The sequence below is a fragment of the Diadema antillarum genome, unplaced genomic scaffold (genome assembly GCF_040938485.1).
Source record: "Diadema antillarum isolate AM-2024a unplaced genomic scaffold, OU_Dant_1.0 scf00000081, whole genome shotgun sequence".
Classification (NCBI taxonomy): Eukaryota; Metazoa; Echinodermata; class Echinoidea; order Diadematoida; family Diadematidae; genus Diadema; species Diadema antillarum.
Window position 1 is genome coordinate 1,217,621 of NW_027270970.1, and position 144,179 is coordinate 1,361,799.

At 41.0% G+C, this 144,179-nt stretch overlaps 5 protein-coding genes and 1 long non-coding RNA gene across 7 annotated transcripts; 1 reads left to right on the forward strand and 5 right to left on the reverse strand.

Moving 5' to 3' along the window:
• Window positions 1–1,034: 1,034 nt before the first annotated feature.
• On the reverse strand, window positions 1,035–4,471 carry LOC139717700 (uncharacterized). The gene is made up of 3 exons (XR_011709995.1): window positions 4,127–4,471; window positions 2,458–2,595; window positions 1,035–1,871 (listed from the first exon to the last, which is right to left on the reverse strand). It is a non-coding gene; the product is annotated as an uncharacterized lncRNA (long non-coding RNA).
• Window positions 4,472–18,355: 13,884 nt separating this feature from the next.
• On the reverse strand, window positions 18,356–42,094 carry LOC139717723 (microtubule-actin cross-linking factor 1-like). Its single transcript, XM_071629224.1, has 13 exons — window positions 41,864–42,094; window positions 41,148–41,294; window positions 40,485–40,709; window positions 39,771–39,917; window positions 39,113–39,337; window positions 38,379–38,501; window positions 37,720–37,944; window positions 36,986–37,132; window positions 36,338–36,562; window positions 21,129–21,359; window positions 20,442–20,522; window positions 18,986–19,555; window positions 18,356–18,376 (listed from the first exon to the last, which is right to left on the reverse strand). The coding sequence occupies exons 1-13, from the start codon at window positions 42,092–42,094 to the stop codon at window positions 18,356–18,358; spliced, it is 2,598 nt and encodes an 865-aa protein (XP_071485325.1).
• On the reverse strand, window positions 42,028–71,312 carry LOC139717748 (uncharacterized). Of its 2 annotated transcripts, none has more exons than XM_071629253.1 (7): window positions 71,172–71,312; window positions 70,133–70,292; window positions 69,512–69,737; window positions 68,715–68,947; window positions 44,307–44,531; window positions 43,592–43,784; window positions 42,028–42,088 (listed from the first exon to the last, which is right to left on the reverse strand). In XM_071629253.1, exons 2-6 carry the CDS (start codon window positions 70,208–70,210, stop codon window positions 43,623–43,625), a joined length of 924 nt encoding a protein of 307 aa, XP_071485354.1. In that variant the 5' UTR covers window positions 70,211–70,292; window positions 71,172–71,312; the 3' UTR covers window positions 42,028–42,088; window positions 43,592–43,622. The 2 variants fall into 2 exon arrangements, with proteins under 2 accessions (XP_071485354.1, XP_071485355.1); XM_071629254.1 differs by having other exon boundaries at window positions 42,030–42,088; window positions 43,592–43,739.
• Window positions 71,313–73,067: 1,755 nt separating this feature from the next.
• Window positions 73,068–82,172, reverse strand: LOC139717725 (microtubule-actin cross-linking factor 1, isoforms 6/7-like). The gene is made up of 11 exons (XM_071629225.1): window positions 82,134–82,172; window positions 81,279–81,445; window positions 80,317–80,476; window positions 79,408–79,624; window positions 77,623–77,852; window positions 76,802–77,035; window positions 76,161–76,307; window positions 75,183–75,608; window positions 74,257–74,581; window positions 73,499–73,613; window positions 73,068–73,101 (listed from the first exon to the last, which is right to left on the reverse strand). Exons 1-9 carry the CDS (start codon window positions 82,170–82,172, stop codon window positions 74,378–74,380), a joined length of 1,824 nt encoding a protein of 607 aa, XP_071485326.1. The 3' UTR covers window positions 73,068–73,101; window positions 73,499–73,613; window positions 74,257–74,377.
• Window positions 81,305–97,226, reverse strand: LOC139717746 (microtubule-actin cross-linking factor 1-like). The gene is made up of 15 exons (XM_071629251.1): window positions 97,112–97,226; window positions 96,366–96,583; window positions 95,439–95,756; window positions 94,574–94,740; window positions 93,877–94,036; window positions 93,027–93,213; window positions 92,133–92,365; window positions 90,101–90,334; window positions 89,425–89,571; window positions 88,382–88,807; window positions 85,141–85,461; window positions 83,777–83,891; window positions 82,985–83,202; window positions 82,134–82,450; window positions 81,305–81,445 (listed from the first exon to the last, which is right to left on the reverse strand). Exons 2-14 carry the CDS (start codon window positions 96,474–96,476, stop codon window positions 82,208–82,210), a joined length of 2,880 nt encoding a protein of 959 aa, XP_071485352.1. The 5' UTR covers window positions 96,477–96,583; window positions 97,112–97,226; the 3' UTR covers window positions 81,305–81,445; window positions 82,134–82,207.
• A 30,832-nt stretch (window positions 97,227–128,058) lies between these two features.
• Window positions 128,059–132,652, forward strand: LOC139717745 (uncharacterized). The gene is made up of 2 exons (XM_071629249.1): window positions 128,059–129,579; window positions 131,493–132,652. Exon 1 carries the CDS (start codon window positions 128,156–128,158, stop codon window positions 129,566–129,568), a length of 1,413 nt encoding a protein of 470 aa, XP_071485350.1. The 5' UTR covers window positions 128,059–128,155; the 3' UTR covers window positions 129,569–129,579; window positions 131,493–132,652.
• Window positions 132,653–144,179: the final 11,527 nt, after the last annotated feature.

Sequence of the window (144,179 nt, forward strand, 5' to 3'; positions counted from 1 at the left end):
TATACAATGTAGAGATAAATCTGTGCTGGCTACTTGCATGTAGGCCTATATCTTTTAAATATAAAATGTCATAATAGAAATACAGATGTAGTTGTAAAGCAAAGATTGCCAATTGACACAGGTAAGGTAATCATTTGCAGAAAAAAAAAGAAAAAAGAAACTGCTCAGCATTCTGTCAGTAGTCAATTTGGGCATCTACACATTATACTCCTATCATATTGAACAATTATGATAATAATACTATAACATGTAAATTAAAGAACCTTACAAATGCAACCACTTTCAAATAACTTGCACATTTGCAGGGAAAAAATATTGAAGTGAAAGTCCAAGAATCAATGTCACAGGGTTAATGACTTCAAGTACAAAGAACACTATACTATTTCAGTGTGGAGACCTTCTACATATTGCATTGTCAAAACACAATTGGTTTAGGGTTTGAGCATATACAATTATATCAGTAGAACATCATGTAGGGACCTACCAAAATGTATATTACAATGTATTTTTATATCTATGTGAATGAAAACTGAACATCTTGTTTGAAGCACTTCCAACACATTTGTTTATCAAAATTCATACTTTTTTTTTTTTTGGCCACAAAATATAGATGCAATGAATATTACAAGGGCACAAACTCCATTTACCACAAAAATATTGTCCTCATAATAATGTGATTTGATAGAGTTATCACAAAATTTTGTGCTGAAAAAGTGTCTTCCAAAATGCTGATGGACAATGCTACTGTGTAGGACCTGCTGTGCCACTTGAATGTAACACATGGCATGATATCAGTGATCACATAAATGATGAGGATAATAATCATTATGAAGATGATGATAGTAATAAAAAATTAGCAACAACAACAATAGTAGTAGTAGTAATAATAATAATAATTAGAGCAATAATGAAATGTGTGAAAGGCCCTTCAAAGATGTACACTGTTGTGCATGACAGCCCTACTTAAGTTCACTTTAAAACACTGATGCAATATTTTATCGTAACGGAGTAATTGTAGTTTTTCACCTCTGAAACACCTGGGAAACACAGGGGGGAAAAAGACCAAATGAAAAAAAAAAAGGACAAAACACTTTGTGCCTGGATATTGCAGCCCTTTCAGTTTCCAGTAACAGTTTAACGCACATGCAGTTTAGGAGTTTATAGGATTTATTTTCCCTACTTGCTACATGGGGCAAGAACAAATTTTCCAGGCAATCAATTCACTGTTTCATTCTGATTCACACATTTGAGTACTAACATGTTTGTTGTTACCTCACAGGAAAGACAGAAATAGAGAGTTCAGAGATATAAATGTAGTGTCATATCAGTTATCACTGCCATCACATGAATGTAGTCTATGATTGGAATTGATGTTATTCATGTTCAATGTGCATTTATCAGAATCCCCACCAATCCTGGTACAAAGGTGCAGCTTTTTCATTACTAACATGTCTTTTGCTATAATACACAATGAAGGCATAAATTGACAGTAGGCCTACAGGAAGAACTGGTGTCAGAGCTATTATCATTGCCATCACTTGAATGCACTCAACATAATTATGATATTGAAGTCATCCAAGTTCAGTTTTCAAACATTTGCCAGCCACAAAGAAGAACATGAGAGGGGATGTCACTGGCTTCATGGAGCTAAGTAGTTGGGAGGGCTGGTTCTGATTGATGAGAGGGGATGTCACTGGATTCACTGAGCTTGGTGGCAGAGAGGGCTGGTTTCCACTGGCGAGATGGACGTCACAGGTCTCACCGAGCTGCGTAGCCTAGAAGAGGCAGTCTTATTTGGCGAGAGGGGGTGTCACTGGCTTCAACAACCTGGATATCTGTGATGGCACTTGGATGTGATGCTAGCTGTTCCACTGCAATAGAGGCCAACAAGCACATTCTATTGATCTCTCATCTAATGACTGAATGTTGGTAATAAAGTAACTACTACACATTTACAATGAAAAATTATTTTACTACTCATATAGACTCAATTAACTATTCAGTAATACACATAGTAAATATTCTCTTTAAAGACTATCATTCAAGCAATGACAAGTTTAGTACTGATGAAAGCAATTATGTTATATGCTGAAAGTCCAATGAAAATAGCTCATTTTATTTATGACATTTACATAAAAATTCCCTAATATGCATGCCAAAGGGACGTCTTCATCATCTACTGTTAAAGTGGAAATTTCTTGCGGTGTTGGTTGAAATTTTCACGCATTTCGCGTAAGCCGAAACTAGCGCGAAAATAAAAGCATGCGAATATTTTTGCTTGCCATTTGTTCAAGTAGTTGATGTCTTGATTCCGCGGAACTATAAACATGCGAAACTCGTCTTACCCCGCCGACCGCAAAAAATTAGTTGCGCTAAAATATCCACTTTTACAGTAACCTGTTATCTCCTTACATCTGCCCAGGCTCTGATAAAATCAATATCTGTCAGCACTCTCACCAGGTTTTGATCCACTTCAATTTGACCCAAGTCCTTTCCTCAGAGTAGCATTTTCCTCCACAACTAATTGGAGAAGGCAACAGCATTCATGAACTTGTCCTTTTTCCATTTCACAGGGGCATCTGGACTGGAGTTCATCTGTATATCAGACACAATGAAAGGCATTAACACTGACTTACAATTAGGATAGTCCCGTTAGTTCTTCACCAATCTGTAAATTTAGTCACAGAACTTGCTATCCCATGTATTTCAGTGTAGAGTCTACCAGGTAGCTTTATCTTGTAGTGCTCACATACATGCAACAGAGAAAACTCCATGAAATATGTTAGAAATAGACTGTCTACTGTAGAACTTAAATAGCAAAAAGGGAAATAAGACCTACAGAGACCCTAGCCAAATTTTTGATGAGTTGACACTGCACATGACGTCGGGATGACCTCAGCCTCTCATTGTGCATCTGGGTAATTCTGTGAAGTTGGGGCACGAAGTGTGACATTTTAGCATAACTCAATACTAATTATGCTATACATGTATTGTTTATAGGCTTTGCAGTTGTATTGAGACCATACATTTTCCTGGAAATTTTGTGCCATTCCGACTCAATTTTGATGAAATTATTAAAACGATATGTAATGGTGTCCTGTAGCATCGTGACGTGTCCATGTAGCATCGTGATAGTAAACATTTGGTCCTAAAAGACAAATTAAGGCAATTAGCTTGACCAAAATTTGATATAATATGCATAATTACTAGATTAGTCAGATAGCTAAATATCTTAATTCTCCTTTCCACAGTTTTACACAAAAAAGGACATCGCATAGCATCGTGATACATCTTGTATTTAAATTTTCTTTTAAAATTGAAACTGTGTACAGGAAATTTGAGATATTGAGCTATCTTATTCATACCTTGTAAATATGCATATTGCATCAAATTTTGGTCAAGCTCATTGCCATAATTTGTCTCTTTGGACCAAATTTTAAAATATCACGATGCTACGTGGACACGTCACGATGCTCCAGGACACAGTGTTACATAGTATTGTTTAATAACTTCATTAAAATTGAGTCTGAATGGCACAAAATTTCCAGGAAAATGTGTGGCCTCAATGCAAATGTAAAGCCTACAAACAATAAATGTAAAGCATAATTGATATTGAGTTATGCTGACATGTATTTTGTCAATATCACGATGCTACATACATGGACACTGCCCCAACTTCATGGAATTACCCATCTACAAAGTAGGCCCTATTTATTTATATGTTGTGTATACAACCTCATATCGGGCCTATGATGTCTTTCAATCCAGCCACATGCAAGGGATTTGGGGGTCTGTATAATTCCACATACAATCATATAGTAGGCCTATATGTGGCTGCAATGTACAAACTATGTAACTTGTAACCCTAAAAGTAATGATCAAGACAACCATAATCTTATTAACCATTACCACAGCTTTGGGTTTAAAAAAAAAAAATGTTATAAGTTAAATTACAGCAAGAATAAGAACAGCATCGTTTGAGAACACAGAGTTATCTAACAATTTATTGATGTTTTGTGTACCGGTACTAAATATCAACATTAACTTTCATTTGCAGGTTCAAAACAGTTGTTGGATCTAGGTGTATTAAAATAGTACCATGTAATTGAAGTTAGTTTGTACAAACCTTTTGTACCGACGGAAGGGCTGGTCTCAATGGGCAAGAGGGGATGTCACTGGCTTCATCAAGCTGGGAGGGCTGGTCTCGACTGATGAGAGGGGACATCACTGGCTTCACCAAGCCGGGTATAGGCTACATTGTAGCTGGTCGAAACTGACGAGAGGGAATGTCACTGGCTTCATCAAGCTGGTTAGCTAGGAGGGCTGGTCTCAATTGATGAGAGGGGATGTCACTGGCTTCACCGAGCTGGGTAGCTGGTCAAAACTGACGAGAGGGAATTTCACTGGCTTCATCAAGCTTGGTAGCTGGGAGGGCTGGTCTCAACTGACCAGAGGGGCTGTCACTGGCTTCACTGAGCTGCCTAGTCAGGATGGTCCTTTAATGCGATGCTGGCTGTTGCCCTACAAAAGATACCCACAATAATATCTGACAGACCTTTCTCAACAATTAGCACCTACTGTGCTACAAGGCATACACCATTAACCACTACACTATAGAGACTGAGTGAACTGCGCTACAATGCATATACGCCATTAGCCACTTATGTATGTACGCACAGTAGATACACTTCAATCAACATTTTTGCAATGCCATGTGTACCGGAGACAATAACAAGGTACCTTACCAAACATGTGAATTCACGTTTTTGGTCCGATCATAGCTGTGATGACAACATATACACAGTTGAGTCTCCACAAAGTATTTTGTAAAAACCGAGTTACCAGATTCGCTGACACTTTCATTCATTCAGTGTCGTTTCGTAAAATTGGATTTCTCGCCTATCGCCAATTTGTAACAAACGTCAGTTCTGATGAGTGTGGTAACTTTCTTATTTCGGCATTTTGAGACCCATAATTTGACATGAAAGTAGAATAGGGCAACATAATCCAGAATACGGTAAAATAGGAATTCGCATATTTTCATGCAAAACACAAATAGCGTGCCATTTCTTACTGTGAACAGCGATTTATGTGTAATAGAGAAGCACATTTCAAAAAGGAGAAATGTTGAGCCAAATTTGGGATGTCATTCATATAGGCAAAAAAATTTCCAGTTATGGTAACTATACACAGCCCAGTTGCTGTACGTAGGTACATGTACATAGCGACAGGATTCGCACAGCGTACTTACAGCGTCTACCACTCCTAGTCCGAGGCCCTTTTTCTCTGCCATTTTATAGCTGTAGCCCGACCACACGCTGTAAGTACACTGTGCGAATCCTGTCGCTACGTACGTACAGCGACTGGGCTGTGTATTCTCATGGTCGGACATCCGGGTATTTTGCGTGTCACGTGGTCATGGATAGCGGTGGAGTGAAAACAAACCATAGTCTGTAGTCGCGCGAGCCTGGAGTGGTATTGGGGAAACGCTGTACGTGTTTTCTCCCGGAGCGCCCCGCGAGCATAGCGCTAGCGCAAGCTGTACTAGTAGCTGTGCGGGCGGCAGGATTAGGCCCTATAGGCCTACCCTAAATTAGGCCCTACCCTAAGTACAACAGTACTAACGTTAGGCCTACAGACCTACCTGAAGTTTCTATGAGGTACTAAGTATAAGCGTAGATATCGGGGTAGGGCCTACTCAAAGAGGTTCTACTGCACATCTGGCCATTTTTTCGGGTCGTTGATCCAGAGTCCTGCCGCGATTTCAAACGGGCACAGGTCCAGTCCGGCTGCCTTGAACTTGGCAAAATACCGGGACCGATCGATCGACAGGATCCAGATTTTTAGAATATTGCTGGCAAGACATGATGCATATATCTCATGAATGATGGCACAAATGACAAAATGAATAATGAAAAAAAAGTCCCCATGTCTGCATAGAGTTGCACATAAATTATACGCGTCGCACATGCACAGCATGCAGTAAGCGCATTATGCAGGCTTAGTGCTTGCAAGCTGTTTGTTTTCACTCCAGTCAACCGGAAATGACGTGTAGCCGACCGCAAGAATAGTTACCATAACTGGAAATTTTTTTGCCTATGAATGACATCCCAAATTTGGCTCAACATTTCTCCTTTTTGAAATGTGCTTCTCTATTAATTACACATAAATCGCTGTTCACATTAAGAAATGGCACGCTAATAAAGTGCAGAGACTCCAACTCTCCCGTTTTCGACGGGAGATCTCCCGCCGAAAGCCCATTTTTGCAAAATCTCCCGTTCTCGGATCCCGTTTGAGACTTGATTTCTCCCGCCCTGGCTCTGTGTCTCCCGGTGGAAAGGATTTCTTACTTATTGCTATCGCATGTTGAAAAAATAAGCCTTAGATAGCACCAGAGAACATCTAGAACCCTAGGAACTTCGCGCTTCGCACACATCAACTTGGAGTCTCCCGTTTGCTAGGGGTTTCGGGCGGGAGAATCTCCAGATCAGAAGGTGCTTGGGGTTGGAGTCTCTGAAAGTGTTTTGCATGTAGATACGCGAATTCCTATTTTACCGTATTCTCGATTACGTTGCCCTATTCTACTTTCATGTCATTAAATTATGGGTCTCAAAATACATAGGTCTAGGATACCTACCATACCTCAATCGCATTCTGAATACACCTTTTTGTGAATCTGCACGTAGCCTTTCTCCACATATGTGAGTAAAATATTTCAGGCAAACTCTGATAGGCCTATAAGTATATCTTTTAGTTTAATAGAAAATTGTTAGGGTGTGGCATAGGGGATAGGACACCTAACAAAATTACTAATCTAGGCCTACTATCAGTATTACTAAATAGTAGGCCAATAGTGTGTGTAGATCCTCTAAGTGGCATCTCTATCAATTAATGTTACACTAACAACACTAACAGTAACACTGTAACAGTTGTTATAGGTCCTACTCACTGAACTCTATGAGGTCTTCCGAGTTTCACAAATTTATTACCGATCCAGCCGAAGTGAAATGACATCTCTGTCGTTCAGCCCCTTATCTTCTAGTGTCTTGAGGGGAATTGGGACTCTACATTTTATTTTTCTGTCACCATCTCCATACTCTGTCACTGGTTTTCATGGTCTTCCTCTTCTTGGAGACAGATCTCTCGCTCTCCTCCTGCGGCTCCATTGTTAGTGTGGATGGTATTTATACGCAGCCAGCAGATCAGAGTTCAAGCGGACCCGTGCTAGCTAGCTGCCGGGCGGATCCCGGGAAATGCACCGATAACGCTCGCTAGCCAGTGAACAGGCACCCGGGTTTCGCCTCGGAATCGCGGCGATATCTTGGGCTTGCTTTTCGCCGAGGAGAAGGCAATACATTAACGCTGTGCCAAAATCGGACAAATGAGGGAGGCAAAAACAACACTTGAACGGAGAGCCTCTAAGCCGACCCCCCGTGATTTTGACAAGCGTTACATGTAACGCTCTTCAAAAAATCATAGATATCTTCATAATGCCGTATTTTTCATCGATTGTTTTTCATTGCTTAGTCCTTTCATAGGCATTGGTCCTTGTTTTTGCCTGTTTCACTTCATGAAATAGCACTTTTGCATTTTGGGTTCCAACACTCCTCCCCAGTCCCTTTAATCTTTAACCACGCCGAGCTAGCTGAGATGAAAGGGACAGAACACAGGATGTCAACCACCGGAGCAAAAACAATGACGGGATTATTAGATTAGGCTGAAATCGAGCATGTTCTATCAATACATTATATCCGTGATTAATGCCAACTTTCAAAGCAGTAGCATTATCCTTTCAAAAGTTATTAGACTTGAAAGTGAAGAGTGCACAAAGGATTTCAGGAAATGAAAAGGGGCCTCTAATACATACCTGATCATACTCTCCCCCAAAATGGGGTTGTAGAAAAACTGCTGAAAACACACTTTCCCATTCGTGTTATGATCCCAAACTTGAAAATAATGTAGAAAAAAGATAGCTCTTTTAGAAAATATGGAAAATCAAGGGGTGCGACTTTTTGTTTGTTTTGTGGTGCACGGTCACATATTCTTTTTTCTTTTTTTATTTTGGGTTACTAATATGAGCAAGATCACTTTCTGGCAATGCTGAGTAAATGAAATTGGCGAAAATGTCATTAAGTGTGATTATATTCGCCAATCCTTGAAATCAGCAAATATTCCATTGATGATCAGTTTTAATGTTATTACCAAGGGTTTCACGACATTACAAGTTATTACAAGATTACTCAGACTCTGTCAGATGACCATCTGGCAATGCCCCAACAATCCTCCATGTAGAAGGGGAGTTGCAAAAGAGTTCGTGAGCTACTTTTTCCATCTGTGGAAACATTTCCTTTACACTTATCCTTTCTTATAACAAGCTGTCTTGTACCCATGAACTTTAATTCAAACACCTTTATAAAAAAAATAAAAGAAAATGTCTGTTGGTTTAACATTACTGCAGTGTGAAGAGAGTTGAGCCATCTGTTCAGGGGAGTTATGCCAGCTTTGGAAGACATTAATTGCCACTTGGTGTAGTATTGAACCATAATATTAACAGATACAGATGAATTAAAAAATGAGATTACAAGTAACCAGAAATGAATTTTAGCTATTAAAGAAAACTGGTTTTATCTTATATTCAAATAAATGGACATCTGGAAATTTAAGAGGTTCAAACATTCATCACGATGTGCCCTTTATCAACACCCTTGTTAGGAATCACTCTTATGACAATGAAGTTTTGCTTGTACAATGGGACTTCGTCACGTTTATTCATCAGCTTCCTATGTCTCAGGTAGGATGATCCCCTGCATAATAACGCAATGTAAAAACAAGCTACTCATTGGAACTGCAACCTGAATTTTAGAAAGTAACAAGGCACCATTATTTAAGAAACGTATTAAAGAAATGTTACAAACCTATGTTTTCCTTTTCAGAGTGCTTGCCACTTGTATCCAACTCTGTCTAATCAAAGTGCATGACACGTGAAGTAAACTACAGGCAAGTAATATATGATAATTTAAAAAAAAATGGAATTTTGTGAGAGTCATTTCATTTTTTTTCATTTTCATTTTATTTCAACACGGTAATAAAAAGGAAACTTGCTCAGCCATCGGCTGTTATTCTGCAAGTCCGGGCATGTATATATTATAACAGAACGAAACATAGATTCAGTAACAGCGTAAAATATAGCGATGATTGAAATAAGAACAAAAAAGAGAAAAAAATCACGAAGAAAAGGAAAAGTATATCTACATATAACAGCAGTAACAGAGTAAAATCTACTGTTTCCTGCTAGTAAACGACAACAATTTTCTGGTGCCAAGAATGTGTGTGCACTGTTCACATCCATACTTGAAAAGCAAAGACCATTAAAGGTAATTACCCAACGATTCATGCCATCAAGGATTCACTGATAACGATTTCCTTTGGAGACCTCGTTATTTACGATCTCTGAAAGGACATTATTTCCACAGTCGAAACGAATGTTAAAGTGGATGGCTAGTAACTGATCAGTGGGAATCAGTGGGAATGCTGGGGGATGATTGTTCCAATTCTTGTGGGATTCATTTAAGATTACATTATATATCTATTGTTGTGTGAAAATTATTTGCTTCAGAACGGTCTCATATTCAAGTAATGTGCCGTTTGGTCGCAAGCACTTCCTTGTTTCCATTTCTATAATCGACGCAACCTGTACACAAATCACAGAATTTGAAGAGTTTGGTGTGTATGGCGCGCACTCTACTGACGCTGTTTATGTAGGCTCAGCTATCGAAATAGCTCAAAACAAACACTAGCGCCAGTATTGTTTGATTAGTGTTAATTGTTGATGGTACATTATGTGGTGACTCATAGCGCCATCTGTGGCGAGTGTGTAGTTAGCATAGTTACCAATCAGTGTACGGCCTCCCCGGGTACTGTCCTTGCACCATTCCCCTCTTGGTCGGATCGGGCCTCGGCGAAATAAATGCATAATATGGTTGTTCTACCTAAATGGACCCCAACTAGTGTCTTCCTTCTTGTCGTGGTGGCAGCGTCGGAAACAGCCCTATCTATTGGAAATCTTTTCACCTGCCCAGGGAGACAATCTGAGCTAAGTATCGCTAGTTGACCAACTCTATCGTGTTGGTATAGGTTCATTTCGTTGTTTCGGTGTAGTCCCACCCATTCATTTTCACGATGGCCTCGGCCCCGAGAGCGCCCTAGCAATGGTGCCTAACTAAGCATGAAACGAGAATTGGAGACAGAACCCTCGATTCTAATTTTGCTCCTTTTCTCGCTGATGGTTGTTCTTGGGCTAAGAAAACAAAATCTGAGCCCCTTCGGGGCTTTACAGATGACCCATCTTCAGTCCCATCAGACTCGAGAAAAACAGCCCATCAGAAAGCTAGCATGCTAGAACTTATGCTGGGGCAGATTGCCAATTTCTGTCCAGTCACTTCTCGCAGTTCTATTGTGAAAAACTCCACTTCACTAAATGACATTTGGGGCAAAATACGGCTACACTATGGGTTCCAAAGCACAGGCGCCCACTTTCTAGACTTCAGCGATATCAAGCTTGCGGCTGATGAGCGCCCGGAAGACCTCTACCAGAGGTTGGTTGCATTTGTTGAAGACAACTTGCTCACTGTCTCTAGTGGTATCTCGCACCATGGAGACCGTGTAAAGGAGGATGAAGAGCTAACCCCCACGCTAGAGAATTTTATCGTCCTCCACTGGCTCCAATTAATACACTCTGATCTCCCCCGTCTCGTGAAGCGGCGATATGGGACGAAGCTGCGCTCTAGGACTTTAGCCTCATTAAAGCCTGAAATCTCACAGGCCCTACATAGCCTGCTGGATGAAATTCACTCTTCAGAGAGTTCCCGTGCAATGCGCACCCTGACATCGCCCCCACAACTCGCTCAGCGTCCTCAGCAGCGTTCTCCACGCCCTTCTGCGATAGGCAATCGGCGTAATCCACAATCCCGCACCCGTGTTCCGCAGCGCACCAGCAGGTACTGACCGCTTTGTCGATAAGCTCACCGTCCAGACAACCACTACCTCAGCGAATGCGCATACCTTCCTGAGCACGATAGGCGCTTTATTGCTAAGGCACGCCAAGTTGCAAACATTTTTGATTGTGAAGATGATGTTGATGATGCTGATGGTGTTGATGATCTGTGTCAGGTAGAACAGGTGCACGTGTCAGAGACTGACCCGGTCACAGACAATCACAGTAGCTCATCACTTGCTCTGCGAGTCCAGGTTCGCCAATCTCCGTACTTTGATGTATTTTGTGGTCATCAAGTCATTCGTGTCACAGTTGATAGTGGGGCCACGGGCAACATGATCAAGTCCTCTGTGGTTCAGTCCCTCCATGGGGCCATCACTCCTACTTCACAGTCTGCCCACCAAGCTGATGGGTACTCCCCACGTGATGTTGTTGGTGAAGCTAAGCTTACCTTTACCCGTGAGGGTAAGGAGTTTGTTTTCGAGGGCCTCGTTATTGACAATCTCGATGTCGATGTCCTTGCCGGCACTCCATTCATGGAACGAAATGACGTTTCGGTCCGCCCCGCTAAACGTCAGGTCCGCATCGGTGATGACATTGTCATTCCTTATGGGTCCCGCAAGCCACTTGATACTCCATCTCATGCCGTGCGTCGTGCTCATGTTCTACGAGCCCCTGCAAGATCCACAGTCTTGTTCCCTGGTGATTTCGTTGAGGTCTCCCTCCCCGGTGAATTGTCGCCATATGAGACACTTGCCCTTGAGCCGCGCCATGTAGAGCAGAAGGGCGCTACCTCCTCTGATCCAACATGGCCTAGTCCCTGTATGGTCTTGAGCGTCGCGGGCAAGGTACGCATTCCCAATCTCACCCCGGAGCCAAAGATCGTTCATCGTAATGAACACTTCTGCCAGGTACGCCCCGTGTTTGTTCCATCCAAACTGCCATCCGACTCGGCCCCGCCCATCCCTAGTGGTACCCCTCCAAAGAACACCTCTCTTGATGGGCATGGTGCCTTTTCTGATGCTGTATCTGTGGATCCTAGTGGTACACTCCCTGACCACACTCGTCATGAGTTCCAGTCCCTTCATGCTGAATTCGATGATGTGTTTGATCCTGCCTTCGGTGGATACAATGGTGCTGCTGGCCCATTCGAAGCTGTTGTCAACATGGGGCCTGTTCAACCGCCCCAGCGCAAAGGTCGGCTACCTCTGTACTCGCACAGCTCCTTGGTTGATCTTCAAGAGAAATTTGATACACTTGAAAAACAGGGTGTGTTTGCTCGCCCCGAAGATGTGGGCATTTCTGTCGAGTACCTCAACCCATCCTTTCTGGTCAAGAAGGCCAAACGGGGCTTCCGCCTCGTTACCGCCTTTGCTGACGTTGGGCGGTATGCCAAGCCGCAGGCCTCTCTCATGCCAGATGTAGATTCCACCCTTCGAAAAATCGGCCAGTGGAAACACATCATTGCCACAGACATCACAAATGCATTTTACCAGATCCCCCTGTCAAGGAACTCAATGAAGTATTGCGGCGTAGCAACGCCCTACCGTGGGGTACGTGTGTACACTCGCTGTGCTATGGGCATGCCTGGTTCAGAGACTGCCCTTGAAGAGCTCATGTGTCGTGTTCTTGGTGACTTGCTGCTTGAGGGCGTGGTCGTCAAACTCGCAGATGATTTATTCTGTGGTGGTGAGACCCCCGAGGACCTTCTGCAAAATTGGTCCCGTGTCCTACATGCCCTCCGACAGTCTGGCTTGCATCTCTCTGCTGCTAAGACAGTCGTTTGTCCCCAATCCACGACGATCTTAGGCTGGATCTGGTCACAAGGGACACTGCGCGCTAGTCCTCATCGCATTGCTGCTCTCGCTTCATGTTCCCCTCCGACTACAGTCAAAGACATGCGCTCCTTTATCGGGGCATACAAAATGCTTGCACGTGTTCTTCCGCAGTGCGCATCACTCCTCACTCCACTTGATGCTGTGGTGGCAGGCGGTCAGTCCAGTGATCGTATCACATGGACGGATGACCTCCATGCTGCGTTCAAAGCAGCGCAAGATGCATTGGCATCTCATCGTACCATTACGCTCCCCCGCCCTTCTGACCAGCTTTGGATCGTTACAGATGGTGCAGTCAAAAAACACGGTATCGGTGCTACGTTGTATGTCACCAGGCAGGGTAAACCTAAAGTCGCCGGTTTTTTCAGCTGCAAGCTCCGTGGTAGACAGGGTACATGGTTACCATGTGAAATCGAAGCCCTGAAACGTACCAAACAGCTGATCCTCGTGCTCAGGGAGTGTGTCACTTCTTACACGGCCACAATGCTTCCTTGACGATGAACATCGGGATACCCTGCGTGATGCCCTCATTCGTCTATGCGTCAGTCTTCGTCCGCTGGATGGTCCACCAGCTGTCATACGCACTGATTCAGCCCCAGGGTTCGCAGCACTACACGATGATGCTCATCTCAGTCAGCTTCGGCTTTCTATTGAACTTGGCCATACCAAGAACCCAAACAAGAATCCGGTTGCAGAGAAGGCCATACGCGAACTGGAGGATGAGATTGTCCGCCATGAACCCTCAGGGGGTACGATCACGCCCTTGACCTTATCTCTCGTGACTGCTCGCCTGAACAGCCGCCTACGTTCTCGTGGTCTCTCTGCACGTGAGATGTGGACCCAGCGGGATCAATTTACGCACAGTCAGATCCCCCTGTCAGATGCCGATCTCATCTCTACCCAACATGAGCAGCGTCTTGCCAACCACCCCCACAGTGAACGTTCTAAAGCCCCCTCGGGTGTCCTCCCTGACGACGCCGACCTGCATGTTGGTGATCTCGTATACCTCAGGTCTGATCGTACCAAGCACACTGCTCGTCCTCGCTATCTCGTTTCATCTATTGATGGTAGCTGGTGCAATACCCGCAAATTCATCGGTGCACAGCTCAGGAAGTCTTCCTACCGCATCAAGATGTCTCAGTGCCTCAAGGCACCCATCCCCCCTACCCCGCTGTCTCGGACTCCGCAGATTCTTGACGATGAGGAGCCTGACGTATCTCCTGCTGCGCAGCCTGATGTACCCCATGAACTGTCGTCTCCTCCGGACTCAGAACCCCCCAACATCCCACTGCATGAGCCTCCTACTCCCCCATCTCAGTCTGTGGTTCCTAGTTCACCCCCACCCCCTCCCAGGGGGCCCCTTCCCCTCCTGGGCGGCCACAACGCTCCAGGCACCCCCCAGCCAGGTTCAAAGATTTTCTGATGTATTGAACATTTTATACATATGTGTTTTATGACAATGTTCTGCCAGATTTATAGACTCCAGCTATGATGTAAACATTTTACTACCTCATGTGCTTGAACACACATGTGGTTTATTTGTTACTTCGACAGAGCATTGTAGTATAGTTGGTCTCCCTCCCGATCTGGTGGGCCATGTTTGATATTCGTTATTAGATAACTGTTCTACTCTCTTTCTCATTTTACATCACTATGTTTCATTATATCTGATACAGGCCCAGTGGTCACCTGGCATGCCTCTATATCACCAAGTGTTTTCTCCTTTTTGTACAATAAATTTATATAGATTGTACATGTTTGCATAAATACCTGTCTATTATATTTTTATTATGTTTGTCTAATCATTGGTAATCATAAAGGATGTTCTTATCTTGCTTTATATGCCTTTATTGTAATCTGAATTTTGTTCTGATATTTTATTGATGCAATACATGTTTTCCATGATTTCCTGGCCTGTGTCTATAGCCTCATTAATAGCCATACTTGTATTTTGCCATTATATTGCCCCAGACTCCAGATCAATAGAGTTTATTTCTTAGTCATTGGTACACTGTTCATACCATGTCAGTGTTCCTGTAGTTACTTACTGCTAAAACCTTTTTATAGTTATTTGTCAATCCTATGGTTACAGGGTGTACTCGCTTTATTTATTGTTTTATCTATGTTATGTCGCTTGAAAGTATATCATGTTTGAATGGATTTTTTTTTAAGCTTATGTAGTTGTATCTGTGATGGGAAATTTTTGATGCTCAACTTGACCTGACTTCAGCATTTTCGTTTTATACAGTCCTTGTCTTTTTATTTCCTTGATGGGAAAAGGGCAAATAGGGACAAGCCAAACATGTTCATTTATGTTAGTGTTTTGAATCCATACACAAAGTTAAAATGATTTGTTTATGTACTCTGTTAATATTTAACTATGCACATATCTTAGGTATGGGAGAGTCCGTTCCTTTACTTTTTAGTTGGATTGGTAACACTCCAAAATATGTTTGACTGAGATATTATATTGTTTTGTTAGGATATGATGTTATTTTTAGATGAGAGTCTGGTGTAATAGTTTCAGGTAATATTGAGGACTTATAGTATTCATAAAGTGGAAGATAGAGAGAAAAAAGAAAAGTGATCACGCCAGTATTGTTTGATTAGTGTTAATTGGTACATTATGTGGTGACTCATAGCGCCATCTGTGGCGAGTGTGTAGTTAGCATAGTTACCAATCAGTGTATCACGGCCTCCCCGGGTACTGTACTTGCACCATTCCCCTCTTGGTCGGATCGAGCCTCGGCGAAATAAATGCATATGGTTGTTCTACCTAAATGGACCCCAACTATAGTGTCTTCCTTCTTGTCGCAGGGCTAAATCTTTTTGTGCTGATATGAATAGAAAATTAAATATTGAACTAATGTGTAATCGCAACAGAAAACAAAATCGAGCTAGGATTCTCATCGGGCTGATCTTAAAACACCAAATAATAACAATGTACACACAATTATCAAAGACGTTGTTTTGTCTTTTCAAGAGTTGTAATCAATTACAGTTGCGGATAAATGACGCACATGCACACACACAACAGCCATGTACATAAACACTTTATGTACAGAGGGGTGTGCATATCATCAGACCGAATTAAGTGACAGAAATGAACGCTACCCTTAATGATAGAAATCGACATGTTTTACATGCGCAAAATATATCCGGACGTATTGAGATGGAGTGATGACATATTGGTATATCAAGTACACTGCAATTACATGATGTACTGTTATGTGTGAAGGTATTGATTATCGAGAACGATGATCGTAATTAGACGTTAATTTCGACTCACAGAATTAACCAGAGTTGTTTTGTATATTTCATGGACCATGTTGCGCTTAAGTACGTGTTTTGTTTCAGTCGCAACATGGGAGAGAAATGATGGGGGTGTAGATAATACATTCTCTTTCCTCCCTTTCCCCGAGTTGAAGAAATATGGGATGTAGTATTTATGTGAATACAAGTGGAATAGTTCGATTCAATTCATTTTGTTGATAATCATAAAAGTAGAAATGTGTACAGTTTAAAATTTGCCGGGGAGTTCACAAAGAAAGCCAAAGGCTTGAGACAAAGTGATCCCCTTCGTAGAGTTGATAACATAAGAATGTGCAAATGCAAACTCAGAGTTACATTCATTAATGACAATTACAGATTACATAGACAAATGAAATTATATGAAATACATATGCTACTACATTAAACAAATAAAACAAAGAGACAGAACAAAACTAACAAAGATGGACTGAAATTTGATACAATTCAATGGGCATTTTTAAAGATATTGTGTTTGTTTTATACTCAGACGACAAAATGGCAACACAACATTATCCTTATTTCGAGTTTCAATGTTGTGCAGCGTACGATTCACTGTAAGACAACCATAGAGAATATCGGGTAAAATTGCATTCGAATATTTATACATAAAAAGACCAAGTTTGACTGAGACACTGTCAGACAGTGTGAGAGTGATCATTTTTTTGTTTTTCAATGAAGCGGTGTGGTCAAAATGGTTGTAGTTTTTTTTTTTTTTTTAACAAACTCGAATTGCCCTTTTTTGTAAAACAAATAAACGACGCAAATTGGTTAAGCTGGTTCCAGACCATACAAGACAACAATAATCAAAATGAGGCAAGATAAAGGCAGTATACAAGATAAAAAGAAAATGTAACGGCAGTATTGAACGGAGCTTATGCCTTATACCAATAGAGATACTAATCTTTCCCTGAAAACTATTCACATATTTAGTCCAAGTCAATTTATCATCTATGATCACTCCTAAATAATTGATATTGTTGACTTCATCAATGATTCGATTATCAGTCATAATTTCTGAATACGAAATTAATAAAATATCTTGTCAAGAACTTCTGTTAGTGCGGAATATCATATATTTTGTCTTATCACTGTTCACCTGCGGCTTATTGGCTCGGAGCCAGTCATAAACGCACATCATTGCAGTGTTAACAGTACTATACATAGTATCTAAATCTTTATGTGAAAACAATATAGTTGTATCATCTGCATTCAGAATGAATCTTTGAAATTTTGATGTACTTACACTGTATTATATCATAAACGTATATCAAGAAAAAAGAGGGTCCAAAATACTGCCTTGAGGAACCCCACAAGAGACACCTTGAAAAATCAAGAAGGTAACCTTTTTTACAAGGAAAAGGACACCGAATTTTTACTGTATTCTTTAAACTCTAAACTTTCTCCGTATAGCAGCCACCTACTTCTCAGCGAGAAGCATTAAGCAAGGTACAGCACGAGATCGTTTCCGGCGTCGTTTTGCTCTGATCCCGATTTTCAGAGCTAAAATGAAGCAGTACAACAGAATACGCCTGCGTTATGACAGAATAGTTCATTGTAACGTGTACTGTGTGCGGAGTGCTGTCCGTTATTCAGAAGGTTTGTTAATCCGAAACACACAAATCCCTATGCCTAAAGATTCGTTAATCCGAAAATGAAAATGGGTTCGTTAATCCAAACATTTGTGGCGTTATTCCAAAGGTTCGTTAATCCGAAAATGAAATAGGGTTCGCTAATCCGAAGGTTCATTTATCCGAAAATGAAATAGGGTTCGTTATTCCACAGGTTCATTTATCCGAAAATGAAATAGGGTTCGCTATTCCGAAGGCTCGTTTATCCGAAAATGAAATAGGGTTCGTTATTCCGAAGGTTCGTTGATCCGAAAATGAAATATAGGGTCCGTAACGAAGATTCGGAATAACAAGCTTTATTATTTTTGGATTAACCAACCTTCGAAATAAAGATCCTTCTGAATTACAATTCTTCGGAATAACGAACTGTAACCCTGTGTGCGCACAAGCGCGCCGAATCTTGTCCACTGGCGATGTTGTGTTGCCGATATGACGCCCTGTGAATAATTGGAGCTTTGTAAATGTTGCAGAATAACTTCATTCTACAGTAATTTTAAATTGAATAGAAACGAGGTAATACAGCGAATTTTAAGTTTAGGCTTCAATAAAATTGCCACCGAATATCTTTTGCTTTCTCGAATTTATAGTCAAGCCGGGTATCTCCCACACTAAATGATGAAACAGAAATCAGAGAGACAAGCCTGACAGAAAATGCACCAGAAGAACAAGAACATCTAAAGTGTTTTGGATCTGATGATACTAATGTACGACATACCAAATGACTCTTGTTTATGTATTTTATTTGCTCTTTAATATTGTTTATAACCTACTGCCAACAATTCTGTTAAAAATCACAACTATCCAAATAACGTTGTAGTCCTGTCACATCACAATATGCACATCTGATAGTACTTGTCGAATGGTTTTACTACAACTACATCGTATATCGCTAATGAAAGCAGTGATAATTATGACATCACTAAGAACACCAAACACCCCATCAAAGTGTAAAAAGGCATAGGTCGAGCACGCAACGCACAGCCAGAATCAGGCGTTTCGAGTGGGTAATCCTGGATGGGTGTGGTGGTTGAAACGGACAACGTTCTATACAAAGTAACAACACTCTTGCCCGTCGTAAGTGCTTGAGGAGGCCCAACAAAGTCGTGACATGTGCTTTCGTTAATTTCCACACCTTCCTCGAAAGAACAGCAGTAGATAGGGCTACTGTTTAATTTCATCCAAAATGTGCCATAAACGTAACGGCCGTTATTATGTACTTGTCCCTTGTAGGGGACTTTCTCTCCATGTTGATAACAAGCCAACATTGGACTTCCTGTTCCGGCGACGGCTCGGCAGGAAACTTCAGCGTAACGACCGGAATAACCATCGGTGGACTCGTGTACGTCGCATTGGGCAGACCCACGTGGTTGATGCACCTTAACTTCTTTCTCTAAAAGAACAGCCCTGCTATACTCATTACTGATCGACGACAGTGTAAGTATATAAACGTCAGCGTCTTCTTCGGATATGTCTGATATCTCGACTGTGACACGCACAGTGCTGTCTGTTAGAGTGTAGCTTATTTTGAAACGATCATACTGGCTTAGGGATTTAAATCCTTCTCGATGTCGGTTGGTTAAAGTGCAGAAAGGATGCCTCTCTGACTCGAATCTCAAGTTGAAATAAATAACCAAGCCGTCGTTGGGGGTCCACGGAGCATCAAACGTGACAGTGCCCCGAGCTCCTGCCTCAAAGTGATGCTGGGTCCTCCTTGCAGCCAAACAGAGCGCACTTATCAGAACAGCAGTGGTCACTGCCATTCGGATAATCATCAGCTTGTGTCTCCTCTGCAATTACAGGATATGTTAACCAGAAATTAAGCATCAGTAAACCAAGGCAGCAGATTCAGGTTTATTTCTTTCTTTGTGCTCGCTTTACCAGCGTTCTGAAATTTCATACACCATTCTCAAAGATTTTTATTTTTTTTTTTCAATCTGGATACATGCCAAAATAATACTGATTATATTTTTTCAGGATGGATACCGTAGGCACATTTTCTTCCTTGATGAGACCCGATATTTTACGGGTAATGTGATGTCGCACCACATATATATTTTCCCGTACCATTCCACAACAACACTGTAGAACAAGAAATGAAGGTTTGGGAGTGCCTCAGGTTTCAAACTTTCAATTTGTGTCAATATTTTCCTTGCAATGAAATAAGTAGTCATACTCGATTTCAAAGTTCATCATGTCATTGCATGTGACGATTCCATGTCAGCCAAAAACCAAATAATTACTGTTCCCGATATTACAATGGATGTCGAATGACGTGTGACATATCACCTGATAATGACCCAGAGCTCGATCAACCTGTGTGTTTTGTTTTTAGGCGCGAATCTAGGTGCAATTCATGGGTAACTTTGGGGGGGGGGGGGGTTCATTCCTTTTTCACGTGGACTTGAAATTCAGTATTACTCATTTAGTATAATACTGTGAATATTTTGAACTATTATGAATGTTTATTCAGATAGGGCCTACAATATTTGTAAAATGACTTGGGAGCATTTGGAAAGCAGCCTTGATGGCTGGATTCAATGCAGAAGTCTGATTCCCTGAAATACCTCGAAATACTTGACAATAGTAAAAATGTTGCGCCAAGGGAAATGCTCTGAACTTTGATTCCTTTCCTGTGTACACCCGTACCCAGAAGGTACATGTAGTCCTACTTACAACATGTTCGCTGTAAAGTTGCAACCTGGCTGGAATACTCATTACGAATAGCAGCAGGTGTGCTATGCCAATTCCGGCGACCTGGATGATGAATAATAGAGTTATTTTGAATGATGGCATGGATTATTGTAGTGGTTATCACAGTAGTAACAAAGGCAATAAAGTCAGATAGAGTGGTAAAAGCAGTACTTGCACTGCGCAGTGCTCTGCTTATTTATCAATACTGAATGACGACATAAAAATAATGTACGCAAAAGCAAAGAAAAGTGACAAAATGATCAATGGTGATATCAGGTTCACGTACATGTAGTTCAATCTGTCCAGCATAGTATGCGCCTATTAAAAAGCTAAAATATTTCTAGCACACGCACATTCGTTGCCCCTACCCTCTCCCCCTCAGTACCCAAATATGGAAAGAGCAGAGCGAAATTTGCGTGATTTATAGCATATCACAATGTCATGGAAACTTTGAAAAGCTGAGACTGGAAATTATAAATGGGTGGCTGCCCAAATGGACTGACATAGAAGAAAGACTAGTACTCCCCTCAAAGTAATACTGTACATAGGTATGTATTCCGTGATTTGGATTACCACTATTCTGTTATTCTTCGGTTTGTCGGTTTGTGTGGCTAGATACGATCATTAACATAGGGCCTACTACTCTAAGGTAAAAAAATGGTAACTGACCTGTTTATTCATTTTTTGTCTCAAGCGGTTGAGCTCGTCCTGGGCGTTTTTCAGCCAGTATTGCACAGTGACTTGAAGTTTGTTGTAGTCTTCTTTGAGCCCAGCTACTTGTTGGTTCAGTTCATCCTGCTTGTCGTTGTGCAAGTTCTCTTTGTTGTCGGCAACAAACTGCTCATTACGCAAACTGACATCCACTGTCTTTTTGTGGTTGCCGAGATGTGTGACAAGATCCTGCAAAAACAAAAGCAAGGAAACAAATATCAGCAAAACAACCCAACAGACAAGTAAAACAAAAACAAAACAAAACAAAAAACGGGAACTGAAGTAGTATTTGAAAGACTTGGAATGCATGGCTTGAAGTGCTTTCAATTAAAGATGGCTGCTGTAGGGAATTTTTCTAGAGAATTCATAGATTCGTAGAATTGTTTTTTAACAGATTTCTTTTTCGAGATCTCTGTCAAATAAATTTCTATGAAGATATTTTCTTAATCATGAAAGACAATGAACAGCTCATCCTACTTACGCCATGTACACTAAAGATTTTAGTTTTTAGCATACTACGCCTGAGAATGTTGACGTATGAAATATTTTTAAGACAATTTGATGCTTTAAAATACCGATTTTGATATCTTGGCAGTATACCTGACAGCTCCCCACCGCGGCCGCGCCGGGCAGCCGCGCTGGGCGGCCTCGCTCGGCTCGCGTGCTGACTGTACGCGTTACAATCTGTACATACTACGCAAAGTTCAGCGGTCCGAGCCGCATATACATGGTCATTGTATAGCACAACACTGATTGACGGAATCGCGAAGCTTGGAAGTGGAACAGAGCTGTTTCCATTTTCAATCCATAGATCTGTTTTGTGACATGAAGTTCACTATCCGGTCATCAACATGGTAAAGTCGATGCTAAGGTACCAAGGGCCTAGAGGCCCTATCTGTCGGGGTCTAAGGCTCACTAGTCTACTGGACTAGGTGTTAAAAACAACAACAACAACAACAATAACAAAACAAGCATATGACACACATATTTATCTTTAGGTCTAGCAGCTAAAACAATCGGAATATCTCTGTTAAAAATTAATATAAATCAGATCTAAACTTGTCATTACTAGTAATACAAAATATTGGGATTTTTTTATTTTTGGTTACAAAATACAAGGTCACGAAAGTGTTATCAAACAAGAATATTCATCACTTTCACCATTCATATATTATTTGTTTAATTACCAAATCTGGTGTAACAAAAGGAGAATAAAAGAATTATTTTTTTTTTCGGGGGGGGGGGGGGGGGGGGGAGGTACATCACAACACGCACTTTACCAACCACTGCCACAACCAACACATGCAATCTACAATCAACGTCACTTGTATTAAGATTTGTTTTTCCTTTGGAGGACCGTCAGACTAATGCCATTTCCTTACATTTATTATTCTTCCTCCATTATCACTTTCTTTACATGGTTTACAGCAAGTGGGTAAAACAAACAAACAAGCGTGCATGTCAATGATACGGAGTTTTCCACGCTTGCATCCACATAATATCATTATGACTGTGTAAGGGAAATAATAACAAACACGCACATGGACCTTTCTTTCTGAATATTTTCCACCATATCACTGTTTGTTTGTGTGTGTGTGTGTGTGTTGTTTTTTTTTTTTTAAGAAAACGGGGTTTCGAGTGAACCGCATGAGATTCATGCATCGTAGCAGGGTACAATTGTATATCCCTGCATTGGTTCCTGACCAGATTTGGGGGTCTTACGATGATTTCTGTCGCAAGGAGGCTCTGCTAGTACTAAAACGAGCACATGAACCCCTCATTTTTACAATTGTTCTACATTAAGTAACCCTTCTTCTACAATTTTATAAAGTTTCGTAAAAATGACATGGGTTTTGAATGTACAGCATGACATTCACATTTATAACCAGATTTTGGGGTGGGTGAGATGATGTTTATCATCTGGGGATGCTGCCAGCACAAAAATTAGGACATGAACCCCCACTTTTTATTGCTTTTCTGGAATTAGTAAGCCTTCGTCTATAATTTGGCAAAGTTTGGTGAAATTGACAAGGGTTTTGAATGAACAGCATAAGCCTAATGAACCCATCCTGTCAGGGCATCGCTGCATAGGTTCCTGACCAGATTTTGGGGACTTACGATGATATATGTCGCATGAGGGCGCTGCTAGCACAAAAACAGAGCAGATGAACCCCCACTTTTAATTATTTTTCTGGAATAAGTAACCTTCTTTTTGTAATTTGGCCAAGTTTCGTGAAAATGACATGGGTTTTGAATGTACAGCATGAGATTTATGAACCCACCCTGTTAAGGTGACTCTGGAAAGGTTCCTAACCAGATTTTGGGGTCGTAGGCCTACTATAGTATATGTCGCATTGGGGGCTGCTAGCACAAAAACGAGCAAATGAACCTCCACTTTTCATAGTTTTTCTAGAATAAGTAAATCTTCTTCTACAATTTGGTGAAGTTTCGTGAAATTGACATGGGTTTTGAATGTACAGCATGAGATTTATGAACCCACCCTGTCAGGGCGACCCTTAGGTTCCTGACCAGATTTGGGGGATTTACGTTGGTATATGTCGCATTAGGGGGCTGCTAGCACAAAAGCGAGCACATGAACCCCCACTTTTCATAGTTTTTGTGGAATAAGTAAGCCTTCTTCTACAATTTTGTGCAGTTTCGTGGAAATGACATGGGTTTTGAATGTACAGCATGAGATTTATTAACCCACCCTATTAGGGCGACCCTGAATACGGTCCTAACTAGATTTTGGGGTCTTACTATAGTATATGTCGCAAGGGGGCGCTGCTATAGCACAAAAAACGAGCACACGAACCCCCACTTTTCATAGTTTTTTCTGGAATAAGTAAGCCTTTTTCTACAATTTGGTGCAGTTTCGTGAAAATGACATGGGTTCTGAATGTACAGCATGAGATTTACGAACCCACCCTGCCAGGGCGTCCATGCGTAGGTTCCTGACCAGATTTTGGGGTCGTACTATAGTATATGTTGCATGGGGGCGCTGCTAGCACAAAAATGAGTACATGAACCCCCACTTTTCATGTTTTTCTTGAATAAGTAAGCCTTCTTCTACAATTTGGTAAAGTTTCGTGAAAATGACACGGGTTTTGAATGTACAGCATGAGATTTATGAACCCACCCTGTTAGGGTGACCCTGGATAGGTTCCTAACCAGATTTTGGGGTTTCAGTTTCAGTTTAGTTTATTTCCACAAATTCAGGTAAAAACATATAAATATACAATCAATCAGTTCTAACACATACATATACAAACCCAAAATTATTTTGGATAAGTGCATAATCACAGTTAAAAGTTAAAAGGTGTGTTCAAGATTGACATAACAATCAAAATAAATGGTGGAGGAAATCAGCAGTAGGCCATTGGCCTTTCGAGGCTGATCCCATAAGCAAATATATAATATTAAAACTGTATGTCGTTATACACTGTTACATAAATCATGAGTCGCATAAAAAAGAACTGGATTTGCAATAAATAGGGACAAGAAGAAGAAAAAAAAAACACATCCAAAAGGAAGGAACCATGACATACCAAAAACAACCATAAAAGGGTGTGACAAAAAGATGGGCAAGAATTACCATTGAATGCAATTTAAGAAATATATATATATATATGATTTGAGCATATAATATTCTATAAAAATCGACAAAGACAAAAAAAAAATACATATCATCATAATACCGAGTATCATTGAATATAGTGTGCAGCTGTACAATCGTGAATCTTAACGTGATTCTTCAGTGTCTACATAATTATGTCAAACAATATCGTGAGCCGCGCCCCGCCACTGAGGGCGCACCACTTCCAGCAGGATCAGAGCCCTCCATTGCGATACATGTACTGAGTACAGTGTAAAAGAATAATTGTAATACATGTACAATGAATGTAGAAGGCTCCGATCATGAGGCACGCGCGCGATTTCCAACCTGTACCACTCTGCACCCCCCACCCGAGGCGGCCGCACCCCGTCGCGCACCCCGCCAGGTGAAGGTCACCGAGCAGGCGCCCGAATGGAGAACACAGAACAACAAATGCCGAGAATTAGCCAGTGCACTGTCTGTACAGACACAGTACAGTTACTATGAACAATACCGGTACGCATTAATCAACTGCAATTTAAACTGTTTTTTGAATGATGAAATGGTGGAGCATAATTTCAAATTGGGGGTAACTGAGTTCCATATTTTTGGGCCTGTATACCTTATTGACTTTCTTGACAGGCTAAGACGGTAAAATGGTACATATAAATTATCAGAGTTTCTAGTTCTATACAAATTGACGTTGTTATTACAGATAAAATAATCTTTAAAAACATCAGGCAGTAAGTCCTTAGAAAATTTGTACATGAAGCATGCTGCCTGCAATGTATACAAATCTCAGACCTTTAAATCCTTCAATTTCTCAAACAAAAGGTTTGTCGGAGCTAAAAAGTGAGAGTTTGAGACACTTTTACGGACTGCACGTTTCTGTAAAACAATCAATCTGTTCAAAAGATATTTAGAGCAGTTTCCCCATACAACAGTACAATATGAAAGATGTGGCAAAACCAAGGTATTATAAATATTTAACATAATCCGAAGAGGAAGCAAACTCTTCAATCTGTTTAAAATACCCACTGCTTTTGCTATTCTACCTGAAATATTTTGAACTTGATCTTTCCATGTGAGATGTTCGTCAATAATGACACCAAGAAACTTTATTTTTTAACATTACTCATTTTTTGATCATGAATGAATAAATCAAACAAGGTTGTATCTAGCTGTAATTGCTGAGGTCTAAATATCATATAATTTGTTCTTTCAAAATTAATAGTGAGTTTGATGGATAAAAACCAGGAATACACCTTTTCAAGTTCTGCATTGAATACAACATTCATATCGTGGATATTCTTGCCTGACCGAAAGATGTTTGTGTCATCAGCAAATATAATGGGCTTTAAAACATCATTTACAAAAGCCAGGTCATTAACATAAAGCAAAAATAGTAATGGACCTCACACTGATCCTTGTGGGACACCAACATTGATATATTGAAGTTGTGAAGTATGATTGTCAATAGACGCATATTGTTTTCTGTTTAACAAATAAATTTCAAACCAGTTTAAAACATTGCCTCTAATTCCATAATGATACATTTTACTTATCAGAATTTTGTGATCGATAGTATCAAAGGCTTTTGATAAATCTAAGAATAATCCAATAACAATATTTTTTCTTCAAAAGCCAAAGTATCATTATTGACAAATTCTAAAAGGGCCATAAATGTGCTTTATCCTTGTCTGAAACCAAATTGCCCTTGATACAGGACTGCATTTTTTCCAAGAATGAGATCAATTATTGTTTGTGTACCAACTTTTCGAAAACCTTTGAAAAAATGGACAAAATAGAAATTGGTTTATAGTAAGAACAAAGACGATTATCCCCAGATTCAAAAATTGGGATAACTTTTGCGATCTTCATATCACTTGGGAAAACACCTTTTTCAATTGAAGTATTGAAAATATGGCATAATGGGGATGCAATTAAATGAATGCATTTTTTTGACAATAAATGTTTCTATGCCGTCATACCCTGAACTCTTATTATCCTTTATACTTAATACAGCTGTTATCAAATCAGATTCGGAAACGGGGTTGAAAAACATAGTATGTAATACTCTCGGTCTTAAATACTCTGAAAAATCATTATTCATAGAACACGGGGGCATATTTCTAGCCAACTCAGAACCAATATTACTAAAATAATCATTGAATAAGTTCACAATGTTTTCTTTATCCTCAATCAGAACACCTTCTTTCATAATACTTGCACATGTAGTTTTAGACTTTGATGTATTCAAGACTTCCATGTACCTTTTTGGTCATTTTGTACTCTATCAAAAATTCCCTGATAATATTCCCGCTTAACACGTAGAATTTCATTATTCACAAAATTTCTATATTTGACATTTCTCTTTTCTGTACATTGTAGGATTCTTGATGTATTTACGGTACAAAATGTATTTCTTTTACACAACTTCTTCAGATGGTTGTTAAACCAAGTTCGTTTTTTCTCATATTTCTTTTTATCAAGTTTCTTTATAGGAAAGCACTCATCGTACAGGGCCATAAAATGAGATATAAAAACAGAGTATTTCTCACTGATGTCGGGAATATTTTCCAAGTGGCTCCACTCATAAGATTGGAGCAATGAAAAAATGTTTGTTATACCCTCTTCATGTATCATTCTTTTGTAGATATAAGTGGATGATTCCTTTTCGGTGCTCACCTGCTGACGGCTAAGGTGATAGATGACAAAGGGTGATAAAGGATCACTCACATCTGAAATCAATATACCAGACTTAACTTCCTTTTCAGGACGATTAATGAATACATTATCAAGTAAGGTTGCAGAGTGGTTTTGTTACACGTGTTGGTTTGAAAATAGTAGGAATGTATGAAGAGGTAAGAATGAAGTCCAAGAATTGGTGAGTGGAACTGTCAGAACTCAATAAATCAACATTAAAATCACCAAGTAGGATACAATGTTTACCTTCTCGAGATATATTCTGTAATGTTGGCTGTAGACCAGTAATAAATGATAGAAGAGATTGATTGGGGGGTCTGTATACCACGCCAATAACAATTTTATCCTTCAAATTGATAATTTCAGCAAATTTTAACTCAATACATTGATCAAAAACTTCTAAATCACCTCTCTGTTTAACATTATATTTTCTATTAATAAACATACCAACACCTCCACCTCTCTTATCTCTTCTTCCCCTTCTAAGAAATTTATATTGGGGCAATGTAAACTGAGGGGATTCATTTCCCTGTGCCCATGTTTAAGATACAGCAATAATAGATATTTCAGAATTCAAGGAATTAATGCACGATATAAAATTATCACTGTTACCCTTTAAACTTCGACAGTTGAAATGTAGACACCTAAACATTCCTGAAAACGTACCATTCATCATAAATGCAAATTCACTTGGAATGAAATATTCTGTTTCAGTACTAAGTACAGATACACCATCTTCATCTTCTTCTAATGCCCTTAGGCGACTGGAACTAGAGGTTGCACAAAAATAACAGAGATTATCTTGAGCCCGTTGTCTCTTACAAAAACTACAAAAACTTACAGGATACATACATGGAGGTGGGGGACTTTGAGAAGTTGAAGTCATAATCTGGCCAGATCACTTTCACTTCTGATTACTTTGTTGATCGTTTTCCCATGTGAGGCAGGTATTTCGACTATGATACGACCGTCTGATGACCAGGCATTCTTCACTTTCTGGTGGTGTGTTGCTTTGCGTAGGAGATCGACATTGTGCTTCGTGAGATCTTCATGAATGGAGATACCGCTTCCTTTCAGTTTTCTTCTTGCTGTGAGGATTTGATGCTTCTTTTTGTACGAGGTCATTTCGACGATGATTGGTCTGGGAGAATGAGAGGCCGATTCAGGTTTCTTCCTTCCTGTGCGGTGGCTCTGGTCTATGTCTGTTGCTGGGTTTATGGTGATTCCTAGCTTGCTCTGAGCAATGTCACACAGTATGTTGTCGGTGCATTTCCCCTGCTGCTTCTCTGACACCGAAGATCCGGATGCAGTTACGTCTGGAGTACTGCTCGAGGTCGAGTTGACCCTGGACAAGATTTTGGATTCGGTCTGACTGCTGACTTATCTCCTTCTTGAGAACTGTGATCTGGTGTGACTTGTTGTCGCATTCATTTTGGAGATCATGGACTTGACCTTCAAGCACTTCAACACGGCTGTGGAGTTTAGTGAAGGCCTTGTCGACTGCATTGCTGACTACACTGTTGAGCATATTGATGTAGTCTTCATTGTTCAATAGCTCCTTGATTACTTGACAAGCAAGCGCAGTTGATTTCCTCGTTGAGGGAGGGGATTGTGACAGAACAGGCTGGGGCATGGTGGGGTAGACTGCTCGTCTCCAACGTGAAGTTCTGGTTCCACAGCACAGTGCCAAGCTGAGACACGGTGCACTGACTGTATGTCACTATTCCAGGGCACAGCGCACAAAAACAAAAACGAATGTGACCCTGCACCTCAAAACAAACAAAAAGTCGCCAGACGTGAATTTTTAGTTAAGACCACATTTAAAATGATGTATAACTCAAATCAAATGGACTCTCCTAACCTATCTAAATACTGGAAAGAAAGCACAAACTCAGGAAAAGTCTGAACTGAGAAAAGAGGCTCTGAAGTACAGTGTCTATTCAAGCGCTTAATCTTTACCAAACCGTGCTGGCTGTGCGATGAATGGGACAAAAAACAGGAAGTAAACCACCAGAGTAACAACAATGAAGGGATAATCAGATTAAAGGACAAGTTCACCTTCATAAACATAAGGATTGAGAAAATGCAACAATATTAGTAGAACACATCAGTGAAAGTTTGAGGAAAATTGGACAATCGATGCAAAAGTTATGAATTTTTAAAATTCTTGTGTTGGAACCGCTGGATGAGGAGACTACTACAGCTTGTGAGTCATATGCGTACAACAGTATAAAGAAAATGTAAAAGAAAATTCAACATATTTTCACTTTTTTCGCATAATAAAAGAGCACTTGACTGGCCTCTTTCTAAAGGCAGGGGGAATAATATTACCCATAACATCTGTCGGTAACGAGTCAGGGGAATGTGTACTTTTTTCAAAAGATGGAATTTTGTGAAATTCTCTTTATATTTTCCTTATATTGTTGTACGCATGTGACATCTAAGTTATTCATACACTGCGGTAGTCTTCTCATCCAGCGGTTACTGCACAAAAACTTCAAAAATTCATAACTTTTGAACGGATTGTCTGATCTTCCTCAAACTTTCAATGATGTGTTCTACTAATATTGCCACATTCTCTCAATCCTTATGTTTATGAAGGTGAACTTGTCCTTTAAACTGCCTCATTAACACATTCTGTCCATAATTAATGCCAACTTTCAAAGCAGTAGCACTATCTTTTCAAAAGTTATTAGAGTTGAAAGTGAAGAGTGTGGACAAGGTTTTTTAGAAATGAAAAAGGGATTCTAAAGACACACCTAATCACACTATTCTACCACGAATGTTCGAGATAAACTGCTAAAAAAACACACTTTCCTGCCCGTTTTATGATACCAAATTTTAGCATAATGTAAAAGAAGACCCGCTCTTTCAGAAAATATGAAAAAGTCAAGTTCGGCTAGGTTGACCCATTTCACTTATTTTCAGTGCTCGCGCAAAATCAGTGTGTGCGACTTTATGTTCGTTTTGAGGTGCACGGTCACAAATGGACGGGACTACACACGAAGAGCGGGGTCATGCTGCTGAGGCTGAATGTGAAATTCAAACGTGTCCATTATTCTAAATTCAAAATCCGCAGCCAAAATCACTGAATATTCTAGCGTATCGTTGCAATTCCGCAAGATGCACGAGAATTTCGAAGAAATGTGTCCCCTGTAGCTGGTAAATTAGCTGGTAAAATAGCTCCTCGGCGCGTGCATTGCGAATCTATGCGACTCTATGTCACGGGGTCTTACTATATGTCGCGTGGGGTCGCTGTTAGCACAGAAATGAGAACATGAAACCCCATTTTGATTGTTTTTCTGGTATTAGTAAGTCTTTTTCTACAATTTAGTCAATTTTCATGAATTTGACATGGTTTTAAATGTACAGCATAAGTTTTATGAACCCACCCTGTCAGGGCATCCCTGCATAGGTTCCCGACCAGATTTTGGGGATTTACGATGATTACATGTCGCATAGGGACGCTACTAGCACAAAAACGAGCACATGAACCCCCACGTTTGATTGTTTTTCTGGAATAAGTAAGCCTCTGTCTTCAATTTGGTAAAGTTTCGTGGAATTGACATGGGTTTTGAATGAACAGCATAAGTTTTATGAACCTTGTCCTTTTGCTCACCCCTAACAGAAAACGTCGATGAGAAGGATTTGAGAGATTTCGGTATTTTCTGCCGGGTGAGGGCTGCTTGCTCAAGAATGAGAGTGTAAACCCTAACTTTAAAACCTTTCCCTCATTTTGGGTACCCTTTTCTGCAATTCTTGCAAATTTGGAGAAAACAACGTGGATTTTGAAAGAATTATGGGGATTTAAATTTGTCATTGCAGATTTTGTTGCCAATCATGGTCTTGATCCTGTAACGCTATCATTTTGGTACAGGACGGCAGATTAGTCATATTCTTCAAAGTCCCGTAGAAGAAAAACAAGCACATGAACCTATTGTTTTATTTACATATTTGGGCTTCGGATGGGTCAAAGTTACGGTATGGAAAGTTTCAAGAAAATGACAATGATTTCACTTTAACTGAGGAACGTCCTTAAAGCTTGGCTGGAAATATTAAACATCCATTATGGATTACATACAATGTACCAAAAACGGCATTAAAACACAACTACCTCCATTTTGAAGGAAAAAAAAATCACTGAAGAGGCTATACTACTAAGACCTCATCACCGATCAATCACTTCTATTCATTTTTGGGGCAGGGAAACGACTCCATGAGCCTATTATGATAAAGACTTATCAAATCTTCAAAACGATTTGTTGTCGATCAGAGATTTAAGGTAGTTGTCTATATGATTACGAAGTTCTATCCTCAGCCACGTATAAGAATTTTACTTATTCAGAAATGTTATTACAATCATGCACAGTTACACACTCTAAAGTTAAGACATGTTTTCAAACGTTTGATATGTGATGCTGCATGCATTTTCTACCTCAAGCTTCTCCAATTCAGTGATTTTTACCTCACAAAATGGAGGAAGTGGTGTTTTTATGCCGTTTTTTAAACATTGTATGTAATCCATAATGGATGTTTAATATTTCCAGCCTAGCTTGAAAAGCGAGACAAAGCAATATTGAGGATTTTCGGTTGACGACTGCATCCGTACAGTGTCATAGCGCCCTCGCAGCTCGGACAGCCCGTCCTGCAGCTGCTTGCTTTTACCGGGCCCGATCCTGTCTCCCCAAGTCTGGAGGAGCTGTTCGATGTCTTCTACACACTGCAGGATTGGCTGCTGGTGACATTTTTTTTTTATCTTGAGAGGCAAATTAAATACTAAATAATTTATATAAACTTTAAGGTTTTGAGGGTTAGGAAAACTCCGGTTCCCTAGCGAAATTCACCGATCTTGACCATCTAATTTGCATAAACAAAATGGCTGCCCAGCCACAGAAATTGTCAGTTTCGGACACGCATTTTCTAGAAATTCTTTGCAAACGAGCTGGAAAAAAAAAGTGATTTGATATTTTGTACATAGAACAGAAGTAGCAATTTGAGGGATAAACTTTTCTCAATGGGTAAATAGTATATTCTATTCATAATTATGCAAATTCGTATTGAAATATGCAGATAAATATATGTTTACACTGGAAGAGTAATAATTAAAATTTTTTCTCGAGAGTCAAGTTAAACACTAAATATGTAGACTTTAAGGTTTCGAGGGTTACGAAAACTTCGGTTCCCAAGCGAAATTCACTGATTTTGACCATCTAATTTGCATAAACAAAATGGCTGCCCAGTCACAGAAATTGTGAGTTTCAGACACGCATTTTCTAGATTTTTTTTTTTTTTTTTTTTTTTTTTGGAAACGAGCTGGAAAAAAGTGATTTGAAATCTAAGTACATAGAATGGAATAAGCAACTTGACGGATAAACGTTTCCCAGGTGACAAATAGTATATTTCTTTCATGATTATGCAACACTGAACCGAAATATGTAGATAAATATATATTAACACTGGAAGATTTTTTTTTTCTTCAGAGGGAAGTGAAAAACACTAGATATAACAGACTTTAAGGTTCTAAGGGTTACATAAAACCAGAATCCCTTCTCAGTGGTATCAAAATATATGCAAATATCGTAATTGGTATGCAAATTATATGTAGGCTTCATGAGTTTTATGTGCATGCATTCATTCAATAACCTATATACCCTAGTGAAATGTTCTATTTTCAAATCCTCTAAAAAGGTCCTTTTGGATTTTTAAAAAAAGAATTCAAGTTAGGTTCCGATTCTTAACCAAAATTGATTGCGCTAGGGCAAAAAAAAAAACAAACAAAAACAAAAGCAAACAACAAAATAAAAAAATGGAATGCAATATTGCCATAAAATTGTTAAATCTATGAAAAAAAAATATTTGTAGTACATCGATAATCGCAAAACGAATTGATGAAAACTCTCTCTACGCGGATCATGACTCAACTTTTTAAGGGGGGTGGGATGCCATCGATCAATGCCATTTTGTTCATATGCAACATCCATTATTGTATTGTTCCAATATGCAAATCTGTAGCATTAGTACGGAAATTCTATTTCCCAGTTAACCAGAGCATATATATAGCAAACATTCGTCTATAGGTTGAAATGGGATAGGTGGTTTTATTCTATTTTCTCTTGAAGCATTTTACTTTTCTTGAAAGTCGACGAACAATACCTTTAATGTCACAACAAACGTTACCGATGCCCCAATGAATACATAAAACAACTAGATATATCGCTACGGCTACTGATATGCCTCCGCCATAATGCATGGTTCTCCTAATAGGTCTATAGTACAATGTCTTGACAATGTGTGATGACAGTTTCACACAATTGGCAAAATATTAAAATGACAGGTTTGCCACAAATGTGCTGAATGTTCACTTTCCTAGAACTAGGTTCAATTGGATGAATGATTAAAATGTCAGAGTGCAGGTATTTGGGGGAACTTATGATTTTTACTTGACTTTTGACCCTTTTGTAAGTTTATGTATTGAGTAATTTTCAAGGTATTGAGAAAAAGTATAATTTCAGTATCAAATGGGAAAATAGCATTATCTAAACCTGGCCTTTGACCTTTGACCTCACAGTTCCAAAGAGAATCACTGTTAGGTTGAACATGCATAAATATGTAAGTTTCATGATGATACCTTGAGTTACTTTCGAGATATGGAGGAAAAAGTGCTATTTAGCACTTTCACTTGACCTTTTACCTTTTGACCTTTGACCTTTTGGCAAGAAACTTCCCCCAAAATATATATTGGGTAATACATGCCATACACCAAGTTTAAAAAAAAAAACCTTCAGACATATTGCATTTTAAGGAAAGTAGTGATATTTTTAGGAGTTGACCTTGACCTTTGACCCCTCTGACCTTTGACCCATGACCCCCAACTTCCCTAGATAATCACTGCCCATCGGTACAAGCATATATACTAAGTTCAATGAAGATACCTTGAACCATTTGCGAGATATGGAGAAAAACATGAAATTTCACATTTTTTTTTCACAAAATAACCTGTGACCTTTGACCTTTGACCCTGTGACCCTAAAATCCACACACAGTATTATCCCCCAAGGATATACCCTCATACCAAGTTTGATGTAGAACCACCACACGGTTCTTGAGATATCGACAAAAACAAAACGGGACGGACGGACGTACGGACGGACGTACGGACGTACGGACGTACGGACGTACGGACGGACGGACGACCCGAAAACATAATGCCTCCGGCCACTTCGTTGCGGAGGCATAAAAATTATGTTGTAAGTTCGTTAGATGAAAATGATCTATCTATCAATCTATCTTTATATATATATATACATATATATATATATATATATATATACATATATATATAATATTGAAGACTTGAGAAGGATCCACTGGAAAGTTAAGCTTGTAGAATAGCACTGGCAAAGGATCAAGAAGTTTAAGATCGCGATCTCCAAGATCTCAAAAGGCGCGGCTAAATTGGCAAATTATCGAAAAGTTTAAGATCGCAATCTTTAAGATCTTGAAGTTTTTCAAGTGCGTGTGACTACAAACTTTCCGCGAAACTTCCCACTACAGCTAGGGATATTTCATTTTATATTGCTGTACTCGCCAAACTTCTCGATCTCTTGCCACTCTGACAGCGCCTTATCATGATAAACTTAAGTAACGATGTTAGAATAGCAGTAAGGGAGAAGAAATGAAAAAAAGACGTGTGGCACACATCTACCTATATTTGATCCTTCTACATCTGTTATAAGAATGCAACTTAGTCAACTTCCAAGACAGTTTGAACTCTGAAATTGCCTCGGCCAATGCAATCTGCGAAATAAGGGGTTCACCCCTTCATGTTCCTTTTTATTTTTGTTTTGAATATACGTGGATAACATGCCGCCAGTGATAACCACCAAGTATGATGCATTTCAATTTATTCATAACTGGACGACGCCACGCTCCCGTGTCTGTCTGACTTATGATATATCTCACCAGGTGTGATTCAAATCATAGAAATGACACTCTAAGCAAACATGCCTCTAGCTTTAAGGGACAGTGGATTATAAGAACTAAAGAATAATGAATACTCATTAGAAACCATGCTAATGCATACAGAAGATTCCACTTCATATCAGACGTAAATGGTCGCCATTTTGCCTCTCATTATATGCTTTATCAAGTATAGTTTTTGAATATCCACGTTTCATTTGAATTTCAGCCCAAGAATTAGGATATGGATCTTTTCATGGAGGACCTGGGTTTTCAACAACCTTGAAAAACATGAAGTTACTTTTGTTCCCTTGAGAGATAACATCCATCCAATAGCTACCTTAAAGAGGCCTTCTTCCATAATATATAGATACTGTAGTTGTGCTTTTTCTGCCAGACTGATACTGACAGTAGCACTGCTTGTACGAGAAGAAAACTAAAGGGTTCCAAGAACATGGTTGTTATCAGTCGTCTTTATAAGAATAAACTTATATTCGATTCAAAAGATGCATCACACAAGCTCGTTTAGCACAATGTATGTTCCGTCATTTTACCGACAAACGTATACTGAACGCCCGCGGTAGCAGTTCAACGACAATACTCCTGTATTAAAAAAAAGATTATAAAAAGAAGAAAATCCTGCTCACTGTGCCAGACCTGATCTTTCTTCACCAGTAGACAATGGGTGGGAACGTTTTGATCTGGTCTACAGTCTGTACAATTGATATATCTAGCTCCAACCCTGCAAAGAGGGATTTAAGGTAGTTGTCTTCACTATTACGTTGTGCTGTCCTCAGTCACGTGTAAGAATTTGATTTATTCAGAAATGTTATTACAATCATGCATAGTTACACAGTGTAAAGTTACGACGTGTTATCAAACGATAGATGTGTGATGGATTTTCTACCTCAAGCTTCTCCAATTCCTCGATGGCTCGTGTGAGTGTCTTCTGACGGTTTGATGACTGCATCACTACAGTGTCATAGCGCCCTCGCAGCTCGGACAGCCCGTCCTGCAGCTGCTTGCTTTTACCGGGCCCGATCCTGTCTCCCCAAGTCTTGATGAGTTGTTCGATGTCTTCTACACACTGCAGGATCTGCTGCTGGTGAGCTCCAATGTCCTCATGCAGCATCTGCATCAAACAAAACATGCAGACAAATAAAACCTTTTGTTTCGAGCATTGCTTACCTAATACCGCCTTCAACCTTAGCCTGTAAATTTGTGCTTTCCGCTTGAGATGATAATAACACTTGTTGATAAATAGTAACTTGCAGTAGTTTGCTGTTTTATTTTGATTCATTGATAGGCCCCTATATACTTGCTTATGAACCATCTATCTGCATGTGCTTCGTGCACTTGTTTTCTTTCCCACTGTAACGTATGCAATTAACCTGAAGCTGACATTAAAGAAGGGAAAAGTAACCAAGTGTATATGTGTTTAGCTACTAAAAAGACATTCTGCTTAAACGATTATTCCTGCTTTGCAAAATATACTGACGAAAATGTGAATATTAATATTTTTAGTGTTGAAATCGATGAACATAATTTTCCATACATGGTGTTTGTTGAGCTGTTGCTTGACCAAATCACTTGTCTTTTCGGGAGGTTGTTCGGATGTAAGAACCTGTTCCGTCTCGGCCAACCAGTCTTGCAGGTTTTGGAGCTTAGTGCTTATCTCCTGCAGTTCCATTTCCAGATCCATCTGCAACAGATTAGCACGATTGGAATGAAAATTATAGTGACAGTGCTTCGAACCAACAAGTATGGCAAGTATAGAAAATATTACACCAAAACGGCTCGAAATAAACAATAAAAGGGAAACTTTTAATTTACTATCACACCTTCAAAAACAAAAATCCTCAATATTGTTTTGTCTTGCGTTTCAACCTAATATGGAAGTATTAAACATCCATTATGGATTACATACAATGCACAAAAAACGACATAAAAACACCCCTTCCTCCATTTTAAAGGGAAAAAAATCACTGAATGGGCTATACTACTAACATCTCATCACCGATTAATCACTTCTATACATTTTTGGGGCTGGGAAACGACCCCATGAGCCTATTATGATAAAGACTTATCGATTCTTCATAACTACAAATTTGTATGTGTTGTCGAAAAAAGATTTTAGGGAGTTGTCTTCACTATTACGTCATTCCGTCCTCAGCCACCTGTAAGAATTTTACTTATTCAGATAATATTATGTTATTACAATCATGCACAGTTACACAGTGTAAAGTTACGACGTGTTATCAAACGTTAGAAGTGTGATGCATTTTCTACCTCAAGCTTCTCCAATTTCTCGATAGCTCGTGTGAGTGTCTTCTGGCGGTTTGATGACTGCATCACTACAGTTTCATAGCGCCCTCGCAGCTCGGGCAGCCCGTCCTGTAGCTGCTTGTTTTTACCGGGCCCGATCCTGTCTCCCCATGTCTTGAGGAGCTGTTCGATGTCTTCTACACACTGCAGGATCGGCTGCTGATGAGCTTCAATGTCCTCGTGCATCAGCTGCATCAAACAGAACATGCCGACAAATTAACCTTTTGTTTTGCGCATTGCTCACCTAATACCGCCTTCATCCTTAGCCTGTAACTTTGTGCTTTCCGCTTGAGATGATAATGATATTTTTTGATAAATAGTAACTTGAAGGAGTTCGCTGTTTTATTGTGATTCATTGATGGGCCCCTACTTGCTTATGAACCATCTATCTGCATGTGCTTCGTGCGCTTGTTTTTTTTTTTCCACTGTAACGTATGCAATTAACCAGAAGCTGACATGAAAAAAGGGAAAAGTAACCAAGTGTATATGTGTTTTGCTACTTAAAAGACGTTCTGCTTAAACGATTATCCCTGCTTTGCAGAATGTATCATCTACTGACGAAAATGTGATTATGAATATGGAATATTTTTAGTGCCGACATCGATGAATAAAATGTTCCATACCTGATGTTTGTTGAGCTGTTGCTTGACCAAATCACTTGTCTTTTCGGGAGGTTGTTCGGATGTAAGAACCTGTTCCGTCTCGGCCAACCAGTCTTGCAGGTTTTGGAGCTTAGTGCTTATCTCCTACAGTTCCATTTCAAGATCCATCTGCAACAGATTAGCACGATTGGAATGAAAATTATAGTGACAGTGCTTCGAACCAACAAGTATGGCAAGTATAGAAAATATTACACCAAAACGGCTCGAAATAAACAATAAAAGGGAAACTTTTAATTTACTATCACACCTTCAAAAACAAAAATCCTCAATATTGTTTTGTCTTGCGTTTCAACCTAAGATGGAAGTATTAAACATCCATTATGGATTACATACAATGTACAAAAAACGACATAAAAACACCCCTTCCTCCATTTTAAAGGGAAAAAAATCACTGAATGGGCTATACTACTAACATCTCATCACCGATTAATCACTTCTATACATTTTTGGGGCTGGGAAACGACCCCATGAGCCTATTATGATAAAGACTTATCGATTCTTCATAACTACAAATTTGTATGTGTTGTCGAAAAAAGATTTTAGGGAGTTGTCTTCACTATTACGTCATTCCGTCCTCAACCACGTGTAAGAATTTTACTTATTCAGATAATATTATGTTATTACAATCATGCACAGTTACACAGTGTAAAGTTACGACGTGTTATCAAACGTTAGAAGTGTGATGCATTTTCTACCTCAAGCTTCTCCAATTTCTCGATAGCTCGTGTGAGTGTCTTCTGGCAGTTTGATGACTGCATCACTACAGTTTCATAGCGGTCTCGCAGCTCGGACTGCCCGTCACGCAAGAGCTTGCTTTTACGGGGCCCGATCTTGTTTTCCTGAGTCTCTAGGAGTTGTTTCATGCCTTCTACACACTGCAGGATCGGCTGCTGATGAGCTTCAATGTCCTCGTGCATCAGCTGCATCAAACAGAACATGCAGACAAATTAACCTTTTGTTTTGCGCATTGCTCACTTAATAGCGCCTTCATCCTTAGCCTGTAACTTTGTGCTTTTCGCTTGAGATGATAATGATATTTTTTGATAAATAGTAACTTGAGGTAGATTGCTGTTATTGATTCATTGATAGGCTCCTACTTGCTTATGGACTGTCTATCTGCATGTGCTTCGTGCGCGTATGTTTTTTCTTTTAAACACTGTAAATACGTTTACAAGTAACGTGAAGCTGATATTAAAGAATGGAAAAATATTCAAGTTTGCATATGTTTTGTTATTTAAAAGATATTTTCAATCTGCATAAACGCCTATCAATGATATGCACAGTGTGTAACCTACTATCGAAAATGTGAATACTTTTAATAGTGTCGACATCGATAAACATAGTGTTTTATACCTGGTGTTTGTTGAGCTGCTGCTTGACCTGATCGCTTGTCTTTTCGGCAGGTTGTTTGGATGTAAGAACCTGTTCCGCCTCGGCCAACCAGTCTTGCAGGTTTTGGAGCTTAGTGCTTTTCTCCCGGAGTTCTTTTTCAAGATCCATCTGCAGCAGATTAGCACGATTTGAAGGTATATTTGAGTGACAGGTCTTTGAATCAACAAGTGTGGCAAGTATAGAAAATATAACACCAAAACGGCTCGAAATAAACAATAAAAGGGAAACTTTGAATTTACTATCACGCCTTCAAAATCGAAAATCCCCAATATTGTTTTGTCTTGCTTTAAAGCTAGGTTGGAAATAAACATCAATATTATGAATTACATATAATGCATCAAAAATGGCATGAAAACACCACTTCCTCCATTTTAAAGGATACAATCACTGAACGGGCTATACTACTAACACCTCATCACCGATCAATCACTTCTACACATTTTGGGGGCAGGGAAACGACTACATGAGCCTGTTATGATAAAGACTTATCAAATCTTCAAAACTATGTGTAGTCGAACAGAGATTTAAGGTAGTTGTCTACACTATTACGTCGTTCTGTCCTCAGCCACGTGTAAGAATTCTACTTATTCAGAAATGTTATTACAATAATGCACAGTTACACACTGTAAAGTTACGACATGTTATCAAACGTTAGATATATGATGCATTTTCTACCTCAAGCTTCTCCAATTCCCCCATTGCTCGTGTGAGTGTCTTCTGGCGGTTTGATGACTGCATTACTACAGTGTCATAGCGCCCTCGCAGCTCGGACAGCCCGTCCTGCAGCTGCTTGCTTTTACCGGGCCCGATCCTGTCTCCCCAAGTCTTGATGAGTTGTTCGATGTCTTCTACACAGTGCAGGATCGGCTGCTGGTGAGCTTCAATGTCCTCGTGCATCAGCTGCATCAAACAGAACATGCAGACAAATTAACCTTTTGTTTCGCGCATTGCTCACCTAATACCGCCTTCATCCTTAGCCTGTAACTTTGTGCTTTTCGCTTGAGATGATAATGATATAGTTTGATATATAGTAACTTGGAGTAGTTCGCTGTTTTATTTTGATTCATTGATAGGCCCCTACTTGCTTATGAACAGTCTATCTGCATGTGCTTCTTGCGCTTGTTTTTTTTTTTACGCTGTAACGTAATCAAGTAACGTGAAGTTGATATTACAAAAGGGATGAAATGATTAAGTGTGTATCATGTGTCTTGCTACTTAAAAGACAGTTTTCATTCTGCATAAACGATTATCCCTGCTTTGCAGAATGCATAATCTACTTACGGAAATATGAATATTAATATTTTTAGTGTCGACATCGATCAACATAATGTTCCAAACCTGGTGTTTCTTGAGCTGCTGCTTGACCAGATCGCTTGTCTTTTCGGGACGTTGTTCGGATGTAAGAACCTGTTCCGTCTCGGCCAACCAGTCTTGCAGGTTTTGGAGCTTAGTGCTTTTCTCCCGGAGTTCCTTTTCAAGAACCGTCTGCAACAGATTAGCACGATTGGAATGAAAATTATAGTGACAGTGCTTTGAACCAACAAGTATGGCAAGTATAGAAAATATAACACCAATACGGTTCGAAATAAACAATTAAAGGGAAACTTTGAATTTACTATCATGCTTTCAAAATCGAAAATCCCCAATATTGTATTGTCTAGCTTTAAAACTAGGCTGGAAATAAACACCAATTTATTATGGATTACATACAATGTATCAAAAACGGCATTAAAACACCACTACCTCCATTTTGTAAAGAACCGGTACTTTGCGGGCTATACTACTAACACCTCATCACCGATCAATCACTTCTATACATTTTGGGGGCAGGGAAACGACTCCATAAGCCTATTTTGATAAAGACTTATCGATTCTTCAAAATGATGTGTTGTCGAACAGAGACTTAAGGTAGTTGTCTACACTATTACGTCGTTCTGTCCTCAGCCACGTGTAAGAATTCTACTTATTCAGAAATGTTATTACAATCATGCACAGTTTCACACTGTAAAGTTACGACATGCTATCAAACGTTAGATATGTGATGCATTTTCTACCTCAACCTTCTCCAATTCCTCAAAGGCTCGTGTGAGTGTTTTCTGGCGGTTTGATGACTGCATTACTACAGTGTCATAGCGCCCTCGCAGCTCGGACAGCCCGTCCTGCACCTGCTTGCTTTTACCGGGCCCGATCCTGTCTCCCCAAGTCTTGATGAGTTGTTCGATTTCTTCTACACAGTGCAGGATCGGCTGCTGGTGAGCTTCAATGTCCTCGTGCATCAGCTGCATCACACAAAACATGCAGAAAAATAAAACCTTTTGTTTCGAGCATTGCTTACCTAATACCGCCTTCATCCTTAGCCTGTAACTTTGTGCTTTCCGCTTGAGATGATAATGATATTTTTTATGCCTCCGCAACGAAGTGGCCGGAGGCATTATGTTTTCGGGTCGTCCGTCCGTCCGTCCGTCCGTCCGTCCGTCCGTACGTCCGTCCGTCCGTACGTCCGTACGTCCGTACGTCCGTCCGTCCCGTTTTGTTTTTGTCGATATCTCAAGAACCGTGTGGTGGTTTTACATCAAACTTGGTATGAGGGTATATCCTTGGGGGATAATACTTTGTGTGGATTTTAGGGTCACAGGGTCAAAGGTCAAAGGTCACAGATTATTTTGTGAAAAAAAAATTTGAAATTTCATGTTTTTCTCCATATCTCGCAAATGGTTCAAGGTATCTTCATGGAACTTAGTATATATGCTTGTACCGATGGGCAGTGATTATCTAGGGAAGTTGGGGGTCATGGGTCAAAGGTCAGGGGTCAAAGGTCAAGGTCAACTCCTCAAAATATCACTACTTTCCTTATATTTATGCAATGAATGAAGGTTTTTTGTTTTTTTTTAATTTGATGTATACATGTACTATTACCCAATATATATTCTGTGGGAAGTTTCTTGCCAAGAGGTCAAAGGTCAAAAGGTCAAAGGTCAAGTGAAAGTGCTGAATTGCACTTTTTCCTCCATATCTCAAAAGTAACTCACTTATAGGTATCATCATGAAACTTACATATTTATGCATGTTCAACCTAACAGTGATTCTCTTTGGAACTGTGAGGTCAAAGGTCAAAGGCCAGGTTTAGATAATGCTATTTTCCCATTTGATACTGAAATTATACTTTTTCTCAATACCTTGAAAACTTACTCAATGCATAAACTTATAAAAGGGTCAAAAGTCAAGTAAAAATCATCAGTTCCCCAAATACCTGCACTCTGACATTTTAATCATTCATCCAATTGAACCTAGTTCTAGGAAAGTGAACATTCAGCACATTTGTGTCAAACCTGTCATTTTAATATTTTGCCAATTGTTTGAAACTGTCATCACACATTGTCAAGACATTGTACTATAGACCTATTAGGAGAACCATGCATTATGGCGGAGGCATATCAGTCGCCGTAGCGATATATCTAGTTTTGATAAATAGTAACTTGGAGTAGCTTGCTGTTTTTTTATTCATTGATAGGCCCCTTCTTGCTTATGAACCGTCTTTCTGCATGTGCTCCTTGCGCTTGTTTTTTTTTTTTTTTTTCCGCTGTAACGTATGCAATTAACGTGAAGTTGGCATTGAAGAAGGGGAAAAGTAACCATGTGTACATGTGTTTTGATACTTAAAAGGCATTTTTCATCCTCCATAAATGACTATCCCTGCTTTGCAGAATGTATCAAGTACTGACGAAAATGTGAATATTCATATTTGCACTGTCGACATCGTTACTAGACATAGTGTTCCATACCTGGTGTTTGTCGAGCTGCTGCTTGACCTGATCACTTGTCTTTTCGGGAGCTTGTTCGGATGCAAGAATCTGTTCCACCTTTGCCAACCAGTCCTGCAATTTTTGGAGCTTTAGTGCTTTTCTCCCGGACCTCCTTTTGCAGATTTCTCTGCAACAGATTAGCAGGATTGGAATGAACCTTGACGTGACAGTGCTTTGAACCAACAAGTATGGAAGGTATAACACCAAACCAATTCGAAATAATCAATAACATGGAAACCTTGAATGTATTGTAACGCCTTCAAAAGCAAAAATCCTCTCATTTTTGTTTCTTTTTTATTTTCGGCTTTCAAGCCATCCTGGAAATAACATTATGTAAGTATAAGTCATACTTTCAAGTACTCTACAGACTTTTTAAAAGGAAATAATCACTAAAAAGGCCGCTAGTAACTCTTCATCAGCGACCAGTGACTTTTATCTTTTTATTTTGTATTGAGCAAGGAAACGATTTTGTGAGCTTTTTATGATATAGCCTTCCCAGATACTTCAAAAACGATGTATTTTCAAACAGAAATTAATGCTAGTTGTCCGCACTGTTACTTGATTATTACTGCAGCCACGCGTAGAAAATTAGGCATTTTATCGATTCTGAGATACCATTATAATCATGCACAGTTACACACTATAAAGATACATGTTATCAAACTTTAGATGTGTGGTGCATTAAATTGCCTACCTCAAGCTTCTCTAAGTTCTCGATGGCCTGTGTGAGTGTCTTCTGGCGGTTTGATGACTGAGTCACTACAGTGTCATACTGCTCTCGGAGCTTGCACTGCCTGTCCCTAAGGAGCTTGCTTTTATTGGGCCCGATCCTGTCTCCCTGATTCTTGAGGAACTGTTCGATGTCTTCTACACACTGTAGGATCGGCTGCTGGTGAGCTTCAATGTCCGTATACAGCAGCTGCATCAAATAAAACACACAGAAAAATTAATCCACTCATTTGTCACATTGCTCACCTGATACCGCCTTTGTAACGGCACAAAATTGTCGCCCCTGCATTATTTGTCGCCTGGCGACAAATTGTACTGCTCGTGCAGTTTCCAATTTTTGGCCTCGATGGCGACAGTTTGTGCAGGCAAAATGAAACGTAGTTGCACAATTTGTCGTCGGCCATGCAACATGAATTTTGTGGTTGGGGTGGTTGCTCCGGTGTTATGTTTGGGTGAGATGGGTATGACTGGAGAGTTATGCGTATGTATATGTGTGTGTGTGTGGGGGGGGGGGGGGGGACTGCATGGTAGGTGTTGTGTATGATTTGTAGGTGCGGACCCTAAACGAATTCTGATTAAATATTAATCAAAATGAAAAGAAAGTCTTCAGCAGCAGGCAGGAGCTAAAGTCTAATATGGCAATGGAAATGCCTTTAACGTGTATGAGCACGTGTTAGAGTTCACAGCGGCACTGATTTCAAAATAGTACATGTATGTGTGTATCAATTTCAGCGGTGAGGCGGGCGATATAGGAGAGAGAGACTGTAAAAAAGGGAGTACGAGGGAGGTACCCTTTCTAAATGTTTTCTGTCTTTGTTCTCTCTTTTTTTCCCTGCATTCATTTTCTTTCATCAATCTAAACTTCAACTTCCATATCACTATTCTTTGTCCCAGAATAAGTTTGCCATGCTCTATGCATGAGCGAACAATTTCGACACACCGTACACAATCGTAAATAATTTCTCAAACGAACTGCCAGATGCACACTCTAAATACATACGTATTTATAAACAAGCACCAACAAACACTGAAATCATTTTCCCATGTTATAAAAAATCTAGCTTAAAATGGTCGGTGAAATCCTTGTACTGGTGTCAATATTTGAAAGTGAAATCATTTGGTCATAGAGCAGTGATGTTGTGACTGGTAGGTTGCAGGTTCAAAACCCATCGTGCTTTGAATGGGACACTTGGGGACACTTGCAGTCAAACAATCTGTGGCTGTAGTGGTCGACAGTACAAAAACACCAACAAAGGTTTCTACGGGAATTATGCTTTATTCGAAGTTTCGCATTTTCGTTTCACTTGATTCCATAATTATTTCCATATGTGTAACTCCATTCTTAGTTCCATTCATGATTTCTTGCATAATTCGGTGCATAATTCCGTGAAAACTGTTGAGTAATAATGTATAATAAAGAATCATAAGTACATGTACATCAAACCAGTTATCAGATTCATAATTATATAAACAGAGTTTCTCAGATGAAAAATCTAGTGAATACCTTTATAGACTTAGTCTATTCACTTCACTATAACATTTTTGCAATCCAAATTACATATGAATTGACAAATGAAAATGCAGACCAATACCATAGGCATCTCAATTCTACTACCTCATTTAACATAATGATGTACATGTAGATGAACTGACTCAAATCTAAGAACATTCACGATCAAAAATGAATTCTTACTTGAACTGTCCAACCTTCAATTGAAATAATTATCAATATTTTCTTACTTATTTATTTTGGTTTGTAATTTTAAATTCTAAATTCAATATTAAATGTATATACATACATATACATAAATGCAAATAACAACATAACTTTTCAGAAGTTTTATGGGTGTGTACAGATATACATGCCCTACTACACAGCAACTGCAGTGTACATTACACTCACATCAACAATATATTTTTCTAAGTTAAATCTTATTAACTGTTTCTAACTTTATGCTTCAACAAATCATGGTTTTACTTAAACAAAGCAAAAACTAACCTCTTTGCCTGCTTTTTGCGAGGTACTTTGGATCCAATTCTTCAGTATTCCGGCAGAAAGAGGATCCATGTTGCTCACTACAACCTACATGTGGTCCAGTCCATACTGGCTTCTACCGTGTGTGCATGTGTGTGTGTAGCAGCTGTACATTTAGCTGTGCATACACATGCATGGTGCTATGTCAGGTGCATTGTCTAAGAATGTGCTACTACATACAATATGTCACTCTGTACAAGGGTCAAATTGGCAACAGGCTGGGTGGGAACAATTTCAGGTGTACTTTCACCATATTTCATTTAAGCAAAATAAGACATATATATTTTTTTCACCATTTTCATTCAAAGCAGTTGCCAATTTGCAACCAAATTACTGGTCCAATTAATTCTAAGTGTTGCCAATTTTAACATCCTCAAACGATTTTGCATAAAATAATTCATATGAGCCAATCCAACTTGAACTATGATACTTTCATCACATGGCTCCTTTAAATTAAGAATTAATTTACCCTTAACGCATTCATTCAAAATCAAATCAAACTGCAGATACTCCTGATTATCTTTAACATGACACAATTTCATAGGAGTGCCAAATTGAGCAATCTTGTGACATATCATTGAATGCATGTAATACTAGTACTTGTAGATAAACACATGCGAACATTCAATGCACTCGTATTAAACTGACTGGATTCAACTCGAATTCACTATAATAGAAAAACCATTTCTGCCACTTAGGAAATTGAGTAGTTTCATGACTCATATTTCTTAACTGATGAAACTGCAAGTACACACGTTCATAAGTATGCATATTTCCAATTGTTTTAAATAAAAATGTACCTTTGGCTTAAATTGCACGCATACTCAATACACACAAAGAGGGGGAATTTACATCTCATCAACCCTTTCCTTGTGACTCTCAAATTTACATGTTATTCTGCTCAGAATTAAATCGTGCAATGTTTACCTTCATAGTTTTACCTTACTAATTGTCGTCTCAATTTCATACCCTTTTGAGAGTACAACATAAATGCAATTTCGTAGTAACCTTTATAACATGAACAAGGTACATGTAGGACACATGGGATATTCTTGACCAATTGATATCTTTTATATTCAGTCTCATTGTAGTACACAAAAATGGTATAGTCTTGAATTCAGACCCTGAAACACAAAAAGGAAGCATTTAGATGAGAAGTTCACACACTTTATATTCTTCCAATGAGCATCCATTGTCTTTTGACTTCACCACAACAATGGAATGTATTAAATACTTATTGGTATTCTTGAGTTCAGTCTGTAAGTTGGATTTTTCACCAAATTAAGTTCCTGATGGTGAATTGGAGTTCAAATCATCATAAATGTCTGAAATTTGTCCATTTGAGGCTCAGTCTATTTCGAATAGTCTTAAATTTCAGTCCTGTTGGCTCTTTGGCTGGGAATTATTCCTGGTCTACATTAGAAACAAGAAGAACCAGCTTGTGAATGGGGCGATCAAGGTAAGTCACTGGGCCCTTTCGTTTTCCCTTATTGTCTAATTTCGTGTCCCCTACTGCCAGTTTCACCTTACGAACCAAGTCATCCTTCGATTCATACACCTCAACAATTCTTCCAAGAGGCCATGAATTTCTGGGAGCGTTATCATCCTTGATAATCACTACATCTCCTACTTCCATGTTGGGATGTGGCTTGGTCCATTTCTGCCGCGCCTGCAGCAGATTGAGGAACTCTTTCCTCCAGCGACTCCAGAATTCATTAGCCAAGTGCTGGACTCTTCACCAGCGTTTCCGCGCATAGACGTCCTCACGACAGAAGCTTCCCGGAGGTGGAAGGATGATCTTCGTCTTTTGAGTCAACAGATGATTAGGAGTCAGTGGAGTTGGATGAGTAGGTTCATTCAGAAATTCAGTGGTTAACGGGCGACTGTTCACAATGGCTGCTGCCTCACACATCAAGGTCCTCAGGGACTCGTCGTCTAGTTGCTGACCCGCCTGATGAAGCAGGACATCTAGGACTTGACGTATGGAACGTATTTGCCGTTCCCACACTCCGCCCATGTGGCTTGAAGCAGGTACATTGAATTTGAAGGCAATGAAGTCGCATCCTTCCTTGAGGAGAAGGTCCTTTACTCGACCCTCACTGGATTCAGCACACCGCTTGAATTCTGCCTCGGCACCTACAAAGTTGGTTCCCCTGTCACACCTCAGTTGCTTTACAGGGCCTCTCACAGAGATAAACCGCCTCAGAGCGTTGATGAAGGCATCCGTGGTGAGAGCATTCAGAACTTCGATGTGCACGGCTCTGGATGCCATACACGTGAAGATCAGTCCGTAGCGCTTTAGTTCCTTTCTGCCTTCCTTGATCAACCACGGCCCAAAGCAATCAACTCCAGCATACGTGAATGGTGGGGCAGGGGTAAGACGGTCTTTGGGCAAGTCCGCCATTTTCTGTAGTTGCGGTGGTTGTCTGAGTCTACGACATGTCACACATTGGAAGATGAACTTTGCGACGAAGTTGCTGCAACCCAAGATCCAAAATCCCTTCGTTCTGAGATGGTTGATTGTCATACCCCTTCCTCCGTGAGCAACATCGGCATGACACTGGGATACGATTAACTTGGTGAGATGTGTCTGAGGTAAGATGGCAGGATGCTTGCTTTCGAATGAGATGTCCGACCTTCTCAGACGTCCTCCCACTCGTAGAATGCCATCATCATCTATGAAGGGGTCAAGATGATGCAGACGGTTAGCGCCCTTGCAATGACGTCTTTTTTCTCTTTTGCTGTGACGTTCATTACCCTCTACTGCTTTCATTTCACCAAGGGTCTGTCTTTGAATCAGCTTTATGATTTCTTTTTCCGCTTGAAGCAGTAGTTCGGTACACAGCGGTTCCATTACGACCTGCTTGGAATCACATTTTCCATCTCTTTCGTCCCGTCGTGCTTGGCAATGTTTCCGTAGGTGCGATCTGAGACGAAGACAGTTCGCCACAGCTCTTTTTGCCCGATACCAGCTGGATAGATGATCAAATCTTTCAAGCTCCAGACCGTTTACTTTCTGCAAAGAGGCATGGGTCTCACACTTCACTTCAGGATCTTTAGGAAGAAGGACAGCTTCCTCTTTCGTCTCGTCTGGGATTTCCTTTTCCCAAAGGAAGTCTGGACCAGTGAACCACTTTGATGCTTCAATTTGATCGATCGTCAGTCCTCTTGAAGCACCGTCGGCTGGATTTGTTTTTGTGCCGATATGCCTCCATTGGGAAGATGAAGATTCGTCTCTGATCTGGCACACTCTGTTCGCGACGAACACATGAAATCGTCTTGTCTCGTTCTTGATGTAACCTAGCACTACTCGACTGTCAGTCCAAAAGATCTCTCTGTCAATGTTGAGATCTAGTTCAGTACGAAGAAATGAGCTCATTCTCACGGATAGGGTTGCTGCAGTGAGTTCCAGCCTTGGTACGGTGACAGTCTTGATTGGGGCAACTCTGGCTTTGCCTATCACCAGTGTACAGCGCACCTCTCCATTCTCGTTTGTCAGTCTCAGGTACGTACAGTGGCCATAACCCAAGTTGCTGGCATCACAGAAATGGTGTTACTCTGCATTCTTGATTTCTCCAAAGCCTTTGGGTTTATAACACCTGTCGATGGACAGCCTGTCAAGTTGGAGAATGTCAGCTTTCCACTTGTCCCACTTGGATTGCAGTATGTCTGGTAGTGGATCATCCCATGCAGCGGAACTCCTGCACAGCTCTTGCAGTATTAGCTTCCCAGGCAACAGGAGGGGAGCTAACAGCCCAAGGGGGTCAAACACTGACATAACGGTCGACAGAGCACCTCTCCTGGTCAGTGGCTTGTCTTGGAAGGTCATCCTGAAGCGGAACTTGTCTGACTCAACACACCATTGAACCCCGAGTGCTTTCTCGATAGGAAGATGGTCATGTAGAAGGTTCAATTCTTTAACTTCTTTAGCTCTGTCATCTACTGGAACTGATTCTAGTACCTTCCTAGAGTTAGAGACGACTTTGTGAACATGTAGTCCTCCATGTTCACACATTTTCTTGGTTTTTGAAATCAGTTCAATGGCCTCTTCCTCTGTAGCTACTGCTTTCAACCCATCATCAACATAGAAGTCCCGATGGATGAACCTGGCCGCATCATGACCTATCTCATCTGCCTTGTCTGTAGCTATCTGTTTCAGGCCATAGTTCGAACATCCAGGGGAAGAGGCAGCCCCAAACAGATGCACATTCATGTGATAGTCAACAGGCTCTTGATCGTAGTCTCCATTTGGCCACCACAGGAAGCGCAAGTAGTCACGGTGCTCCTCGTTGACATGAAACTGGTGGAACATTTCTTTTATGTCACACATAAAAGCGACATTCTCCTTCCTGAACCTACAAAGAACTCCGGCTAGAGCATTGGTCAGATCAGGGCCCGTCAGAAGGTGGGAATTCAAGCACTCTCCCTTGAATTGTGAGCTGCAGTCGAAAACCACTCTAAGTTTTTTCGGCTCCTGCACCCCATGATGAGGAATGTACCATCGTTTGCCTGATTCGCCTGGTTCCGTCACCCTTTCAGCATATCCCTTCTGAATGAGGTTATTCATTTGCAGGACGTACTGCTCGTAGTAGATGGCATCATTTTCAAACTTCCTCTTCAGGTGGTTCAGACGTTTGAAGGCCACTGATCTATTGTTAGGCAGTAAAGGCGTCCGTTCCTCTTTGAAGGGCAGTGGCATTTCATAATGCCCACTCTGTGTGATGTGGATCTCCTTCTCCATCATCCTAATGAACTTCACGTCATTCTGTGAATAGGGTTTTTGTTTCCTATCTGGTGTGAAGTCAGCCTCTAGAAGTTGGATGACATGAAGGGGAGCTATTTCTTCCTTCATTGTCGTTGGACGCACGAAGATCACTTCTGATCGACATCCTTGTAGCTGAACCTCTTCAGGCACAACTCGCACTGCTGTACGATGGCTCACACCAATTGGATCGTCGTGACTGTCAGCATACTCTTCGTTCACTGTGCCAACAATGGTCCAGCCAAGGTCTGTCTGGACTGCGTATGAACCTCTATCATCAGGAGAGTGGATGACAGCACGTGGAGCAAGAGCTTTAGCACAGTCGTAGCCTATCAGGAGCCCAATTTCAACATCTTGAAGAGGAGCTATCATGTTTGCAATCCTGGACAAATGTTGGTAGGATCTCGCCATGTCAGGGGTGGGGATATGATGTCTATCTGCTGGCATAATATCTCTCGTGTAAGTAGGAGGGAGGTTGATTATCTTCTTGGAGTTGTTGAAAGCTTTCACTTTAAGACCAGTCACCTTTTCACTTGCTATTCTCTCATTCGCCTTGGTCATCGTAGAAAGTAACAGGTTCACCTCAACTCCTTTAATTCTCATTGCCTCCTTCGTTTCTGTGAGGATGAATGATGTATCTGATTGAGTATCCAGCATAGCGTAGACTAATCTGTCCTCATGGCATGATTCATGCGAAAGCCACACAGGAACTATCATTGAGGACTTTGTTGAATGACTGGAGTCCAAATTCGATGCACACGATTTTGATTCCAGCATTTCCTTGACATCCCTTTCTTTCTTGGCATCCTGTTGCCGTTGCTTCCACTCTTCATCATGCAGAACAGTAGGATGCTTTCCTTTACAAGAAGAGCAGGTCTGTCTCTTCCTGCATTCCTTTGATAGGTGTCCCCTCTTAAGGCAGCCGAAACAGAGTCCATTCTCCCTGACGACCTGTCTTTTCTTCTGCATCGTCTCTGCACTGAAAGAAGAACATTCGGCGAGGTGGTGCTGACCCTTGCAGAAGATGCATGAAGGTGGCCCTTTCGCTGCAGATCCATCTCTCTGATTCCGATGCTGGGTTCCTGTCTGCTGAAAGCCAGAAACAGCTGACTTCCTCCTATCCTTTGGTGTCTGCAGCGACTGAAGAGAAGTAACAGGGTCACACGCGATGACAGCCTCTTCATCGATGAAGCTAGTGAATACAGTGAAGGGTGGGAATGTTCCCCACTGTTGCCTCCATTCAACGACTTTCCTGCTCCATTTCACGACCAGCCAATCGGGGAGTTTCATCAAAAGCTTCCGGTTTTCTCTTTCATCATCAAGATGACTTAGATGAGGAACATACTTAGAAGCTGTGTCACACTGCTTCAAAAAGTCTCCAAGTCTCCTCAGTCCGGTTGCATCTCTCGCTCCTATCTTCGGCCAGGAGTCAAGCTTGTCACGATAGGCATTGGATACCACAAAATGATCTCCGTATCTCTGTTCCAGTGCCCTCTTAGCCTCATTGTATCCAGCAGCATCTCCGATCATTGAGTAACCTTGCACCAAAGATCTCGGCTCACCAGTGAGATACTTTAACAGGAAGTAAAACCTCTCTCCAGGGGGAATTCCTCGATGCTCAATCAAGGCATCATAACTTCTCCTCCATAATGTATAGTCCAGCGGGTTACCTGCGAATATGCCAGGCTCGGGAAGGGGCAGTCTGTTAAAGCAGAGCAGTTCCTTCAAACTGTTAGCGAGAACATCGTGAGTACTGCGCTGGTCTGCTGGTTGCTTTTCTTGTGATGAAGATTTAACGTCATCTTTCTTGGGGGCACCTTCCACAGGGGAGGTATGGTCCTCCATCTTAATCGCTGATTCGACTGGGAGAGGACTGACTTCTTTGTCAACTGAACTAGCTTTTGAAGAGATCGATTCTTGATTGTTGATCCAGTCTTGAACTCTTCTTTTCGATGAACGGGAACCTGATTTTGAAGACAGAGTTCCTCCTTTCAACTGTAGGATGATCTTCAAGGTCTCTCTCATTAAAGATGTGTGCTCCTCTTCCATCTCTTCCAGCTTCTCTTCAATATCATCATCTGTATTTGCTGAAGGAGCTAAAGCTGTGAGCTGTTCTTGCGCGGAAATGGCCTTATCCATAGCCTCTTGCACTAGGTTGCGGGATTCTTTGATCACCTCGACTTTGACGTCATCTTCAACCATAAGTTGTCTATGTTTATTTGCCCTTCTCCTCCAAAGTCGAACGGCATCTTTCCATGTCTTCATGGTGACGTCTGTTTGGTGTTGTAAACCCTTCTCTGTGGGTCTTCTATCCCGTCTGCTATGTACCATCTCCTTCCGACATGATGAAGTTCTCTTAATGGTGGAAGAGTCACACGTAAATGAAACAGTTTCCTAATCAGAAGCAACCTTCATCGTACTGGTAGTAATCTCATTTTTCAATCGTAGGGCAATTTCATAGCACGAGCTGCGAAAGTTTTTTACTGAAGGTGTTGTCGTTCATAGTTTTCAACCAAGAGTTTTCGCAGAGAGTTTTCACTGTGGCTGTAGTGGTCGACAGTACAAAAACACCAACAAAGGTTTCTACGGGAATTATGCTTTATTCGAAGTTTCGCATTTTCGTTTCACTTGATTCCATAATTATTTCCATATGTGTAACTCCATTCTTAGTTCCATTCATGATTTCTTGCATAATTCGGTGCATAATTCCGTGAAAACTGTTGAGTAATAATGTATAATAAAGAATCATAAGTACATGTACATCAAACCAGTTATCAGATTCATAATTATATAAACAGAGTTTCTCAGATGAAAAATCTAGTGAATACCTTTATAGACTTAGTCTATTCACTTCACTATAACATTTTTGCAATCCAAATTACATATGAATTGACAAATGAAAATGCAGACCAATACCATAGGCATCTCAATTCTACTACCTCATTTAACATAATGATGTACATGTAGATGAACTGACTCAAATCTAAGAACATTCACGATCAAAAATGAATTCTTACTTGAACTGTCCAACCTTCAATTGAAATAATTATCAATATTTTCTTACTTATTTATTTTGGTTTGTAATTTTAAATTCTAAATTCAATATTAAATGTATATACATACATATACATAAATGCAAATAACAACATAACTTTTCAGAAGTTTTATGGGTGTGTACAGATATACATGCCCTACTACACAGCAACTGCAGTGTACATTACACTCACATCAACAATATATTTTTCTAAGTTAAATCTTATTAACTGTTTCTAACTTTATGCTTCAACAAATCATGGTTTTACTTAAACAAAGCAAAAACTAACCTCTTTGCCTGCTTTTTGCGAGGTACTTTGGATCCAATTCTTCAGTATTCCGGCAGAAAGAGGATCCATGTTGCTCACTACAACCTACATGTGGTCCAGTCCATACTGGCTTCTACCGTGTGTGCATGTGTGTGTGTAGCAGCTGTACATTTAGCTGTGCATACACATGCATGGTGCTATGTCAGGTGCATTGTCTAAGAATGTGCTACTACATACAATATGTCACTCTGTACAAGGGTCAAATTGGCAACAGGCTGGGTGGGAACAATTTCAGGTGTACTTTCACCATATTTCATTTAAGCAAAATAAGACATATATATTTTTTTCACCATTTTCATTCAAAGCAGTTGCCAATTTGCAACCAAATTACTGGTCCAATTAATTCTAAGTGTTGCCAATTTTAACATCCTCAAACGATTTTGCATAAAATAATTCATATGAGCCAATCCAACTTGAACTATGATACTTTCATCACACAATCTATTCCCTGACAAAGTTGCCTAAACACCATACTGCTTAAAAATGAAAAGTAAAGAAATCTTGGTGCCCCAATGGGTTCTCCAAAGTACAACCATTTTTCCATTATTCTGAGTTTCCAAAACTGGCCCTTAAAGTTTGTTGACCCCTGTCTGTGACCTTTGATCTTGTGACGACCTTCACCTCCCCAAGGGCCATGTATCTTCCATCCAAGTTTGGTCACAAACGGACAAAGGGATCAAAAGTTATGAGCCATAAACGAAATGCGCCCTAAAAACTTAACATTGGGCCCTAAAAGTTCGTTGACCCCTGTCTGTAACCTTTGACCTTGTGGTTACCTTCAACTTCCCAAGAGACATCCATCACCCAAGTTTGATTGCCATTGTAGCAACATGTGCTGAGTTACGTGAGATAAGAGAGTCAGGCAAGTAAACTTTAACGTATGGCCTCAAATGACCTTTGACCTTATCATGTGACCTCTTACGGCACCATAACATGAAGGTACCCTCAGTGCATCCATCACCCAAGTTTGATTGTCATTGTAGCAACATGTGTCGAGTTACATGTGATAAGAGAGTCTTGCAAGTAAACTTTAACGTATGACCTCAAATGACCTTTGACCTTATCCCGTGACCTCCAACAGCACCATGACATGAAGGTACCCCCAGTGCATCTATGACCCAAGTTTGTTTTTTTTTTCAAATGATAGAATTTATTGATTTCTCGAAGCAACATAATTTTACAGAGGATAAATGAATTACAAAGTTATTACTTCAACACAAAAACATTTCTTTGATACAAACAATTTCAACACTTATCTGTGTTTTTTATGCTTTTTCTTTCAAATATTTAAATAACTTCTTACTAACAAACATATTATAAAGGGTCGTACATGCGAGAATACCCACTAATGCAAAACATAACTGTATATACCCAACCAAAAATGGGTTTGGCAGAGACCTCCAAAAGCATCTGATTGGACAGCCCCCCCCCCCCCCCCCCCCCCTCCGTATTGCGGAGAAAAGTATTTTATTGTCATAATTATTCAATTCCATTTCGAAAATAGGATAAAATAGCTCTTGGCAGTTCGAAAGCCCGCCCAGGCCCGCCCGACATGGCGACGACGAGTGCACAGTGAATAACTTCCACAGGACCATTGCAATTGACTACACACAGCCCCGCCGCCGTACACAAGTGTAACACTTGTGCATAGCGACAGGGCCGCGCACAGCCACATTGCAATGTACAGCTAATAAAAGGAAATTCGTAAATTATACTAATAGGCCCCATGGACAGAAAATTTAGAAATTAACAAACCACATTCACCCGCCGTCCCCACGCTCAGGCAGGCCCCCAGCGGACTTCCGGCGAGCCATTGGAACGCCAATGATGCACCCTGCCCGAAAGTATGTACAGTGTATACATTTACATTACACACGCCACACCCAGGCAGGCTCCTAGAAAGCCACCGGGTTGCCACGAACATACCCTGCCCGAAAGCATGCATAAATTAACTTACATCATAACAACGTTAGAAGAAACTTGCGGGTACATAGACCTTTAAACTATTTTCATGCATACCTCCCCAGCAAAGGTTGCTCCAGGCAACCCGTAAACACGTCAATATCCACCTGACGTTGCAACAACTAAATGTGACCCTGCACCTCAAAACAAACAAAAAGTCGCCAGACATGAATTTTTAGTTAAGACCATATTCTGAAAGAGCAGACTTTAAGCTTTAAAATGATGTATAACTCGAATCAAATGGACTCTCCTAACCTATCTAAATATTGGAAAGAAAGCACAAACTCAGGAAAAGTGTGAACTGAGAAAAGAGGCTCTGAAGTACTGTGTCTATTCAAGCGCTTAATCTTTACCAAACCGTGCTGGCTGTGCGATGAATGGGACAAAAAACAGGAAGTAAACCACCAGAGTAACAACAATGAAGGGATTATCAAATTAACATGAAATTAAGCATGCCTCATTAACACATTCTGTCCATAATTAATGCCAACTTTCAAAGCAGTAGCACTATCCTTTCAAAAGTTTTTAGAGTTGAAACTGAAGAGTGTAGACAAGGTTTTTCAGAAATGAAAAAGGGATTCTAAAGACACACCTAATCACGCTATTCTACCAAAAATATTTTAGATAAACTGCTAAAAAAAACACACTTTCCTGCCCGCTTTATGATACCACATTTTAGCATAATGTAAAAGAAGACCCGCTCTTTCAGAAAATCTGAAAATGTCAAGTTTGGCTAGGTTGACCCATTTCACTTATTTTCAGTCCTCACGCAAAATCAGAATGTGCGACTTTATGTTCGTTTTGAGGTGCACGGTCACAAATGTATGCAAGGTGGATTCCAAGTATGGAATCATTTTCTACAAACAAAATCGAATGTTACCAGTTTCCGAGAGAAAATATCTCCATATATTTGACTACGAACCAAATGAAAGTGTTGCATCAGCCCCATCCTTGGATCATCAAGAAACATGAAATACACTATATAAACGAAACAACATCAGACCGTTGAAATAAGTTGAACATGTCTCCATTTATCTAAAAACACAGTGATTTTACCTTGGTTTAGATATACAATTTTCTTCAATTTCATAATAATGTTTCAAAGCTTTTTGAAATAACGCCAAAGATAATGTATTGTTCTTACATCTTGTGGCGAATATGTAATATTTGGCATATAAGAAAACAGAATTCAATGTAGTGAAAGGACCATTTGAGATTCCAAATATGAAATCGTTAAATATGAGAAGAACTTCGTCTTTCAGAACTTGTCTTTGGAACTCTCTCAAAAAACGTTGAGTATAAGGGCACTCCCAAAACAAATGTGTAATTGTCTCGGTTGTATCTAAACAAAAGGTACATAAATCAGAATCTGACAAACCAATTTGTTTTAGCAGTTTATTCACCCCGAGGATGTTGTGTAGAATCTTAAACTGAAAATAACGCAATTTTGTCGACAATGAACTTTTAAAAGGAATGAGATAGATTTTTTTTTTTATCCAGTCAGTGACTGGTTCGATCAAAATTGAATTCCATTTTTCTTGTGATTTTGGAACTTCACGAAATTTATCTACACATTTTCTATGAATAAATCTACATACTTTAGGAGCTTTCTTAATATCAAGAATCAGTTCTTCTTGATAATTTTCATCTTGAGTTTGAGGTTTTTTAACAACATTTTTCCAGTGAAGAGGAATTGCAGATATGATGGAAAAAAAATCCAAAAAATTACATTGAATTTCATATTTATTTCTAAATTGTGAAAATGAAAGAAAATTACCCTGTTCATTCAAAATATGATAAATTCTCGTAATACCTTTATTTATCCAATTATGCTTAACAACAACTTTTCCGTTATAATGCAAGAATTATTCCATATAACCTGATTATGAATATGATTATCTTTCAGGAGGGTTCTGAGAAAAAACTAAATTACTCCGGCAGACAAGAATTTCTCGGATGAATATATTTCCGACCTGATTAATCATATCCTTGCAATCGAGATTACAAATCCAAAATAAGTCTCCACCGAGATCTTTCATTGACAAATCAAAGAAGCATTTCCAGCTACCCCTACTATCAGGGTTTAAAAAGCGTTTTACCCATGCGGTTTTAAGACCAACAATCATTGACTGAATGTGTATCATTCGTAGTCCTCCCTCACTATAATCTGCAATAATAATTTTACGTTTGATGTTATCTGGCTTCTTGCTCCATATAAATGAATATATGAAGAGTTCGGTTTCAAAAGGTACGACATCCGTAATTTCAAGTTCTGAGAAAAAGGCGATTAGCAAGCTCAGACTGGAATTATATTTCCCCCTATTATACTGCTAGATGATACAACACTAAAACCACTCTCTAAGAAAATCGAGGTCCATTCATTTCTTTTCTATGAATTAAACATTTCTTTATTTTTTTGTGGATGTAGTACCTTTTGAAACCGAAATTTCACATGCCAGAGATATATTTAGTGTGACGTTATGACATGTTTCGCGGATTTATTCTTTTCAGCAATGGTATTGATGGGAATGGGATACGAGGTCAAGGGGGACTAGGTAATTGACAATGCCCTGCCCTATTTAGCATCAAGAATAACAAACCAATGTGCATCACTAATGCCCCACTTCTCCCTTACTGATTAATATTTTGAATGAATGACTGTCATTGGTCATAAGCATGGGGGGATCCATTATGCGTGAACAGTTATAGATTGGGAGGGGTCACAATATCTCACCAGGTGTTTTCTCTTTTCAGTTTTCTCCTTTTGTTTTTCTCTCACGAGCTTTATCTCAAGATTTCTTATCTTTTTCCTCTTTGTATTAAATTTTTGGCTATTTTTCTCCCTGTGAATTCTCCCTTCAAGTGTCTCAAGAATACTGTATTCATTATCTTTTCTTCATTTTTTTTTTCAATGTAACTTCTAAGGGAAAAGGTGGAAAAGCAGCATCTGAATGTGCTGTATTTTCTCAACGGTGTAATTATTAAAATTTATTACCGGTACATGAATTTCATTCTTGTATGTTCTTTACCAGGTAAGATAAATCTGATAATCTAATAGTTGATAGAAATCAAGACAGTCGATGAGTCATATGACCACCTATACTAAACCCACATTTGGTACTATCTTTGTGACATTGTATAAGTAAAAGATGTCATTTACAAGAATGAATATAAATCTAGTGTTCAAAGCTGTTATGTCACTATGTACTTTCAAGCTCTGGGGCCTGGTACTTGACATCATGCACGTATGGAACAGCACAGCATACCCACAGGTAAAGCACTGTTGGTAGGGATGTCAGAATTTCATGCCATTGTTTACATGTAAGAAAGTAACTTTGCTTTCAGACTAGTTGTCAAACATTTATTAGCTGTTAAGCTATTTATGTAAGAAATAGACCATACCTACAAAGTGTCTGTACTTTATTCTGGGGACAATTAATGGCTCAAACTCAACACCCTAGCAGTAACGCATGGTACCGGTAACTATAACAGTAGATGCAGTATGAGGGACTACATGAGAGTCGCGTAATTTCTCCAGTTTCTCCTTTGCTCTTGTCGACTGCTTTTAATTCACGATCCTTCCTCTGGGATGGTTTGTTTTGTCAATGAGTTCTCCTTCATTTTCCTACATTGCTTTGATAGAAATGTGATGAGTTTTTCAAGATATTGGTCAGATTTGCGTGGTGATGTTAACAGAAAGCCAAAAAGCCAAAGGCCAACTTCTTTTGTTTACGGATTAAGTCAGTAGACAATGGTAGAGGGTCAAGCCAATGCTACTCTCTGATTGGTCAATTTCCCGATGATGTCATTGGAGTGGATGTAGTACCTTTTGCAACCCAACTAAAATGGATGTAGTACCTTTTGCAACCGAACTGATTTTTAAATGTAATTTTTTAACACTTTCTGGTTGGAAATTCAGCTTTTCGTTAGTATAGGTGTAAAGAGGTCCTAAAAATGAGTACATCAAGACCAAAAAGTGAATTTTGATGGAAAATGGATGTAGTACCTTTTGCAACTGAGCTCTTCATATAACAGACTCAATTTCTTTTATGAAATCATCTGGAGGCTTTGGAAGAACAGAGAATAAAAATACTAATTGAGATATAACGAGAGATTTAACAAGAGTAGTCTTACCTATTGGGGTTAAATTTCTAGGAGCCCAAACTCTAAAAATTCTTTTCAATAATTCCATTTTAGGCTTAAAATTGAGTTCAAATAAGTCATTTGGGTTTGTAGTAAAACGTATACCCAAGAAGCGATAAGGCCCTGGTGAATATGTAAAACCCAAAAGGATACATCTGGAGGATGGGCTTTGTAATATCCTAAAGCAATAACACTGATTTGTTGCGGTTAATACACAAGCCAGAATATATTTTCAGTTGATTTATTATTCTGGCAAGAGAGTTTGTGTCTTCAACATAAAATGTTGTATCGTCAGCATACATACTTATCTTTATTTCAACATCATTGATTATGATCCCTTTAACATTATCATCTCTTTTAATCCATATACTCATTATTTCATTGCAGATTATAAACAGTAACGGGCTAAGGGGGCATCCTTGGCGCACACCTCGCGTAAGATTAAAGAACTCAGAGGCATGACCATTATTTACAACACAAGAATGAATATCAGTATACAAAATTTGCACCAAGGAGATCAATTTAATCATCTCCAAAGTTAAAGTATCTTAAAGCTTGAAACATATATGACCATTCCAGTTTATCGAATGCCTTTTCTATATCTGCTAACAGCATAAAACCAGTAGCTTCACAGTTAATTATGTCTAATGCCAGTCTAATATTTTCACCAATGAATCGCCCCTTCATAAAACCGGTTTGATCACAACTTATTATATCAAACAACACTTTCTTTAACCTTTGGGCAAGACATTTTGCCAAAAGCTTGTAATCAGTATTCAAAATAGATATGGGCCGCCAATTCTTCAAAAAAAGTAAATCCTGATTTTTTTTGGGGGGGAATAAGGTTAATGATTGCTCTCCTTTGATCCAGGGATAATTTGCCTGAAGTAAAAGAAAAATTGAAACTATTAAGTAACATTTCCCCAAGATCTGTAAAAAAAGAATTTATAAAATTCCCACGGGAAGCTGTCAGTTCCCGGAGTTTTATTATTCTTCATAGTTTTAAAACTGTGTAGACATTCACTGAGTGTGATCAAACCTTCATATTTTTCTTTTAAATTTTCAGACAATTTAATTTCCTGAGTGTCTTTAGGTAACAAATGTTCAAACTCTACAGTAGGAGGATTACACGACGTGTAAATCACCTTACAATAATCTTTGACAGTGTTTAAAATATCTTTTGTCGATGAAACAAGTTCACCATTATCATTGTAAAGTTTGGTAATAAGTTTTTGTCTCTGATTCCTTTTCTCCAAATTCAAAAATATCAGGTGTTCTTTTCACCATTCTCGACCCAGTTTGCTCTCGATCTAATAATGACACCCTGAGTTTTCTTTTCATACAAAACATTTAAATCATCTCTGTAACATTTTATCTGTTGGGCCAGAGAATCACACGGATTAAGAACATAATCAGATTCTAAATTACCTATGTTCTCAAGCAAATCATTTTCATATATCTTATTCTGTTTTGCTTTCTTAATAGAGTATCTAAGAGTCAAAGATCTCATTTGACATTTCAAAAAATCCCAAAAAGTATTTGGGTCTAAGATTTCAAAATATAAAGTTTTAGTTTCTTTAATACAATTACGAATCTGTTCAACATATGTTTCATCTTGTAAAAGAGATGTATTAAATTTCCAACAACCACGTCCTCTGATTTCATTTACTACAGAAAAATTAAGGGATATTGCTGAATGATCTGTTTTAAAACCAGGTGAGATCTCACATTTGTCAACTTGAACAACTAAATTACATGATATAAGAAAAAAGTCTAAACGACAAAAGATATTTCTCGAATGCCAAGTATATGTACGTGTTTTAGGATTTCTGAATCTCCATACATCAATAAGATTATAATTATTCTTCCATTATTTCATTTATACAAGCAACACTATTATAATGAGTAATTGCTCTGCCTCCTCTCTTATCTAGGTTAACATCTAAAACACAATTGAAATCACCTCCCCAAACAATTGACTCACAGTCAAATTCAGACAGTTTCTCCAAAACATCAAAAAAAAATAAAGAGTCATCAATATTTGGACCGTAAACGTTGACAAGCGTAATTTTTTGATTATCAAGCAAAGCGTCCAAAATAAGAAGTTATTATCACAATATTGTTTATTAATTGTAACCAGCGAGGCGTCTTTAAACAATATACAAACTCCTCTACTGTTTGAGGCACCATGAGAAAAATGAATTGCACCATGTCCCCAATCTTTCGCCCATATATACTTTCATCTTGAGGGGAGGAATGAGATTCTTGAATTAAAAAAAATATGCGTTTTTACTACGTAACCAGCTAAACATTTCTAAACGTTTAACTCTGTCACGAAGACCTCTGACGTTCATTGAATATATACCAAATGCATTCATAGATAACAGCAGGTTCTTTTACTCAAAAAACACGACCGCATTAAAAACAGACTTTGTAAGTTAACTGATCCCGAAACACATCTAGTACAATAGTAAGAGAGCTTGGTACCGCACACATCAACTTGCATTGAAAATGTAGAGATAATACAACATATGTATTTGTTCTTTCCTCTATCCCTTTTAACATGAAAATACAAAATCAGGCTTGCTTCGAGAAAAAACAAAAAACATTTCCAGAACATGGCTGCTATGACAAACACGAATCAGACTCCGATTCCGAGAGATACTGCTAAGCACGACTCCTACAAGAAAACATTTTAAAACTAGAAATGTCGCTATGGCGACTGGTATGCCTCCGCCATAATGCATGATTCTCCTAATAGTTCTATAGTACATGTGGACAATGTGCGATTACATTTTCACAAAATTGGCAAAATATTAAAATGACATGTTTGTCACAAATGTATTGCCGAATGTTTACCTTCCTTGACCTATGTTCAATTGGATGAATAGGAGAGCATGTATTTGGGGATTTAAGAACTTTAACTTGACTTTGACCATTTCATAAGTTTATGCACTGAGTAATTTTCAAGGTATGGAGAAAAAGCGCAATTTCTATATTGAACAGTAAATTGTTATCATTTTCATTTGGCCTTTGATTTATAAGAGAATCACTGTCAGGCAGAACATACATAAATTCAGCATGTTCTAAGTTTCAAGATAACTTGAGCCACTTCCGAGATATGGAGAAAGAATTAAGTTCAGCACTTTCACTTGATCTTTGACCTTTTGACCTTTGACCTTCTTGGCAAAAAAAAAAAAAATCCCAGAGAATCTCTATTGGGTTATACATGCATACATCAAGTTTTTTTTTTTAAAAGTCCTGCTGGCATTGCATGAATATACGGAAAATAGTAAAATTTTGAAGTATTGCCCTTGCCCTTTGACCCCTGACCTTTGACCCCATGAACCCTTAATTCCCTAGATAACCACTGCCAGTCAGTAGATGCATATGGGTGAGAATTTTGAACGATGTACAATTGCCGATATTCGTACCTTATGACATTCTTTCCCTTAGAACACGCCAGGATGATCTAAGAAACCAGATTTTTTCATGTCATCTCAAAGATTGGTAAATTTCCTTTCAGGAAATATATGGTTTGGTTGACTTTTGCCTGATATTTTTCATTTCACAAGGACTTAAAGCGTAAAAATACGGTAAAAACGCTATTTTCACAATAATTTTTGTTTTTCAAACTAATGATGTGCATTTTTAATGGTACGTGGCATCTAATATCTGACCATGTTCTGGATTTGACATATCATGGGTATGTACCACAAAACTGTAAGAACTTTATGAGCACGTATAAAATTACAGAGAACAATTAAAATATCAAAGTCCTAAACAGACGAACGTCCGTGATGCTTTTATTTCTATCGCTGCTGCAAATTCTACTTTGTTGTCCCAACTGTAACGTATACGAAAATTTGGTGTTCCACCTAATGAACATATCCTGCAAAAATTGTACGTCTGCTGGCTGTACATGGGACGTAATATTCTTTTATGCAAAATTATACTCAGTTTTCGTCACGGACGTGCTTCCGCTATTTTCTAATACAGATCGTAGCCCATGAAACGTTATTGGCGATATTGTTCTGAGTCGTAATCAACTAAGATCTAGCAACACGATAATATGCTTGTTTTGAGTTTCTATCCATCCTTTGTCAAATAGGAACCGAAATTATATTTTTAGACGAACCTCCACGAAAAAAAGAACGTCCGTGATGATTAAAACGTTTTCGAGTGGGACACCATCTTGCTTTGATGGAGAAGGTGCATTTTACCTTTGGCTCTCTAGCCGAGGAGCTGCATGCCATTTTTGGAGCGGACTGAGGTTCGTCCGCAGTTTTTGGACCTTGCAATTCACCAAAAACCAAGCAAATAATTAATATTTTCTCTGAAAATTCACCTCCTGATCCCCCTCTGAGCAATACATATGTTGTAAGGATGTCAAATTTCTTATAATTTGCATTGACAATACCTTTTCAAAATTTTGAAAGAGTTAGGAAGGCTAGGTACTCTCTGCCGATTAGTTATCCGTCCTGGAACATGACCCTAGTAGTAGAACGAACGTCCGTGATAATTCCAGAGAACGTCCGTGACGTATGCAATCCCTCCGATAGGGATAACTTGTCCCGAAAGTATCCTGTATTCTTTAAAACTTTCGGCTCGAATAGCGACAAATAAAGTTTTACAAAGTAGAAAATGAGTTTAGAGCAGTAGTTTCGGAATTTTTAAGGCGTTATGTGATCATGATGAACAAACAATTGAAAATTTATTCACAATTTTACGCTTGTTTTCCCTCTAATTATACAAAAAACAGCTAAACACTTAAAACAAAGTTATAGGAAAATGGAATGTTGCGTAATCTGTAATTTCTGTGCGTTTAAATTTCTTTCTAATGAGGTTCTGGAGACAATTTGTACTGTTACAGGTTCTGAAAGTTTCGCTCACGGACGTTCTGTCCGAGAAAGGAAATTTCTGACGATTACAAATATATCACTGCACATAAGATTAATGTTAGTTGAAAATATTACCAAATCACTGAGCCGCTCATACCCGAAAGTGAATAGCGTTCAGCACTCAATTTACCTGTAATAACAAACGAAAAACGTTTTTTTCACGGATGTTCGTTGGTTGAATAAGTCAGTGGATTACATAGTAGGAGAAAGAGGATCAGTGCCACTTTTTAGTGACAGGTGCTCTAAGTGTTTATCTTTTGAGTATGGTAGCTGCCGTCTCAAACAGAACACATCCAGTTTTGGTCTCCATAACGGACGTTCGCTGTAATTGTCATGATATTAAATGCCTTAATTCATTCTTATTTTTCTCTTCATGACGATTTTTCTCTCATTCCCTCAATAGCCTGAACATGCTGCGACCAAACAGAAAACAAAAACAAAACAAAACAAACCAAAACAAATCCGAAAAGTGCTACGCAATCACATGAAGGATAATGACGGAAGAAGTCTGCAATGAGCATGTGTTGAATAAGAAACGGAAAAGTTTCAAAAGGACATGGAAGCAGTTGAATGAAAATGACTGAGAAACAGAGAAGGGATCGAGCTCCAACACACAGAGAAAAGAAATGCCAGTGCACTCCCGTTATACCAAATTCCTCTGGAGAAGTTTTTGTTTGTTTATGTTTTTTATTCATCGAAATGCCGTCACAAGCGAACAAAAATCATGCAGTATACAATTATTGTCTGATGAAAACACACAAATCCTCCGCTTATCATCACATTGTGTTGTTTTATACTCATCAATGAAAAGCAATATTCATTTGTAATTTTTTCAAAGATTTTTTTTCTTCATTTCACATTTAAGAGACAGAGAGATCGTCAATTTGTTTGTGCTTTTGTGCTTACTTTGAAAACACATGAATGATTAAGAATAGGTTTAAGGTTGCACTTTGATACGTTCGCTCTTCCAAAGATTCGTTACTCCGATGTCCAAAGGTTTGTTATTCCAAAATGAAAAAAAAATGTAGTTAATTCAGGAGGTTTGTTATTAGAAATGTTCTTCGAAAAATAGATGTTAAGGATCATTATTTTTAGGTCCGTTCTTCTAAAAGTGGAATGGGCCTGATATCCGTTTAGGTGAAAACGGTTATTATGAGATTTTGAAATTGGAGGATTTTAGTTGTTAACTTGTTTCTCCACATTTGGATAAGCGAACATAATTTTTCATGTTCCAATTGATAAACCTTTCGATTAACCTTCGGAGATTCCTATCATTTACCGAATAAAAAAGCTTCATAATTATACGAACTCTATCAATTTTCATATTGACAAACTGTATGAATAACGAGCCTCCGAAATGACGCGCTACAAAAGGTTTGTTATAACAAACCATATTGTATAATATCGAAGTCACAAACATCCATCCAAGTTATATGGACTTATTGTGTCTTGTTATGACGAAACTTCGCAGTATCGAACCTATTATCATTTCTGACTAAAATAATAACACAAATTCTCCTCAGTAACAGTGTGTAACACAAGGAGCAAACACAGAGGGATTTCTTCCTAACGTATTCGTTTGCCCTCCCCAGCTAAACTTCGTATTTCTATAATGGAGCACATTTCTGTTGTTTTTCTATATTAATTCTTTGTCATAATTTTAGCTGTGACTATGTTCGTTATATTGTGGACTTTATATAACAAGTTTAGGACCTGAATATTTACTTCATGATAACGACATTTTGATAAATATATTCGTTCTCAAGGATGGACTACGTCACTGAGATTACACGTACGTTTGTACGCTCATTTACGAGAGATGGAAAAAATTGTTTTCTTTGATTTCTCAGTATGAGAAGATAAACAAGCTTATATAACTGAGAATTGGTAATATCTATTCAGGATTTTGCAGAGGAGTTTGTTCTCGACATGAACTTGCTGTTTGTCGTGAATAGAATGCGTTTCCAACTCAAGAGAGCTGCATTGTTCAATATCTTGTTTATTCTGAACGTCCGTGAGCTACATGCGAACCTCCGTGATGAAAACTATGCTATGTTTGTTGGGTTATAGAGACTGCCCAGATGAGATACATTTTAAAAAGGTATGTTATTATTTGGGAGTGAGGATTGAAGTATGGGATAGTGAAATAAGAGGTGAAAATATTGAGTTTCTGTAAAATGCGCATAAAGTTAAGAAAGTGTTTAGCGGAAGAGCAATATTTCCACAGAAATGACGAATTTAGTTAAATCATCAGTTGTCTACCATTACGTACAGGTTAAGAGTACAAGCTTAATATTCTGCAATTACGTACACATGTCCCTCAAGATATTTCGTTTAGGATTTTGAGCTGAATCAGATCTTTGGAAACTATGTTAAATGGTATTCAAATGTATGTGCAGTACTATTCCTCACGGACGTTCGCTGCTCTGGACATGGTAAACTTCAGCGGTGAATAAAAACTTGTTCCTGTGGGAAAATCCTAGTATAATTGGGTTCATATTAAAGCTTGAGTTATACTCTTTCAGGTAAGATGAATGATTTGGAGAATTTCCTACTTTTTAAATTTTGCCTTGTTTTGGCTCAATTGTACATCGTTCAAAATTCTGACCCATATATATACTACACAATGTATGTTCCATGAAGATACCTTGAACAATTTCCAAGATACAGAGAAAAAAGTGAAAATTTAACATTTTACTTGACCTTTTGACCTTTGACCTTTTGACCTCATGACCCCAAACTTTCACCAGAGAATCTTAATTGGGTAGTACATGTATACACCAAGTTTCAAGAAAATATCTTCAGGCATTGCATAGATATGGGGGAAATAGTAAAATTTTAAGCATTTGACCTTGACCTTTTGACCTTTGACCTTGAGCATGTGCACCCAAAAGTTGATAGGCACAACTTCACCCCCTAATACACATACATGCCAAGTTTCATTAGGATACCTCAAAAGGTTTTGGTAGTTACCCTGTCCACAAAATTCATTACGGACGGACGGAAGGACGGACGGACGGACGGACGGACGGACAACCCGAAAACATAATGCCTCCGGCACCACTTCGTGGCGGAGGCATAAAAACATCACAAGAAGAGACCAGAAACAGATCCCCGGAGACAAAATGGAGAAGTGAGCGTGAAAGATTGAGCCGCTTTTTTGGGTGGGGCTTTTTGGGTTTTCCTTGTTCGTCGTGATTTCCCTCACCTGGTAAAGGTCCATCTCCCTCATGAGCGGCTGGAGCTCTTGGCTGGTCGGCCGGGTATCGGTCAGTCTGACCTCCACCTGGTTGACCCAGTCCTGCATGCTCTGCAGCGAGTCCACCTTGTCGGCGCAGAGCCGCACGATGCGCAGGTCTTCCAGGGCGTCGGCCAGGTGGCGGTTGAGGTCGTCGTAGCGACGGTTGATGGTGTCCAGCTCGCGCTCAACTTCGGTGTCTTCTGCACAGAGGATGACATGGCAGAGAAAGACACCAAGCAGTTAGCATTTATAATGTATGTACATTTGTACATGCGCTGCCTGCTGACAAGCCAAATATTATTTTGATCTACATGTATTTACATTTGCAGCCGATCCATCATCTGTCTGTCGGTCGGATATTGATTTGATCTGATACAGCGCTGTTACAATTGTAGTAGCGCCATGCAAAGTGTGGCATTAACTTACTTTAAAGACGGTCACCATACATGTACAGTGTACATCTGTGTGATATAGCATAAAGTGAAGTCTAGCCTTCTCTTGCAATAAGAAATACAATAGGAATTACACAGTACTGGTTAGGTAAACTGATTAAAAATGTTTGATGAGCAAACTTGTCAAAAAGAAAATATCAAACACATAAACACTAAATACTAACTTTAACAGACACAAATTTTTTCCATCAAAAGGTGGAATGTACAATGTACGTGTACTCAACAGCACTGATACATCTTTTGTTAGAAACTCAATGCCTTGCTACACCAAAAAATACAACAGACACATGTCAGGCCGAAGATCAGACGTACCTTCAAGGAAGGGGCGGTCAGTCTCGTCCCGTCCACCCTCCCGCTTGGTCTTGGGCTTCTGCAACGTCCACTCGGTCTGCAGGGTGGCCCCGACCTGGGATGACCAGTAGTGTCGCCTGGTGTCCAGTGGCTGGGTGATGTCCCGCAGCAGGCCGTCCAGGGCGGAGCCCACTTTGTTCACCTCCACGATCTTGGGGCGGTAGTCGGTGATCTCGCGCTGCAAGGGCTGGAGCGAACGAAACATCGATCTCCAATTTTAATGATGTGTAACCATAATGCCAAGGACAGTGATGGCATGTGGGGAGAGTGCTGATGTCTTGAAATTACACAAAAGATGTTTGTACATATGTAATTTTTGACATTGAAACCTCAAGTCTTTACATAAATTCATATCGAATGTACGACAGTTGTTTGATCTTGCTATAGACTTTGATAGCAAATTTTCTCCACATACATTTCACTTCTCTGCATCTTCAAAACTTCTTACAGGTGAATTACAATGTATTACAAGTACATATACAGTGCATTTCAATACTAAACACTTTGCTACAGTTGTATGTGTAACGTATGACTTGGAGGTTTCTCTTCCAATTTCCCTTTGGGTAAAGATACATTGCATACCTTGAGTTGTTGAATCTGGAGGTCAACTGACTGGATGTCTTGTACTTCCAGGTCAAGCTTGCCCAACTTGTCCTCCATGTTGCCCAGCCAGTGGTTGACGTCGCCTGCACGATTCTGGTAGCGTCAGGTCGCGACCTTGCGGTCTTCCAGCTGTTGCACTCTATATATATATTTTTTTTTTTTGTTCGGTGGTGGGGGAGAAAAAAACAGGATGAATGAGACATCATTAAAGCTCGAAGAACTTTGGACGTTTGGTATGCGACACCAAGGTGTAAGATGCAGTTGAATGTCTGGAGTCGAGTGAGCAAAGCATTAGGTTACAATCACGTGAGGTCATAATAATATACTGAAGATGGGGAACTTCACCACTATGTACAAACCTGAGAAGTACAATTTGTACAATGTACAGTAGCTAGTTATTCCAATGGAAAATGTGTCTATTACATAGATCTTTCTCACATCTCAACACTAGAAAAAGTTCCACAAAGGTGAACTAACTTTGTGACAACTGATGAGGATACTAATTGCAAATAATAAAGGTATACATGTACAATTGTACCATGCAGACACTTTATTCTATGAGTGTACACTGTGAAATATTGTTTGGTCAGGCGAGAGCTCAAGAAGTCTAATCCTGCACATACAAATTGTAAGTCCATGGAGTTATGCCCTTCTGGTTCTAAATCAGTGACATCCTCTCTCCCTTTCCTCAAACTTAACCCATTCGGGATGAGATGATTGGGCTATAACACACATTTCCCATAGACACCTGTTCCAGTATGCTTGGGATACAATTACACTGTAAGTCTTCGATGGATTAATGTGGACAAGCTGCCAAACTTGCAGCAATTATTAAACAAGCAGAATTGTGTCTCCATAACTGCAATCAACTGGATTCACCATGTACAATTTGTACAATGTACATACACTGTACATGTATGTACATGTACATGTATGTGACATTTAGGGGGACATCAAGCAGGATTACATCAATATCTACTGAAGATAGAATACACTTGTCCACATGTAGGTCACTGACCGCTTGGCAACAACATCCTCCAGTGATGTCCAGTTCTGGTCAAGGTTGGTGAGGACGGCAGAGACAAAGGAGGTGTCGCCGGCCTTGGGATGGCTGATGAGGGCCTCACCCAGGTTGTGGAGGGCCTGGCACTGCGGTCGGTGGGCGTTGACGTCCTCAATGATCTCCTGGATGAAGACAATGAAAGATGCACTGGTGTAATACATGTACTACATGTACACTGGCATATGGACAAGGTGTATTGTTCTACTTTACACCAATCACACAATTATTCAAGATTATTTCGAATGATAAGGTTAACTCTATGCAAAACTGAATGCAAGTACATTTACCTGTGCACAAATTTTAGTCACATGTAAACATGTGTATACAAGCGTTGTAAATACATGTATGTATGTACAGTAAAACAATTGTATGTACACATTTTTCAATCACAGATATGTTTTGTACATGCATGTACTGTATATCTGTGTGTGTGTGTGTGTGTGTGTGTGTGTGTGCGATGTATGTACAATTGTTAATATGTATGTTTCTTTGTCCATACATGTACATGTACAAGGAGTGTACGTTTGTATGTCCACCAAGTCCATTTGCCTTGACACACCATCTAATAAAGTCATATACAGTGTATTAATGCCACTCTCCAAGCTCCTCATCTACAACAGTTTTCACATTAAATTCTGCATATTGACAATGACAATCGACCATCAAAATCGAAAACTGCAGTACCATTTTGCCAGTGCTCGGAGCACTCGGCCGTCGACCTTCCACTGACCTGCAGGGCGGCCTCGACCTCCGGGATGTCGCGGTCGTTGAACTCGCTGGACTCCAGCATCTCCAGCCAGGCCATGAGCCACTCCTTGAGGTCATCCAGCTTCTGCTCCAGTTCCACCAGGTTGCTGGAGAGCCCCTGGAGGTTCTCGCCGTGCTCCTTGAGGGAGCCCGTCAGGCGGCCGAAGCGGGTGTCAAAGTCCTGCTTTTTCTCCTGGTAGAGGGCGCGTTCCTCTGGCGCGAAGGTGCGCAGCGCCGTGTTGGTGGCGCGGAAGACTGAGTCGATGGTGGGCCGGTGGTTGTCGATCTCCTTCTCCAGCAACTGAGATTGGTATGGGTGTGGGTGGGAGAAGTATATAAGTCATGCAGTGTGCTGCAGTATGCTGTGCATCGTCTGGGTCTTTATCTCATTTACAGAATCAAACTGCTCTTTACAAGAACTCTTGACAAGAATTCAGCAGACTCCTGCCATAATAACCTACAGTCTGTACATTGCACTTCGTACCAGAATCACGAATTCTTTATATCAGCATTTGCAAAACAACAAAAACAACAAAATTACAAAACCAAAGAAACTTTGAAAATTGGGGAAAGAAAATATACTCTGTTATTGTGAGAGTTTAACTGCAGTGCTCTCTTCCATGATCCCTTCAATTCTTTCGTTATCCCTTCCCTTCTTCCACCACACCTCCACCTCATCCAACGCCCCTTCCCTTCTTGAAACACCCCTTCTCTTATTGCGGCACCCCTTCAGATCTTCCAATGTCGCTCTCCTTCCACCATGCCTTCAGTTTTTCCACCACCCTTTCATTCTTCCACTACATGTACCTCTCCCACTCCTCCACAACCCCACTCCTTCATCCACCACCCCTACCATTCTTCCACCATCCCCCCCCCCCTTCTTCCAAACACCACCACAGTTTAATACAACTTCTCCTTACCCTGTATTCCTGGAGGTTCTCCACCAGCGGCTCCTTCTTGACGACGATCACCGTGCCCTTCTCCATCCTCATCATCGCCTTCTCCTTGTCGTCCAGCCAACGGAGGAGGGCATCCAGGCTGTCCTGCACGGACTGCGAGTCGGCCAGCGCCTTACGCAGCTGCCGCATGCGGTCCGCCAGCTCTCCCTCCAGTTCATGGTAGCGTCGGACGACGTCGCCTGAGAACAGAGACAATCAATGTACACGGTTGGTTGTTAGGGGGTTGCAAAATCTGAAGTTACTTCAATTCTGCAAACATAAGCTACAGTGTATCTTTAAAATTGGTGAAAATATTGCTTAACATATTTTGCTGATGCCTCAAAATGGTCTTTGAATACAAACAATATAAGCTTCATAGAAGAAGTATATATCCATGTGATTTGAGATAATCACCAGTCACCTCACGTCATTTACTGCTGCATCATAAATGACTAACACCATCTATCATAATAAATACAGTACACCTTCACTCAGTCAAATAAGTATTTATACGTGAGAATACAGAATTTTTACCCACTAATTACATCAATCAGTACACTCACTCCTTTTACAGACTACTGCATCTGTGTGTCTTACCTGTGGTTTCATTCACTTCTGGTTCGGTCGCCGGCTGGAGTTCGATCAGATCCTCTCCTGTCGACTTCACTCCATCGACATCTCTTCCGTGGAGAACCACGTCATCGTGCAGGGTCTGGTAGGCGGAGAGAAATGGGGTAATGTCTTCAATGCCGAAAATGCTTTGATTCAAAATGTTTGATGTTGCTTGCTTGCTTGCACAACAGCCTCATTTTGTGTGAATAGTGTACATGTAGCACCACATGCTAAAGTACACTGGTCTCTTGGTTACAGTGTTAGAACTTATGGTCAAAGGTTGTAAAGAACAATAACGATTCCTTACAAATTTCCCTTACTTACAGCGTAACAATCTTTAGAAATAAATTACAAATCTCACCCTCTTATGATTTAAGAATCGGTATAGGAAAAAGATCACGCTGAGATGGGGTCTTTGAATTCATAGATTAATAGTCGCACTTGAAATCACAAGACAACATACTATGCCGACGTACAAATGTGCAGAGTTGAAGAATATATAAATGTATAGACAAAAGATATGAATTTCTGTACGGAAACCTAAGAAGATAATGTATCAGTTCATGTATCTTTTACAGTATGGCCATACATGTTTGTAGCAGTAGAAACACCTTGTACAATGTATCTTGTGCTTTGAGTGCCAATTGCCACAGAAACCTCACAAAGTTGTACACACTGCCCACAGTCCCTGGCACAGAAATGGTTAAGGATCTTATCCCAGACTACATTTGTATGATAATCACCTTTAGGGTGTCGATCTGTTTCTGGATGTTGACCGGCTCCGACGCAATGGGCTCCTGGAGCAGATGGTCCAGACTCTCCCGGGCGCTGTGAAGCCACTTTTCCGTCGTCCGCAGGTTGTCGTCATAGCGACGGTGGCCATCCACAAGGTACGTCGGACAGCTCCCTCACCAGGTCGTTGGTCTTCAGCTTGAGGGCGTCGTAGCGGTCGTTGCTCTTGGTCAGGTGGTCGCGGATGACATTCGTCTCCGGCTCCTCGCGGAAGTTCGCATTGAAGTCGCGTGGGAGGGCGGACTTGCGGAAGTCTGTCAGCTCTTCCCTGTAAACCTGCATTTATCGGAAACAAAAAACAAAAGAAAACTGAATGTATTGCAATTTAAAGACTGCATTTCATGTATTAAAAAGAAGTCCATGTACATTTGGCAGAGTCTTACATCTTTGCACTGTATACAGTGTATATGTATTTTTTCAATGATACACTGATCTGCTTAAAGATCAACTGATATTGCTGAACAAGTGTACACAGACTGTGCGCATACCATGGTCCATTGCGTATCTCTAAAAGGGACAAAAATGCAAGGCATTACAAAATGCAAAGAAATCTCAAAAAGATTGACATAAATTTGGTCCAATGTCCACAATCTTAGATCAATATTTTCAAACAAGAAAACATAATGACACTCCTACAGCTGTATATCAGAGCAACTCTAAACATGATTTCTAAGTTTGCAGGCCTGAGAGTAATGTGAATGACAAGTTAAAAGTGCTACACGTTGTACATTGAAAATACAATCTTGGTAATCTAAATGAACCGAATGCTCAGGTCAACAATGTTGAGATGAGAATCAGAGGACTTCTCTAGAATAGGAAACTACAAGTATATTACCATGGAAACCTTGAGGGGAAGATGAGTAGGTATATATCCTACCTTGGCATTGTCCAGGAACTTGTGTCCAGTCTTGGTGATGTACTTGAGATCTGCTCCCTGGTTGACTACCTTCATCTCAAGACTCTTCGTCTCCGACAGGCTCTTCTCCAGCTCGGGGAGAGTCTTGGGCACGGCCTTCTTCTTCGCCTCGATCGCCCGCTCCATGTTCGTCAGCCAGCCGTCGAAGTCATCGATGTCGCCGCCGTGGCGGTCCAGGTCCTCGGCCGCCGAGCCCAGCTTGTTGTTGCGGGTGTAGGACTGGACGACGGCATTGTCGAAGCGCGTCTTGAGGTCGTCCGCCGTGCTCTTCAGCTTGAAGGCGTTGGCGTCGCTCAGGCGGTCGCTGTGCTGGTCGGTGACCTGCGTTGCCGTGTGAACTGCCTCCATGACCGGCTGCTGTCTGCTCAGAATCTCCTCATGAAGAACCTAATAAATGCAGATAGTAACAAAGGCATCACAACCACATTCAAGGTTTTTTTTTTACAATGTGTTTTTACAATGGACATTACAGACAGAAGCAACTCCTTCACACAAGCTCATACATGTATTCTGTATCTTTTAATTGTATTTGATTATCATATAAAATGCATGGCATTAAAAGTGATGGATAGTGCATAAGACACACATTACAGACTTTGAGACAAACGTATTGACAAACAGAAATACAGACAGACAGCCATGACCACTCATTCCGTGCACAGACAGACAGGCAAACTAAGAGACTGATGGACAAAGAGACATAAAAATACAGAAATAATAAATGGAAATACAGGCCATGAAAAATAAGAGCACAAAAGTGAACCAAACTCAACACCATGTAATCAGACATACAATTTGTATACACAAGTACTGTGAATGGACGAACATGTAGACAGCCAAGTGGATAGACAGACACAAAACATACTGTAAAGGTGAACTGAGAGAGAGAGAGAGAGAGAGAGATGAAAGTGATAGAGTGGAGGAGGATGCTGCACAAACCTTGTGCTCAGAGGCCTGCTGGTTGAGTGGCCTGGACTCCTCACTGATTGGCTGCTCGGATCCGAGATGCCTCTCGATGTCCGACACCCAGTCCAGGAGATCGACGTTGGCGTTCAGTGCATCATCGTACATCTTCCTCACACGCATCTGGTGGTGGATTAATTAAAAAAAAGATACCAAGGTACACTGTACATTGTACAAATGAATTCTCATTTAAAAAAGAAATAATTTGCGAGTGTTTACAGAGTAATTATAGTTACGCAGGAAAAGGCACAGACCAAAAACATAACAAATGGTTGTTTCCAATACTAGTACCTGACTCACTTTGCTAAGGCAAGTTTGTGTGAAATCAATCATCTCTGTTTAGCAAACTTACACTGAATTCTTGAACTCACCTACTGTGTGAACTATGAGTATGCACCATACAGTTGCAGTTTCAAGAAATCTAAGCTTTTTGCAAATAAAGCTGAAGCCAGACTTACTCAAAGATATCAACAATGCAAGTGAATAGATTCAATTTTTTTCACGGCGACAAGACTGCCTTTTTTTTATTGTACAGTGACTCAAAGTGGTGCCTTTTAATGTGTCACTGAAAAAAAAATTCATGTACATGTACATGTAATCATTGTATGTTCTCAAACCTCTTCGGATAGCTCCCACTCAAGCTTGTCGATGTTGGTCTTTACATCGTTGCTGATCTTCTTGGCCTTGTTCTCAACCGAGTCGAGGTAGGACCTCAGCTCGTCCGTCTTGTGCTGCAGCTCCTCCTTCTGTTCCGGGAGGAGGCGCGGGGCGTTCTCCCGCCCGAACTGCTCGCTCATGACGATCGTCTCCAGGACGACGGGCTTGTTGGCGTTGATTTTAGCCTGGAAGTCCTGCAAGAGGGGCAACACAAGGAGGCAAAAACTTAAAGTGATAACTGAGCGTAATCACAACAATAACTAACCCTTTCACAAATAAATCATAAGAAAAACATAAGAAAATACACAAATCATTGTCAGCTGCCATGTCACAGTAGCCTTAATTCATTACACTCGTGGAAACTACAAGAAGAATGTATTCCTTTTATTTAAAACAAGCTGACCCCATTCATGTCAATTTGAGATATCTACTGTATAAATGATACATGATAAGAACAAAAAAAAAAATATTTTAATGATATCATTTCAGGAATATTCCTTATTATGCCACAAGTGAGGTACATGTACAATGTGTACATGCAGGCCTACAATTGTATCATTGGAGAGGTTTTATTTTGCTCTATGTGATGATGGACATTCTTGAAAATGTTTAAAATGGCACTTGAGCCATTTTGCGATCAAATTCTTAATATTTAGTCCAGTTATATTCTCATCCAAAGATTTACAACTGTGATCTTTTCCATATCTACATTCTTTACATTGATTATGCTACAAAATAGTGCAGATTATTAAAAATGATGTAATGTGGGACCACGACTAACGTTAAACTTGTCCGCCTCCCGCTTGAGCTGGTCCAGGTCTCGGCTGGTCGGCTTCAGCTTCATCATCTTGCTGTCGTTGTTGGCACACCAGTCGAGATGGTCATTGACGTCGCCGAGGCGGTCGAGGTAGAGGCGGGCGAGGTCGATGTCGTCCTTCCTGTCCTTGACGCGGACCTTGAGGGCGTCGTAGCGTCGGTTGACATCCCCGAGTTGGCGGCTGATGTCGCTCTCTGGAGGGTGACATAAGAATTGAAGAATTCTGACTTGAAAATAATGCTGTGTCAAGAAACCATTCTTTTATGGTTTGTTGTTGAATCTTTTTTTTTTTACTTGTCATCTTTATTATACATTTGTACACTGCTAATGTTTTACAGGGTAAAATAAAAACTTCTCCTCACTTGACAGATATTATTTGTGGTCATACACCACTGTTTATTTCAGTGGCAGAATCATCAAAAGCCTTTACACCATTATATAAAGTTTATAACAGATCCTTGAAACGACAATGTTTCTGTATCATACTGACGTAATTTGTATTCTGATTTCATACAGATATGATAAGTTTAGGAAGTTTTGTTCAATATTTCTTCAATCTAAGTTATGCAGTGACATTCAGAGGTGGCGATTTAACCCTAACCAGGCCAGGCTTTTTTGGATGTTCTGTGGCCGGGGAGGGGTTGATTCAACCCCCCCCCCCCCCCCCCCCCCCCCGAGATCTCGGCCGTCGATCGCGCAATCGCCATGAAATTTGGCACGTGCATTACCTGTGGCGTAATCTACCAAGCTATACAAAAAGAAATGGAAATTTTTGTCATAATAATTAATTATGCTAATATATGCATAAAATCATACATTTTGCTCTTAATCAGAAATTAAAGCTCCTAGAATCCTAATTTTTGGTGAAAACATTCTTTGTAGCATTTGTAACAATGTACTTGAAAAAAAATTTGGTATCAAAATCAATTTCTTATGTATTTTATTGTTTTACGAATTTCTTATGTATTTCCTTGTTTTTTCGACCTTTTGTTTTATCATTTTTTTTCCGCAAAATTTATGACAGAACCTATATCAAGCATAATTGTGCTAAAATTAATTAGTTTCAGCCTATAAAAGTGAAAATAATCATATCTTTATGAATAAGAAGAGAAAACTCCATTTGCATAGACTTTATACACAAAATCACGTTTTTGAGCCATTTTCGGTCTGACAGGCATGTATAAAACGTTATGCAGCGTCGTAACGGTATGCACGATTTTCGCGAAAATGGTGTCAAAAGATGCGCGATACTTGAAAATAAAAAGTGAGCGAACGGCGCGGTCAACAAATTTCGCGCGGCGGATTAGTCGCGAAAAATGTCGAGGGGGGGGTTGATTCAACCCCCCCCCCCGGCCTTTTTAGGGTTAATGATTATTTCCGCAGCAACAAAGGTCATCAAGCTTGTTAGGTTAGAGTACATGTGTGAATACAAAAGAGTATATTCATATTCTTTAGAATATGAGATTGTCTAAAAATGAATAGGAAAGTGTATATGCATGCATAACACAACAGCTGCCAAAATCTTTATGTGTACAGTGTAAAAGCTCTACAAGACATACTTGTACAATTGCAACTGCCATCAGAATTGTTAACACAGCATTTTTAGCATTCTCCTAAATCTCATACCAGTACACACTCACAACACAGTGAACCATAGCTGCAATCGCCTAGTACGTTGGTGAAATGACCATTATAAAAGAAAATAATGAGTGTAAAGTATCGTTTGACCGTCGAGTCTTCGCAACTGACCAGTGTCATCCTTGTGGGGGGTCTGCTCCAGGGTGTCCTTGATCTGTTGCTGGACGATCTGGTCACCGGACAGACCGGTGCTCAGCTGCAGTGACTTGTAGTGCGGTGTGGTCTTGACCGGCGCCTCCAGCTCACGGAGCAGGGTCTCCAGTCCAGTGCCGACCTTGTTGAGTTCCTCAATGGCCGGCTGGTATGCTGCCACCTCCAGTTGGAAGGGCTGGAATTGCACGATATTGGCAAGATTGACTTTTTAGTTACAGTATTTCAGACACCCTCCATGATATAAAAACTCCCTTTTTGCGTGTTATTCTATCTGTGTGCAGACGCTTAAATCTGTTGTAAACCTAACTCAAACATTCAATTAATCTGTAAGATTCATAACATTAGTTTCTGGATTAGCAAACAAAAAGGCAGGATAAATTTCGCCTGTTCAGTTTTACATCTTTTTGCCATGTAGAAGGGTTTATATGATAGTTATTCTTTTTTTCTTTTTTTTTTGTCTTGAAACCTATATTAATGCATCATTCATTTTATGTGCAAATTGTGAAAAAGATGGATTTTGCTGGTTCAACTCAAAGTCCCCTTTTCCACATCCCTGATCTTTGGAATATCTAAAATACTCCAGGCACAAAATCCCTCTTATGCTGATCAAAATCGAGAGGCAGCTATGAATCTTGTCTACGTTTGTACAGATGAAACTGCTGCACATGTTATGATCCTTCAACATTTTGAGAGGGCAACTGATTTTTTTTTTCTGCTTCAAAATTTAATCATAACTTGTGAGCAAGAAAAGAGGGCTATCCTACAAATGTACTACCAACTTTATCATACGGTTAAATAAGAACGAGGGTCAGAGAAAATTACAATGTATACATTAAAAAAAAAGCCCCAAATTCCATGGAGACTGACCTTGAGCTCCTTCTCCTGTCGGTCAATGACCCTGGTATCCATGGCGATGGGCTGAAGCTGGCTGAGCTGCCTCTCCTTGGTGGTGATCCAGGTGTTGGTGTCACGGTAACCAGTGTTGTACTTGTTGGTGGCCTCCTGCTTCTGGGTCAGCTGCTTCTTCCTGTACAGGTCAAGGGTCAGAGGTCACATTGAATGAAGATTTGAAATTGAAGTGGAGTAATCGCAATGATATAAAGACGCAAGATACTCTATGTAAGAAAATATTATGTTCCTCTCTTATTCTTCCTCTTATCTCTTCTTGCACTTTCTTCCTTGTAAGCTTGTCTTTTCTCTCATCTTCTCCCTTATATCTGTCTTCATCTTCATCTTCATTTTCCTCTTCTTCTCCACATCTTTCCTCTCATTTTCTCCCTCATATCGATCTTCCATTTCCCTCCTCACTTTCCTCTCATTGCATTTTTTTCCTGATGTCCCTCATCCATCTTAATCCTACATTGTAAATTTTCTCATCTGCCTCCTTATCTTTAGACTCATATTCTCCCTTGTAGTATCTCTCTTCATCTTCATCCTCATTTCCTTTATCTTCTTCCTCCTCTTCATCTTTCCTCTCATCTTCATCCTCACATTCCTCTTCATCTTCCTCCTCATCTTTTCTGTCATAGTATCTCTCTTCATCTTCCTCACTTTCTCCATCTTCCTCTCCATCTTTCCTCTCATATTCTCCCTCAAACCTCTTGATGTCTTTCAGCTTATTTTCTTTATCTTCCTCTTCATCTTTCCGTCTCTCTCGTATCCCTCCTCATTTTCCTCTCATCTTTCTCCTCATTTTCCTCATCGTCAAAATCCTCATCTTCCCTTTCATCCTTCATCTTAGGTATATCCCTCTTCCATCTCCACCCTCCCCTTCCTCCTCTCCCTCATTATCCCTGTCATCCCCCTCATCTCATCTCCCTCCGCCTCACCTGAGACTGAGGAGATCCTGGAGGTCCTTCCAGTTCTTGTCGACGTTGGCGAGGACGGCGTTGACGTAGCTGGTGTCCTTGGCCTTGGTCTGGGTGACGATCTCCTCCCCAAGCTCATGGACGAGCTTGAAGTTGGGCCGGTGGGCATCCAGCTGTGTACTCAAGTCCTGGAAGGAAGGTGGGGAGAAAGTGGTAATGAATAATCTTTTTAATCTAAAAGACTGACAATGCAGTGATCTTCTAATAACTAAGGGCTGGGCAGGGTCTCAGAAATTGATACAATGTATATGCAACAGTGCATTTCCATCAATCTTTCACTTTATATGAAAGATATGGAGTATACAACATCTGAAAAAGGACTCATAACAAGCATTCCCTTTAAGAAAAAGAACAGCTCCACAGACTACACAACATGCACTCTCCATATCGATATATATCTTCAATTCCAATGATATGTAAAGCATCTCTCACTTTGAAATAAGATGCACATTTTTCTTTTTTAATTCTCTTTGCAAACACATACATGTATTGTACATTTCTATTGTGATTATGAGTGGCCCAAATCCATTCTGTCCACTTGCTTTCTCCAGATGAATCATATTTCACTGAAAAGTATACAGAAAAAAAAAAAGACATGGTTGGCACACCATAACTTTGTGAGTGCATACCTTCTTGACCATTAAAAGGGATAAAACTGCACATTGTCTTAATACATGGTGTGCCGGGTCAGTGGCGGAGGTTTGCCGATTGTTGTAGATGAGTGAATAATTACCAAAATATCACTTCAAATTCAATTTCTTTACAAATGAGTCAAGACTAAGAACAGAACAAAATATCTTTAAAGAGATCACTCACATTGAGTTTCTTGTTGAGCTGGTTCATGTCAGTTCTCATCAGGTCTCTGGCCTCGAGGGTCTCCAGCCCGGGGATCACAAGTCCTCCAGCCGGTCAACCTCCCGCTCGAAGTCAGACAGCTTGCCACCGAGCTTGTGCAGCTCATCACCGTGCACCTGTGTGACGTCGTCGATCACGGCGTAGCGCTGCTGGATGGAGTCCACCTTGGCCTGGATGTTGCGGGCTTCCTCCGGCTCGCTGTTCAGGAGGACATCTTCAGCCGCCTTGACGACCGCCTCCACAGCGGGCTTGTGGCTGACAATGTCGCTGTTGATGACCTACATACGACAGATCAAGATGTAGAAAAATTTAATACCATTGTTTTATATATTTCTATATGCTTTGTACTTGTTCAATCTGAGCCACATAATGATATATGAAAACTAACATGGGAGATTACATGAGATCCTACTTTTAGCGCACAATTTGACAATGTCATCAAAGATCTAACAACTGTGATGAACCAAAAGATCAAAGATCAAAGATCTGACAACTGTGCAGTACTCACAGAAAAGAATGAGATTATACCAGAAGTCACAGGAACAGTTATGATTTATATGTGCATGCCATCATGCTCTGATGCCTAAAGATGACATAACCATGGTGACATATTCCTTCTCCTCCTCCTCTCAACTCAACACCTGTTCCTAAACATTGCTCTGCAGTGGCTCATAAGAACAGTTATGATTTATTTGCTGATATGCTCCAATGCCCACAGATGATATTCGAGACTTATAATTTGACTGCCATCTATGCTAATGCCATGTAACCATGGTAACATATTCCTCCTCCCCATCCTCCTCTCAACTCACCATCTGTTCCTCCATGTTGCTCTGCAGCGGCTCCTTCTTGGCGACGATGACAGTGCCGCGGTCCATCTTGGTGACGTCGCGCTCGGCCTGGTCCAGCCAGCGCAAGAGGGCGTCCAGGGAGCCGTGGAGGCCCTGGGCATTTGCGAGGGCGCCATTCAACTTGTTGAGGAGATCAGCGATGCGGGCCAGGAGTGCCTGGTAGCGTGCATCGCTCTCATCTAGGGTGGAAGCAGGAAAGAATATTGAGGGAGAGTGATGATAACAAAAAACGAGGATGACCATGATTGAGTGCAATTCTAACAATGTTGACAACATTCAGAAGGAGTGATGAGTTGATTTGCAATTTTGGTATTCCTGCCTTTTAGTTAAACCTGCCACACTTGTGCTTATTCATCAAAATCTGACATATTTTTAAAACATCTACTGAAATCTGAGATAATATCAACAGACAGTGCTTTGGAAAAAAAGAAAATCCAAACTATAAAACTACAGTATTCCTGTGTGATAAAAGTATCAACCACTTAAAACAAAATGAGATAACATCTTTTTTTTTTTCTTATGGCTAATGTCCACAGATTGATGCAGGTTTTTGGCTCTATGCTAGACTACCAAGACAGAGATTAAAAGCTCTTTGTCTAAAATCTCCTACAGTACATAAATCATGGCCATGTAAAATAAAGCAGAGGAAAATTGCTCACAGTATTATCCTAATTATGCACAACAATCAATTTACAACCCACTGTCATCGGAGACTATCACAAGTACAATCGCCATTTAGCAAAAACTACTTACCAGTGGTGTCATTGACCTCCGGCTTGAGTTCAGGCTGGGCGTCGACGAGCTCGGCTCCCGTTGACTTGATCCTCTCCAAGTCACGGCCGTGGGAGATGACGTCATCGTTGAAGTCCTTCCACAGAAACGGAGAAGAGGAAACAGTAATTCTCGCTATCGCCAATGACGTAAAAAGTACCCGGATGTGGCTTTCTCGTCAAGATTTAGTTCACTTGGTAGCAAGGGCACTTCCGGCGCGGGGCATAATTTGCACAACGCTAGCGTGCGCGTACGTGTACCTTACCTATAGCGCAGCGCCGACCACGGATACTAGTACATGTACTAGTACAGTAGGCCGCTGTACTGCCCGAGCCAGCGAGTGGCCAGGCCTGTCATACTCGTACACTGTAGTCCCCGCCGGCGGCGGCCGGCCTTTCTTGCTATAGCTAGCATGCATGCACCACTCACTGCACGCAGCGCATAAGCTAACACATACCGGTACGGCGTACATCACAGATCAGTCATCTCTGCATACGCTGAAAATATGCTGGAAAATATTCACCCACCTGGATATACAGTATATCGTCATGGAATGCCCATCTTTTTTCTTTATTTGTTCTCTGTCGAAATGTCGCGAACACAATCGGGAACGAACAGTGATCTCGAACTTATCCTGTCTCCAAAGCAATTTCTTCCAAGTAAGTACGTACAATGTACGTAGGCACTGTGCTAGGCCTACTACCTAATGCTACTACCACTACTAGTAAGTCGCGCGTGCACGTACTGCGCTGTGGAGTCACCCGCAAACTTCACCCACGCTGCCACGTCACGTCTCGCATGCCAGTAAGGGTCCTATTTCTGCAGATTTTTTTCATTTATTGTGGTGCGAACAACACATGGCAGCTTCGCAGCAACGACCAATAGTTGTAGTAACAGCAATTTCTTAAGAATGGAGAAATTTCAAATCATATTAAAGCTGTAATTCAAGTCGAGAAAACCGGAAGTACACGTAGAATACAGTCGGTTGTGCGTGTAAATCGCATTAGTCACGTATCACGCGCGTACGAACGGAAGTGACTTTGCTACCGGACTATCCCATAATGCACCGTAAATGACGCTTAAATCAACATCCGGGTACTTTTTACGTCATTGGCGATAGCGAGAATTAGTACTGTAATTAGTAATTACTAGTATTAGTAATTTCGTGTAATTATGTGCCAGTTCAAAAAATTCTCATGAATACATGTACATTTTATTTTCTTTCCTTCTACATTCCTCATGTTCATTCATGCTAGCCATGTTTTGTTTTGTCCTTTGTTTCTTTGAGTTCACATATACAGATGGATCACTCATCAAAACTCAAGACTGTTGGGATCGAGGCGTACCTTCACCCGGTCGATCTGCTTCATGATTGAGACAGGTTCCGTGCCAATCGGCTCCTTCTCCAGCGAAGCCAGTTTGCGCTCGGCGTCACCACACCAACCATTGAAGCCGTCCACGGCACTGTTGTAGTTCTCGTGCCGGGTGACAAGGTCGTGGAGGCGCTCGCCGAGGGCAGTAGACTCGGTCTTGAGCGTGTCCATGCGGTCGTTGATGGCGGAGATGCGGTTGCGCATCACGTCGGGTTCGGGGTTCTCCTGGAAGTTGCGCGTGAAAGTGCGTGGGAGGGCGGTGTTGCGGAAGTCTGCGAGCGTCTCCCGATAGGCCTGCATAGTTCAACATAATTGTGCTCAGAATGTTTATTTATTCAAACAAATTTGTCTTGTTTTATGGCATAGCAATAGTGAAGAATACCAGAAAACATGTCATGCATGCAAGTACAGGGGAAATCCTACATTTGTATACACATTTTTTAGGTGGGAGACTAAAGTCACTGCAATGTAAACCTTTAAGTTTGATTTTCATCGCACAATACACAAAGTGACCACAGCTATTAAAATTCATAAAATCTATAATTTATATTGTATATATGTTCTTGTGTATTGCAGTGGTCATTGTACAATACTAAATCTGATTTTTTTCAGGAGCAACCGTACAGTCCATGATACACCTTCTTTTTCAAGAAACATGCAACACTCTGCACAGTGATGTCATGATACCTGACAGACGAAATGGAATGTAAACAGTGAACATGCTTCATACAACACAATGAAAATTTATAGTACAATTTGCACGACTTGTGGTGTACAGTTGTACACCTTCCACTAACACAGGATAAGCAACATGCCCATAGATATATACAAGACAGCGATTGGCAAGGGTACTGCTGTATTTTCATCAAAAACATATTGTGGAACTAACGCTGCATTACCCAATTTGCCAGATGTCAAACTACATGTACATTGTAAATGACTGTATACTTTGTATGTACACTCTTACACATGTATAGACTGAGTATGTAAACTTATTAGAACACAACTGACTATAAAACACTTTTGGGGAAACCTACACTTGTAAACAAATACCCATAACATTAACACTAATCCACCCCCCCCCCTTTCCTGCCAATGCTTATTTGGTTTGGTTTTCACCACAGCATTCCAATTGAGGCATGGAATATACACACACTCCACAAGTAAATCAACACCCCACTTCCATCCCCCCCCCCCCCCAAACAAAAAAAAACAACACATGAACAGTGAGCTCGATAAGAAAACTTTTGAAACATTCACAAGCAATGCTGTACTGACACAATGAAATTCACACATTCATGCATAATTTGGCATGAAAAATTCCACAAATACATCTGGCACTACACTATCATACAGTGTATTTTTATCAACTCCTTTCAGAGTGGTCATCATCCCAGGGCCAGTCATTGATAAATTTGTGTTTACTGACCGGTATTTTAGAAAGTGTGTTCACACTGTAAGTCTGTATCAAGGTAAAGTCACAGCAATACAATGTAGTAGATACGGCTGTTGAATTTCTCCCATGCATGCAAAACAATTGTAGCTGTGGAAGTACATGTACAGCCAGACACATCAATTTCATGCATCTTCAGTTGTATGATAGAATAGTCAAATATCATCATCACCATCTTCACTTAACTGATATCATGCTCACTCCCAACAAGACAAAGAAAAGAAATGAAGAAACACTTAAAGTCACAATGATAACAAATATAATTATTGTATTTGAATACCATTGTCAGTTCCCCCATATTCTGCAAGATGGCAAAATGAAAAAAAAAAATGAGGAAACAGCTTTTAACAAGAATACAAAATTATCAAGCTTGTGACAGCAAATTTACAAAGTAATGCACTTCAACGTGAACAACAGAAGGAAGATATTGCTTCTCTGCCGTAAAGAGCTAATAGATAATAGAAATATCGTTGTTGTTTTGAAGCTGGTAGGGACACCTCACTTATCACTATTTTGATGATTTGTACACACACTTCAATTCTTATCAGGATGTTTTACCCCTACACATTGCATGAATAAACTTTTAATCTTAATTCTAGGTGAGGTAAATTGTTACAAAGAAGTACACTTTAATTTTTTTTTTTTTCACGACATCATCAAACATTGACAGATGTCAGTAGGAAACACTTGCTAATATCTTCCAATATCAATACTTGTGTACATTGTATTTGCCTTTGGGAATCTCTCATATTGGTAAATGTAAGCTTAAAATGTGGCACTTTATCACATCCACATATGTGACCGTGCACCTCAAAACGAACATAAAGTCGCACACACTGATTTTGCGTGAGGACTGAAAATAAGTGAAATGGGTCAACCTAGCCGAACTTGACTTTTTCATATTTCCGGAAAGAACGGGTCTTCTTTTACATTATGCTAAGATTTGGTATCATAAAATGGGCGGGACAGTGTGTTTTTTTAGCAGTTTATCCCGAACACTTTTGATAGAATAGTGTGATTAGGTGTGTCTTTAGAATCCCTTTTTCATTTCTGAAAAACCTTGTCCACACTCTTCACTTTCAACTCTAATAACTTTTGAAAGGATAGTGCTACTGCTTTGAAAGTTGGCATTGATTATGGACAGAATGTGTTAATGAGGCATGCTTAATTTCAGTTTAATCTGATAATCCCTTCATTGTTGTTACTCTGGTGGTTTACTTCCTGTTTTTTGTCCCATTCATCGCACAGCCAGCAGGGTTTGGTAAACATTAAGCGCTTGAATAGACACTGTACTTCAGAGCCTCTTTTCTCAGTTCACACTTTTCCTGAGTTGGTGCTTTCTTTCCAATATTTATACAGGTTAGAAGAGTCCATTTGATTTGAGTTATACATCATTTTAAAGCTTAAAGTCTGCTCTTTCAGAATATGGTCTTAACTAAAAATTCATGTCTGGCGACTTTTTGTTTGTTTTGAGGTGCAGTGTCACATATTAAATTGGGAGATCGTAAAAAGAAAGAAACCTGTGCCCAAATCCAACTTCTCATATATTGTAACTTCACAAGTTTCATGACTTTAATTTTCGCATTTTCCTTGCGATGAAATATTAGTAAAGCAAATCATGTATATCAATTTAAAGCCTAGCATCTGGAGAATGCATATCTGTGAAAATGTAAAAATGATTATTCCTAGATCATATGGTTTCTGATGATGTATCATCGTAAGTATAGTTTATGTGTGGTAAAAAGTACTTTCTACACTCACCTTGGCTTGGTCCTGGAAGGCCGCACCTGTCTTGTTGATGAACTTGCGGTCGCCCTTCTGGTCGTTGATGTCCTCGGTGATGCCGCGGTGCTCGTCCAGCTGCGCCTTCAGCGTGGCGTAGTCCAGGCCGACGTTGGCCGCAAGGTCACCCACACGCTGCTCGGACCGGCCCAGGAACGTCTCCAGCTCATCCGTCTCCACCTCGAACTTCTTCACCTCCTCGAGGGCGGGCGCCAGCTGGTTGGTGCGGATGTAGGACTGGTTGAGGACGGCGTCGAAGCGGCCCTGCAGGTCATCGCTGCCCGCCCGCAGCTTGGAGGCGCTCTCCGGCGCGATGCGGTCGCCGTACTGCTGCAGGAACTGCGCCATGTCCTGGGCGCTGCGGGCCACCGGCCGCTGACGCGACAAGATGTCCTCGTGCAGCACCTTTTTTTAAGATATGGGATAAACAAGAATATCTCAATGAAATGCAAAAGCACGACAAACATAATGTGAAGGGCTCTCAAAGACTAGCAAAGTATGACGTTATAGCCATTCGTCACCACCGAAACTGGGTATACATTGTAAGCAACTTCATGTAGCCTGAATATTTGCCAACACATTTGTTGATAATAATGCTTGAATTCAGTTCCCATCATTTGTCCACAGCATGGTGCAAGGATATCTTGTTTGGAACCAGCACTATGCTATACCAAAGACTGTGACATTGTTAATTCATTACTATAAAGCTTAAGTTAATGGACAGCAAGGTAACTTAAAACCCCCGGAGTGTGTGAAGTTTTACAAAGAATATGTACATGCTGTGAGTGTACAGATGCAGGGGAACAAAGCAATATTATTAACCACAAAGAGAGAAAAATATAGAAAATGTTAATCATATTCAAAACGTCCTGAATCTACAATTTTTTTGTATGAATAGGTATCCAACAACACATTGTATGTTGATCAGAAAAGTATCTCGGAGTCATGCATGTACCATGTAATCTCTACTCGTAAAAATTTTAATCATTGTAATACAATTGTCCATGGCCCTGCATGTTTACCTTATGACTGTCCACCTGTTGTCCGAGGGGTCCGGACTGGTCACTCTGGGGCTGCTCAGACCCAAGGGCCTGCTCAGCTTCGCTGACCCAGTCCAGGAGTTCAACCATGGCCGTCAGCTTCTCACGCAGGAGGGTGTCAATGCGTTTCTATGGCAACAGAAGAGGATGTTCACAAGTTGATTTCTTTTATGCAGAGTGAAATAAAGTCTTATTTAGTACTTGCAAAGTACATGTATATTGTACACCAATTAAGTTACAATGTGACATAACAAATATGCCATAATTGCTTATGCAATGTATACATTCTTTTACGTTTGGTTTGGATGTGATCAAGGATATCACCCATTGTTGAGTGAATCCATCTTTAAAGAAGTGGAGATTTTCATTTGTTAAGAAAGTTATAACAATTTAATGACTATAAATTTTCACTCGTCAAGAATGGTACAAGGTGTGTGAGTGCAACACTTTAATTTGTCAAAAAGGCTATTTGAATGGTACAATGTAACAGTCTGCATCATGATCATTTAATGAAATAAGTTTCTTAACTTGAGGCCACATCTATTATGACAGCAGACTTGTCTGAACATCTAACGGAAAGGGGCCACGTTAAAGATCAGCTTACATCAAGGACAGTACATGGGACTACATATACTGGCCAGAAAAACCTTCCACTCACCCTCTCCTCCTCCTCTTTCACTAGGTCATCCAGGGTCTGGGAGGCATCCCTCAGCCAGTCGTTGGAGTTGTTGTAGACCTGGTCGTAGCGCACCTTCAGCTTGTCCACTTTCTCCTCCAGCGGCTTGCGTTGGTCATCAGTCAGCTTGTCGCGGAAGCCGCGCTTGAAGTGCTCCGCCGAGCTGACCGTGTCGCTGATCTGTGGCTGCTTGGCTTGGACCTCTGTCTGTAGAGTCTACACATCACAAAAAAAAGAATAATGTTAGTGCTACTGCACTGTAAATGTAGAGTTTTATATCATTGCATGCCGTCAATCCCTCGTTTGAGGCGAGTCCTCAACTGAGGTTACCCAAAGTGGGGTGCGTATATTTGTCGTTTGGGAGTTGGGAGTCGAAGTACTTGTCCATTTGCAAATAAACTTTCTGCTCAGGCGTGACAAACCTGGAGGCCAAGCCAGGGTTTGATGACTCCAGCAGCTGTCGTATTACGTAAGAGCATGATAAGGATATCTGCCTGTGGCAGACCATTCAAAGTGAACTCAATTTTCTCTATCCTTTTTAAAGTTTTCAATTTTATATTCTATTGAGAAATTCTATGGTCATCCATTTTACATTTCGAACGAAAAAAATTGACCCGTAAATAACGAAAATACAGGAATAAGAAGGAGAGCATTGCCAGTTTGCCGGTGCTATTTGGCAGTGAGTTACAACGGGGAGGTGAGACTACCTCCCTGGTTACAATCAGCCTGCTGACTGGATCGTTGAGAAAGCAGCTGTCGTATTACATAAGAGCATGATAAGGATATCTGCCTGTGGCAGACCATTCAAAGTGAACTCAATTTTCTCTATCCTTTCTAAAGTTTTCAATTTTATATTCTATTGAGAAATTCTATGGTCATCCATTTAACATTTCGAACGAAAAAAATCGACCCGTAAATAACGAAAATACAGGAATAAGAAGGAGAGCATTGCCAGTTTGCCGGTCCTTATGAGACAGCACTTGCCATTTGCTTTGTTATTGTTATTAGGACATTCAAAAATGTTAGCTCGGTATGTTCAGTGAGTTACAACGGGGAGGTGAGACTACCTCCCTGGTTACAATCAGCCTGCTGACTGGATCATTGAGAAAGAGAGAGAGAGGGAGAGAGAGAGAGAGAGAGAGAGAGAGGGAGAGCGAGGGGGAGAGAGGGAGGGAGAGGGGGGAGAGATGGGGGAGGGAGAAGGGGAGAGCAAAATGGAATGACAATAGTTCCGGTCACTACAGACGCTGAATGTCTACACTCACACACACACACGTACACACACACACGCACCATGGAGCTACATGGCCCATGCCAAAACCAAAACAATCTCCTCCTCTCGCGGTGCCCCCCCCCCCCCTCCTGTGGCGCTGTGGCGATGACTGATGCTTAGATTAGGCCAGGGTCAAGAAACAGGTGTTTTATATCTTTGACTTTAAGTCATTGATTGCCAAGATATGCACTGGCATTATTTACTGGGGTGTAGCCTCTTCAAACGAGAGATTTGCGTCATGGTATACAAATGTAAAAATCCCCCTGATAAAATCTGCATAAAAATTAATGGAAGGACAAATATCCAAAGACAAATATACTTGTAAATGTGTGGGCAGTTGAAGAACAGATACATGTATGCTGTACCATGTTCCACACATTTTACCACCCAATTTCCCCCCCCCCCCCCACATAAAATGAATAAATAAAAATTGAGATCTTTGGAGTTTGTAAAAACAGCTTCTTGATTTTTTTTTTCTCACAACATCCATTCACTTCCATTCAAACGGTGACAAAACAAAGGTATTCAATTTGGAATAACTGTATACAATTGTAACATAACAAAATTTGTCATTGGTCTTTAAAAAAATCTACAGCAAGGCTTTCACATTTCAAGTTTTTTTTTTTTTTTATTCTTGTTTTACTGCTACTGCAAGCAGGGATCAAATACAACCTCAATAATTATGCTTACAAAAAATTGATATATTCACATCAGTATCAAACATATTTTGTATCCTGTTACCTTGAAGACTTCAATCTCCTCCCGTAGGGGTTCAATGGCTTGGCTCTTGGGCTTGCACTGGTCAAGCTTGGTCTGAGTGGCCTCTACCCAGTCAAGGGTCAGCTGGGCATTGTCCGTCTCCTCGTGGCAACGTTCGGCCACGTGCAGCTCGTCCAGGCAGTCGACCAGGCGCTTGCGCAAGTCGGCGTAGCGACGGTTGACGTTGTCAAGCTCGCGCTGGACCGGAGTGTCATCTAATGATGAATGGTAATGCCACAGAAAATGAGAGAAGTGAGATTGACCATGTATGAACTCCAACATTTACAGGGTAAAGTTTTTGAACTCATATTGCTAGAAATGAGGCTAGTACAGGGGTACAATGTATAGATAAAATCTATGGAGAACTAGGCTGTGCTATGGAAAGTTTAGCTTCAAAGAGAAATTCAAGTTCTTGTATCAAATTGGCAGACTAGTGATTACATTTTGTATCTTCAGGATAAAAATGGTTGATTGTCCCTACAAATTGTAAAATTAGGTCATTCTCAAATCAAATCTGATATTCAATGTGATCTGAATTGAAATATTCAGTCAGTGGAAACAAAGTTACATGTAGATGTCCTGATTTGGTAAATCTGCAAAAAAGTTTGTCAAACAAGCTCAACAGCTATAATCTTCTCCATTGACAAGAGTCCTCTGATGTCACTTGTGATGCAGGCAACAACTTAAAAATACTACCAGCTGTTTAGCTTTTATACAAAGGTGCTGCCATACAATTCAGTAACCATTATCAATGTCAAAATATTGCAATTCTAGAGAGTTTTCTAAAATGGGTGGCTGGGGTTTAACCCAGGGGTTTTCTGTGCCAGCCAGTCAGCACTCAAAGCATACAAATGGTTAATCAGATCTAATCCTCACCATCAACGTGGGGCTCTGACTCCACCCTAGATGCGGGCACCGCTTCCAGACCCAGCTGGGTGGACCGGTAGAGGGGCTTGCAGGGCACTGGTTGGGCCACGCCTCTCTTGAGGACATCCAGGGAGTCTCCGGTGCGGTTCAGGGTGGTGATGTTGGGCTCGTAGGCATCAACCTCTTCCAGGAATGGCTAGTACCAAGAAAAATAGCAGAACATAAAAACCAGCCTTTAGCAACACATACACCCAGTATCCCATATACATGGTGTATATACACTGTATGTCTACGAGTAGCCTCACTGCAACCTGTTTTATGAATATACACTGTACACTCACAGTGGCATGTACAATATATTTGCACATCTACCTGTAAAATAGAATTTATTAATAGACACAGTGACTCTTGGTACTTTATAACACATGCAATATGCTTTGAATTGCTTTGTTGTTCACCATATTGAAATTTACAACATTGCAACAAGTGTTTGGAAAAAAAAAATATCCATCTAATTCTCTCTCTGTACAATACAAATAAAAATGCCCTAACAAATACCATAATGATTTCCCTTGAACTATTTTTCAATATACACATGTAGATTGGCCCATGTCATTAGGAAGGGCTACAACAAGGGTTAACCTAATCTTAATGGACTGTTTGTTTGTTTGTTTTGTTTTTTTTTAATATCAACCCTGAATCTTGAAAATATACAGTGTACATGACCAAATTATGTACAGCCACAATTTAAGACTTTGGGATGTACGTTGACTTTATACACGTACGTCGCATGCTTTTTAACAAAGCAGAAGATACAGAAAGCATTAATCTATCGATCGGTCATTTTCTTCCAGCTCACCTTCAGTTCTCTCAGGCTGGCCTGGATGGCCGCCCTGTCCCTGATGTTTGGCCGCGCCTGGTCCACTCTCCTCTCCATGCCGTCCAGCCAGAAGGTTGTGTCCTTGTGCTGACCGTTGTACTTTTGGCTGGCCGCTTGGAGGTCGTCTACCTGCTTCATGCTGTAGAATGACAAGATGTAGTGTGCATACATATGATAATTGAGTTCCCTTCAATTTGGCCCAAGTTCAGATAATGATCAAGTTTGCTGTTATATGATAAAACATATGATTTTCTTTTTATCAAAATGGCTGAGCAAGGGTCTTTCTTCTACAAGATTCTAAACATGAAATGTGAAAACACACATTACTTCCATATACAGTGTAAGATACTAAACAGATGGTATGAAAAGAGAAACATCTTCTTTTCCATTATATCTTGTTTGTTGTTTCATTCTGTTTTCATTTGTCTTCTGTTTGTTTGCATTTTCCTTTGTTCATTGGCATTTTGGTTTGTTTACACTTTCTTTGGTTGGATTGTGTTTTTCGTTTGTTTGTTTCCATTTTTTTCTTTGATTTGTTTGTGTGTTTTTTACATTGTTTACATTTTTCTTTGGTTTGTTTGTATTTTATCTGGTTTGTTTGTGCCTATTTGTTTGTATGGGCTTTTCTTTTGTTTGTTTGTGTTTTCCTTTTGTTTGTGCCTCCTCTCTCACTCACCGCTGTGCTAGGCTGTCCTCCAGCGTGGCCCAGTTGAGATGGACGTTAGCCAGGATGCCCTTAACATGTGACGTGTCGTTGGCTCTCGGCTCCTTGATCAGCTGTTCTCCCATCTGTAGTACCTGCTTCAGGGCGGGGCGCTGCCCATCCACCTGCTGCTGAGCATCCTGTCGGAGAAGGAAAATAAAGTAACTTTGTTAGGACAAGCTGAAATGCAACAGAGTACACTTTGATAAGGTTATGTGAATTGGCATCAGAATAAAAAGTGCAACAAAAACAAAGAAGCAAAGAATGAAAATGAAGAAACAATTGTAATCCCATTTGAAAGTGATTACATACTATTTAATGCATAATCACTGGAAGTACATGTACAGTTGTGTACTTGGAGCTACTTTGTAGACTGTTATTGCTATTGTTATTTTTTTTTGTTTTGGGATTTATTGATGGAACCTGTACAGCACCCCAAACAGATATTCTTTTCTTTTTCTGCAATTAAAGCAACAATCATCATTTCTAAGATACTAGTAGTCATACAAAATACTCATCATCATCATCATCATCATCACCATCACTACCATGGCCGTCACAATCAATACTCTCATCACCACCTACATGTACAGGTTTAACGGTGCATACATATATCTAGTCTGTCTGCCAATGCCAATGCTGTTAATTTGATTAAAAAGACTGCATCAGATTACACCATACTTCTCCATACAATTTTGTTATACAATCTTGTAAATACAACCAAAGTTGACTCGCTGGAGGCTCATTATGCATTTCAAATTGGATGTTCAACCAATCAGTGTGCTGCATGCTACAACTTATATGCCTATGAAGAAACAAGATGTTGCATCCAGCAAACCTTGAGTTTCTTGATGAGTTGAGGCATCTCCAGTTGTCCAGTTTCCCTGGCGTTCAGCGTCTTGATCAGCGGCAGTTCCCATTCCTCCAGTCTGTCGACGCGGTCCTCAAAGTCGTTCACCCTGTCGACCAGGCCGTCGAGCACGTCTCCGTGGCGGGTAGTGGCGTCGCCGACCTTCTGGTAGCGGTCGTTGACCTCGGCCAGTTTGTCCCGGATGATCTTGGCCTCCTGGGGCTCGCTGGTCTGGATGAGCTGGGTGGCGGCGTCGTTGATGGCGTCGATGTCGGGTTGGTGGGCGACGATATCCTTCTGAAGGATCTGTGAAAGAGACAGGGGCAAATGTTTCTGTGATGTCTGCATCTTTTATATTTCCATGTCTTCTTACATCATCTCTATGCCTTTGATAACCAATATGTCACCCTGTTTATTCCTTTCTCACAAGCACAACCTTACACTTGTACATTTGATACCAATTATCATCAGCAATTTAATCTAGTTAAATGCAATACATCAATCAAGTCTGATCCAATGCAATCGATCCTATCCAAAATCAATTTTGTTCGACCCAAATCCATTCTAACCCAACCCAACTCCAAACAAAGGCAACCAACTTTTTCAACTTCAACGCCCATCAAACCAACTCGCTTCCAAATTAAAACTACTCTTATTCACATTGATGCATCTAATCTCAATCCAATTTCGATCTCATCCAATCTCAATCCAATCCAAAGCTGATCTCAATCTCATCCTATCACGATCTAATCCAATCTCAATCCAATGTCAATTCAATATGAATCCAACATCCAATAAAATTTCAATCCAATCCTTATCTAATGTCAATCCAATCCTCATCTGTCAATCCAATCCTAATCCAATCCAATTCAATTTTAATCCAATCCGATCATAAAATCCACCACAAAATCTGACCTGCTGTGACTCCACGTTCTCAAGGAGTGGTTCCTTCTGGAGACTGATCAGAGTGCCTTTCTCCATGTTGTAGCAGTCCCTCTCCGCCTTGTCCAGCCAGCGTAGGAGCATGTCGAGGTTCTCTTGTACTCCCTGCGACTGGCTCAGGGCGTGTCGAAGCACCGCCAGACGGTCATCGATCTTGCCCTAGAGAGCGCGGTAGCGGGCATTGATGTCATCTGCACATTGAAGTTTATTTCATTGAGTGTAAATTACTGTAGTATGAAAATTTTGTGCTTATTCTGGTATTTGATAAATATGTGACATTGCATTGAATATAATATCTCTTTTTACATGAGAAGCGGAGACTTACATGTATTAAAAGATCCTGTATCTTTGCACATTCTTGTGAGTAAAATCTGGGCCTATTATTGGAAATTGAGCAAAGAAAATGGGATTCCATTGGGATTCTTGTTAAAATCTTGGCCTTCACATCTGCCTTCACCACTGTGAAATTTTCTTTAATATTCCATTTACTGAATGGCACAAATTTCTAAAGGTGTCTTTGAAAATGCTGAAAGTGTATCACACAGTCGAATCAATGCATCCTAATGCCAATCTACTGTACAATTTCTGTAATTTTGCACTTATAGTACAATGTACAGTAGTAATGTAAATTTATTCATTACTATAGTATACAGAGTACTCCTAATTTGCAAAACTTCTTGTGCTACACATGACAGAGGGGAGTTTCGACTCCTTCTTACCGGACTGTTGGGTGACGTCCCTTTGGACTTCGGGGTGAACGGCCGAAAGGTCTTCTGCGGTGTCACTGACCTTCTCCACATCGCTCAAATGCTGGACCACGTCATTGCGCAGATTCTAAAAGATCACAAGAGAAGGAAATGAAGGAGAGGTCAGTGTCAGCGGCGGATGCAGTAGTACAAGTATACAATGAGTTTAATCGCAAATGAGTTTGCTCCATTCTTGCTAAGTTGAAATACAAAGTATTTGCAATTAAAGCTGCTAAAAATTTTTTTTTTTTAAAGGATGAAAGAAAAATTGCATTTTTATTGCTTGCCTAAATTGCTCGCCTAAGAACTTTAACTCTCCACAGAACTATTTTCATATTGTTTGACAAAATACATGCATATTCAATATACATCTAACAGTTGTCCATACACTGTGTGTGAATTACTGTACAGAGAAGATATGGCAAACCAAAACGTGCATCTGAATTCCAGTCAAGTCAGTGAAGTTTAATCATTTTGCATGCTATACACACAATGTATTATTGAGTAATTCTCATATCATGCTCACATACAATCCCAACAATATCCAACTGTCTTCAATGATGGCACAGAGAAGTACATGTAAAACATATTTGCACAGACACGCAACTGTGCCATAAAGTGCAGGTGCATTCAAAATTGCCACTCCTGCTTAGCTTGCTCAATTATGAAATTGTATTTTCTTTGACGTTGACTATTTTTTTTTTGTTCGATCCTCTTGTGTTTTATTGTTGTTGTTTTATTGTTATCGTTATTATTATTGTTCTTATTCTTGATGCTGTAGGAGTGATAGGCTGTTAAAAAGTTTCACATTTACATGCAACTTACATTGTATCAAACTGATATGCCAAAAGCAGTGCATTTCTATCTCTACATTTTTGTTTTTTCCTTCATAGCATTGCAAATACAGTGCTTAGTGTACACTGTAAACTCCATAAATCAGAATGGGGTATTGTGTAACACTAATGGAAATGTAAACTGTTTTGGCCAAACACAAAATCCAGCAATATTCCATCTTGTGAGTATTCCTCATTCACATTGTAATTACAATTTGAAACACTGATCTTTGAACCTACAGAAATTTGGAATAAAACATGGATAACAAAAATACACATTTGCATACAGAAACACACCTAATCATACACACTTGATACACAGTACAGAACTCACATGCCTACGCATGCAGTTACAGCAGGAAGCAAACAAGAGTCACAGATAACACGAGTAAAAATAAATGATACAATTACACTGTCGTGATGGATGTACATTTTGTACACTACACACTCAGAGACACAAGAACTACACGGTGTACACCTATGGTGTATTTCTTTTTTACTCACTGTCATATCCTGACAAGGCAGAGGAGGTTACACGGTGAAATGGAGAATAGATTTCAAAATTAACAACAAGGATTAATCCAACCAAAGGAAAAGCTACTTTTTAAGCCTAATTTTACTGGGTTCATGCCTTCTCTGTCCAGTAACACATTCAATATCCTGAAATTACCTGTCAATGATCATCTATCATGTGGCGCTATCAATCCGTAATACATTGTACAACGTGTATGTCACAGTATCATTTGTTAATGACTGCCACATACACGTACTAAGTTCACTTGAGTTGGCCAATATGACTCCAACAAAAGGGTTATATGTTCTGAAGTGATTTCACTTCTAGAAAATTTTCTGAGTATATTGGCTGCATACAATGTAAATGGAGAGCGTGAGCAAACACTAGAAGAAAGGGCTGGTGAAATGTAATTCTAAAGATGCTGACAGGTAAAAATACAAACAAGAACTTTAATTGCTTGTCTACACCCTCTGTTGAGTTTAAGATGAGTATGCGACAGTTATGCGATTGTCTGCTTACCTGGAGTTTCTCAATCTGCTTCTCAATGGCTGCCGGGTCAGCGCTGATCGGCTCCTTCAGGAGTTTCTCCAGCGTGGTCTCCGCGTTGCCGAGCCAGGGTGTGATCCCGTTGACGGCGTTGTTGAAGAGCTGGTGGGGGTCGACCAGCATGCGCAGCCGCTGGGTCAGGTTTGAGGAGCGGCCCTTGAGGTCGGCGTACTGACCGTTGACCTCGGTCAGCTTGTCGCGGATGACGGTTGCTTCCGGCTCCTCGCGGAAGGAGTCGTTGAACTTTCGTGGGAGGACGGCCTTTCGGAAGTCGCCGAGCTCCTGGCGGTAGGCCTGTGACAGGGAATTTTGCATTTGTGGGGATTGGAAATAACAGACAATGATGAAATTGATGTAAACTTTTCAGCAACATTTGATGAGGAGCAGCAAATGACAGACAAAAAAAGTTACTATGACGACACAAACAATGAAAATACAAACATTTGAACTATAGTTTTAAAGGAAATAGCCTAAATACAACATGCATTGGTAGCATCTACAATGTACACTGTACATGTAACAAATATGTGAAGCATTCTATACGGGTACATACAAAATGTAAGTTGTGTAAGAAAGTGAAAAACTGTCCTACTGATTGAATGGAACTACGTTTCTACAGTGTATACAAAGTGTAGTATGTCAAAATTTGAAAGCTCTCCCTTTACACCTCCAGTATGTCCGCTCACATACAGCATACATATCAATGATATCATACATGTACAGTGTACAAGTACTGTATACTTTGTTCAAGGAAATTCTACGTTATAAAGTACATACAGTATGTAGCTCATGGTAACCCCCATTGGAAATGGTACCAGTAGCACTGTCAATGGCTGTTGGCATGCGATACTGCTTGCAGTTCTTCCGAATGAAAATGTTCGCGTTTGAGAATGGCAACATGAATTAACTGCATTTTATCGGTTATTGCACTGGCTGCTACTATACACTGTTAATCAAAAGGTCAACATCTTCCAAGTTATCCCCACATCCATTGTGGTCACTCACTTTTTCTCCATCCGTGTGTCTCTTGCCGTTCATGTTCAGGAAACGGACGTCCGCACCCTCGGTCAAAATCTCCTCGTTGAACTCGCTCTGCTTCTCAAACTGCGTTCTCAGGGTGTCGAGGTCGCGCCCGATGTCCCTCTCGATCCTGCACCCCAAGGCGGCGATCAGCGTCGCCGAGCCACTGCCTGAGCTCGATGTCGTCCTCGAGGATCTTGGCAAGCTCGGGGAAGGCGGCAGTCAGGCGGTTCTGCCTGGTCTGGGACTGGACGTAGACAGCATCGTAGCGGACCTTCAGCTCTGTGCTGAGGTCCTGCAGCTTGGCGCGGTCTGAGGGCTTGAGGCGGTCGGCGAACTGGTCAATGAGCTGTGTGGCCAACTGGACGACCTCTACCACCGGCTGTTGGTGAGCGACGATGTCGTCATTGAGAACCTGGAGAGGGAAACACAGACAAAAAACATGCAACCATTAGAACTCTGTGCAACAAGTCCGCAAGTTACATCATAATAAAACGGTAACATTTCATACTCTTTACTATTCCCCGAGTGATTATAGATTCTACACAAGCAAATCCAGACATTTCATCACATGAATGGGGAGGAGGTGATTTATAATATAATATGTGACAAAAAGAGCAAACAAATCTCAACCAACAACACTTGTCCATTAAAGGGTTAGTTTATACAGTGTACTGTAGTAGTAGCGCCCCCTAGCGGTTTCACCCTAACCCCCCTGTCTACACAGGGGAGGTATAAAAGGGATTGCCTGTACGCGCATCCCTCAGTTGTGACCTGGAACCTGATTGAAAGACATACTGACTGAGCTACAAGACAAGTTACAGTTGCAACTCACCAGTAGTGCCGGTAAGTACTACCGTTACTACAACAGTGGCGTCACGGACAATTGTCCTACTTCCTGTGCCATTGTTTTCGTGGACATAGAGCCGCAATTTAAGCTGACTCCGCTGCCGCTATTATTTTCGCCAACAGGCGTTGCACTCCTATACCGCACCGATACGCGAAGGGTGGAGCACATGCGACGGAGCCGAGGCGAGAGCTCTTGGCAGCGCGAGGGAGCTTGGCGGTGTCCACGTTTGTCGATTGTTCCTGTAGTGTAATTTGTCTTGTGCTTGTTTTGTCTAATTGTCTTGGTGTAATCGTTTTCATTGGTAATTTTGCTTGTTGGGGAGGAGGAGTGTGTTGATTGTTTGAGTGACAGTGCGTGAATTGTAACATCTTGCACTAGACCAGGCCCACCTGTATTCAGGGAGCTCCAAATTCATTGAAATATCATCTTTTCTGATTGTTCTAGCTGCAAGCGTGTTTCGTTTGTTAGTTTGATTGTCGATGGTGTTTGCTGAAATTATTCTTCGGCGTGATTTCAGCTTGTGAGTGCGATTGTCATTGTTAGCGTGGTGCGTTTTTCTTTTTAAACGTGGTCCAGGTCTAGATCTCGGTCTAGCCCTGTATACGCGTTACGTGTATTTGCGTGGTGGTCGTCTGCGTGCTAGATCTACATTTGTCATATTTGTTTCACGTGTTTCGTTCCACACGTGTGTCTCGGTGGCTTGGGTAGGTGGACCTCCCTTGCCCCATTCGTTGCGTGATATCACTGTATTCGTTGCGTGTTGTATCCCTGTGTATACCTGTGTGTCCCAGTTCAGGCGAGTTTTAACTTGCCTGATATTTCGCGCGATAGCGTTGCCGGATAGCTCGTGTGTGCGGTGTGTATTCACTGCACTCGCTAGCCATTCCGTCAAAGCTTCCAGTGTGTTCAGGCTCTGGCGTGCACAGTTCTCCACGTCCATCGTGTGTAAGGAGGGAGGGTATTTCCCTGCGGTGAGCTGCGCGCCTGTTGTGCTGGACCTCTCTGGCATCGCGTTCCCCTTTCAGTGTATATTCGTATAGAGCGGCTATTCGTGTTCTTTCTTCGTGTTTTCTCTGTCGCGCTCTCCTACTTTTCGCAACCTGCGAGATTCGAGGCGCGATCTCATTTCTTTCTCGATCGCGTTTTCTATTGTCGCGCTCATTCTTTCTTTGTTTGTTGCGTCGACATTTTCATTTTCTACTGTCATTCTGACTTTCCTTGCTACCTCTATTCCGCCCTTTCCAGTGCTCGCCTCTCTGTAAGCTGCTTTACTCGTGGAACGTTCGTGTTTTTCGATTTTCGCGGGAGTATTTTGTCCCGCGATTAGTTAGCGGCAGCGGAAGTCTGTGCATTTCCCCACTTTTTGTGGGAGGTATCCCCCTCTACGTACGTGAGGGAGTGCTACGTCCTCCTTTTCGATTGGGAAGGAGGGAGGAAGTTGGTGGGCACCATTCACTCCTCTTGGTGAGGAGGGCCTGTCATTATTTTCTCCTTACTTAAAAGGAGGATTGGATTGCATTTCTCCTTTTGCTGTGAGGAATTGCAACCGTTTATACAATAATTTTTAATTGTTTGTGTGACTGTCCTTTGCCTGACTGGTGCTACAACTTGGCTCATTCATTCTGCATCATTTTGCGGTGCTGAAGGACACCATTTTATTCCGGTGAGTACACTGTATCTGATACATTACTTCGTTAACTTTTGATTTGTTTATCCGGATAATTATTTGTTTTTAATATCGGTAGTGTATACACCTTCATGCTTTTACTGTCATTTTGGATTGTTTTGCAGATACGAAAATAGTTCTGTATCCGTAACCACATTTGACTTGGGCCTAGTTTCTACTGCTTATGACGTGTGCTGTATTGTTGCTGTGCGTGGAGTGTGTCGCATACATTGATTGCGTGTTGTCCTTTTCACTTGTGATGGTGGTAAAGTTAATTGTGACTGATTGTTTTGCTTCTGTTTTTTGTGTTTGTACGGTAACTTCTAGCGTAAAGAGATTGTGTTTTCATAAATATCTGTTTTCCTGCAAGCACAGATTTATTTCTCTAGCATTGTCATATTCTATTCTGGTTTTATATTTGTAGGTCCTAGACTCCCGAGTCTTACCCAAGTTGAGTTGTTACTGTGACCTCCCTATTTTTGTGATAAGGGAGGAGTGAGATCGGAACAGCTGTGATTATTTTTCAAGTGACATCAGGCAAAAGAAACGAATTGTAATTTCCCATTTTATGTTCGTAATTAGTAGCCATATATGTTTACAATTGTATCTGGTGTTTGTTTTGAATAGTATTTTGTGAGTGATTGAGTAGTAAAAACTAAAGTGAGTAATAGTTTGTGTGTCAAATGATGTGTTGCTGATTATGATAATTACAGATTGGGGTAATTGGCATATCATTGGTCAGTATTAGTGAGTATATGTTTAAGATCCTTTCTTCATTAGTACATGTTGATTTAGTTTAGTTATTGGTACCTGTTTAAACATATTCGCTGAGTGAATAGGTTGTTTGCATGGGTGCTAGTCATGGCGATGCCCATTAATTATTTATCCCGTGGTGAGTTTGTACGTCTTGGATTGTCGTCAATCCAAGTCAATGACATTTTGAAGCTCCGGAATGAGCATGGGAATGTCACTCAGGACGTGTTGGAGTCCTCTGACATTCCAGGGATCGAGGATCTCATCCCGAAATTTGTGTTCTGTCCGCAGTTAGAGCCTGAAGAGTCTTTACCTTCAGACACTGCGACTGCTGATCCCATTGAGACATCAAGGGGAGGAGTCCAATCTCGGGGGACTTCCCCGTACCCCCATGATGCATATCCTCCCCCCAGGGAGGATCAAACAGGGAAGACCCCATCTTCCCATGCAGGGCAGTTGCGTCACTGCTCAGTGCAGCAAGATAGATCCCGACAAGACACCCTATGTGGGAAGTCATATGGAGGTGCTTTCGATCATGACACCTCTGCCTCCGACTCCCAAGAATTTGAGGGTGTAGCAATCGGACAGAAAAGGTTTCAGCGACGTGGAGCTCCCAGAGGGAGGAGTTGGAATGATAGGGAGTACTCCCGAGATAGGGAGAATATTCACTCCCTACCCAAAGAGCATTCATACACACGTATGGGTGGCAGGGCATCGCAATGGGATTACAATGAAACCCAGTGGGGTAGGCAGGAGGGGTACCCTCCTAGCTCTGCCAGGAGAAGTGATTCCCATGACTTCTCCAATGATAGGCCTGGGATGGACCCACCACACCACTGGGGTTACGAATACCTCCCAAAGACTGTTACCTTCGATGGAACAGGTAATTGGAAGGCGTTTTGCCGCAAATTTGAGGCTTTCGCAAATGCGAGAAACTGGAGCCCGGCCCAGCGTTTGGATCAATTATGCTGGTGCCTAGTGGGCAAGGCTAGCAATTTCTTTGAGTTCCTGATTAGTCGCGAGCCGGAGCTCAAATATTGTGAAGTCGTGTACCGCTTTGCAAAACGGTTCGATCGTCAGGAGCCAGCGGAGGCCGCGCAATTAGAGTTCAGCACTGCCAGTCAAAGCGCGGAGGAATCTCTTTGCGAATGGGCGGATCGTTTGAACGAACTTGCTAGTCGCGCATTTCCAGAAGTCCCAGAGAGAGCGGTGCAGCAACAGCTGGTACTCCGTCTATGCCAGGGGTGTACTGACAAGGAGGCAGGGTGGTATGCCCTTGACCGACACCCCCTGAATGTAGACGACGCAGTGGAAGACTTACGGTGGTATCAACACTCCCGTATAGCAGTGTATGGCAGGCCACGCCAAGTCAAGACCATGGCCCTCAACCCAGAAGATGAGGGAGAAGCCCAGGACTGTAGGGTGGAAAATGCCCCCTTCCATTTAGGTCAAGGAGGTACACGAAATGGCCAACCTTTGCCCACAATGGAGCGCCGATTATCAAATTTAGAAGGCTCTGTTGAGCGACTGAGTAAGAGGTTGGATCGCCTAGCATCCATGGAAAACGTATTGGGATCCATGGGAAGAAAGCTAGACAACTTGTCCTCCTTAGGAAAACAGTTGAATCAACAAATGGAGAGACAGAACACCCGTAATCCTGGGGGAGCTCCAAACTCTCCAGGACAGCAACCCCTTTGCGTCCACTGTGGAAAGGAAGGGCATGTTGAAAGGAACTGCCCAAATATGTCCAGACCTAACAACAAGAAGGTGCCACTCAGGAAAACCGAGGAGTCAAACTCCTCGGGGTCGGAGGATTAGGCCCTGCTCCGACCTGCACAACTGAGGGCCACCCTTCCACTGATATCCAGTACAGTGCTGGAGATGAGGATGGCAGTAGCCAGCCTGAATTTATCCCAGTATTTCCTATATTGTCACCAGACAGAGAGGGAGTAAACCAGGTAGGCGATGCACCCTCTAGTCAGAAAGGAAATACAGGTCAGTCAAGAGATGGAGATAAATCCTTTGGGGTGAGTCCCTTGAGGGAGTTGGACCCTCAAACACCCCTAGATGAGGTGGCTGTATGCAAGGTGAGATCAACTCCCTTGTTTGCAGTACCTGTAAAGGTAGGTAACCATTCTCTTAAGGCAGTGGTGGACACTGCGGCGGAAATATCAATCATATCCCAAAAGGTGTATGAAAAGTTACAACCTTGTCCACAAAAGATCAGGGATGTGTTTATTTCCGCAGATGGCTGTGATTTGAGGATGCCAGGTATGATTGTAGACCCCATTCGGATCAAGCTAGGGGGTTGTGAGTTCTTGACGGAGGTTTGTGTGGCCCCTGTCGAAGGTGAAATGCTGTTTGGGTTAGATCTCCTCCGTAAGTATAGAATTATACTGCACATACAACATTCACGGCTAGAAATTGGGAATGTTCGCATCCCAATGATGCATGGTGAACAGTCACCATATGGACGAGCTTCTTGCGTGTGCTTGTTGAAACGCGCAATCATCCCTCCAAACACCTTGAAGAGGATTACTGGTGTGATACACCAGCCAGAGAAAGATCTTGGGATTAAGCTTACCCAGGATATGCTTGGCGGTATCCCACGCTACTTATGCAGTAAGGTGAAAGGGATGGGATAGGCATAGATATCAGGGCCACCCCCCTGTAAGGTGTTAACAGAGGTGTAACAAACCACCTCTATGCTTTCTCCGGTGATTGTGGAAGGTGAATTTATCACACCTTCCATGTAGGGGTTTACCCTGCGTAGCTCCCCAGTATGCTGGGCGAGTAGCTTCCCTGGTGGTTAGGACACTAGGGAGGAGTATGTTTAAAAGGCGATGAGGAAGATCCCATCACCTTTCTGGGGTGTAAGAAATACGCCCATGCCTGTTTGGAGCTGATACAGCCCAATACCTGTAAAGAGAGTGGTGGCTGCCACCACTAGATTATTAGTTTTATAACCTAATGGGAGGATCAGACCCCCACGCAAGGATAAAGTATATTTTGTATAGGATTTTGTAGGATAAGAAAGATTTGGTTAGGTATCTGTTTGAAAAAAAAAATTAAAGTATTTTCGGTTTATTAGTTTTATTTTTTAAAACAGATGCTAGGCTATGGAAGTGTTTAATTCATTTTGGTCACACATTAAGGTTTTATGAGAGTTTTGGTGGCCAAAACAATATATTTGTTATGGTTCGCCAACTAAGCTTCTGCTGCATTCTATGCACGTCTTTGTTTTAAGAAGGTTTTCTTTGGCGGTTTTTATTTGTATATTGGTGTTCCTTGTAATAGGAACAGTCTTATATTTTGGGACTTAGGTCATCCCATGAGAGGGGTGTTTCCCCTATTTTAAGGTGTTGTTTTTAATGCTAGTTGGGGCTATAGGGTCTTTACTCCCTCCCAACATCAACGGTCCCTTGCACCTCCACTCAGTACATGAGTGACCTAGGCGGTGGCCCGCTGAACTGCCCTCGGCAGACCCCCGAGGGCTGGTCAGATTGTGCATTCCCATGGGTGGGGCTCTGCGAGATCCCCGGTTGTGCGGGATTTGGGGGTTATAGTTGGGTTTTTATTTTGGCCGGGGCTGTTTTTTTTTTTCCTATTATGCCCCTTGTTTTATAAAACGGGGGGGAATGTAGTAGTAGCGCCCCCTAGCGGTTTCACCCTAACCCCCCTGTCTACACAGGGGAGGTATAAAAGGGATTGCCTGTACGCGCATCCCTCAGTTGTGACCTGGAACCTGATTGAAAGACATACTGACTGAGCTACAAGACAAGTTACAGTTGCAACTCACCAGTAGTGCCGGTAAGTACTACCGTTACTACAACAGTACTTTTGTGAGATCTTGATTGTATGTACACATAATCCTTCACTTCTAAGCAGTCAACTAGAGATTGAAGCTTTTGCTTTCATTACCTTGTGGTCTCTCGCCTGTCCATCGAGGTTCTTTGGAGTCTCCGACATCGGCTGTTCGGATCCCAGCCTCCTCTCTGCCTCAGTGACCCAGTCCAGGAGATCGGCAAGGCTGGCCAGGGCGCGTTTTAATCTCTCTGCCAGAGACATCTAGAGACAGGAGGGAAATGCGGGTGAAGGTGATGACCTCTGCCTTTATAGAGATCCAGAATCAGGGCACGGCTACGCCCCTCGATAACATTACTGTAAAAAGAGTTCATCTGTCTCTACATGATACACCAGCTCATAATTTCTTATACAACATACAAGCTGTACATATAGAATCCTCCCATTCCCCTATTTTACAAGAGACCCGCGGGTCTAGCGCTCACCTGAGTATCGCAAGTTCACCTTTCACGCAGTCACTAATCTAAATTATATACCTCATAAGTGAGATTCGTATCACTCATTGGTCAAAAGTATATCACGTGACAAGGTGTAGTCCCGTCTATCATGCCTAAGGGTTTTCATGCAAGTGATAGAAAGGCAAAACCCTCGTGATAGAAAGGCAAAACCCTCGTGTAGTAGGGGCAAGCATGGTGTCACCGGACACCATGGTATTACCGGACACGCACATTTTTGCGTACTAATGACATTCTGTACGCGCGAGACTTCGTAGATTAGCCTCACAGAACTTTGTGTGGACCGAAATCGCAAAAAACGCCACATAAAAATGTAAAAACACGAAAAAATTCACATTTTACCTCAAATTTATAGTTGAGTGACTCGCACCTCGTATAGTTAATATTTATGCATGTTTGAATCACATTTCGCGACTGAAATTCTATGAAATCCCACTCACATACAGGAAAAATGCTGAAGATTCTATTAGAACCAAAAGTTCACTGATCAATATCGGAAAAATTGTAGCTATCGTCCTCAAACGCGAACGATGCGGAATAGTTGTGCGCTAAAGGGGCACGCAACTCATCACCCGCGCGTGCAGCTCCCATAGACAAAGCACGTATACTCTAACCAGTTGTCGATTTCTCACAAGGTTTTATTGCGTGAACTGTTCGAAATGGTCAAGACAGACATTCCCTAACAAAAAAGTCCTGTGGTACTCCCTGTGGTACTTGTCGGTACCACACAATGTACCACACACTTGTAATGTTACCACAGGAACTGTGTGGTACTGTACCACAGGCTTGTAGGGTACTCCCTGTAGTACTTGTCAGTACCACACAATGTACCACATAAATAAATGTTACCACAGGAACTGTGTGGTACTGTTTTACAGGCTCATGTGGTACTCCCTGTGGTACTGGTTGGTACCACACAATGTACCACACAAATATATGTTAAAACAGGAACTGTGTGGTACTGTGTCACAGGCTCGTGTGGTACTCTGGGATGTACCACAGGGCAGTACCACAGGACATTACCACAGGAAAGTTCCACATTACAGTACCACAAGACAGTATACACACAAATTGTCCTGTGGTATTTTGGGACGTATAGCACACAACAGTACCACAGGACAGTACCACATGAATTGTCCTGTGGTATTTTGGGACGTACCACAGGAGAGTACAACAGGAAAGTACCACAGGATAGTACCATGTATGCAGGACAGTACCACAGGGCAGTACCACAGGACAGTACCACAGGGCAGTACCACAGGACAGTACCACAGGACAGTACCACAGGAAAGTACCACATGATAGTACCACAGGACAGTACCACACGACTTGTCCTGTGGTATTTTGGGACGTACCACAGGGCAGTACCACAGGAAAGTACCACAGGATAGTACCACAGGACAGTACAAGTTTGTACCACACGACTCGTCCTGTGGTATTTTTGGACGTACCACAGGACAGTACCACACGACTTGTCCTGTGGTATTTTGGGACATACCACAGGACAGTACCACATGATATTACCACAGGACAGTACCTCACGACTTGTTCTGTGGTATTTTGGGACGTACCACAGGACAGTACCACAGGGCAGTACCACAGGACAATACCACAGGGCAGTACCACAGGACAGTACCACAGGAAAGTACCACAGGATAGTACCACAGGACAGTACCACACGACTTTTCCTGTGGTATTTTGGGACGTACCACAGGGCATTACCACAGGACAGTACCACAGGATAGTACCACAGGACAGTACCACACGACTTGTCCTGTGGTATTTTGGGACGTACCACAGGACAGTACCACAGGGCAGTACCACAGGGCAGTACCACAGGACAATACCACAGGAAAGTACCACAGGATATACTACAGGACAGTACCACATGACTTGTCCTGTGGTATTTTGGGACGTACCACAGGACAGTACCACACGAATTGTCCTGTGGAATTTTGGGACGTACCACAGGACAGTACGACAGGAATTCCTGTGGTAATTTTCGATGTATACCACAGGAGAGTACCACAGGAACAGTCCAAAATCCCACAGGAAAATCATAATATGGTGCTATTTCACACAGAATTACCACACAGCAAATTAAATTCGTAAGTACCACAGAAAAATGCTGTACAGGATATTCTTCTTTTTTTCTTAACATTTTATACCAGAGGACTATCACATCAGGAGAATATCAAACAGCAGTACCACACAGGAGTACCACACAGGAAAATTGTAAGGCAGAATCAACTGAAATTTATAACAAAAATACAAACAAAAAAGCACATATTAATATTCCTCAATTAATTGATAGATGAGTTATGCTGTGAATTATAACAATTGATTTGCCATTACTTATCCTGTCCTATACTCCTACAGTATTACCTATTTAGTGAAAGTGCTGATGTAAAGCATGAGAAATTTCATAAGGACTTCTGTGGTACTCCTGTGGTACTCCTGTGGTACTCCTGTGGTACAAATTTTTACATAGCTCATGAATATTCATAAAAAGCACTCTAGATTTTAGAAAATACATATGACTTAAAAAGTCAAAGTATTAATGATGGAACTAATTTTACTGTAAAATACGAAATTTGAGCTTCATTTGCAGATTTTTTTGTGTGTCATCCGCTCGGTGAGAATGTGTACGGTGATTTGTGGGATGAATTGTGATTCTGGTGCAAGGATTAGGTGAGAAAGACCTCGATTATTCGATTACGAAAATAGCGTCCGGTAATACAATGCAATTTTGCACGGCGCAAAAAACCACTATTTTTAGAGGGGTATGTTTGAAGCATATTTTCTAAAAACTGGAACGAAGAAATGACGTAAGTTGGCTGAATTCGTAATTTCCATGAGTCTGTGAATAAGTGGTGTTGTTTTTAGCCGAAATTTCATTCTATGAGTACGGAATTCAAAGCCACAAAGAAAAGCGTCCGGTAATAGGATGTTCCACCCTAAGTCAAAACCCTCGTGATAGAATTCGTAAACCCTCCGCGACTTTTGTACACATAACAAGTACACTAGACTTCGCGCGCGGTGTCCGCAACCGGCCATCCACTCACCCAAGGACGTTTACTACGCGCATCGTATAAACACATGCAAAATCATCGCACTAGCGCACAGCAGGCATACGTTTACGTGGCATGGTGATCGAGCGCTCCTCCGTGATTTGAAGTGAGCTGGATCAAAGATCGTACACTTTGCAATTAGAATTTCTTAGGATCCCGAAGCAGAGACAAATCTCAGCATGTTGAAAATATCGAATTAAAAATACGAGCGACGGGAAACTGGATGTATACTGTAATCTTCTGCCAAGATTTTATGCAGGAGCTCGCCGAAGGCCGTGTGACTGTGAGTACAATGTACCGTGCGTACTGGGTAGTACGAAATGCACGAAAACCATGCCAGCAAGCGCAGGCTGTGGCCTGATTTTAGGGCTAACGTTTAGGCCTAACAGTTAGAATTTACTTCTTATTTGCCTAGCCCTAGATCTTGGTTAAGTCTTAAACGATGAGGTATATAAAACAAATATTAACTGCTCTGTATTCGGATGGTGGTGGAAATTATCACTCCCTCGGTGCTTATCATACCGACCCTTCCATCACCCCTCGGCTAACGCCTCGGGGTGATAGAAGGGTCGGTATGAAAAGCACCTCGGGAATGATAATTTCCACCATCATCCTCATGAGCAGTCAATATTTGTAGGCCCCCTATATTATTCACAGCTCTACCAAAATTTGACCAGGCATTCTCAAGTAGAAGATGAAAATGTACAATAAGGGCCCAAATTTTTTAAGGTTCCTTAATTTGAGGGGATTGGGGCCCCATGGGGCCCTCTGGGTGGGGCATGGTGCTTATTTTGATAAATTGAGATCCTGACCCCCTAGGGATGCTACCTGCCAAGTTTGACGGCAATCCATCTTGAGGTTTTCAGGAAGAAGATGAAAATGTACATGTTGTGTTATATATGAGCGCACTACATTTATCACAAGTGTACGCATATTCCATGTACCGGGTATTCTATATTTGAGTGATACGGTCACAGCAGCAGTCATTACATGACGCTAGTTTGTGATAGTGGATTAAAGTTGTTCATTTTATCGTTAAACAACTGAGTCCTCTGTTCATCATTGAATCCGGTCCACTATTACAACATGGTGGCAGCGGTGCCGACATGGATTTATGCCAAATCAGCACGGAACTTAAGTTTTCTTAGGGAAATTCATCATGAGTGACTTGTGCTGAAACCGCCCGAGAGGACACTGCGCACAACACGTCTACGTCTACTGCAGATACGTGCATGGACTAGCTTAACGACTCGTCTTGTGAGTAACACTGTGCGTGAATACACCGATTATTTTATCATCCATGCTGCTCATCAACAAATAACGATACGAATACATATCATCGGATTGATGAACGCTTTGCAGAGCATCCTATATTCGTTTCTACATCGTTAGACATAGCTGTGTAGCTCATACAAAATGTTGTCGGAACATTTTCGTCGCACGAATCACTGACATTCGCCACATTGGACAGTTGCAGTTCTGTAAACAAGCATTATCGACGCGCACTGTATCCAAGTACGCGCAATACCCGAGCGTTTCATCCAAGGACTTCCATTGTTGACGTAACAATAGACCAAGTTCGCATTACATATATATTGAAAACTTTCGGTCATCTGCGAAGCCGCGCTTCCGCGCGAACGCTACAACACGTAAAACGGGTCAAAAATCGACGCATTTTCCCACAAAATCTGCCATAACTTTTAAACTATTTAAGAAGCAAACTTGGGGCGCCCGGATTCTGAATGTAGACACTTTAGGGATTATTTATGTGTATATATCATTATTGTAACATTTGTAGTCGTGACGCAAATTTGATCAGAAAAGTACCTTATGAGTAGATTTGTCTATGGCGAACAGTCCAAATTTGACGAATTTGACCATATTTTGCCGTCTTGCAATTCTTCCACACGGGATATCTCGAGAACGGAAAGTCGCACGAACTTGGGGCGTACGGTTTTAGAAAGTAGAGATTCTGCCCATTTTTGTGATATAAGAATCTTGTTCATTGGTTGAGCAGTCCTGACGCAAATAAGCAGTAAAGCTAGACTACCCAGTCACAATTGCTGTCATAGGGAACGTGTACAATCCACACAGAGCTATCACGTGACGAGACTACCAACGAAAATTTGAGCCGTTGACCTTCACTGTCTGCCGTCGTCAGCAGTGTGAATTCCTGTGATTTCAAGCTTTTGTTTCTCGCCAAATATCATTTTCAATGCAATATCAAGATACAGTTGTATGTGAGACATTATCTAGATACGTAGCAGCCTTATGAGCAACATAACTGCTAAGTTTGGGAGCAAAAACAACCAAATATATTTCACATTCCTTCTCATTTTTCGATGATGGCTCTAGTCGGACTGGTGCATTTTCTTCGGAGGTGGTAATAACGTAAGTAGTTGCAACGGTCGCTTGCCACCTGCTGTCTGCAATCGGGTGCTTATACACGCGTTGTGCACAGGAAATCTACGGAGCCCCTAAGGGGACATGAAATGATTAATTTTTTTTTAATTTATCTCGGGGCCCCGACTTATTATCTCGGGGCCCCGACTTATTATCACGGGGCCCCGACTTATTATCTCGGGGCCCCGACTTATTATCACGGGGCCCCGACTTATTATCTCGGGGCCCCGTGTTATTATCACGGGGCCCCGACTTATTATCTCGGGGCCCCGACTTATTATCACGGGGCCCCGACTTATTATCACGGGGCCCCGACTTATTATCTCGGGGCCCCGACTTATTATCACGGGGCCTCGACTTATTATCTCGGGGCCCCGACTTATTATCTCGGGGCCCCGACTTATTATCACGGGGCCCCGACTTATTATCACGGGGCCCCGACTTAATTATCTCGGGGCCCCGACTTATTATCACGGGGCCCCGACTTGATTATCTCTTTTCCACGTATTGAACAATTGTAAAAAAGCGTTGGAACAAGAGCGATGTAATTACAGATATGACAGCATTTTGAATTATGTGAAGAATGTTATCAGCGATAACTTTACTTGTACTGGAAATTTGGATTTTTATGCATGCAGATTTAGATGGTCATCGCGCGAATGGTGGCACCATACTCCCTGATGTTGTGGTTACAGCAGAACGCCCCGATATTTTGATAGTGAACAAGAGAGATATAAGCAAGTTGTAATTGCAGAGTTGACAGTTCCATTTGAGCCCAATATCACAGATGCAAATAAAAGAAAAGAAGAAAAATATGCGCCCCTTCAAGCAGACATTGAATCCCATGGTTACAAGTGTGATCTCATTTCTTCGCAATTGGCTCCCGAGGACTAGTTACGAAAGAAAACAAAAAGAAAATCTGTTCCATATTAAGATTCGCAGACGAACAAGCAAACACGAAACCCCACATCCAGGCCCTGTCCAAAATATCTATTGTTTCCTCTTATGCCATCTATAATACACGTAAAAAAGCCACGTGGAATGTTAAAGCTTTACTTACACTGTGAAGTTGAAAACAAGTATTGGCGTTCGATTTACCATGAGTATAAATGTATGGCGGTTGATGATTTTAGATAGGATGATTGTGTATTCATTTATATTATTAGTAAAGTTTTTTTTTTTTTTAGTGTTATGATTTCATGTTTAGGTTTATATAATAAGGCAAAGAGAATTTGAGATTTAGTTCATTGTTAGTATGTTAGATGTGATGTTATAGGATTTGGTGTTGTTATTTCTATTGAGAAAGTTAAAGAAGAGTTTTTGGAGAAGAAGTTACGAAGGTGTAAAGTGAATTAATGGTAATGGAGTAAAAGAAAGGTATAAGAAAAGCAGGGGGAAGGCAGAGAGAGAGAGAAGAGAGAGAGAGAGAGAGGGAGGGATCTAGAGATAGAAGGTCTTATGAGAACGATTTATGTAAAACGTAAAGAAATGAAAATAATAGAATGAGATGAAGTTGTATTAATTGGATAATAAGGTATGTTTTGAAATGAAATATGTATTGCATATTTTAATTCGTTTGTGTATAAATGTATCTTTGTGAGTATACGCAACTGTAACTGAGTGTGTGTGGTTTTTTTTATAATGTATGATGTATTTACATGTTTTTTCTGTATTTATTGTCCTTTGTCTTTGCCTTGTGCCTCCTGTTCAATCCAGGAGACAACCTAGGCCTGTCATGTTACATTGTTCATTGATATAATAAAGAATGCTGAACAACATACGATACCGTATATGCCACGCGTACAACCATAGACAGCTACACATGTTGCCTATACTATGCTGCAAGTACAAGTTATAGTCACCATAGCTTACAGTTAAAAAAATTGGACGGACAAGAAGAAATACGAAATGCTTATGATTAAGGTTTGTTTCGAAATGGAACTTTTGTATAAAGACATAGTGACTGTTCTTGCAACATAGTGCGGAATTATCATTTCTACCCGTCATTTAAAACGGCTCCTCAAACAGCTTGGTCTGTCTCGAAGAAAAAACTACAGTCACATTGGTGAGGTTGTTGAATTTGTCCAAAGACAGGTCGAGGGTTCGGGTCGTCTACATGGTTACCGATGGATGTTTGAAAAATGTTTGGCACATCACATTAAATGCAAGAAAGAAGATGTAAGGATTATCCTTGGTGTTAAATATATCGCGGTGTTTAAAAAACAACAACTATACGTTTACTTGGTTTCAGTGTTATTTGCTGGTGTTCACTTTTCTAGTGTTGCCCAATATTATTACCAAATGATGTCGAATTAACACCCTGGTTTTTGCTGGGTTATATAGTTATTTTCTCAGAGTTTTTTTCATATCGTTATCCCATGCCTCAGGAAGGTTTCAAAGGTTTATAACACTTTTTATGTTTGCAAACATTAAAGCTATTCCAGCTTTACAGAGATAAAATTGAAAATGAATGCAGCTCAATTATTTTGCAGTTCTTGAAGATAATAAACTGACTGATCAGTTGGCATACTAAGGAGGTCTACTGGCTTGAGTTGCGGAGACATGGTCAAACTGCGCAGTGCGCTGCGCAGTTGCAAAGGATGAGCAGAGACAGAATCAGCGTTGCGAAAGCCCGCATGAACGCTCTTCCGCTGAGACCGTGATTTGAAATGCCGTTTTGAATCATGATTCATGTTTGTGATTCTAGCTACGAAATTAGCATGAACGCGGCCTAAAACTTGTACTTGTAGCATAGTATATATAGGCAACACGTGTAGCTGTATGGTTGTACGCGTGGCATACGGTATCGTATAGAGATAATTAAGTCGGGGCCCCGTGATAATAAGTCGGGGCCCCGTGATAATAAGTCGGGGCCCCGAGATAATAAGTCGGGGCCCCGTGATAATAACACGGGGCCCCGTGATAATAAGTCGGGGCCCCGTGATAATAAGTCGGGGCCCCGTGATAATAACACGAGGCCCCGTGATAATAAGTCGGGGCCCCGTGATAATAAGTCGGGGCCCCGTGATAATAACACGGGGCCCCGTGATAATAAGTCGGGGCCCCGTGATAATAAGTCGGGGCCCCGTGATAATAAGTCGGGGCCCCGAGATAATAAGTCGGGGCCCCGTGATAATAAGTCGGGGCCCCGAGATAATAAGTCGGGGCCCCGAGATAAATTGAAAAAAAAATAATAATTTCATGTCCCCTTAGGGGCTCCGTAGAAATCAACTGAAATAATGTTGTAAAGGAATGATAAGGTCCTAGATTATATCTCAACTGTAGATTTAACCCGATTTCTGCCGCCTACACACAACACACTACGCGTGAAATTATGTGAACATGTCCCTCCACGCACGGTGCTGCAGGCCACCCCCATTAACGTGTCGACTAGCCACTCGCCCCACACGCACTCACTTTCTCCAGCGTCTGCTACGTCGGATTTTCTGCGTGAATTAGGGCGAAAGTTTTCAATATGCTGAGCGCACCGTATCCATTGACATCCATTGTTGACATAACAATAGAAGACGCAGATGGACGCGTATTCTCCTGGACTGGCCAGAAATGTGTTTATCTTATCGGCATAGCAACGTGTATTGCGACATCATTGCTTCTACCGGGACCATCACTCAGCGGAAGGATATTTCTGACAGAGCATACGCAGTTTCCCGTTATCGCAGTTCATCTACCCTGCAAGCTACATACAACGTAGCGAGGACGGACAATCAAGACACGGCACGATCCAGACTAAGAGTGAATCTATATGCAACCAGATAAAAGAGATGAGAATTAGTACAATTCATTAAACTATCTCAGACATTTGAACACTTGCGTGTGGACAATTATATACATTTGTTATTTGTGTACATGAATGTTTTGACATATTCATATAGTGTATTACTGTGGTAATCTTGACATCTAGACATGTTTCGATGTATTTTGGAGAGTGTATATTATTGATACATGTATATCAGTAGTGATTTTGTGTCACATATTTCTGTGTTTGCAAACTATTATTGATTTGTTTACTTTGTAAACTATATCTGTAACCATTCAGCCGTATAAGTTTGCACAGTGTGACGTTGATATCAAGCATTGTATCATTTGTATCTCCAACTCAATCTAAATCAAAACGCACGATGGCAAAGTATCCAGAAATGAATTGGAATAGTGCTGATGTGCCGGAAGAATTCAAGTTATTCAAACAACGCATGGAGTTATGCTTCCAAGACAACGATGTCCAAGACCCAAAGAAGCAAGCAATCAAAATCAAAATTGCAGTAGGAAATGAAGGTTTGCGTAGAATTAACGCATCCGGTCTATCCAATGAGGATCAAGAAAAACCTGCAATGTTGTGGTCTACTCTTGAAGGTCAATTGAAAGTCAAGCTAAATTTTCGCATCCACAGACTGGAACTGATGCGATATCGTCAACACGCAAATGAAACTATCGACGAATTTGTAAATAGATGCCGGAGTAAAGCCAAAGAATGTGACTTTACCGAAAATGAGCTCTCAGAACGCGTGACAGAGCTAGTCATTGCGTCTACACCTATCGAGGCGTTCCAGAAAGATCTTCTAGACCAACCCAAAGGCTACAAGATAGCAAACCTCCTTGATGAAGGCAGGAAATACGAAGCCATAGCCGTAGGCAAACAGTGTCTTCGTTCGATCGACTCCTCTGCAAGCAACGTTGATGCTCTATCACATAACCAAGATAGACGCAAGAAGTGTGGTAACTGTGATTTGAATCATCCACCACGCAAGTGTCCAGCCTACAGAGACATTTGCAAAGCCTGTGGTTCCAAAGGACACTAGCTGGGCTAAATGCTGCAGAAAGACAAAACACAGAAAAGTGCTTCGAGGACGAAGTCCAAGCAGAGGACTCCAAGGTGGTAACCGCAGTTTTTCACCACGAAGACAGAAGACACCCACCAGGCAGCCAACCAAACAAAAGGTAGCCGAGTTCTCCAAAGAGCCAGAAGGAGAAACCCAGGAAGATTTTGAGGAATTTAACACTATCGTACTGGGAAACGACCTAGACGCATCTATCGATTCTGTGCATCAGAAAGGAGCATTCGTGAAGATTGGAATTATCTGTCCCAGCAAACGTGGACAACACATCTTACATGCAAAGGTCGACACCGGAGCGAGTGGAAATACACTCCCTCTACGGACAATCAAGGCCATGTATGGAAGCAGGTGGCAAGCAGTTGTACACCCGACTTCAGCACGTCTTACCGCATACAACGGTTCCCCGATACATTGTTTGGGCACCCTTCAGATCACGTGCAAGTACAAAGACTCCGAGTGGAGAGATCAACTTTTCTACGTGGTCGATGTCTCAGGACCAGTGATAATTTGACTACCTTTGTGCAGTGAGTTACACGTGGTAACAATCCATGAGATGCACCCTCAGAGTCGTAGTCCAACTAACAGACCGTCTCCGTTGAAATCTGTCAAGGACCTGCAAGTGCTCTATCCGCAACAGTTTGATCGTATTGGTAACTTTCGTGGAGAAGCAACACTACATGTCAAAGAAGGAGCTGTCCTCACCATTGATGCTCCAAGAAAGTGCAGCGTCCACATCAAAGACAAACTCAAGGCTGTGCTTGACTCAATGGAGAAGCAAGGCATCATCAGACAAATCGACCATCACACCGACTGGTGTAGTTCGATTACTACAGTTCTCAAGAAGGATGGATCCTTGAGAGTATGCCTAGATCCCAGGAGATTAAACCAGAATCTCAAACGATGTCCCCACAAGATTCCGACTCTTGAAGAGGTCAACCCAGCTTTCTCCGGAGCAAAGTATTTCTCTAAGCTCGACGCGAAATCCGGATATTGGTCTGTTCACCTATCGAAAGAATCCCAGGAGCTGACAACTTTTCGTACTCCATTTGGCAGATACTGCTACACACGCCTACCTTTCGGACTTTCTGTCAGCCAAGACTTGTTCCAGCAACACATGGACCGTATCGTTGGTCAAGCAGATGGATGCATCTGTATCGCTGATATTGCAGTTGTTGGACGTACCGAGGCAGAGCATGACAAAAACCTCCACAGACTGATGGAAGTTGCCCAAAGAGAAGGACTTGTCTTCAACAGTAAGAAGTGTATCATCAAAACTGACAGCATCAACTTCTTCGGCTCTGTATATACCAGAGATGGCATCCGCCCTGATCCACAGAAGATTGAAGACATTCATGCCATGCCAACACCTCAAGACAAAGAAGATCTACAGAAGTGCCTTGGTCTTCTTAACTATCTCGCTCCACACATCGCCAACTTCTCTGAAAAGGCATCACCCTTACGTGAACTACTGAAGCGAGATGTGCCATTCACATGGCAAGACGATCATCAACATGCCTTCAACGAACTCAAGAAAGCGATCTCTGCAGAATCTTGTTTGCAGTACTATGATCCAAGGAAGACAACGATCCTAGAAGTCGACGCATCATCAAAAGGCCTAGGAGCTTGCTTGATGCAAGAAGACAAACCTGTCGCATTTGCTTCAAAGTCTCTCTCATCGTCACAAGCTAACTACTCCAACATAGAGAGAGAAACGCTAGCCCTCGTGTTTGGAATACAACGTTTCCACACATACCTGTTCGGAAACCAGTTCACTGTCCAAACTGATCACAAACCCTTAGAGATGATCACCAGAAAGCCACTGAGATGTGCGCCACCACGTTTGCAGAGACTTCTCATCAAAATTCAAGGCTAAGACTATGATGTCAAGTACAAGCCAGGCAAATCGATGATCATATCAGATGCTTTGAGCAGAATGCCTAATCCAAGCAAGAATCAAGACGTTCCCCTTGATGTCAATGTGGAAGAGATCTGTGAGGAAATCGACATATCACAGATTGACCTTATCTTCTTTGGACAAAAGAAGAGAAATGAGCTGCAACAAGAGACGTCGAGAGATCCTACCTTGCGAGCTCTGTGGCAAATCGTCACGAATGGTTGGCCAGACACAATCAAGGAAGTACGTAGAGAGGTCAGAACATTTTGGCCATACCGCGATGAAATCGGAGTATCAGATGGTGTACTTTTCAAAGGCAATCAAGTCATCATTCCCACAGACCTCAGACAAGACATCCTGAATCAACTTCATCAGGGTCATCAAGGTATTGAACGTACCCGCAGACTAGCAAGGGAAACCGTGTATTGGCCGAACATCAATAAAGACATTGAGCAAATCTCAAAGAATTGCTACGCCTGCCAAGAAAATCAGGTCAAGCAACAAAGAGAACCCTTGCAACCTCACGACATACCAACTTCGCCGTGGACGAAGCTTGGAACTGACTTGTTTACTTTCAACAAGGAAGAATACCTGTTGGTGACCGACTACCATTCAAAGTATCCAATCGTTCGCAAGTTGAAGGATACATCCAGTGCGGCAGTCGCAAACATACTGAGTGGTATCTTCAGTCTTTTCGGACCACCAGCAACTCTGATATCAGACAATGGTCCACAATTCGTTGGAAGACCATTCCAAGAGATGTGTGAGAAATGGTCAATTGATCACATTACATCGTCTCCGCGATATCCAAGATCCAACGGACTCGCTGAACGCATGGTACAAACTGTGAAAGGAATCATGACCAAGTGTACCAGAACTGGACAAGACATCCAGACAGCACTACTACATTTTCGTGCCACACCAATCGACTCCAACCTACCATCACCTGCTGAATTACTCTTTGGAAGACTAATCAGGACAACACTTCGAAGTCACCACCTGACCAGACAATCGTCTACGCCTGATTTGTTGTTTCAGAGACAGGAGAACATGAAACACAATCACGACTTGCATGGAGGTAGAGATTTACCACCTCTACACGTCGGACAGAAAGTGAAAGTTCTGAATCCCAAAGACAACACTTGGCTTCCTGCCGAAGTGAGCAAAGTACGTCAGGAACCAAGATCCTACGAAGTAGCAACTCCCAACGGTAGCATCTTGAGGAGAAATAGATCTCACCTGAGAGAGATGCCAACCGGAACGAAGCCAACAGTTCCAAAACGGGTTCACTTCGAAGACGACGGCAGGAGTGAGGAAAGGAGACAACATCCAGACAGAAGACAAGGACAATCTGATAGGAAGTCAGTCTCTACCCGGTACATAACGCGATATGGACGTGAAGTCAGACCCCCATCGCGGTACCAAGAGTAATGCAATGCTGGAAGATAAACTAGCAGCATTGTCAGTGTAAATAATATGTTCATTCATTATGTTTAGTGTTGATTTATTTACAGCGCATTTGTGTAACCAAGTGAAACACATTTTATTTCACAAGACAATATTTGAAATTTAAGTCAGGAACCATAACAACTACGACATATGCTACATTTATCAAAATGTTTGTTGCATGCTATATCTGTGTATAACTGTTAATCACATTTGTGTATTGAAAATATGATGTAGCTGTTCACTAATTTCACATACAAAAGTTCATCTCAACTGAATGTTAAAAAAACAACAACAAACATACAAGCATATATAAATCATTTCCTGTGTTGATGATAATCTGAGTACACACTCAAATGCTAAATCATTATGTTTCTATTACATACATATGTACATTCCGTATGAATATAATTATTTCTGCTTCATATTATTACAGATATCACGAAGATATACGTGAAATTATTTGTAAATATGCTGGTGTTAAACTGCATGCATTTTTGTGACAATAAGTTTGAATAACGTTATCGTTTTATTCGTTCTATCTTTCGATACCAGATATGTCGAGATTTGTTCAGTATGAAAAATGTAAAACTTATACTGATAAAAAAGAGTTTCTGATACTGAGTATATTGCATTTGTGAAACCGGCTGTTTCAAGAAGAATAGATTTGATTTGCCTGCCCGATTGTAATTCAACGTATCTATGCAAATCTCAAACAAGCTTCCTACATTTTTCAGTATTCTGTGTCAGAGATTCACATTTATAATACTTGGAAGATCAATGTGAATGTTTCCATAATTAAGTACAAGTGCAGTTTAAAAATATTCGTCATTGTATCTTTTCAGAAGGAGGGGGATGTTGTGTTATATGAGCGCACTACATTTATCACAAGTGTACGCATATTCCATGTATTCTATATTTGAGTGATACGGTCAGAGCAGCAGTCATTACATGACGCTAGTTTGTGATAGTGGATTAAAGTTGTTCATTTTATCGTTAAACAACTGAGTCCTCTGTTCATCATTGAATCCGGTCCACTATTACAACAGTACAATTCAGGCCCCCATTTGAACTTTCCCAACCCCCCCCCCCCTGCCCCCAAGAGGGGCACCCCTGGATCTCCTATGAACAAACTTGAAACTACAGACATTAATGTACTCACTCATAGTATTATCTTAGCTCTATAACTTCTGATTCTAGAGAAGGTTTTTAAAAATTCCTTCATTTGGGGGGTTTGGGCCCCCTGGGGGCTCCCTAGGTGGGGTATGGTGCCCATTTTAACAAATTGAGATCCTAACCCCCTGGGGATGCTACCTGCTAAGTTTGGTGAAAATGGGTCATGGGGTTCTCAAGAAGAAGATAAAAATGTACAAATTAGGCTCCATTAGAACCCCTCCCCACCCCCTCCCCTGGGTCCCAAGGGGGGCACCTCTGATTCTGCCATGAACAAACTTGAAACTACAGTCATCAATGTACTCACTCATAGTATTAGCTTAGCTCTATCACTTCTGGTTCTAGAGAAGAAGATTTTTACAGATTCCTTATTTTTTTTTTTGGGGGGGGGGGGGGGGGTTTGGGCCCCCTGGGGGCCCCCTGGGTGGGGCATGGTGCCCATTTTAACAAATTGAGTTCCTAACCCCCTAGGGATGCTACCTGCCAAGTTTGGTGAAAATGGGTCATGGGGTTCTCAAGAAGAAGATGAAAATGTACAATTTAGGCCCCATTAGAATCCCTCCCCACCCCCCTCCCCTGGGTCCCAAGAGGGGCACCCCTGATACTGCCATGAACAAACTTGAAACTACAGTCATCAATGTACTCACTCATAGTATTAGCTTAGCTCTATCACTTCTGGTTCTAGAGAAGAAGATTTTTACAGATTCCTTAATTTTTTTTTTTTTTTGGGGGGGGGGTTGGGCCCCCTGGGGGCCCCCTGGGTGGGGCATGGTGCCCATTTTAACAAATTGAGTTCCTAACCCCCTAGGGATGCTACCTGCCAAGTTTGGTGAAAATGGGTCATGGGGTTCTCAAGAAGAAGATGAAAATGTACAATTTAGGCCCCATTAGAATCCCTCCCCACCCCCCTCCCCTGGGTCCCAAGAGGGGCACCCCTGATACTGCCATGAACAAACTTGAAACTACAGTCATCAATGTACTCACTCATAGTATTAGCTTAGCTCTATCACTTCTGGTTCTAGAGAAGAAGATTTTTACAGATTCCTTAATTTTTTTTTTTGGGGGGGGGGGGGGTTGGGCCCCCTGGGGGCCCCCTGGGTGGGGCATGGTGCCCATTTTAACAAATTGAGTTCCTAACCCCCTAGGGATGCTACCTGCCAAGTTTGGTGAAAATGGGTCATGGGGTTCTCAAGAAGAAGATGAAAATGTACAATTTAGGCCCCATTAGAATCCCTCCCCACCCCCCTCCCCTGGGTCCCAAGAGGGGCACCCCTGATACTGCCATGAACAAACTTGAAACTACAGTCATCAATGTACTCACTCATAGTATTAACTTAGCTCTATCACTTCTGGTTCTAGAGAAGAAGATCTTTACAGATTCCCTAATTTTGGGGGGTTTGGGCCCCCCTTGGGGCCCCCTGGGTGGGGCATGGTGCCCATTTTCACAAATTGAGTTCCTAACCCCCTAGGGATGCTACCTGCCAAGTTTGATGAAAATCGGTCTTGGGGGTTTTCAAGAAGAAGATGAAAATGTAAAAAGTTTACGCACGACGCCCGACGCACGACGCACGACGGACGACGCACGACGGACGCCGGACGAAGGGCGATCGCAATAGCTCACTTGAGCCTTTGGCTCAGGTGAGCTAATAACAGAAATGCTGCCCGAAAAAGATCAAACAGATGTACAGTATGTATGGTAACCTGGCTTTAGTGGTTACCCTTATAAAATGGTTATCTTTTCTGTAGTAAATTATTTCTATCAGAGTTTCATTACAAATATCTCAAAAACAACAGATTAAGAACAATACACCTGCAAACCACGTGAAATCCATTAAAATGCATAAAATGCAACTGTAAAGTGCACTTTTCACTGTGGAATGCTGCGACAATGAGAACAGGTACAGAAATATATTTATCTTAATCAACTTGACTCACAAATCCCACATTAATTAAAGGAAGTTTTATTTTTTATCATTATTATCTTTTTTGTTAGATGAATTGCTGAATCTTTTCAAACAGCTGTCAAACAATCAAATGTACGCTGCAGGACAGTCACGATACTCGTACAGTTCCCGGATTGATGGATCAAAGCTGACATTACAACATAATATCCTTCTGATATTCCATGCTTATGAACAATGATTGTCCTCGTACTGCATGCATTGGACCAAAGCTGTCCGTGTATCCATCTGGTGCTCCATGTGATTGAATAATTTTGGTAGCCTTCATCCTAAGAAAATCAGATTTTCACCGAACCATGAAATGAGATCAATCATCCGTAGATTGATATGTAACATACACATAAACAGTGTTTAAATCAGTCCATCTTTTCATTTTCTTGGAAAAATCTCGCATTTTAATAACTTTTTTCGCATACACGTAGGCCTGTCGTAGCGGTGGCTTCGATTCGCCCATCATCATATTCATAAGTAGAGAGCTCACTAGCACCGAGCCAGCGCGCGGCCAGCGCGCGGCGTCCGCGGGCAGTCGTAAATCACACAACACCTATAGCAACTCCCGTGGGAGCAACCGCGAAGCTCTCCACGGGCTGCGCGATCGGGCAGCCAATTTCACTGAAACAGGCATTGCAAGGTCCATTTCGTGTACCGTTCTTACCACATGGGCTTACTTGGGGTCGATAAATCTTCCTTTCAAAAAATCAGAAAACATTTCAATTTTGAAACTAGATATATCGCTATGGCTACTGATATACCTCCGCCATAATGCAAGGTTCTCCTAATAGGTCTATAGTACAATGTCTTGACAATGTGTGATGACAGTTTCACACAATTGGCAAAATATTAAAATGACAGGTTTGACACAAATGTGCTGAATGTTCACTTTCCTAGAACTAGGTTCAATTGGATGAATGATTAAAATGTCAGAGTGCAGGTATTTGGGGAACTGATGATTTTTACTTGACTTTTGACCCTTTTATAAGTTTATGCATTGAGTAATTTTCAAGGTATTTGGAAAATGTATAATTTCAGTATCAAATGGGAAAATAGCATTATCTAAACCTCGCCTTTGACCTTTGACCTCACAGTTCCAAACAGAATCACTATTAGGTTGAACATGCATAAATATGTAAGTTTCATGATGATACCTTGAGTTACTTTCGAGATATGGAGGAAAAAGTGCAATTTAGCACTTTCACTTGACCTTTGACCTTTTGGCAAGAAACTTCCCCAAAAATATATAATGAGTAATACATGCCATACATCAAGTTAAAAAAAAAACCTTCAGACATATTGCATTTTAAGGAAAGTAGTGATATTTTGAGGAGTTGACCTTGACCTTTGACCCCCTGACCTTTGACCCATGACCCCCAACTTCCCTAGATAATCACTGCCCATCGGTACAAGCATATACACTAAGTTCCATGAAGATACCTTGAACCATTTGCGAGATATGGAGAAAAACATGAAATTTCAATTTTTTTTTTCACAAAATAACTTGTGACCTTTGACCTTTGACCCTGTGACCCTAAAATCCACACAAAGTATTATCCCCCAAGGATATACCCTCATACCAAGTTTGATGTAAAACCACCACACGGTTCTTGAGATATCGACAAAAACAAAACGGGACGGACGGACGGACGGACGGACGACCCGAAAACATAATGCCTCCGGCCACTTCGTTGCGGAGGCATAAAAAGGCCGTTTAGAGCAAAAACAATTTCGGCATAAAAACTGAAACAGTATACAAATATACCAGGCCTGAGAGGCTCTGGTTGAAACTATGCGCATGAGGTGACTTCAGTAGCACTATTTTCTGAGGGGCGCAGCCCCGAAGAAAATAGTGCTACTGAAGTCACCGAAGGCACATAGTTTCAACCGGTGCCTCGAAAAATTGGCCTGGTATATTTGTTTTATATCCCTCCCAATGAATTTAAGAGTATTCGACTGCTGGTATTTTGTAATTTACCCCCTTTTTTAGGGCATCTTGCTTTACTCTTTTCAAGAAGATTGACAAGTCATTCACGCTCGGGAAGAAAGCAGTTTAACAGGAGGGCAGCGCGTACGCGTACTATGAAGAGACATATTCTGCGCGCTCAGCCGCTCGGTGCATTGCTGTACAACGTACTAGTACTGGTAAACATGCGCAGACTGCAAACTCACTACGCGCTTCATACATGCAATACGCCTACTAGTATCCGATCTGTCAACAAGTACGTACGTTGGTGCCGGTGGTGATGTGCGTGCTCGAGCTGATCAACGATGTTACCGTGCACTGTGAGCTGCAGTTGATTGTGTTTTCTGTCGTCTGTCTAGCTGTCTGTACATGAATATGGACTAGTATCATTTCCTGTTAAAAATGCAAGTATACATTGTAAATTTGGATAGCATTCCCCAGCGAGTCTAAGGTTAGATTAGGCACTGGAAAAATTCTAGCAGTTAAAAGCATCGAGTGCCACTGTAAATTCGTGTGATTCGTGTTCTAACGTACAGTACGGCAAACAGCTAACATTAGACTCTAACTCGTTTATAGACACTCTATAAAATAATTATTAGGATGAGATTACGGTAACTAGGGTCTAGTGTTAAACAGGTAGAACTAACGACCATAACGCTAGGCTTATAAACTAGATCTAACTTGCGCTAACGTTAGAAATAATGGCATAAGCAGGCCTATAGGCCTACTATCTAGGCCTACTGCAGTTTGTCAACATCTTTTGGGTGGGTCACTCCCCAAAATTAGACAGTCCTACACTGGGATATAGGCATAGACACCAACGGCGTAGCCAGGATTTCATCTTAGGGGGGGCGGTTAGTCTGCGAGGGAGCGAAGCGACCGAGCCCGAGCGAGCGGAGCGAGCGAGGGGGGGAGGGTGTGGGAGGGGGGTGTCCCCCCTCCGACGGTGAGAACTTTTTGCATTTTGATGTTGTAAATGGTGCAATTTGATGCATGCTTTTGCGCGTTTTATCGACGTGAAACAGTCCCACTTGTTTAAGGTAGCAGTTTATTTTGATGTAGATTATTATTGAACAATTTGCCTATAAAATGGTATAATTCAAATACACTTCTTGTATTAATTCTTTTCACTGAATATCATGAACGCGACTGAACCCGAGCAAGCGGAGCGAGCGAGGGGGGAGGGGAGGGTGTGGGAGGGGGTGTCCTCCTCCCACGGTGAGAACTTTTTGCATTTTGATGTTGCAAATGATGCAGTTTGATGCATGTTTTTGCGCGTTTTATCGACGTGAAACAGTAACATTAGTGTAAGGCAGCAGTATATTTTGATGTAGATTATCATTGAACAATTTGCCTATAATATGGTATGATTTAAATACACTTCTTGTATTAATTCTTTTCACTGAATATCATGAACGCGACTGAACCCGAGCAAGCGGAGCGAGCGAAGGGAGAGGGGAGGGTGTGGGAGGGGGTGTCCCCCCTCCCACGGTGAGAACTTTTAGCATTTTGATGTTGCAAATGATGCAATTTGATGCATGTTTTTGCGCGTTTTATCGACGTGAAACAGTAACATTAGTGTAAGGCAGCAGTATATTCTATTGCGTAATACTCGTGAGATATTACGTCAGGAGAGAGCCCGCCATGTGTGCATGCGCAGTAGAACCAATACGTCATCGTGCATGCTGAGATTCGGACGGAGGATTTTATCCCTCCGTTTTTTCTGGCATTTTTCTTCGGATTTTGCCTATCTAGTGAATGTGTTTTGGGGTAAAATTGCTCCAAGACACTAGAACTGTACCCTGCTATTGGGCAGACAAAACAGTTTCGAGCATCGAAAGCAGTTTCGAGTATCAAATCATGGATTCATCGGTTTCGCCGATCTCGGTGAAAGAGAAATTTCGCGCTGCCGCTCCACGTGAGCCCACGGCAGCTTCACACGCCGCCACGGGCGGACAACCAGCCGCCGCACAGGGGAAGCTCACAGAGCTGTGTGCCCCTACGGCTACACAAGATGGCGGGAAATCGAAACCTGCTCAGCGCACAGCGCAAGTAAAGAAGAGCAAACCTACAAATCCGGCAAAAACCCAGTCATCGACAAGCTCCGATGTGAACACTAGACTGAGTAAATTGGAAGACTTGCTGGAGTCAGTTATTCAGCGATTACCGGCGGAAAATCGTACTGCAAACTCTACAGGAGTATTACATACGTCTGCAGTTACACCGCAGCCACGGGCTGCACACACTACCGATGATACGTATTCACATACGAGTACACAGCAGCCATACAGTGGCGAGCATTGTGAATACACGGGCGCCGGTATGGGGCAAACGCATTCAATCGCGGATGACGAGGAATGCTACCCAATCATGCCAGAAGAAGTTCCACATATTGCGGCGAAGTTCGCAGTGAACGCAGATATCGGGGAACCGATAGAGGAAGAAATTGCTCAGTCAGCTACATATTTGCTCACACATCAACTGGAAAACAAAGCACTAGAGGAGACAGCAGCTAAATATGCTCTGCCCAGTAACTGCCAAGCTATGGATTCCCCAAAAGTGAACCCCTTCATTTGGGACAATCTTCCGACACATACAAAGTCAAGAGACTTGAAACTACAAAAAATTCAGAAATCAATGACAAAGGGCATTAATGCCTTTGTCCGTTCACTTCCATCGGGCAACATCACGGACCCACAACAAGATGCGCTGGCCCTACTTTGCAGTTCTTCTTTTGAGTTGAATTGCTTACGACGTGAGCTAATCAAACCAGACCTAGACTCAAGATGTGCCAGGCTGTGCAAGCCAGAGAATATGGTTGGTACTACCAACAAACTACTGTTTGGCGACAACCTCAGCAAGAAGGTTAAGGACCTTATGGAAGAACAGAAAGTTACGGCAGGGGTGATGAAGGGACAAAGAAAGAGCTACTCAAGCCCACATCCCTACAGGGGATTTAGGCCCTCGCCGGGGTTCGCTAGTGCTACCCACCGAAGCTACAAGGAAGCAGGCTGGTCCAGATCTCGTGCCCCTGCCACTGCGACTCGGCCTTTTTCTGGTACTGGTGACCGGCCTTTTTTAGAGCGGAACCCGAGGCAGTACCGCCAGAGCCAAGCACAAGGCAACAAGAAGCCACTGCCTCCAGCGCCTCACACACAACGGAAACGCTAAGCCTTACAGAGGTGAGAGATGAAATAACTCTAGAAACCCCTCATGATTCTCCCAAAGTTGGAGGTCGACTGTATGCCTTTCAGGATAATTGGCGAGCTGTTACATCTGACCCATCTATTTTAGAGGTCATAAATGGTTACAAACTAGAATTTGCGGCCACGTTGCCACCATCGAGAAACAAACCCCCAAGAAGCTACAGGCTTTCCGAAACTGATAGAAGAGCTCTATCTATTGAGATTAATAAACTGTCTGAAAAGGGGGTCATTGAAAAATGCTCCAGAGAAACAGGAGACTTTGTCTCTAATATTTTCTCAAGACCTAAGAAAAATGGAGGTACACGCCTCATACTAGATTTAACAGATCTGAATAAGTATTTACCTTACCAACATTTCAAAATGGAAAATATCCATACTGCCTCACAGCTCTTGTCAAGAAATGCCTACATGGCATCAGTCGACCTCCAGGATGCATATTATGCAGTCCCAATCCACCCATCTCACAGAAAATTCTTCAAATTTATTTGGGAAGGCCAGTATTGGCAATATAAGGCCCTGCCTAATGGCTTGAGCACTGCTCCTCGATTATTCACGAAATTGTTGAAACCTCTCTTGGCAATGTTAAGGCAGCAAGGCCACACTGTGGTTTGTTATCTAGATGATACACTCATTATTGGGGACACAGTAGAACAGACAAAGAACTCTGTTAAAGCAGTCACTCGGGGCTTCGAAAGCCTAGGATTTCTAGTACACCCAGACAAGTCTGTACTACAGCCACAAAAAGTGATCCAATTTTTGGGCTTTATCTTGAACTCGGAAGACATGACTCTTCGATTGCCAGAGGCAAAAATGCATGAAATTAAGACGCTCTGCTCAGAGCTCAGATTATCCTCAAGCACTACAATTAGGCAAGTTGCCAAAGTGATCGGAAAGCTGGTGGCAGCCTCGCCAGCAGTCCAGTATGGGCCTTTGTTTTATAGGGCCACAGAGAAAGAGAAAGTTGTTGCCTTAAGATTGCACAGAGGTCACTTTGACAGGAGAATGTCGTTATCACATGAATCTAAACAAGAACTCAATTGGTGGGTTTCCAATGTCCAGTCGGCATTCATGCCACTAAGAAAACCCAATCCGTCTGTTGAAATTCGTACAGACGCAAGTGGTAGTGGTTGGGGTGCCACTGACCTACACAATTCCACAGGGGGTAGGTGGAATGAAGAAGAGTTAAGATATGTCAAAGACAGTAAGATAAATTATCTTGAACTACTAGCCGTAAAATTTGGGCTGCAATCACTATGTAGTAGAGCTAACGATGAGCACATTCTCATCCGCACGGATAACACCACTGCAGTTTCCTACATAAACAACATGGGAGGAATGAAATCAGTGGAATGTAATAACATTACGAGAGACATTTGGATGTGGTGTATTGATCACAATGTGTGGATAACGGCATCACATTTACCAGGCAAACTAAACGAAGAAGCAGATCGCTTGTCTAGAAAGTTTGATGACAGGACAGAATGGATGCTTGACAGGGACATTTTTCAATCCATCACTGCTAGATTTGGAGAACCTGAAATTGATTTATTCGCATCTAGACTGAATAAGCAAGTACAGAATTATGTTTCATGGTTACCTGACCCAGAAGCAGTGTCAGTCGATGCATTCACTCTCAATTGGAATGGATTGAAATTCTACGCATTTCCCCCATTTTGTCTGATTGCAAAATGCCTGCAAAAAATAAGGGAGGATAATGCAGATGGAATAATCATTGTACCCAACTGGCCCAGTCAAGCATGGTTTCCCCTCTTGCGAGAAATGACGATTGGGAAACCTATGTTGCTTCACAGGAGCAAGACACTCCTAACACTCCCAAATTTGAACACACCACATCCCTTACATGCAACTCTTGATCTTCTTTGTTGCAGGCTATGTGCACACCACTAGAGCACCAAGGAATTTCGAGGGACATCATTAACATCATGGCTGCTTCTTGGAGAGATTCCACCAAGGCGCAATACAATATCTACATTAAAAAATGGTACCAGTTTTGCCGTGAGAACAATATCGACTGCTACTATGCGGATGTTACGGATGTCCTCAAATTCCTCAGTAAACTCTATCATGTGGAACATGCAGCTTACAGCACCATAAACCAAGCTCGCAGTGCTTTATCATCTTTCTTGACACTAACTGACGCTTCGTGTACAGTTGGTACACATCCCTTAGTCTGTCGGTTCCTGAAAGGAGTTTTTCACCTACGGACTCCCTTGCCCAGATACAAAGAAATCTGGGATGTTGGTCCTGTTTTTAGATTGTTGCGTATTATGTCACCAGCAAAGTCGCTGTCTCTGAAGAAATTAACATTAAAACTGTGCATGATCATTGCTTTGACTTCAGCGCAAAGGATTCAGTCTCTGAAATTCATGGATCTTGATCATTTACAATTGAGAAACAGTTCAATTACTTTTCACTTTGAAAAACTGATCAAACAGAACCGACCAGGGAATGTTGGGTTTTCGGTTACCCTGGAATCTTATCCTCCAGACAGACGCCTGTGCGTAGTAAGGTACCTCAGAGAGTATATCGAGAGAACAAGTATGCTGAGGGGGGATGAACGACAGCTATTCATCAGCTACAAGAAACCCCACAAAAGGGTATCATCACAAACTATTGCTCGTTGGCTGAAGGAAGTGCTTACATCAGCAGGTATCAACACTGATAAGTACAAAGCGCATAGCACTCGAGCAGCATCAACTTCAGCCGCGACCAGGGGTGATGTACCAGTGACTGCAGTACTTGAACAGGCTGGATGGTCAAACGAACGAACGTTTCGACGTTTCTACAATAAACCAAAAGACGCCAAAATGAGCTTTTCGCAGGCTGTCACTCGTGTAGCAGAAAACTAATGACCTCTTGGTAGGTGCTTCAGTTATTCACATAACATATGTTATGTCTGGGGGAAAAATGTATCGTCACAGGCTTTAAAGTCTCCTGACGTAATATCTCACGAGTATTACGCAATAGAATAGAAAGATTAAACGAGAACTTACCTGTTCGAAGCTTTAATCTCGATTCTATTAAGTAATAGGAGGGTGATATTACGTCCCCTCCACACCCACCCTGCTGTTCTAGCAGGAGTGTAAGTCGGCATTGTTTCGAACAGGATTTCAAGTTCCCGTTATCTTTCATCTAGTGACAATCCATTTTTCACTCTTCGAAAATTGGTTCTACTGCGCATGCACACATGGCGGGCTCTCTCCTGACGTAATATCACCCTCCTATTACTTAATAGAATCGAGATTAAAGCTTCGAACAGGTAAGTTCTCGTTTAATCTTTCTATTTTGATGTAGATTATCATTGAACAATTTGCCTATAATATGGTATGATTTAAATACACTTCTTGTATTAATTCTTTTCACTGAATATCATGAACGCGACTGAACCCGAGCAAGCGGAGCGAGCGAAGGGAGAGGGGAGGGTGTGAGAGGGGGTGTCCCCCCTCCCACGGTGAGAACTTTTTGCATTTTGATGTTGCAAATGATGCAGTTTGATGCATGTTTTTGCGCGTTTTATCGACGTGAAACAGTAACATTGTAAGGTAGCAGTATATTTTGATGTAGATTATTATTGAACAATTTGCATATAAAATGGTATCAATTTGAATAATCTTCTTGTATTAATTCTTTTCACTGAATATCATGAACGCGACTGAACCCGAGCGAGCGGAGCGAGCGAAGGGGGAGGGGGAGGGTGTGGGAGGGGGTGTCCCCCCTCCCACGGTGAGAACTTTTTGCATTTTGATGTTGCAATGGTGCAATTTGATGCATGTTTTTCGCGTTTTATCGACGTGAAACAGTAACATTAGTGTAAGGCAGCAGTATATTTTGATGTAGATTATCATTGAACAATTTGCCTATAATATGGTATGATTTAAATACACTTCTTGTATTAATTCTTTTCACTGAAAATCATGAACGCGACTGAACCCGAGCAAGCGGAGCGAGCGAAGGGAGAGGGGAGGGTGTGGGAGGGGGTGTCCCCCCTCCCACGGTGAGAACTTTTTGCATTTTGATGTTGCAAATGATGCAGTTTGATGCATGTTTTTGCGCGTTTTATCGACGTGAAACAGTAACATTAGTGTAAGGTAGCAGTTTATTTTGATGTAGATTATCATTGAACAATTTGCCTATAAAATGGTATCATTAAAATAATCTTCTTGTATTAATTCTTTTCACTGAATATCATGAACGCGACTGAACCCGAGCGAGCGGAGCGAGCGAAGGAGGAGGTGGAGGGTGTGGGAGGGGGTGTACCCCCTCCCACGGTGAGAACTTTTTGCATTTTGATGTTGCAAATGGTGCAACTTGATGCATGCTTTTGCGTGTTTTAACGAGTTGAAACAGTCCCACTTGTTTAAGGTTGCAGTATATTTTGATGTAGATTATCATTGAACAATTTGCCTATATTTAAATACACTTCTTGTATTAATTCTTACACTGAATATCATGAACGCTGTCTGTTCAGCAATCAAACAGAAAAAGCATGCACACGAGGTTGTAGATAGGGGCATATCCCCTCCCACACGAAGGGGATTTTGCGTTTTCAGACCTGAAATTCAGCGATCTGGTGCAAATTTTTGGTGCAATACTTTTTCATCGAAGTGTTAAAATCACGGAATTTAGCTCTTATTCCGAATGTGCACCATCTGTGTGTCAGTGTATAAAGTCTAGTCAGGTAGAGCTTAGGGGAAGGGGAATTCCGCCTCCCGCTCGCGGAGCTTTTGCGTTTTTAGAATTGAAATAAAGCGATCTGGGTATAGCCACAGTCTACTTCTATGCATGGCGGAAGGGGGGGGGAGGAGGGGCGGGTGAGCAGGGAGAAGGCGTGGACGAGTGTTATCTCCACCTTTCCCTTCCGATGGAGCTTTTGCCGTTTTAAGGTTGAAATTGAGATATCTCGTATACGCATATTTGATGGAATCAACATTTGGGAAATCAAAAAAAAAAAAAAAAACCTGATGGGGGAGGGGACTGAGGGAGGAAAGGGTCGATTAAAAGGGGAAATTCCCCTTATACATGAGGGAACCTTGAGTTTTTGGAAGGTATGTGATAAGTCTTGTGCACTCAGAATTATTCATTATTTTTTTGTAAATCTAAAAAGTGTACTAAGCTAGGGAAAGAGGCACAGAGTGGGAGGGTTTGGGAGGGGGATACCCCCTCCCAAGCACGAGAGATTTTGCATATTTTGAATTGAAATTCAACGATCTGGTGCACACTTTGAGTGAAATATTCAAAAAAAATATCTTATTTGATGAAAGGTTGCAAAGGAGACCCGCTTCATGTGCATGCATACAGTATACACGCATTTTTTTTTCCGCCTCCCAAATCCCCGGTCCAAATCTTAGGGGGGGCGATCGCCCCCATCGCCCCCCCCCCCCCCCCCCTGGCGAAATCTAGCATACCGTAGTTAGGGGATCATACTTTCTCATACATTGCACCAAATCCTTTGAACGATCTTCTATTGTATAATCTCTACGAGTCACGACATGCATCTTCAAAACCAGGGCCAAATGAGGCCTAACCAACGTTAAAAGATCTAGGCCTACGGTACGTCGAAGAGCCCTAGCTTGCTTATTGTTGTTGTCTAATTATAGATCTACGATATCGCCTACTCTGTTGTAACGTAATACAATGCCATGATCATTTTTTTTAGGTAGAATGAGGGCTTTATAAGAGTTTCTCCGAGTCTCTCTAACGTTACGTGTACGTATTGAGTGTATGCGTGCCTTGTGGTTCTCGCGAAGTGAAGGCGCCGCGATACCCATTCATTTGTACATGAAATTTCTCGCGAAGCGAAGGTGCTGCGATACCCATTCATTTACACGTGAAATATTTCGCGTCGCGACGCGAAGCAAAAAAGGCGTGAAAATCACCAGCGTGGTATAGTTTTTACCATTTCCCTAGGGAGTATAGTCTTTTTCGCGCACTTGTATGGTAGAATTATGTTTTGTTGTTTACAGTGCTCTCGACCAATCAGAGGACGAGATGCATTTTGTGAGGGATATAATATCACATATTGACTCGCGTGAATATGGAGGTGCTGTTTAGGTGCTTAGAATATGGCAGAACATAAGGATGTAAATGCATGACTACAAACTCACAGTGCGGTAAGCCGATCTTGGCCGTAGCTGCCGTGTCTAGGACTGAAATAGTAACGAACGTAACCCCGAGCGACCGGCGTGAGGATTCACAGACAAAATACCCAGCTAGCGGCTGCAAATGAAGTGAACGATAGTCACAGTGCGATATGCCGGTCCTTTGGCCGTAGTTGAGTGTCCAAAGACTGATATAGCGACATTTTTTTACACCGAGCGACCGGGCAAAAGGATCCAAAAACGAATGATACCCAGCTACAGTGGCTGCGGATGAAATAAACTGTGGTCACGATACGATTTACCGCTCTTTTCGCCGTAGCTGCGGCGTCTCCGAAAACTGATGTAACGACGTTCTTACTAATACCAGCCGGGCACAACGATGCATAGACGAATGATACCCAGCTAGCGGCTGCAAATCAAATTAACACAGGCGATATACCGGTCCTTTGGCTTTAGGCTGCGTTCACATAGAAGTATTCGGTATTCGGTATTCGTATTCGCTATTCGCTATTCGGGCACCGAGTACACCATCACCCGCACCGTCAACTCACCATCCCATGCAGTGAGGATTTCTTCCTCCTACATCCCAGCAAATCTTATCAACAATTTTTAAACTGCATCAGAATGTCAGTCTACATGCTTATTTTTGCTAAAGGGCAAATCCAGACCATAATTGTCATTATTTCATAAGGCTGCGTTCACATAGAAGTATTCGGTATTCGCTATTCGCTATTCGAGCACCGAATACACCATCACCCGCACCGTCAACTCACCATCCCATGTAGTGAGGATTTCTTCCTCCTACATCGCAGCAAATCTTATTAACAATTTCTTAACTGTATCAGAATGTCAGTCTACATGCTTATTTTTGCTAAAGGGCAAATCCAGACCAAAAGTGTCATTATTTCATAAACGAGAGACGGTATACGCTGCAAGAAAATCGAACAAGCTCGATTCCCACTTTGCTATACTTTTCGCAGGTATTCGGTACTTTCGAATAGTGCCCTTTTATGTGAACCGGTGTGAGGAAATCCTATCGTTCGATTCAAGGTATTCGCGTGCCCTCGAAAAACGAGCCCGAACACCCGAAAAGTATACTTCTATAGGGCTTTTTACACTTGTAAATTTTTGCTTAGCCCCGGACCAACGGTGGGGCTAAGGGGGGGCCTTAGCCCCACCGTTGGTACGGGACTATCCTTAGCCCACTTTCTGTTTACACTCGTTTTTGCCAAAGTGGGCTAGCCCCACCGATAGTACGGTACTATCTGGCCCTGCAAAATAGCAGGGGTTAGCACCGCAATTGCGGTGCCAAGCAAGTGAGTGTAAACAGAACGAAAAAATAATCCTGGGCTAAACGACGGAGACGAAGTGCGACCCTCACTGACCAATCAGAAACGAGGTAATCAATTGCTGCCGGTGCGTCCGTGTACGTGTACAGTACACAGCGTAATTATGAATATTCATGTGGTTTGGAAAGTCCGGGGCTAAGAAATACGAGTGTAAAAAGGTCAGTTTTCTCCTTAGCCCCGGACAAGAGATAGTACGGGACTAATTGGCGAGTGTAAAAAGCTGAAAAAAATTGGTACGGGACTAACGATAGTCCTGGGTCAGAGAAAGTCCGGGGTTAAGAAACACAAGTGTAAAAAGCCCTTATGTGAACGCAGCCTTAAGGCCGCGTTCACATAGAAGTATTCGGTATTCGGTATTCGGGCACCGAATACACCGCCACCCGCACCGTCAACTCACCATCCCATGCAGTGAGGATTTCTTCCTCCTACATCCCAGTAAATCTTATTATCAATTTCTAAACTTCATCACAATGTCAGTCTACATGCTTATTTTTGCTAAGGCTGCGTTCACATAGAAGTTCACATCTATTATGTAGAATTTGTCCTTCTCTAACTTAGCTCTCTGTTGGGAAACGATGTACCGCTTGTCTTGGCATGAGAGCATCTTCACAAGAAGATGACGTGGGAGGCTCTTCAGCTGAGGTCATAGGCGTAGCCAGGATTTTTTAGAGGGGGGTGTTTAAGATTAGATCTATTCTTTATTTTAACTGAAAAAAAATGATTGACAGGAGAAGCGGGAACGCTTTGGAAGTATGGTGGAGAGAGGGGGTGGAAAGCGTGAAGAAGCTCAAAGGAGTTTTGTTGATAAACCTGAAAAATGGTAATAATAACGATAATAATAATGACAATAACAATTATGATAATAATGTGAATTCAATCAATTCATCGTTTATTGTCCATATGGGAATTTGTTCTCTTTACATGTAACTCAATGGAAATTACATATTCAGAAGATACAGAGACATGTAGACATAAAAATAAAACATGCAAATATATGAAAGTGACATTAACAGGAAACAAGGAAAAGGAAATGTCAGATTTAATTATTTCATATCAATCTTAACTATTTCTGTCATTCTGTTTAGTATCATTATCATCATAATCTTTTTTATTATAATCATTATTATCAATCATTATCGTTATTATTATTGTATTGTATTGTGTTCGTAGTGATCTCATCTGAAATTTCATTAACTTTACTTCTCTTTTTTTCACGGTACAGAAGTGTGATTTCGTCACCAAAATTCACTATAAGCCTGTAAGATAATTCCATCACCTAAGCTATCAGCCGAATATGACTCTGTCACTTCGCTTGCCGTCCGTAACCATTCTGCGAGCGAGCGACCGACAAGAAACTTTATTTTCTTTAAAACGTAGATTCGTCATCAAAATACAATAATTGATTTTTATTAAGTACATCTTCATGCCGCATCCGAGGATAGTTACCCAAATATTATGATATTAAGGCATCACGCTACTGGAAACCATCTTGTTCCTAGATTTTACGAGCATTAAAATTGGAATTTTGTATACTGAGAACAGGGGGGCATTTCATGAAGGAACTTGTCTTATAAAATATCTGACAAGTCAATTATATCCGACAAGTTTTGACAAATTCTTAAGTCTGATTGGCTGATTTCTCTGAACTTGTCGGATATAATTGACTTGTCGGACATTTTATCCGACAAGTTCCTTCATGAAACGCCCCTCCCCCCAAGGTTCTAGTGTATTGTTTCTCCATTCTCATGATGGTGTATATTTTATCGGCATCTTCCGTTCTCATAGTGGGTATGATAGGAATAGGCTATTGGTCACAGGCCATTATCCACTAACATTCATCTATTTTAGGTCAACCTCCGCCCGATTCCTTGCAGTTATATTATATACTAAAATTCTTTATAAGTAAAAGAATAATATGACATTAGATAGAGACACAAGATACAAACCAATTCCCTTTTATAAGAATAGTAATTATTAATACAACCTGCATTGCTTAAGATACTTAAAATGCGAGTGAGCGAAGGGAGCGAACGCTTCCGGGTATTTCTCTTCCACTTTCTTTTTGTTTGCTCTTCTTTCCTTTCTCTTTCCTTTTCTTTTCCTTTCTTTTCCTTTCCTACTTTCGTAAATGTTTTGTTGGGTTTTTTGACCAGCCAATTTGAGGGGACATGTGCCCCCCATGCCCCTTCCTGCAGTTATGCCAATGCGACTCATGGGCAATATGAACTAGAAGAGCCGTCGAAGGCGGCAAACCCACGTCTCTACAGTGCCAGAGCCCTGTTGTTATGAAGGAAATTTATCTTGATTCTTTTTCTTACGAGTTACATTGAATTTTGCTTTAACTTATAGATGTAATGTAGTATCCAAGAAAGTCACTGGGTTAAACATGCAGAGGCGTCACCAGTACAACTGGTGGACAGTAAATATAAACCAGGGCTGCACACTGGCGCCGGTCCGACGGTCAAAGACCTGTAAAAGTCACTGTCGGACCGGTAACTTTTCAGGAAATCCACAAGTTACCGGTCCGACATGACCAGTAAAAAAAAAAAAAAAAAAAAAAAAAAAAAAAAAAAAAAAAAAAAAAAAAAAAAAAAAAACATTGGTGGGGTCAGTAGAAAGAAAAAGAGCAGCCCCGATCAGGGAGAAACAGAATGCAAGATATCGCACTGTTCAACAAGTTTTACGCAAGTTTTCGTTTATGTCTACCGGTGCAATTTGTACAGCAAACGGGACTAGTTTTGAGCACTAGCAGTCGACCAGTTATTCGCGCTAGCTTGCGCATCTGGCGCTGCTCACGCACTGCATGCAATGCAATACATGCAAAGCATGTACAGTGTAACTGCTTTTCGTTTGCTTGCGATCGGCGGTCATGCCAGACAAGAAGCATTGATAGAAGCGCAAGCATTTCTGGGTCATTTTACTCATGATTTTTAACGCAAGATCGATCCGATCCCGGCTTCGCTGCAGCGTGGCGGTTTTATATGTTAGAACTAATTTACTAGTGTCGATTTTTAGAAAAAGTAAAAACACATTCGATATTCAGCGATACAGTAAATGGATCTGATTGCGTTTATTTTCATTTTACACAGTCATTTCACAAATGAATATTTTCATTCGCTCAGAATGGTCTCATAATGAAGATAGGCGCAAAAAAGGATCACGAAATCGGCCCTTCCGTGAACTTTTTAAGAACGCATGCACAAAATGTGAAGAGATAATACTAGGGAGAAAAAAAAATCATGAAATCATGGCAGTCCCGCTTACATATTTAGAGTTGAAATCGTCCCAAAAAGGATCATGAATTCGACCGGCTGCGTCGTATCTTTAAAAAGCTTATGATGTACGAAATGCGAAGAGATTTAATAGAGGAAAAAAAAAAATAAAGGAAACATTTTGGTGAGTGCATCATAATTAAGATTACAGCCGAATAACAATTCATGAAATCAACGCAATCCCGTTGAAATTTGAGGAAATAATGGGCGCAAAAAGGATCTTGAATTCACTCCTGCATGCCGTGTTGTTCATCAAAAACGCATGCACAAATGCGACGAGATTGTCGGGAGAAAAATAAAAAACACATTTTTACCCTTCTGGTGCGTGCATTACAAAAGATTACATCCGAAGTAATTCATGAAATCGCCACAATCCCGCTGATATTTGAGGTAGAAATATGCGCAAAAAGGATCGTGAATTCGGCCGTGTCGTATACCTTTTAAGAACGCATGTACCAAATGGGAAAAGATTAGCGGGAGAAAAATAAAGGACACATTTTCACCCCTTTTGGCGATTGCATCATAGATTACAGCTGAATAGTACTCTCTAAAAAAGAAAGAGTGAATTTTCACTCGATTTTCACTCCCCTTGGTAGTGACGTCAAGGATCACTAGAAGTGGAGTGAATTTCGAGTGAACAGAAATTTCACTCCAAAAGAGAGTGAAACAAGACGGAAATGTTTTTGGTGGGATGTTCACTCCTTTCTCACTCTAAATTCACTCCTGACGTATTTCACTCTTTTGTCAGTCGTTTTTCACTCCTTTCTCACTCTCAATTCACTCCTATTTATTTCACTCTTCTTTAACTCCGGAGGTTTTTCACTCCTTTTTCAATCTTTTTTCAATCCTTTTTCAATCTTTTTTCAATCCCAAACGGAATTACACTCTACATGAGCACACATCTCTATCACAGCACTCAGTGCACTAGTTATTCAACCCTGGAAGAAAAAGTGATAATGGTGATGAATTTGGGAATAATCTAGGTGGTCTGGAGCCATTTCTGGATAATGAATACCAATCAAACTAATACAAACAAAAACAGCAAGCAACGTTCATAATATAGATATTTGTTAATATTAATGCATGTATTTTGAAGCCAACGATCCACCACTGGTAGCCCAGTGCATTGCCAACTTTGTGTTCCAGTTTTGAAAGTCATTCCTACCCGAGCTGGATCAATACATGAAACTGAATAAATATAAGCTAGTAATCCAATTGGCTGCTGTTTCATTCTTTCTTATTAATTTATTCTTTCTTTAGGTAGCATTGAGGGGGATATAAGAAGATAATGTACTAAATGCTACGCATGATATGTTTTTTTTTTTTTTTTTAATGAGCTGATTCTCTATATTAAATAAATGTGTGATGTCCACTGGATCACCTGAAGAAAAAAAAAGAAGGAATATACCTCTTTAAATATTTAAACTTCAACTACAGAGCAGTACACCATTACAAACAGTCTTCGTGTGCTGAGTATCTGGTTTTGCATGAATTATGTGGCCAATGATAATTATACATATTTTTATCATTCAAGAACAACTGTCACCATAATCATCACAAGGTCCTTGTAAATATGCTATTCTAGCTGTCATTCCCAAAGCTCTACAAATGAAGAGTTTGTTTGCAAAAACTGATAAGTCCATATGTGCCAAATGGAGATATTTGCGATTAAAGGTCAAGAAAAATACAGAGAATAATAAGAAAATGTTTGCTTCTTTTGATCATAACTTCAAAAATGTACCTTTATATGTAGTGACCAATTGATATATAATTCAAAAGGTATTATTTTGTACTTTATGACAGAGACCGTACTTCAAAATCTTCAAAAATGGACATATCGGTTTTTGCGAACAAACTCTTCAAATATTAGCATCACACATTTCCCCGAAAATATGCCAAATTCATAAAGTTTGTGCAAAAGTGAAAAATTTTACAAGTACCCTTCCTGAACACGTTTAATTTTTGACTACAAGTGAATATAATTATTGCATGTTCAATGATAAGCTACAAAAGAATTGCAAAGTATAGTCACAATTAGCTATATTATAATACAAAAACAATTACACATGTACCAGGAATTGTGATTGCTTTGAAAAATTGACAAAAATACAGAAATTTTCAATACTGCATGGTCAATCAAGTTTGGATCCTCTGTCATGTAACACAGTGATGCTCTACAAGTACATTGCACAAATACCTAAACATACTCGATCAGAGAAGCATAGTCTTGACTTTAAGTAGGCTTTAGGTGGGGTATTTATGTAGATGATAGAGCCAGAGGGGGGCCTCCCTGAAACCCCCCAGACCTCAGCCATCAACCGTGCGATCATTACAAAATCCACACACAAATTGCCTGTGACATAATCTATAAAACGGTAATGTTGATTTCCAACAACAAAAAAAGTCACTTGGCTAAATTATGCTAGTTTGAGCATGAAATCACATCATTTGCCATAACTAAAGTTCCAAAGAGGCACATTTTTTGTTTTTTGTGTAAATATTCTTTCTAGCGTCCATAGCAAATGAAAGAGAAAAATACTGTGCCATCAAAAAATTCTGAAGTATCTATTTTTTTTCTATTTACTCATGTATTTCTTTGTTTCTTACTTTTTGTTTTTCATTGCCTTTTCAATGAAATTTGTCAGCGACACGTCCAGCATGAAAATATTATTGTTATTGATTACAATCAATAACCCCCCAAAATAATCATGCTTTCATGAAATTTGGCATGGAATGTCAAAGGGGAGGAGGGCTCGTAGGCCCCCCCCCCAACCGGGCCTACTATTTATGGAAAAAGAATTGTAATCAATACAGTTGACACAACATGTATCATATCATTGATCTTCTTCACCTAAATAAGGCATCATTGTACAATATTGAACACTTGTAATCCTTCCGAGTTTTGCCAGATGTAGCAACAACTAATGCATGCAAACTGAATTTCTTATAGAGTGATTTCACGTGACGTCATGTTGGCCACCATAATGGTGGCTTCCATAGCAAAGGCGATCAATATTCATTCATGCATGCCTCTCTAACAAAGGTGTTCTTTTGCCTTAGGTTTCCCTGAAGTAAACATTGCTGCAGCTTTTGTATGCAGTCTTGATTTCTAGTCAGTTTAGGCAATTGACTTCATTAGGCTGCGTTCACATAGAAGTATACGGTATACGGTATTCGCTATTCGGGCACCCAGTACACCATCACCCTCACCGTCAACTTGCCATCCCATGCAGTGAGGATTTCTTCCTCCTACATCCCAGCAAATCTTATTAACAATTTCTAAACTGCATCAGAATGTCAGTCTACATGCTTATTTTTGCTAAAGGGCAAATCCAGACCAAAATTGTCATTATTTCATAAACGTGAGACGGTATACGCTGCAGGAAAATCGAACAAGCTCGATTCCCACTCTGCTACACTATTCTATGCTATTCGGTACATTCAAATAGTGCCCTCTTATGTGAACAGGTGTTAGGAAATCCTATCGTTCGATCCAAGCTATTTGCGTGCCCTCGAAAACGAGCCCCAAATACCCAAATAGTATACTTCTATGTGAATGCAGCCTTATGGTGGGCAATTGTGACATCACTGCTAACACTCTATAACAAAATATGATTGTCAGTTGCAGGTTCTCTTAATAATTTGTTATGAGGTCAAGGGAAGAATTTTCCATAAGTTTGACTTGGCACATTAGTGAACTAATCTATTTGGCTCCATCTACTCTAATGCCGTGGATTTATCAATGATGGGCTGCAGATGTTTCATGGAAAAAGAAGTTGAACCAATTGAGCTTCTACCCACAAGTTTTTCAAAGTACAGTACATCAATTACATAAA

Coding starts and splice junctions, on each gene's coding strand:
- LOC139717723 (XM_071629224.1), bottom strand. CDS start 42,094: ATGCAGCTGATGCACGAGGACATTGAAGCTCACCAGCAGCCGATCCTG. Junction 36,563..36,985: donor AACAGCTCAACAAACACCAT/GTATGGAAAATT, acceptor TGTTTGATGCAG/ATGCTGCATGAGGACATTGG. Junction 20,523..21,128: donor GACAAAAAATGAATAAACAG/GTCAGTTACCAT, acceptor TTCATCATCCAG/GTCGCCGGAATTGGCATAGC.
- LOC139717748 (XM_071629253.1), bottom strand. CDS start 70,210: ATGGAGGACAAGTTGGGCAAGCTTGACCTGGAAGTACAAGACATCCAG. Junction 44,532..68,714: donor GGGAGATGGACCTTTACCAG/GTGAGGGAAATC, acceptor TATTTGATGCAG/CTGCTGTATACGGACATTGA. Junction 43,785..44,306: donor AGAACTTAGAGAAGCTTGAG/GTAGGCAATTTA, acceptor GTTGGTTCAAAG/CACTGTCACGTCAAGGTTCA.
- LOC139717725 (XM_071629225.1), bottom strand. CDS start 82,172: ATGAGAACTGACATGAACCAGCTCAACAAGAAACTCAAT. Junction 76,308..76,801: donor AGTGGGAGCTATCCGAAGAG/GTTTGAGAACAT, acceptor ATCCACCACCAG/ATGCGTGTGAGGAAGATGTA. Junction 75,609..76,160: donor AGCAGGCCTCTGAGCACAAG/GTTTGTGCAGCA, acceptor TGCATTTATTAG/GTTCTTCATGAGGAGATTCT.
- LOC139717746 (XM_071629251.1), bottom strand. CDS start 96,476: ATGCTCCTACGCTGGCTGGACAAGGCGGAGAGGGACTGCTACAACATG. Junction 94,037..94,573: donor GAGGACAGCCTAGCACAGCG/GTGAGTGAGAGA, acceptor GTCATTCTACAG/CATGAAGCAGGTAGACGACC. Junction 89,572..90,100: donor TGAAAGAGGAGGAGGAGAGG/GTGAGTGGAAGG, acceptor CTGTTGCCATAG/AAACGCATTGACACCCTCCT.
- LOC139717745 (XM_071629249.1), top strand. CDS start 128,156: ATGTGTTTTGGGGTAAAATTGCTCCAAGACACTAGAACTGTACCCTGC.